This window comes from Nicotiana tomentosiformis, chromosome 4 (assembly GCF_000390325.3).
Source record: "Nicotiana tomentosiformis chromosome 4, ASM39032v3, whole genome shotgun sequence".
Taxonomy (NCBI): domain Eukaryota; kingdom Viridiplantae; phylum Streptophyta; class Magnoliopsida; order Solanales; family Solanaceae; genus Nicotiana; species Nicotiana tomentosiformis.
In genome coordinates, this window is record NC_090815.1 from 105,681,829 (window position 1) to 105,826,007 (window position 144,179).

The 144,179-nt window shown below is 38.3% G+C and overlaps 3 protein-coding genes across 3 annotated transcripts; 2 read left to right on the forward strand and 1 right to left on the reverse strand.

Annotated features, from left to right (window-relative positions):
• The first annotated feature begins 21,527 nt into the window (after nt 1-21,527).
• Nucleotides 21,528-39,435, forward strand: LOC104086554 (glucose-6-phosphate isomerase 1, chloroplastic). The gene is made up of 14 exons (XM_070200112.1): nt 21,528-22,220; nt 22,683-22,799; nt 23,631-23,729; nt 23,833-23,916; nt 24,197-24,340; nt 24,925-24,990; nt 25,216-25,284; nt 25,383-25,490; nt 37,626-37,678; nt 37,836-37,974; nt 38,399-38,555; nt 38,788-38,866; nt 38,994-39,060; nt 39,155-39,435. Exons 1-14 carry the CDS (start codon nt 21,693-21,695, stop codon nt 39,287-39,289), a joined length of 1,845 nt encoding a protein of 614 aa, XP_070056213.1. The 5' UTR covers nt 21,528-21,692; the 3' UTR covers nt 39,290-39,435.
• A 7,148-nt stretch (nt 39,436-46,583) lies between these two features.
• On the forward strand, nt 46,584-63,907 carry LOC104099543 (uncharacterized). Its single transcript, XM_070200113.1, has 24 exons — nt 46,584-46,833; nt 46,943-47,020; nt 47,117-47,180; nt 47,417-48,052; nt 49,767-50,008; nt 50,136-50,210; nt 50,290-50,424; nt 50,533-50,651; nt 50,733-51,038; nt 51,280-51,367; nt 51,489-51,594; nt 51,679-51,792; nt 56,139-56,302; nt 56,403-56,523; nt 56,741-56,965; nt 57,044-57,234; nt 57,983-58,150; nt 58,236-58,341; nt 60,021-60,158; nt 60,875-61,036; nt 61,112-61,312; nt 62,926-63,120; nt 63,200-63,271; nt 63,376-63,907. Exons 3-24 carry the CDS (start codon nt 47,133-47,135, stop codon nt 63,526-63,528), a joined length of 3,765 nt encoding a protein of 1,254 aa, XP_070056214.1. The 5' UTR covers nt 46,584-46,833; nt 46,943-47,020; nt 47,117-47,132; the 3' UTR covers nt 63,529-63,907.
• Nucleotides 63,908-65,214: 1,307 nt separating this feature from the next.
• Nucleotides 65,215-69,515, reverse strand: LOC104099542 (uncharacterized). Its single transcript, XM_009606570.4, has 6 exons — nt 68,946-69,515; nt 67,901-67,991; nt 67,636-67,796; nt 66,752-66,779; nt 66,472-66,580; nt 65,215-65,517 (listed from the first exon to the last, which is right to left on the reverse strand). The coding sequence occupies exons 1-6, from the start codon at nt 69,210-69,212 to the stop codon at nt 65,436-65,438; spliced, it is 738 nt and encodes a 245-aa protein (XP_009604865.1). The 5' UTR covers nt 69,213-69,515; the 3' UTR covers nt 65,215-65,435.
• Between the last annotated feature and the right edge of the window lie 74,664 nt (nt 69,516-144,179).

Below are 144,179 nucleotides of genomic sequence, written 5' to 3' on the forward strand. Positions count from 1 at the left end.
AGAAATAAAAATAAACACAAGAAATTCACAACATCACATGAAAATTGTCAACACCACAACCCCACATCATCACATATCGTCCCTGACAATAGCCACCCTTATCGCTCCTATTGTCACCATTATCGCTCATATAGCTACCCTTATCGCTCCGCCCACACAATACCAATAGCCACCATTATCGCTCTTATAGCCACCCTTATCGCTCCGCCCAGACAATATCAATAGCCAACAAACACAACAGTGAAATGCCACCCTTATAACCACATAATATCAACGGTGAAATGCCACCCTTATCTCTCTAAAATAACAACTCACATAACACAATAATTTACACGGGAAAATTATCACAACAACATAACAAAATTAATTCATATCACAATTTGCCCAATGGCCAGAACCAAATTTCAAAGCTACAACCAAGTCAATTAATTTCACAGCAAATAGCCAAATGCTCCACACAATGTGTACAACACCCAAAACAATCAATAGATATAGAAATTACTCAACATAAGCAAAGTATTCATAAAAGATTAAATTTTCAATAATTATATAAACACCTCTTCTTAAGCTCATTTAATTAATTATTTGCAGAGGGAAAAATCCAAAAGGAAATTAATAATTATCAAGCCAGCAAATTCATGAAATTTCATAAATAATCAAATAACAATCACATCACATTGTCATATAACAACAGAGTCAACAATAAGGGTTTAGGCATGACAAGTAGATAATTAAATATATGCCAATAATTATCCAATTTACTACACAATATGCTCAAGACTTTAACTCAATAAAATTTGCACATATAAACCAAGTATGTACTCGTCACCTCGCGTACATGATTTTCAATTACCCAAGTTGCACATAAGACTCAATGCCTAAGGGAAATTTCCCCCACTCGAGGTTAAGCAAGACACTTACCTCTTTGAAGTTATGCCGATATTTCAAAAATCGTCTTCTTGCTAGAATTAACCTCCGGGCAAATCTATCCAAATTAATTGTATAACTTCATTAAAATTCATCGAAAATAATTTCGGATAATAACATGTCGACTTAAAAATTTATTCCAAAAAGTCAACACGGGACCCGCCTATCGGTACCCGGCATAAATTTTATGAAATCCGAACACCCATTCCGATATGAGTTCAACTATACCAATTTTATCGAATTCCAATAACAACTCGACCTCCAAATCTTAATTTTTCATTTTCAAATCCCTAAGTTCAAACCCCCGATTTACACCTCAAAAATATATAATCTAATCGGATTATTCGATGATAATTCAATATTGTGGAGTAGAAATAATTACAAGGGACTTACCTCAAGTTTTCCCGAGAAAACCTTGCTCAAAATCGCCCAACCCGAGCTTGAAATGCCCAAAAATGGCAAAAGCTCGGAACCCCTCTGTTTTTGTATTGCCCAGGGATTTTCGCATACGCGGTGATTTTTTCGCACCTGCGGTAAATATTTCGCACCCGCGGCAAATTTTTCGCACCCGCAGTGCCTGGCCAACCCATGAATTTTCCGCTCCTGCGACTCATTTCTCGCATCCGCGAGCTTGCACCTGTGGCCCTTTTTCGCGCAGGTGCGATCATACCAGTTGCCTAGCTGCTTCAACTCCTCCTCCAAATCCAAATTCGACCCGTTAGGCATCCAAACTCACCCGAGCCCTCCCGGGACCCCAACCAAACATACCATCAAGTCCTAAAAACATCATACGAACTTAGTCAAATTCTTAAATCACATTAGGCAACATCAAAACGACGAATCACACCCCAAATCAAAATCTATGAACTTTGAGCTTTCAAATTCTTTATCTTGTGCCGAAACATATCAAATCAATTCGGAATAACTTTAAATTTTGCATACAAGTCATAAATAATATAACGAACCTATTCAAATTTCCAGAATTAGATTCCGACCTCGATATCAAAAAGTCACCTCCCCCCCTCCCCCAAACTTCCCAAAAATTTAACTTTCGGCATTTCAAGCTTAATTCCACTACAGACCTCCAAATAATTTTTCCGACACGCTCCTAAGTCCAAAATCACCATACATAGCTATTGACATCATCAAAATTCCACTCTGGATTCGTTTTCTCAAAAGTTAACTCTTCGGTCAACTCTTTCCATTTAAACTTCAAATTAAGGATTGTTCGTTTAATTTAATTCCGAATCTTTAGTATATCAAACTTGACCACACCCGCAGATCATATTACATATTGCGAAGCTGCTTGAGACCTTAAATCATTGAACGGGGCGTAAATTCTTAAAACGACAAGTCGGGTCGTTACACTTTCCTTAGAAAATCCCAAATAAAAAAATTTTTAAAACCAAAAAAAATATCTTTCTTTATAGAAGTCTTTCATTTGAAAAAAAGAAACAAGTCAAATCAAAATCCAAAAAATATTTTCTACCTTTTGTTTTTAGAAGTCTTTCTCCCAAAAAAAAATCCAAAAATATATTTTCTTTCTTTTCAAAAAAATCTCAAAAGAAAAAAGAAATCGAAATCAAAAAATATTTTCTTTCTTCTTTATAAGTCTTTCTTTCGGAAATTAAACAAAAAGAAAAAGAAAAAAAAATCAAAATCCAAAAACAAAAAGAGTTAGTTTATTTACTTTATTCCTTATCTTCCCGAACTACGCAAGATCTGATTCATGCGGCGTCATGATACGTAGGCAATCCCAATCGGATTCGATCATTGACATCAAATAAACTTAGTGAAAACAAAAAAAAAAGAGAAGAAAGAAAAAGAAAGAAAAGAGTGACAAAAAAAAAAAGAAAAAGAAAAGAAAAGAGAAAGCAAGAGTGAAAAATCCAAAAAGAGAACTGTGTGTCCAGTTTGACTAAGAAAACCGCATAATATTTTTGTGAATATGTTGTCATATGACGCGAGCAAGCCACTATGGGAAAGCCTCCAATGGACAAAATAGAAATGGTTACAGTCTTACTACAGGCCCAAGAGGCGAACTATTTCGAGAACATGATGTCTCCTATGGGTAATCCGTTCGTCGAGGCTATCAAAATTGGGGAGAAAGTCGAAAATGGTTTAAAAACGGGCCGAATCTTGAGTCATGCTGCCTTTAAGGCCACATCACACGCCGTTCAGAATGGTTCAGAGGGTTTGATGAACAGAAATTGGAGAGATGAGGAATTTGATCCGGCACTGAAGGTCATTGCAGCCATTGCCGAGACAAAAGAAAAGCCGAAAAACAGTCGCCAAGCCTAAAAGTTCCCCATCAGACGGGAGTTTCGGTAGCCAGTCTTGCTATCCTTTCTACGTCTGTGTTATCTCAGGGTGTGATCCGGATATTTTACTTTATTGTCTTACTTTCCGATGTAAACTCTTCTATCTTTAAAATTAAAAAAAAAATCAAATGAAATTAATAATTCATTATCCAAGTGTCACGCCCCAAACCTGAAGGGGCGTGGCCGGCACCCGGTACCATACTCGGCCCGAGCGTACCACTCTGTAACTGTGAACTCTAGAGGAATAACCCTCAACCTAGGCCGATGAGGCCATATTCTGAATCATCTAAAAATATTGTTTGTCTCATCTAAGGGGTAAACATACCCAAAATCTCATATAGTGTTATACAAACTATACAGAACTTGTCTACAAGCCATAGTTGAACTGTATCACGGTCAGGACAGGGCCTCGACCTACCCATCAAACCTGTATATATATCAAACGGGCTCCAAGGTCTAGACTTGGTAACTCCGGGGAAGTGGAGCTTACCAACCAAGCTGATATTTGGCTCTGTCTACTGGGAAGGTCTATCCAGCTGTCTATCAGGACCTACAGGCATGAAATGCAGCGTCCCCAGCAAAGGGACGTCAGTACAAATAATGTACTGAGTATGTAAGGCAACAAAATAACTGAAAGCTGAAACTGAATTGATGATATAATAACGGAATGTAACTGGGAGTCAGAAATAATCTGAAGATATGCTTATCTGCTGATACCGACTCAACTCTCTCCATATAGTATGTAAAATAGTTGTCCGGCCCTATAAGGCTCGGTATGTGTAACTGCCTTGCCGTAGTAGGCTCGCTCATAGGCGCTCGGCCATACTAGGCTCTGTATCTCGGCCATTCTGGGCTCCCTCATAGGCGCTCCGCCACAATAGGCTCGGTATATAACTTACCATCTGATCAGAGGTTGCCCAATAGGGGCCTGCCCACCGATTATAGCTCGATGGTGGTAAAAAATACTGTAACACTGTATATATATATATATATATACTTTCTGCTCTCTTAGCTGAAATAAGACAATACTAAACTGAATATGAAGTACCGATATGGGAGAATACTGTAACTTCTGAGACTAGGATAATGTGAATAAATTCAGGAATACGAACTTCTCTTTATGCATCGTTATCAAACTCATGTAGTTACGAGATCATGCTAAAATGAAGAAAGGTTTAGCCTTAACATACCTTATCACAATCATTCTAATCACCAACTTGAACTCGCCTCTTCTCACCTTAATCTACAACAACGATAATAATACTATAATTAAGTTACGAAAGGTACAACTAACGCACAACGAACGACAAGTTTATTTTGTATTAAAACGGACAGTATCTCCCCTCTAATCCTTACTTCCTCCAAATTCAAGATAACACCACAACACCAAAAACAACAATAACAACATATATACATTAGTTTCCAACCTTATGCACACCACACAATACTACAAAATAGCCCAACATAACCCAATCTCTTCATACACAAAATGACCACCGTAGTAGTGTCAACAACCCGAAATTGTTACGATGAACGACCAGCCCAACATCCTGCATTTATGTGGTGTTTATACACACCCTTCCTCCTCCAAAACTCCACAAAACAGTAGTAAAACACGCTGCCCAACAGCACCACAAAACAGTCCATAAAGCAGTCCACAAAACAGTCCGCTACAAGTGAATAACTCAAACTCACGGCTTCCGATCACCGTCCCGTGAGTTCTTACAAATATAGAACGACTTACTATGCATATATAGCAGAAAAAAATGGATGAAAGAGAGCAGTAAACTTACCTTATTTGTTGGATAACTCAGCTCCTATCTTGGTTCTTCAAACTCTAGGCTTTACCTCTAATTAGAACTTGAAAGGGAGAGAAAATCAATTGGGGTTTGTGGGAAATTTTTGGGAGGATTTTTGCAGAGATTAAGTCTGGTTATTTTTCCCTATTATCAGCCTAATATATAAAGGGGATAGGCCTTTAAAAAGGCCTCTTTGAAAGACCCGAATTGGCCCATTTATGGACGACCCGAACAAGCCCAGTTTTTGGATTTTCGTTTAAGCAAGTAGGTGATAGTCTGCGCAGTCTCGGAAAAAATCCCATATCTCTCTACTCCGATGTCGTATTGATAAAAGGTTTAATGCGTTGGAAAATAGACTCATAGATATTTAATTTGATGGGTGGAACACCCAATAACTCTATGTATATTGGGAGAAAGTGTCAGTTACATTGGACCCAAAGTTTCAGTAAAACTTATGAACGTAACTTGTGATAACTTTCATCGACTTTTGTTCCACCACTCGCTTGACTTCAGAATATAACACACGACTATCATACAACTAACATAACTCATAACATAGCCTCCTTATCATGTTAAACACCCTGGTCTCACTCCAAAAGTACATGCTATAACATTCCCAATTTGTCGATTTTCGACGAAACATTATGTTTTTCAATTCCTTTAGCTTCTGAACCTTCCAACCATCTTTGTACTTGTTGTTCATGATCTTCAATATTTGTAACCTCCGAGGTAATATGATTAACTTACTTTGTAAACTTTTTAAATATGAATTCATTTCTGAGCTTACATCAATTGACTTACGACGTACTCGTACGTACGAAAACATGGGTTGTAACATCATTTCCCCTTTGGAACATTCGTCCTCGAATGTTGACTGGTGCACATATCAGTCTCATAACCTATAGCTCTCATAAATAATTTATTGCTGGCCTTTCCATCTAGGCAACTGTTCTATGAATAAATTCATAGAACCGGGCATTCCCCCCTTTAGGCCTCTTTCTGACACCACGACTTATGGTCTGAATCCTTCCAACCTCGTAATTATTGCGACCTTCTGTCATACATCATGTACAACTTTTTCCTTGTATATGTGCCTATGTGACTCTTCTGTTCCTTTTCCTCCAGCTTTTAGCCAATCTCTAGGCCTCACTTTGGGAACATATATAGAACTATGAAAAGTTGTTCCTCCTGGTGTATATAGGTGTAGTAAAGTTCTTTGCTCGGTAATTTGTCAAATTTATGACTGTTGCGATATCTGGTTTCGTAGCCTTGTAAATATATCCTATTGGCTTTACTATATCTAGGTAGGTTATACTACACTATCACACTTACTTCAGTTTATTATTGCCGAGGTTTGCTACCCAATTCCATGTTACCTCTCGCTTCTTATCCTATATGTATAAATCTAAGTCCTTTAGTTCTTCCTCATTACTGTTCATCTTAAAAATGAATGCCTGATATCATCTCATACTTTGGAACTTTTATCTGTCTATTGTTTATTTTCCTTAATGTTGATCTATAATCTACCACTGATAAATTGAAACCTCTTATGTAATACATTGTCCTTAGGGATCACGTCTCATCAGGGAACATCTGAAGTTATTTGCTCGATCCACCTAGGGCCGATACTATACTTCAATAACCGTATTTCATCGCATCCCAACGTGATTCATCTATGAGGGGTATTCTAATCTCATGTGATTCATGAAATTCCTTCTTTTTGAATCATAACCAATCAATGGCCTTAACGTCATCCTCTTATCTATCACAATTACACCTTTATTTTACTACCAGAGCAACATTTCATCTCTTTAAATTGCTCATAGTCTTAGACTCCTCTGAGTTCATTCAGGCTATACTGAGTTTTTTTTTATAACTTACAGAAACCATCAGCTCTCTTGTTTTAATGGGCTTAATTCTGAGGCCTTACCTATTCTCGTCAGCTTCTCAATCACCTCTTCTTATCCTTACTCATGTCCTCCTAAAACCATGTTGCTCTACCATACTTTATCTTGTGACCTACACATATTATTTATAGTACTCATAACCTTCCCTTAACTTTCTAGCACCATACATTTCCTTATGTTATTCTGGAACTTCAAGCGGGACATCAAATCGTCTCTAACTCTTCTTTACTCTCTTAACTAGACCTCTCGGTACTTAGAAACTATAGGCTAGAAGATATGTCACTGACAATACCACTATCATTTGTGGATACTGAATCACAGCGCTTTTAGCCCTCTATCTGATGTATGGACTATTCACAACCTTCTAAATTTGAGCATCTCGTAACTTCTTAACCTTTACCTTACTTAGCTTTTAATCTCGCATTGTATCTTATATCTCTTTCATAACCTCCCTTCCACATAGGTAGAATTCACGTCCACAACTGGAAGCTCTACTATAAACTTGCACCTCTAGTGCGTACACAATCCGGCGTGAGCTTCATACTTACTCCTTATGAGGCTGGTATATTTTTTTTCTAGCTTTATTGTAAAGCCGTTATAGAATATGGCTGTTGTACTATCCTTCTTGTACCTCTAATGTTAAGAGTGATTTTGCAATGTTCAGACTCCTAATTCACTTACCTGATGTAACTCGTTAGTTTCCTCTTCTCTCCCAGCCTTTAAGTAGGCTTAAGTTATCTTCCGATCTGCTGCTCAGGGTATTATTACTTTCACCTTTTGTGGGCGCCACAGAATATCCATAATATAATCTTCTAACAATTCAAGCCTTTGTTTGTGAGGTGGACTCAATTCTTTCTTTTAACTTTATATCGGCGTCTCCTATAGTTGTAGGAATGTCAACATATATGCTGCATGGATAATACTCTGAAATGTTAAGTGCGGTCATAACATAACTAACTCTGGATTATTGATATTATTGATTGAATAATTCCTTTTGTGCCTTCTCAATTTTCTTTAAAAGTGCGCAATTACTTCTCCTGGTCGTTCTGCCACTTATTGCATGAATACTTGGCTTATCCTAGTGCCAACACCTATTGGAATTTCGTGCAACTCATATGATCTCAAATATTTGTTTTGATTTGTTTTACTTCCCGTTTATTAGCCACGATAGGTGCCACTTTCTTATGGAGTATATACAATATTGTAGTGAGACTGTTGTTACAAGATCATTTTTTCTTTAGGTCACTATGCTTATGTTAAAGCCTTCTTCCTTATTTCCTCAGCTAGTCTTTCGTTGTAGCACTTAGGGAAGACCCTCTGACTCTTGTAGAGCTGGGAGCTTTTTACATCGTATACCCGACGAAAGATTTGATGCATTGACTCGCCAATAATTGTCCTTAGTTACTTATCTCTGCGCCCTTATGCTCGTAGGGTTACTTCTGCACTCGAATTTTTATTATCTCCTCATTAGCACTCTCTTTTTTATTTCCATAACACTTATACGTTACCTTTTACTGCCCAACTCCTATCAGAATATTCCTCGAGGATTACGATGTCGTATCTACGAGACCGAATTTCCTATGCTGGGTTTCACTTCATTTATCTTTCATGATATACTGATTTATCTGAGACCTCTTGTCTAGCCATGACTAGGCTCTTCCTGCATTCCTGAATGAACTACTAACTACTTGTCAGTCCATGCTCATATGTACATTCTGGGTAACCTCTCTTGGATTATTTCTTCTATCTTAACTTAACTTTTGCACTGTCTCATAATGTATCAAGTGTTCATTCGCACTTATTTATCAATAACATCTGGTGTGGGAACCCTTGTTGCCTCTCCCTGACGTCGTGCTTGGATAATGTTCTGGACTCGTATCATGTCTCTAGGATCTGAATAAATGCAATATCATTCCTTTCACCATTTACTGCATTCTTCCTTTACTATTCCATAGTTACCTGAATCACTTAACTCTGACTTAATACCATATTACACCATCTTTCCCCCTTTAGGGGAGTATTAACATGTAATGCTATGAAGACTTACTTATAAATATTTTACCTCTTCATCTTCGATGTCTTTTCACATCTTTATTGACTCTTACTTGCCTTGTAGTAACCCTTATGTATCAAGGATAATTGAATATCTTACACACGACGGTATCAGATACCTAGTGTAACTGGAACACTTAGTCCCTTAAGATTAACTTTGCTCAAAGTTCTTGCTTTAGGGAAGCGTCTTCTTGAGTGACCTTTAAAGGTTATTCTTCTGTTGTCGATTGTATTATTGCTGGAATGCGATATTTGAAATTCTCTTGATGTCAACTATCATCACCTCATTTGATCCCTAATTGATGTTCAGTTTATCTTGTTCACTAGCCCATGCTAATTTCTATTACTCTGAGGGTCTAAATTGTTTTGTCTTTGTAATCACGTTGGACGCACCAACTCATTTCTCGAAATGAGAATATGACTTTTGGCATGTACTCTTTTATTGTCTCAAGACCTGCCACCTCTTATTTTTTTTTCCCTTCACTTAACTATAAACTATGTCTTCATATCATATTTTGATTTACTGTTATCACCCATTTATCACATCTTACTCATAATACTTCATTTACTCTTTCCTTATTCTCCTGCTAATACTGCTGTTTATCGCATTATTCTGAAAATTTCAACAAGATATTGTTTCACTTTTAGCTCCCCTAGCTCAATCCACCATTTCAGGTTACTCTAACCCAAGCTGGATCTTGATATCCTATCCTTCTCTTAAACTATATATGTTAGCTCCCACAGGACATAACTGAGATGGGTATGGCCAATTGTACATACCTCTATTTCTGTTGAAGGTAACTTAGAATCCTTTTATTTCTCTGCCTTACGTGGAAATTCGGACAGTCTTCATTAACTAGGTACCTCGTACCCTTCTTCACCTTGATTCTGTTACATGTTGAAACTTATACTTTTACCTTCTGATACTCCCATGGCCTGCTATTCACGGGATATGTTAGATATTCCCGTCTTAGGGTAAATGGGAAGTTCGCACATATGGTAAGCACAATATAATAGGGTCTCAAACAGGGCCATGTAGTCAATAATTCTCTCTCTACTAATGCTTTTACCTGCTGTTGTATTAGAACTTTAGCTAGCTATAATTTTTCTAATTGAAAGCATCGCTATATCATTAGCAAACATAAGCTTTGGCTCGAACTCTTATGACTCAGCTCTATAGCACGATTTGGATTTGAATGAAGGGTAACAGAATCCTAAATGCCTTGTAGCCTCCTGCTTATAAGTGTGGTGCACAACATACCCATAAACAAGACTCTACTAGACACAGCTTGTAGACTCCCTAGGATAGAACTGCTCTGATACCAAGTTTGTCATGCCCCAAACCTGAAGGGGCGTGGCCGGCACCCGGTACCATACTCGGCCCGAGCGTACCACTCTATAACTGTGAACTCTAGAGGAATAACCCTCAACCTAGGCCGATGAGGCCATATTTTGAATCATCCAAAAATATCGTCGGTCTCATCTAAGGGGTAAACATACCCAAAATCTCATATAGTGTTACACAAACTATACAGAACTTGTCTACAAGCCTCTAGAGATAGTTGAACTGTATCATGGTCGGGACAGGGCCTCGACCTACCCATCAAACCTGTATATATATAAAACGGGCTCCAAGGTCTAGACCTGGTAACTCCGGGGAAGTGGAGCTTACCAACCAAGCTGATATTTGGCTCTGTCTACTGGGAAGGTCTATCCAGCTGTCTATCAGGACCTGCAGGCATGAAATGCAGCATCCCCAGCAAAGAGACGTCAGTACAAATAATGTACTGAGTATGTAAGGCAACAAAATAACTGAAAGCTGAAACTGAATTGATGATATAATAACGGAATGTAACTGGGAGTCAAAAATAATCTGAAGATATGCTTATCTGCTGATACCGACTCAACTCTCTCCATATAGTATGTAAAATAGTTGTCCGGCCCTATAAGGCTCGGTATGTGTAACTGCCTTGCCGTAGTAGGCTCGCTCATAGGCGCTCGGCCATACTAGGCTCTGTATCTCGGCCATTCTGGGCTCCCTCATAGGCGCTCCGCCACAATAGGCTCGGTATATAACTTACCATCTGATCAGAGGTTGCCCAATAGGGGCCTGCCCACCGATTATAGCTCGATGGTGGTAAAAAATACTGTAACACTGTATATATATATACTTTCTGCTCTCTTAGCTGAAATAAGACAATACTAAACTGAATATGAAGTACCGATATGGGAGAATACTGTAACTTCTGAGACTAGGATAATGTGAATAAATTCAGGAATACGAACTTCTCTTTATGCATCGTTATCAAACTCATGTAGTTACGAGATCATGCCAAAATGAAGAAAGGTTTAGCCTTAACATACCTTATCACAATCATTCTAATCACCAACTTGAACTCGCCTCTTCTCACCTTAATCTACAACAACGATAATAATACTATAATTAAGTTACGAAAGGTACAACTAACGCACAACGAACGACAAGTTTATTTTGTATTAAAACGGACAGTATCTCCCCTCTAATCCTTACTTCCTCCAAATTCAAGATAACACCACAACACCAAAAACAACAATAACAACATATATACATTAGTTTCCAACCTTATACACACCACACAATACTACAAAACAGCCCAACACAACCAAATCTCTTCATACATAAAATGACCACCGTAGTAGTGTCAACAACCCGAAATTGTTACGATGAACGACCAGCCCAACATCCTGCATTTATGTGGTGTTTATACACACCCTTCCTCATCCAAAACTCCACAAAACAGTAGTAAAACATGCTGTCCAACAGCACCACAAAACAGTCCATAAAAGCAGTCCACAAAATAATCCGCTACAAGTGAATAACTCAAACTCACAGCTTCCGATCACCGTCTCGTGAGTTCTTACAAATATAGAACGACTTACTATGCATATACAGCAGAAAAAAATGGATGAAAGAGAGCAGTAAACTTACCTTATTTGTTGGATAACTCAGCTCCTATATTGGTTCTTCAAACTCTAGGCTTTACCTCCAATTAGAACTTGAAAGGGAGAGAAAATCAATTGGGGTTTGTGGGAAATATTTGGGAGGATTTTTGCAGAGATTAAGTCTGGTTATTTTTCCCTATTATCAGCCTAATATATGAAGGGGATAGGCCTTTAAAAAGGCCTCTTTGAACGACCCGAATTGGCCCATTTATGGATGACCCGAACAGGCCCAGTTTTTGGATTTTCGTTTAAGCAAGTAGGTGATAGTCTGCGCAGTCTCGGAACAACTCCCATATCTCTCTACTCCGATATCGTATTGACAAAAAGTTTAATGCGTTGGAAAATAGACTCATAGATATTTAATTTGATGGGTGGAACACCCAATAACTCTATGTATATTGGGAGAAAATGTCAGTTACATTGGACCCAAAGTTTCAGTAAAACTTATGAACGTAACTTGTGATAACTTTCATCGACTTTTGTTCCACCACTCGCTTGACTTCAGAATATAACACACGACTATCATACGACTAACATAACTCATAACATAGCCTCCTTATCATGTTAAACACCCTGGTCTCACTCCAAAAGTACATGCTATAACATTCCCAATTTATCGATTTTCGACGAAACATTATGTTTTTCAATTCCTTTAGCTTCTGAACCTTCCAACCATCTTTGTACTTGTTGTTCATGATCTTCAATATTTGTAACCTCCGAGGTAATATGATTAACTTACTTTGTAAACTTTTCAAATATGAATTCATTTCTGAGCTTACATCAATTGACTTACGACGTACTCGTACGTACGAAAATATGGGTTGTAACACCAAGAATGTCTCTTTTCTTAATTTTGTCACTTTTTCTTATTCTCTTTTCAGTTCTGTTAATGCAGATTTTAATAACATGACATGCTTGCGGACTTCATGCCTAGATCCTAAAATAGTGTCAGACCTCGAAATAATGAATCAAGAAGCAGAATGTTTTGAAGACAAGGCTTATAAGAAAATAAATAGAAAATTGGAACGAAGTTGAGATTCCCTCTCTTCGGATCATTGTTGAAGCCGAGATTGAGGATAAAGATTGGGTCCAGAACCGATTTGAACAATTGACACTGATTGATGAAAAATGATTGGTCGCAGTTTACCACGGGCAGTTGTACCACCAAAGAACGGCTCGTGTCTACAGCAAAAAAAGTGCGGCCCAAGAAATTTGAAAAAGAACAACTCATTCTAAGACGTATCCTCCCACCTCATGAAGAAGCTAAAGGAAAATTGGCTCCAAATTGGAAAGGTCCATACATTGTAATGAGAGTACTGCTAAAGGGAGCGTTATACCTAGGAATAATCGAAGGAAATGACCCCAAGACAACTGTCAATGCAGACGCGGTCAAAAAGTATTATGTTTGACCCTTTTACGCAACTTTAATGCTCTCTAGTTGGGATGACGAAGGCTTTCATTCTTGTACCCAAACACTATAAACCCTTTGCAAACCTTTTGAGCCTGTTACCTTTTCTTTGATTACCCTCTTTGGAACCTCAAAGCGTTATTGCAAAAAAAGTAAACAAATAAATAAATTTAAAACAAAAAAAGACAAAAAAAAGAGAAAAAGAAAATGAAATGAAAAATGAAAAATGAGGAAAAAGGAAAGGAAAAAGAAAGAGAAGAAACCAAAACAAAAGAGAATCAAAAACAAAGTTCTCATCCTTGAACTACGTTTGGCTTGATTCCGAAAGGATACGTAGGCAGCCTCTCTCTGGGGTTCAGTCTCATCAAAATAAAAATCCACATTCCCCAAAAGTTGAAACTGGGGCAGAATTTATAATGGTTCGGCGATGGTTTCGTCCGAAGGGTTTCAAAGTTGTAAGTCAGTCCAAATCCTTTTCACCCAAACCTTTTTCAAAGTCCTTCCGATCAATTAATGAGAATGCTCATGAATTGGAGGATACAATCACATGATATGATGCAACCAAAATGAGAGAAATGAAATGGGAGAGTCTTGTTGGTGTTCTTTTCCAACATAGGGTCTCCACTCCCTAGTTGATGATGTTTTAGACATAGGGTCTCCACTCCCTAGTCTTTTTTCCATTATAAGGTCTCCACTCCCTAGTTGATTATTTTCCAACATAGGGTCTCCACTCCCTAGTTGATGATATTTTAGACATAGGGTATCCACTCCCTAGTCTGCTTTTCCAACATAGGGTCTCCACTCCCTAGTTGATTTTATTATAGACATAGGGTCTCCACTCCTTAGTCTCCTTTCCAATATAGGGTCTCCACTCTCTAGTTGATTTTTATTTTTTTAGACATAGGGTCTCCACTCCCTAGTCACTTTTCCAACATAGGGTCCCCACTCTCTAGTTGATGCCATCATAGCCTGATGCCAATATAGGGTTTTCACTCCCTAGTTGATGCCAATATAACATGATGCCAACATAGGATCCTCACTCCCTAGTTGATGCCAATATAGGGTCTCCACTCCCTAGTTGATGCCAGCATAACCTGATGCCAACATAGGGTCTCCACTCCCTAGTTGATGCCAATATAGGGTCTCCACTCCCTAGTTGCTACCAGCATAACCTAATGCCAACATAGGGTCTCCACTCCCTAGTTGATGCCAATATATGGTCTCCACTCCCTAGTTGATGATTTTTAGACATAGAGTCTCCACTCCCTAGTCACATTTCCAACATAGGGTCTTCACTCCCTAGTTGATGATTTTCCAACATAGGGTCTCCACTCCCTAGTCTCTTTTCCAACATAGGGTCTCCACTCCCTAGTCGCTTTTCCAACATAGGGTCTCCACTCCCTAGTTGATATTTTTAGACATAGGGTCTCCACTCCCTAGTATCTTTTTCAACATAGGGTCTCCACTCCCTAGTTGATCTTATTTTAGACATAGGGTCTCCACTCCCTAGTCTCTTTTCCAATATAGGGTCTTCACTCCCTAGTTGATGATTTTTGGACATAAGGTCTTCACTCCCTAGTTGATGATTTTTGGACATAAGGTCTCCACTCCCTAGTCTCTTTTCCAACATAGGGTCTCCACTCCCTAGTTGATGTTATTTTAGACATAGGGTCTCCACTCCCTAGTCTCTTTTCCAACATATGGTCTCCACTCCATAGTTGATGATTTTTGGACATAAGGTCTCCACTCCCTAGTCTCTTTTCCAACATAGGGTCTCCACTCCCTAGTATCTTTTCCAACATAGGGTCTCCACTCCCTAGTTGATGTTATTTTAGACATAAGGTCTCCACTCCCTAGTTGATTTTATTTCAGACATAGGGTCTCTACTCCCTAGTTTCTTTCCCAACATAGGGTCTCCACTCCCTAGTTGATGTTTCTAACACAGGGTCTCAACTCCCTAGTTGATTTTATTTTAGACATAGGGTCTCCATTCCCTAGTCTCTTTTCCAACATAGGGTCTTTACTCCCTAGTTGATGTTTTTAGACATATGGTCTCTATTCCCTAGTCTGCTTTTCCAACATAGGGTCCCCACTCCCCAGTTGATGATTATTTTGGACATAGGGTCTTCACTCCCTAGTTGATATTTTTAGACATAGGGTCTCCACTCCCTAGTCTGTTTTTTCAACATAGGGTCTCCACTCCCTAGTTGATTTGATCTTAAATGCAGGGTACACCACTCCCTAATATCTTTGCCAATATAGGGTATCCCATTCCCTGGCCATATTTTCCCAACATAAGGTACATCAATCCTTAGTTGGGACATCCTTTGACAATAAAATAACATCATCCAAAAAAATATATGACTTTTTTAGGGTACACCACTCCCGACCTTTTATTGCTTTCAATAAAGAAGTAGTTTAGAATTTTATTACAATAACTCACGAAATTTTCCTAGTGGAAACTGGGGAAGAAAAACTTCGTTCGTTTGTTTGTTTTAGTGTCTGAGTAGGTTTTACCTCGAGGCACAAGGTTCGAGATGACCAAAAGAAGAAGTCTCAATTCAGAATAAAAGAAATAAAAAATAAGTGAATCCAAAATACAAAAATAATTGAAAAGATGTGGAATGCTCAAGACATGACTGAAGCCACGAGCATTGGAGTCCCGTTTTGATTAGAAGAAGCTATAGAACAATGAACTAGAACCTACAGCTAGCGAGCATCGAGGTTTAGATCAGAGTCTGCATGAAAAACCAGTCAAGACTCAAGATCAAGTTTCTGAAGGCTCATAGATAGGAATCTTGTAATTCATAACTGATAGGCTTGTTTAGTTTTTTTTTTTATTTTGATATAATAGCAGGACCGCGGACCGGAGTCTCGACGAAACCTCACTCGACTCCTCAACTCATCATTCTACCATTCTTCTTGAACTACACGCGACCTGATTCCCCTGTAACCCGGGATACGTAGGTTGTCCAAAACCAGGATTCGGTTGCACCCTATCTTTTATTTCTTTTCCTTTTGAATAATGGTTTGGTCACAAATTAGTCACATGGCTCACCTAATCTTTGCCTGAAAACTCTTCATGTTTTCAAGCAAAGAGGGGCAGCTCTAAGCACCTAATATTTTACTATATTTGAATTTTTATCACCTTCTACTATGTAAATATTTTCAGAAATTTAATATATATTTTTAGCTTTGTGATACTTATATATATATATATATATAGGGTAAAAATTAATAATACATTAAAAGGTCAATTATTACTATTAGTATTATTTTTATTTTTATCTTTATTTTTAAATAAAATGAATTAAAAATTGAAAATAAATAATAATTAATTAATTTTTAAAAAAAACAAATTTCGGATGGGAATTAAATAATAAGAAAAGTAGAAATATAAAATTAAAAAGTAAAAGTAAAAGTAGGTGGAAATTGTTTAATAAAAAAATATAAAAGAAAATAGAAAATTAAAAAAAAAGAGTAAAAGAATGTGACAATTTTAAAAATAAAAAGTAAAAGAAAGTTGGAATTAAAAAATAAAAGTAAGGGTAGCTAAAAATTTAAAAAAAGAAAGAAGTAAAATTAAGTGAAAATTAAAAAAAAAGAAAGTAAAATAAGTGGAAAATAAAAAAAGAAAAGTATAAAAGTGACAATTTAAATATAATAAAACTAAAAAAAGTAAGAAATTAACAAATAAAAGTAAAGGAAAGTGGGGAATTATTGTTTTAAAAAAATAAAAAAAATGGGAAGTGGAAATTCTTTTTAATTAAAAAAAAAGGGGGAGGGGAGACAAGGAAAAAAAAATAGGGAGGAGGGAATTGAGAGAAATGTTTTTGCTTATTCTACGCTAAGGGAATTTCTATTCGTGTCATCCTTTCTTTGGCTTTCTTTCGAAAAATTCAGCAATCCATCACCAAACTCTAACCCCGAAACCAACTGGAAACCAAGCTAAAAAGCACGACAAAAACGAGCCAAAAACGCAGCGAAATAGTCTCCTTTTGTACAAAAAACAACAGCTCCAAAGTTGAGTCGTCGAGTTCGAGCTCCGTTTGTCGACTTTTGATCGAGGCTCCATTTGCATCCTTGTCCATTATCCGAGCATCAAAACAGTCTTGTAAAGGTCCATTTCTCTCATCATTGTTTTGTTAAGATATTATGATTGAATATTAAATTTGATCTTATTTAGCTTCATGAAGATTGAATTTCTTTTTCTGTATTAACTGTTAGGTCTCATTAGCTTTGTTAAAATTTTGTTACTTTCTTGTTTGATTAACATGAAGATTGATGAAAACATGATTTTTGGGTACGTAGTGGACGTTTGAACTTTGAGGATAAAATCCATGTCTACTAGTTGAAATTGAAAAATGAGGTTTGGACTTTAAAAAAAAAGATGATTGGGCCCAGTGGTTGGACTTTGCTTAATAAAATATGTACTACTACAATTGACTAATGGATAGTGGAGTAGCTTGATGAACTAGTGACTGGGCATACTCACTAATTGGCTAAGGAATTTCTATTCGTGTCATCCTTTCTTTGGCTTTCTTTCGAAAAATCCAACAATCCATCACCAAACTCTAACCCCGAAACCAACTGGAAACCAAGCTAAAAAGCACGACAAAAACGAGCTAAAAACTCAGTGAAATAGTCTCCTTTTGTACATAAAACAACAGCTCCAAAGTTGAGTTGGCAAGTTCGAGCTCCGTTTGTCGATTTTGATCGAGGCTCCATTTGCATCCTTGTCCATAATCCGAGCATCAAAACAGTCTTGTAAAGGTCCATTTCTCCCATCATTGTTTTGTTAAGATATTATGATTGAATATTAAATTTAATCTTATTTAGCTTCATGAAGATTGAATTTTTTTTTCTGTATTAATTGTTAGGTCTCATTAGCTTTGTTAAAATTTTGTTAATTTCTTGTTTGATTAACATGAAGATTGATGAAAACATGATTTTTGGGTACGTAGTGGATGTTTGAATTTTGGGGATAAAATCCATGTCTGCTAGTTGAAATTGAAAAATGAGGTTTGGATTTAAAAAAAAAAAAAGATGATTGGGCCCGGTGGTTGGGCTTTGCTTAATGAAACATGTACTACTGCAATTGACTAATAGATAGTGGAGTAGCTTGATGAATTAGTAACTGGGCATACTCACTAATTGGCTTTAAAAAGGCCAATTGTGCTATGATCAATTTTAAGTTATTTGGGCCAGAATAATTAAGAGCAAAAGATGATCCTTTTCACAATTGATTTCATAATTCATGGCCTCACTAAATCTCAAATCTTAGGAGAATAAATAATATCCGAACCTCGTAGCTTGCTTTAGGCGCGATTAATAATAAATCATCGTGACTATGGGTACGGTTCTTGTGGCATAGTCATGATACATAATTCTAAACTCAAGTGCGCGTTCCACGCGACTTGATCCCAACTTCAAATAATAAAAATCAACATGTTGTAGATCGCGGGTGCGTTTCACGAGACGCGATTCGCAATATGTACAAAAACAAGCGAGTGTGCGACATCACGACTTGTTTAAATAAATTCCATAATTGTTTGAAATAATTAAAAGCAGTATAGAAGCATTAACACATAAAAGGGTTCTAAAATATGTAATAAATCAGATAATTAGGCCAATTATTAATAGTTGAGTGACCGTGCTAAAACCACAGAATCTGGGAGTGCCTCACACCTTCTTTTGGGTTAACAGAATTTCTTACCCGGTCTTCTGGTTTTCGCGGACCTTAAAACATAGTCAAATTTCCTCGATTTGGGATTTAAAATAAACTAGTGACTTGGGACACCATCAATTATTCCAAGTGGCGACTCTAAACTAAATTAAATAATTCTATTTCAATTAATGTCACTTTAATTGGAAAAACTCCCTATCCCCGGGAAAAAAGGAGGTGTGACAGGTACAATATCAATATTTCGATATTTCATTTTAAAATACCAAATAACATACCTAATACCAAATTTTTTTAAAATTTAAATCAAATACCATATAAAATACCAAAATACTGAATACCAAATATCAAAATTTTCAGTTTCGATACGATAATTCAGTATTTATCAAATTATGCACATCACTAGTTTCTTTTCATTGAAACTCAATTGAAGCACATTCTGCAGTGACAACTGTTATAAATCTGTATTGTTGTAATAAACAATTAAACTTTCTGAAAAAATAAAAACAGAAAGTTAGTAATACTTGTTTAACGAAATAGATTCTGAAAAATAAAAAAAACAGTATAGGAATAAATCGAGCCCACTGAATACACAGTGTGTTCTTAAGAAAATTATTTCCCTCAAGTACCCGAGGTGCTGGAATATATCCTCCCAGGATAGAACGATTTAACTCACCAGTGTATTGATACCAAAAACTCTGATGAACTGCGAACCACTCAATGGTCGTAAAACACACTGGAAAATAAAATATTGTGCAAAAGAAGAAGAAGAAGAAGCTCAGAAAATTTCGTAAGGAAAGATTCTGGGATTCAAACTCTATTTATAGAGTTGCTGGCATTGTTTCTGAAAAGGTTTGCAACCTTTCAGAAATAGCCATGGCTGTTGGAAAAGGGGTGTTTGAAATATTGCGAGAAAAATGTATTTAAAATAATCCGGGAAAGAAAACGGGCCTGACCGAACCGGGTCGCGGGTCATGGGTTATTCCGGATTGAATTTTTTGTTAATTATTTAATTAATTAATTAAATAATTAAAAGGAATTTTGCCCAAAAAGATTAATCAATCAATCTTTGACCGAAGCCGAAGCCGAGCGACAACGACGACGGCGCGGGGCTTGTCTTTTTCTTAACTCTTTAAGAGCTAGAAGAAGAGCAATTATATATATACTCATCAAAAGCCTTTTCTTCCTGCGATATGAGACAATGTCCCTTTCCCAAGGAAAACTCAAATATTTCATTTTCCCTCCATTTCTCATTCATCCTCTTTAAGCTACACAAGCTTAAAATCCCAACAACAACTACTTCCCCTACACCATCAAGAGTTGTGGTGGAGTGGTAAATAATGTTTCATCCTTAAGTAGAGGTCTCGGGTTTGAACCATGGGTATTGACTCGCCTTTGTTAGGGAGCGTTTTATCCCCCTCTCCCAATGTGGGACTTTCCGGCGCGACTCCAAATTTAATCGAGCCCCAATACAGATACCGGACACCGAGCGGGAAACTACAAAAAAACTAATTCCCCTACAAGCATACACGCTATTATGCCTATTCAAGTTGATATTGACACTAGAAAAACTAAAACACAGCCGAGCTCTAGCTTGCAAAATAGTGACTTAATTAAGATTGCATTAGGCTCAAACTCCAATAATCAACAGAGTCAAAGCTCTTACACTCACTACACAATAAGGTGAAAAGGTATGATATAAAAACAGGTTGATAGAAACCTTATTAAAATTACAGCCTCCAAATTAAAAGAGGCATGATATTTGTGCTAGTGTGAGAACCGAACGAATCAAACAATAGTGAGGAAGAATATCCAAGGAACCCGACCCACATCATTGGACTACCACTACCACAAAATAGGTACAATACCTCCAAAATCAGCCAACGAGTATCAACTTCTTGTTTTACACTACATTTAATACAATCACGTACCCTTTATACAACTCACTAAATACAAAATAAAATATCAACCAACAATGACCATCACAATATACAAAAATAATATCAACCAACAATGACCATCAAATAGCATTCCCTTTATGTGATGCATTTTTATTTTTACCATGTTTAAAATTAAATAGTAATATTTTCCTACATTTAAAATGTATAATTTAATTAAACTTCTTATTATTTTTAATGAAATAATTTCTAACAAGTATTTATATCTTATTTTAGATCATAGATTTTTCAATTGTTTTCTTTAACTTTGTGGCCCGTGTAATTGCATCATATCAATACGGATCGTTTGGTTAGGAAACAAGTTATTTCAAGATTAATTATTTCGAGTTTAGTTATATCGAGATTATTATTCCATCCCGTAAAATAAAAATAATACTATAATTTCAGGTAACTAATTTTGAAATTAGTTATAATGCAAATTTATTTTAATCAAGTGAATTTATCTCAAAATTAATACAATAAGAACCCCTTAACCTTCCAAAAGCCAAATAAACCAAAAGCACCTTTCTTTTCAACTCAGCTCAACAACTCCTTCTATGGATTCTTGATCTCTCTCTCTCTTTCTCTCTCTCTCTCTCTCTCTCTCTCTCTCTCTCTCCTCGTATATATCGCTCAGAATTTTCTAAATTTCTCATAATTGAGTGTGTATGAATTCATGGCTTCGTCTTCACTCTCTAGCATTTACTCCCCTTCTTCTTCATCATCTTTCAAAACTGAAGTGAAATCAATTCACAAAATCACTTCATCCCAATTGGGTTCAATCTCCCTGCCCGGAAAATCAAGATTCCATGTTCACGCGGTAGCGCGTGAGTTGTCCACCGGCAACAACAACGACGTCTTATTGAAGAAGGAGAACATTGGGTTAGAGAAAGACCCAAAGTCCCTATGGAAGAGATATGTAGACTGGCTTTACCAGCACAAGGAGTTGGGCTTGTATTTGGATATCAGTCGGGTCGGGTTTTCCGACGAGTTTCTTGAGGAAATGGAGCCCCGTTTGCAGAAGGCGTTTAAGGACATGGTGAAATTGGAAAAAGGTGCAATTGCAAACCCAGATGAGGGAAGAATGGTGGGTCATTATTGGCTGAGGAGTCCTCATCTTGCTCCTAACTCATTTCTCAAGTTGCAGATTGAGAATACTCTTGAATCTGTTTGTCGGTTTGCTAATGATGTCGTCAGTGGTAAGGTCAGTTCAAAGTCCATTTTTTTTCTCTAAAATTTCAGCTCAAAGTCAACCCTTTTCTTCGACTTTAAATCATCTTGAGGTGTAGTTGATTGGTCTTCATTAATTTGATAGCCTTCTGCTTTGCTTGAATATCTTGATCTCTAAAAATCTTAACTTTATCCAATTTGATGATTTTTTTTTCATCAATCAATTGGTGTTTCGAGTGAATATAGTTAAAATTTTGTATGGTATGAGGAATATGGTTCAGTGATTGTTACTTGAAAATAAGGAACTTAGGATAATAAGCCTATGAGAAAATGTTTAAGAAGTGTAATGTTGGTTCCTAACTTCTAAGTTGTGAAGGCACTTTTTCTGAGTTATTATTCTTTATCCTCCAAAAGCATATTTTTCCACTTCTGGAATTGGTTATTTATCCGTGGCGCTTTAATCAACCTGGTGTGAATTACGACATCTATTTTGCAGATCAAGACTCCTTCTGGTAGCCTATTTACGCAAATTCTTTCTGTTGGAATCGGTGGTTCAGCGCTTGGACCGCAATTTGTGGCTGAGGCATTGGCTCCTGACAACCCTCCTCTGAAGGTAATTGGCAGTTGTGTTCAAAAGACCAGTGATTGTTCTGTTGTGAGATTTATGGGTTAACTGAACTCACTCTTTTAACAGTAAACTGTTAAGGGGTTTTATCAAATTTTCCTCACACTCGAAGCCTGTGAAAATCAATAGAAATAAGTCTTTTCAGTCAGCTTCCTGTCTCGAGTATATTTCTCAACATGTTGCAATTACCCTTTTTTTCTTTTTATAAGGTAAAGCAGAACATGCTGTGAGTTACTATATCATAAAATTGGTAGTACTTCACCATCTAATGTGAACCTTTACTTAAATTAGTTGTGCGTACAACAGTGTAAAATCATCTTGATGAAACATTTTGATCTCGCCAAGCTAGTGTTTTCTCTTTTATATGGTCCAGAAGTTTACTGCATAACATCAAAGCCAATGTAAGTGCCTTGGCTTTATATTATCCTCTATTTCTTTCATATCTATTGATCGTCATGGTATTGCTTCTCTGGCATGTCAAGCAATAATGAATTTTTTCACACGCAAAAAAAGAAGTAATAGTGAATATGTCCATGGAACAGTTTTCCTCTCATTAACGTCAAATGATGCAAAATAACCTGTGTAGAAAAATTAATGAGAAGGACTTGAAATATAGATGGTCTTCTACATTGTTTATAATAAATCTACGCGGTGACTTTCCTTATTGTACACATGCATTGAACTCTTCCTTGCCTTTTTGTCCGTTCTCCCACGTTGTAAATGATTCTCTCGCTGCTAGATCCATTTTGTTCACTGAAGAATTTTTATTGTTGTAGATTCCTTTTTTCCCTTATACCATTCTGTATCTTCTCTTGGCAGATAAGATTCATCGACAACACAGATCCAGCAGGCATTGATCATCAAATTGCACAACTTGGGCCTGAGCTGGCTTCAACACTTGTTATTGTCATTTCAAAGGTGGTTATGCATGTACTTTCTGCTTTTTTGTTGTTTTTTAGCATAGATAGAGACCTTTCTGATAGACTGATACACTATTTGTGAATCTCTTTATATTACTTAGAGTGGAGGCACGCCAGAAACCCGAAATGGCTTGTTAGAAGTTCAGAAGGCCTTTCGTGAAGCTGGCTTGGAATTTGCAAAACAGGTTTTGACCTCAGGTTCTTTTTGCTGCTTTCATAATTTTCTCCATAGTGTGGAGTTGCTTTCTGATGAATGCCGTATCTAGTTAAGCAAATAAAAGTTCTCCGGAAGAAATTAAGAGAACATAATGACTGGTTTGCCTCTGTTTAATCTGCATTTGCTTGTTGGTCTGTTATCCTCTAGTTCTGTCCTTTTGTTCACTCTCTATTTTAGTTTTGATTGCAGTTGTACATAGCATTATTCTTTAATAATTATCATTGTTGCTTACTGCCACTCATGTGCAGGGTGTTGCCATTACACAAGAGAACTCTTTACTCGACAACACCGCTAGAATTGAGGGTTGGTTAGCCAGATTCCCTATGTTTGATTGGGTGGGTGGAAGAACCTCTGAATTGTCTGCAGTTGGTTTACTTCCGGCTGCACTTCAGGTTTGTCACCTAAAGTCAAATTTCTACTCCCACTCTTTGTTTAAACATCTCACTTTTAACCAATTTAAACGTTCCAAACTTCTCGACACAATTTTAGAAGGAAGAATATTTCATGTACCTTTCCAGAAATTCAATTTAAATGTGTAATTGAAATGTGAAGATTGGTCTGATCTTGTCTTTATCAAATTAATTTATGTATAACCTCCAGAACTTGCTTACACTTTTGATTTACCAAGCATGTATTATATAGGTAAGCTGCCCCGACCTTGGAGCAACAGTAAAGTTGTGTCCGTGTAACCTATAGGTCACGTGTTCAAGCCGTGGAAGTAGCCACTAATGCTTACATTAGGGTAGGTTGTCTACATCACACCCCTTGGGGTGCGGCCTTTCCCCGGACCCTGCGTGAACGCGGGATGCCTTGTGCACCGGGCTAAAGAAGAAAGTATTATATAGGCAGGACTTAACTCATTGTAATCCAAGGCCAGCAGGACTATGTCGCATAGGATGAGATACAGGGAATTTGTTTCATCTTTGCTTAGAGCATTTCTATCACATTATGCCTTCATATTCTTTTTTCACTCCAGGGAATTAATATTAGAGAGATGCTTACTGGCGCTGCATTGATGGACGAAGCAAACAGGACAACTGTGGTATGACCATATGGCCTTTTTCATGTTCTTTTGGCAAATAAAAGTATGACTCTTTAGAGTTTGAATTTTTTAGAATAACTAGAAACTTTTCCAAGAACATTGCATTGAACAAATTTCTTTGTGGAATTGTTTGGGCTATACTTTTCTCGTTTGCCTTATGGAGTCAGTCTGTGAGACTGAGAGGTGCTAGAAAAAATTGATGATTAACAAATTATTTGTCATCAGGTTCGGGAAAACCCAGCAGCTCTGCTTGCTTTGTGTTGGTACTGGGCCACTGATGGAGTTGGATCGAAGGTCTGAATCACCTTCAAATTTGTGTTTCTGATGACGGAGGAGCATATAGTTGTATATTTGACTATGATGGTGGATATGCTGTTTCTTATGTGTTGCAGGATATGGTTGTCCTCCCGTACAAGGACAGTTTATTACTATTCAGTAGGTATTTACAGCAGCTTGTCATGGAGTCTCTTGGAAAAGAGTTTGACCTGGACGGAAACCGGGTATTTCCCCATATTTCTCATGCTTTTCATTTTCGTAGTTGAAAACCATACTTAATAGATGCATTTCCACTTATGTTTTTTTGCTAACTGATAACTAATATTAACTTTAATTGATACTGTTAATTTACAGCATGTATATAGTGTAGTATTGTCCCACATTGGTAGAGGAGTAGTATGTCCTTATATAGTATAGCTATAAATAAGGACCTCTTGTGTAGTATTATTCATTCATTCAATATATCAATAACATATTTTCTCCCGTGCCTTCTCACATGGTATCAGAGCAATTGTGAGAGACTTATCGCTGTGCATAAATTCCAGCGATTCCGGGAAAGAGAAATCAGTATTTTTTAAGGTTGTTTTCTATCTGCTTCATTTCTGTCAGTGTTGTGCAAAATCCAACACTACCACAAGAGTCGTCACTGTCCGGCGACCAAACCCCAGTGAACAACTCCGGCAGAAGCAGCCTCACGCGCCTCCACGCGCCACCAGAAGCTCACGCGCGTGAGCTGTCATGGGCGGCTTTCCAGCCATGCCCCATGATCCCTTGGACGCGCCCCGTGGCGTCCTGGCCAGCCTCCCAACGCCCGTCGCCACGGTCGGCCCCGTGGTCTCGGCAGCTCCAAGTGACAAGCGCGCTTGTGCCTCTGTCGCCCCACCGATAGCCATCGCCAGCGCCCAGCCACAGGCAAAAGCCAACAGCGCCGCGCGCGCAGACCCTGATGCTAAAGACAAAGTTGCTGCCAACGGACTTGCTGCTGCTTTGTAGAAGACTAAGTCCTTTTCATTGTAAATATAGAGTAGTTTTGCTGTATTTTCTTTAAGTGTGATTTTCCAGCTTTCATAGGTCTAGTCATGTAACTTTGGTTTATTTTTTTAAGCATTATTAAGGGGGACCAAGCAATCAAAACTTTCAAGCAAGCAAACAATTCTCTGTACTGGTGTCTCTCCCCCCCGACACCGTCTTGTTTTCTGTAATAGCTTTCATTCAATGCAATCAAGCTTTCTTTCATTCTCAATTCTCTTTTCTGCTCTCTTTCAATTGCTCATGACATTGGTTTTCCCGTACGGCACTGACAATCTAGTCTAGCATACGGAGGGGACCTCAGTTGGCGGACAGCAACCGTACTGACATCGGTTGCCTAGCCTTACGTCGCCCTTCCAAGGAACTTCAGGAAGGCGCCGCGTAACAGTTGGTATCAACGCCTAGGCTCGACATCGGATGAGGGATCACATTGCAATTACCACCATTTCTGACCATGGTGAATTATGGGGATCGCATCGCGACCCTTGAGGGAACGGTTGACGCATTACGGCCCATCGTGGAAATGGTGCCCGATCTAAAGACCAGCCTAGTGCAAAGGTTGGACGACCTGGACCGCAGACTCATCCAGGCCGAAGTTGACATAGAAAACATCAGCCGCGACTCTGAAGGAGACCGACAAACAGCAGCCACAGAGGCAACTGAAATTTTTGGTAAATTTGAGGTCCTCCAGCAGGAGCGTGCCGAGGATTTAGCCAACAGGGAACAAGAGGCAGACAGGGTGACTGCCATGCAACAAACCATAGACAACTTGACAGGCCAGCTCAATGTTGTCAATGCTGCTTTACAAGGCCTACTTCGAGGAGGTGGAAACCAATTTGGGGGTGGTGTGAACCTCGCCCCCATGGCACAAAAGCTGAAAATTCCTGAGCCAAAGCCATACAGTGGAGCTCGGAATGCCAAAGAAGTGGAAAATTTCATTTTCGACATCGAGCAATACTTCGATGCCGTGGGAAGCCTGGAAGAAGCTAAGAAGGTAGCAACTGCTGCCATGTATCTTCAGGGTGATGCCAAACTCTGGTGGCGGGTGAAGTACGAAGCCATCAAGGCAGGTGAAGATGCCCTCGACACATGGGCGGAACTGAAGGCAGCCATACGCCTACAGTTCTTCCCCGAAAATGTTGAGTACAATGCCAGGAGAAAGTTGCGGGAGCTCCGCCAGACCAAATCAGTGCGAGATTACGTGCGGGAATTCTCCGCGCTCATGCTGAACATCCGTGACATGGGGGACAAAGACAAACTCTTCACCTTCCTGGAAGGGTTGAAACCTTATGCCCGGATGGAGTTGCAGAGACAAAGGGTAGACACGTTGCCTAAGGCAATCCAAGCAGCAGAGTGCCTTGGGGATTACCAAGTGGAAGCCCGGAAGGATAGGCCTCAACAGCCTGTCCGAGGAGGATACAAAGGGGGCCAACCAAACACTAGTGGCCCTAGCAGAAGTGGAGGAGACCGGAGTGCACCCAAATCCAAGACTCCCTCTTCCGGCAGTACTAGTGCTGCATCTAACAACAATGATCGGGGGAGGAAGCCCCCCTCAGGATGTCGCCATTGCGGCGGACCACATTGGAATAATGAATGTCCACATGCACAGATGAATGCCCATCAAGCTTTTGAGGATGGGACGGATGACGACGCCGATGATGCGGACCAGACCGAGCCAGTAGGTGCATTCAATGCAATTGTTGGCTCCATTTTTGAGCCCTTAGCGGGAACCAGTGCCGGTATCCGCAAGAAGAAGGACCCCTGTCCAATTGCCAGGAAAGGAAATAAGAAGGCGAATTTGAGGACTCCTCATCAAGAGAGGACCCTAATGTTCGTTGACATGAAGGTAAATGGCAAGCCCATTCGGGCAATGATAGACACGGGTGCCACCCACAACTACTTAGCCTCGACTCAGGTGGAGCGTCTTGGACTAGTTGTAGGAAAGGGCAAAGGTCGTGTGAAGGCTATCAACTCACCACCTCAACCAGTGGGTGGAATAGCCAAAGAAGTACCAGTGAAGCTTGGCCCTTATGAAGGAAAGTTCAACCTGCGCGTAGTGATCATAGATGACTTTGAGTTAATCGTGGGGTTGGAATTCCTGAGACAGACCAATACCATGCCCGCACCGTATGCAGACATGCTACTGATGATGGGGGCAAATGGGGCCAAGCCCTGCATTATTCCGTGCATTCCCATGAAGATGGCAGCCGAGAACATCTCGGCCTTGCAGTTGAAGAAGGGGTAAAAAGACATGAACCCACATTCCTGGCTACCCTCTGCATGGAAGATATAGAACGCTCCTCGGGTCCCATTCCTGCACCCGTGAAGGAGTTACTTCTGGAATTTGAAGACATCATGCCACAAGACATGCCAAAGCATCTTCCGCCTAGGCGAACTGTGGACCATGAGATTGAGTTGGTGCCGGGTGCGAAGCCACCTGCCCGGGCGCCATACAGAATGTCACAACCCGAACTCGCCGAGCTTCGGAGACAATTGACGGAAATGCTAGACACAGGGATCATTGTGCCCTCTAAGTCCCCATACGGGTCCCCTGTGCTATTCCAAAAGAAACATGATGGTAGTTTGCGACTCTGCGTGGATTACCGGGCTCTAAACAAAATCACCGTGAAAAACAAGTACCCTATTCCGCTAATGGCAGACTTGTTTGATAGACTGGGTGGTGCGACGGTATTCACCAAAATAGACCTGAGGACAGGTTATTGGCAAGTTCGGATTGCCGATGGTGATGAGCACAAGACGACCTGTGTGACAAGATATGGGTCGTACGACTTCCTGGTTATGCCCTTTGGCTTGACTAACGCGCCAGCCACATTTTGCACCTTGATGAACCAAGTCTTCCGAGAATACATTGATGAATTCGTCGTGGTTTATTTGGATGACATTGTGGTATATAGCCAGACACTAGAAGAACACCTGGAGCATTTGCGGAAGGTCCTAGCCCGATTGCGGGAGCACGAATTATATGCGAAGCTATCCAAGTGCTCCTTTGCTCAGAAACAAATTGACTTCCTCGGACATGTCATCGAGGAAGGGAGGATCAAGATGGACCAGCAGAAGATTCAGGCCATTACAGAATGGCCGCCTCCTAAGGATATACATGCCTTGAGGTCGTTCCTTGGCCTATGCAACTTCTATCGGCGGTTTGTGAAAAGTTACTCCCTCATTGCAGTGCCGCTGACAGAACTTCTCAAGAAGGCCACCCCGTGGGATTGGGGCCCCAAGCGGGCAGAGGCCTTCGACGCATTGAAGATGGCTATGTCTAGTAGCCCAGTCTTGGCCCTCCCTGACTTGGCCAAGCCATTCGAAGTGCAAACGGATACCTCCGACTATGCACTTGGTGGAGTATTGCTACAAGAAGGGCATCCCGTAGCGTACGAGAGCCGGAAACTGAAGGATGCAGAGCGGCGCTATGCCGCCCATGAGAAAGAATTATTGGCTGTCGTTCATTGCTTACGCCTTTGGAGGCATTATCTACTGGGAGCCCCATTCGTGGTCAAGACAGACAACACAGCCGTTAGCCATTTCATGACCCAGCCAAAGCTGAATGGACGACAGGCTAGGTGGCAGGAACTCCTAGCGGAATTTCACTTCAACCTGGAGTACCGAAGTGGAAAGACCAATCATGTTGCTGATGCACTCAGTCGGAGAGCTGATCTAGCATCGATGTGTGTACTCGCCGCCCTAAAGGGAAGCGAAGTAACCACCACCATAAAAGACCAGATACAGGATCTACTCATCAAGGATCCTGCTGCACAGTATTTGGTTGATTTGGTAGGACAGGGCAAGACTCGCCAGTTCTACACCGAAGATGGGTTCCTGAAGGTGAAAGGGAACCGACTTTATGTTCCTAAAGGAGGAGATCTGCGACGGACTCTTCTTGCAGAATGCCACGATACTTTGTGGGCCGGTCATCCCGGCGAGGAACGCACCATGGCATTACTTCGCCGTGCATATTATTGGCCTCAAATGGTCGATGACGTCGCTCAGTATGTGAAGACTTGTCTAGTATGCCAGAAAGATAAGTCAGACCGCTTGACGCAGGCAGGGCTCTTGGAACCACTAGCTGTACCAAAAAGACCTTGGGAAAGCGTTTCCCTGGACTTCATCACCGGATTGCCCAAGGTCGGAGATCTCACAACTATCTTGGTTGTGGTGGATCGGTTTTCCAAGTATGCTACCTTTATAGCAGCCCCACAATATATATCAGCAGAAGATACAGCTCGACTATTCTTCTCTCATGTCGTCAAGTATTGGGGCTTACCTAAAGACATTGTTAGTGATCGCGACTCACGCTTCACTAGCAATTTTTGGACCCAACTCTTTAAGTGCCTCGGGTCAAAATTGAGTCATAGCTCAAGTTTTCATCCGCAATCTGATGGCCAGACGGAGCGATTCAATGGCATGCTAGAGGAATATCTCCGGCACTTTGTGACCGGATCGCAGAAGAATTGGGTGAAGCTTCTGGATGCTGCTCAACTGTGTTTCAATTCACAAAAGAGCTCAAGTACCAACAAAAGCGCTTTTGAAATTGTTACCGGACAGCAACCGCTACTCCCACACACAGTGAACGCACCAAACATGTCAAAATCTCCTCGGGCTGCTAGCTTCTCAAAAGAATGGAAGCAAAATTTGGAGATAGTGCGGAGCTATCTTGTCAAAGCCCAAAAGCGGATGAAGAGGCATGCTGATCAGAATCGTCGCTTTGTGGAATACCAGGTGGGAGACAAAGTGATGGTCAAAATCCCAAAGCGGTACTTGTTTGCAGGGGTCCATGACCCTCGCCTATTGCAAAAATATATTGGACCCTTGTCCATTGAAAGGCGCATTGGGAAAGTTGCATACCGGGTGGATACCCCAGCTTGGTGGAAAATCCATCCTGTTTTCCATGTCAGTCTCCTGAAACCTTTTCGGGAAGATATGGAGGATCCTTCACGAAGCCAACTCACAATACCAAGTATTCGAGGCCCCAATTCAACCGGGAAAAGGCGTGCTGAAGCTATTCTTGATGATCGAGTGATTCACGCCTCAAGAAAAGATCACCAGGAGTTCTTGGTGAAATGGCAGGGATGTGATGTAGAGGAGAATACTTGGGAGAGGGGAACAAACCTCAAAGCCTACAAGAGCCTGATTGATGATTACCTTGCAAGGAAGGCGCCGAGGACGTCGCCAACTCAGGTGGGGGAGAATGTCATGGGCGGCTTTCCAGCCATGCCCCATGATCCCTTGGACGCGCCCCGTGGCGTCCTGGCCAGCCTCCCAACGCCCGTCGCCACGGTCGGCCCCGTGGTCTCGGCAGCTCCAAGTGACAAGCGCGCATGTGCCTCTGTCGCCCCACCGATAGCCATCGCCAGCGCCCAGCCACAGGCAAAAGCCAACAGCGCCGCGCGCGCAGACAATGCCGCGCGCGCAGACCCTGATGCTAAAGACAAAGTTGCTGCCAACGGACTTGCTGCTGCTTTGTAGAAGACTAAGTCCTTTTCATTGTAAATATAGAGTAGTTTTGCTGTATTTTCTTTAAGTGTGATTTTCCAGCTTTCATAGGTCTAGTCATGTAACTTTGGTTTATTTTTTTTAAGCATTATTAAGGGGGACCAAGCAATCAAAACTTTCAAGCAAGCAAACAATTCTCTGTATTGGTGTCTCTCCCCCCCGACACCGTTTTGTTTTCTATAATAGCTTTCATTCAATGCAATCAAGCTTTCTTTCATTCTCAATTCTCTTTTCTGCTCTCTTTCAATTGCTCATGACATTGGTTTTCCCGTACGGCACTGACAATCTAGTCTAGCGTACGGAGGGGACCTCAGTTGGCGGACAACAACCGTACTGACATCGGTTGCCTAGCCTTACGTTGCCCTTCCAAGGAACTTCAGGAAGGCGCCGCGTAACAGAGCTCACGCGCTGGCGCGTACGACCACTTCCGGCCATTTTTTGAAAATCTTCCTTCAGAACAGTTGGGTCGCCTAGTAATTCCGATCCTACCCCTACTGTTTTCATTTTATTCCGACAACTTTGAGTTTTTTCCGGTAGCTACAGTACTATTCCGGCAGCTACAGTAGATTCCGGCAGCTACAGTATTTCAGTATTCTGATTCTGTGTTTCCGTACACTGTTTTAGTGGATTACAGTTGATTCTTTCTCCTATTTGGTAATAATTTGCAACAATGTCTTTGGGATTTGATGCTTTTGGGTCTAGAAACATGAGTTCTGGAAACTCTAGTGCTATTATTACCTCGGAACCTTTAATGGGAGGTTCAAACTACTTAGCTTGGGCTTCATCTGTCGAGTTATGGTGTCGAGGTCAAGGTGTTCAAGATCATCTAATCAAACAGTCTAGCGATGGAGATGAAAAGGCAATAGCACTTTGGGCAAAAATCGATGCTCAGTTATGTAGCATCTTGTGGCGATCTATTGATTCCAAGTTGATGCCCTTGTTTCGTCCATTCCAGACATGTTATTTGGTTTGGGCAAAGGCACGCACCTTATACACTAATGACATATCTCGCTTCTATGATGTGATATCACGGATGACAAACTTAAAGAAGCAGGAATTGGATATGTCTACTTACTTGGGTCAAGTACAAGCAGTCATGGAGGAATTTGAGAAGTTGATGCCAGTTTCGGCTAGTGTGGAAAAACAACAAGAGCAGCGACAGAAGATGTTTCTCGTTCTTACCCTCGATGGACTTCCTAATGATCTTGATTCAGTACGCGACCAGATTTTGGCTAGTCCGTCTGTCTCGACAGTTGATGAATTATTCTCTCGATTACTCCGCCTTGCTGCAGCACCAAGTCCACCAGTGAGCTCATCACAGATACTTGATTCCTCTGTTCTTGCATCCCAGACAATGGATGTTCGGGCATCTCAAATTATGGAGCATAGACGAGGAGGTCGTTTTGGAAGATCTAGACCCAAGTGTTCTTATTGTCACAAACTTGGACACATTCGTGAAATGTGTTATTCCTTACATGGTCGTCCACCCAAAAATGCTTACATTGCTCAGACCGAGACTCCAGGTAACCAAGGATTTTCTTTATCTAAAGAAGAATATAATGAGCTCCTTCAGTATCGAGCAAGTAAGCAGACATCTCCACAAGTAGCCTCAGTTGCTCAGACTGATACTTCTAGTAATTCTTTTGCTTGTGTTTCCCAGTTTAGTACTCTTGGCCCATGGGTCATGGACTCCGGCGCTTCTGATCACATCTCTGGTAATATATCACTTTTGTCAAATATTGTATATTCACAGTCTCTTCCCACTGTTACTTTAGCCAATGGATGTCAAACTAAGGCAAGAGGAGTTGGACAAGCTAATCCCTTGTCTTCTATCACCCTAGATTCCGTTCTTTATGTCCCTAGCTGTCCTTTTAGTCTTGCATCTGTTAGTCGTTTGACTCGTGCCCTCCATTGTGGTATATACTTTATTGACGATTCTTTTATTATGCAGGACCGCAATACGGGACAGACAATTGGTACAGGACGTGAATCAGAAGGCCTTTACTACCTTAACTCACTCAGTCCTTCCACAACATGTCTAGTTACAGATCCTCCAGATCTAATCCACAGACGTTTAGGACATCCGAGTTTATCCAAACTTCAGAAGATGGTGCCTAGTTTATCTAGTTTGTCTACATTAGATTGTGAGTCGTGTCAACTTGGGAAACATACCCGAGCCTCCTTTTCGCGTAGTGTTGAGAGTCATGCAGAGTCTGTCTTCTCCTTAGTTCATTCTGATATATGGGGTCCTAGTAGAGTCAGTTCATCCTTGGGATTTCGTTACTTTGTCAGTTTCATTGATGATTATTCAAGATGTACTTGACTTTTCTTAATGAAAGATCATTCTGAGTTATTTTCTATATTCCAGAGTTTCTGTGCTGAAATCAAAAACCAATTTGGTGTTTCTATTCGCATTTTTCGCAGTGATAATGCCTTAGAATATTTATCTTCTCAATTTCAGCAATTTATGACTTCTCAGGGAATTATTCATCAGACATCTTGTCCTTATACCCCTCAGCAAAATGGGGTTGCTGAGAGAAAGAATAGGCACCTTATTGAGACTGCTCGCACACTTCTAATTGAATCTCGTGTTCCGTTGCGTTTTTGGGGCGATGCAGTTCTCACAGCTTGTTATTTGATTAATCGGATGCCTTCATCTCCCATCAAGAATCAGATTCCGCATTCAGTATTGTTTCCCCAGTCACCCTTATACTCTCTTCCACCTCGTGTTTTTGGGAGCACGTGTTTTGTTCATAACTTAGCCCCTGGGAAAGATAAGTTAGCTCCCCGTGCTCTCAAGTGTGTCTTCCTTGGTTATTCTCGTGTTCAGAAGGGATATCGTTGTTATTCTCCAGATCTTCGTAGGTACCTTATGTCAGCTGACGTCACATTTTTTGAGTCTAAACCTTTCTTTACCTCTGCTGACCACCATGATATATCTGAGGTCTTACCTATATCGACCTTTGAGGAGTTTACTATAGCTCCTCCTCCACTTTCGACCACAGAGTTTTCATCCATACCAACCGTTGAGGAGTCTAGTGTTGTTCCCCCTAGTTCCCCGGCCACACTTGACTTATCATCGTCGTTTGCGTCCTCCATCAGGCCCAACTGGTTCTCGTCCTGCACCTGACCCTGCTCCTGCTGCGGACCCTGCTCCTAGTACACCGATTGCACTTCGGAAAGGTATAAGGACCACACTTAACCCTAATCCTCATTATGTCGGTTTGAGCTATCATCGTCTGTCATCTCCCCATTATGCTTTTATATTTCTTTGTCCTCAGTTTCCATCCCTAAGTCTACAGGTGAAGCGTTGCCTCATCCAGGATGGCGCCAGGCTATGAGTGACGAGATGTCTGCTTTACATACAAGTGGTACTTGGGAGCTTGTTCCTCTTCCCTCAGGTAAATCTACTGTTGGTTGTCGTTGGGTTTATGCAGTCAAAGTTGGTCCCGATGGACAGATTGATCGACTTAAGGCCCGTCTTGTTGCCAAAGGATATACTCAGATATTTGGGCTCGATTACAGTGATACCTTCTCTCCCGTGGCTAAAATGGCTTCAGTCTGCCTTTTTCTATCCATGGCTGCGGTTCGTCATTGGCCCCTCTATCAGCTGGACATTAAAAATGCCTTTCTTCACGGTGATTTTGAGGATGAGGTTTATATGGAGCAACCACCTGGTTTTGTTGCTCAAGGGGAGTCTCGTGGCCTTGTATGTCGCTTGCGTCGGTCACTTTATGGTCTAAAGCAGTCTCCTCGAGCCTGGTTTGGTAAGTTCAGCACGGTTATCCAAGAGTTTGGCATGATTCGTAGTGAAGCTGATCACTCTGTGTTTTATCGGCACTCTGCTTCAAGTCTCTGTATTTATCTGGTAGTCTATGTTAATGATATTGTTATTACTGGCAATGATCAGGATGGTATTACCAACCTGAAACAGCATCTCTTCCAGCACTTCCAAACTAAGGATCTAGGCAGATTGAAGTACTTTCTGGGTATTGAGGTTGCCCAGTCTAGCTCAGGTATTGTTATTTCTCAAAGAAAATATGCTTTAGACATTCTTGAGGAGACGAGGATGATAGGTTGCAGACCTGTTGACACTCCGATGGATCCGAATTCTAAACTTATGCCAGGACAGGGGGAGCCGCTTAGCGATCCTGCAAGCTATAGGCGGCTGGTTGGAAACTTAAATTACCTCACAGTGACTAGACCCGACATTTCCTATCCTGTGAGTGTGGTAAGTCAGTTTATGAATTCTCCCTGTGATAGTCATTGGAATGCAGTTGTCCGCATTATTCGATATATAAAATCGGCTCCAGGCAAAGGGTTACTCTTTGAGGATCGAGGTCATGAGCACATCATTGGATACTCAGATGCTGATTGGGCAGGATCACCTTCTGATAGACGTTCTACGTCTGGATATTGTGTTTTAGTAGGAGGAAATTTGGTGTCCTGGAAGAGCAAGAAACAGAATGTAGTTGCTCGGTCTAGTGCAGAAGCAGAATATCGAGCAATGGCTATGGCAACATGTGAGCTAGTCTGGACCAAACAATTGCTCAAGGAGTTGAAATTTGGTGAAATCAGTCGGATGGAACTTGTGTGCGATAATCAAGCTGCCCTTCATATTGCATCAAATCCGGTGTTCCATAAGAGAACTAAACACATTGAGATTGATTGTCACTTCGTCAGAGAAAAGAAACTTTCAGGAGAGATTGCTACAAAGTTTGTGAGGTCAAATGATCAACTTGCAGATATCTTCACCAAGTCTCTCACTGGTCCTCGTATTAGTTATATATGTAACAAGCTCGGTACATATGATTTGTATGCACCGGCTTGAGGGGGAGTGTTAATTTACAGCATGTATATAGTGTAGTATTGTCCCACATTGGTAGAGGAGTAGTATGTCCTTGTATAGTATAGCTATAAATAAGGGCCTCTTGTGTAGTATTATTCATTCATTCAATATATCAATAACATATTTTCTCCCGTGCCTTCTCACAGATACATGACCATGGTCTTGCATATCATCTTTCTTTTCCTCCTTATCATTAGAGAGGTTTTTGGTCTGGTAGTTGAGGAATTCTGCTGTTATTGCTGGCATTAACTTAGTATGTTCATGTCCTTATCCACTCCCTTTTTATTTTATTCCAACTGAGTTTATCTAGGTAAATGGCAGTAATTTATGGTAACGAGTACGTGTGAGGTTTTTTTTCAATTGCAGCTGCCTGTGGCTAAAACTTATCCGTCAATAGCCTATAACTGAACCAAGTTTGAATCCTCTCTCCTAAAAAACGTGATGTCCCAGTATTTATCTGAACTACTGTTGCTTCATGTGCTATCACTGTAAAAGTCTTCTATAATTGTCAGAAAAGCCTTCCTTCCACTTTGGCCACAGAGTTTCTGTTCACTCTCACCGCATCAAATAAAGCTCTAGCTGAAATGCCTCAGTAGTACATTGCCGCATCCGTTTCTCTGGAAGTTTCTTCTGCATTCCTATCAGTCCCTTTCGCTTACTCATCTAACCATACATGCACCAATTCAATGTAAAAGGAACCATTTAAATTACTCTTCTTGTCCTCTGTTGTAGATTTTACTCTTAATAAAAACAATTTGCGCTGCTGGAAATGTAATGCCATTTTGCTCTGTTTAAATCCTTTAATATCTTTTCTGTACCTGCCTTGTCCTTTGTTTACTTATCTAGCTGTTAAAGGAAGTTCAGTTATGAATAAAATCTCCCTTCATTCGCTAATCTAGGCTGTTGATCGAACTTCAGTTGTGAATAAGATTCCTGGCGTTTATGTTTATCCATTTTTTGCCATTCACAGGTGAATCAAGGGATCAGCGTTTATGGAAACAAAGGGAGTACAGATCAGCATGCGTAAGTTGAGAATGTGTTTTCACTTATTACAAGAGGAAAACGTAAAAAAGAAAATGAAAAAAAAGCTGATGTTCTTTTTTCTGAAGTTTGTTAAAGTATTTGCAAACCTGTCATCGTTTCACACTTACAAAATTTATCCTCTTTTTCTTGTGTCCAGCTATATTCAACAACTCCGAGAAGGCGTGCACAATTTCTTTGCAACATTTATTGAAGTATTGCGTGATAGGCCCCCTGGTCATGATTGGGAGCTTGAACCTGGTGTTACCTGTGGTGACTACCTCTTTGGAATGTTACAGGTTTGTCCTTCTTATTTTTTAGTTAAGTGGAAAGATCGGAAGGGGGAGGGGGAGGTCTAGTGCAAGAAAGGCAAGATGTTTACAAAAGGCTTCATGTAATGAGAGGTCGTACATGGGTATCACTTTATAAAATTGCTTGATATTGCCAATTACTGACCTACTTGCTTGTGGTATTGATAAACAGAAGGTAAGTGTACTGATAATTGAGATGACACTCATTCTTTTAGCATTTTCCCTGTTTAGAAAAGGAATACGTTGCTGGTTAATTTGTAAAAAGTTTGACCTAGGATCTTTTTGTAACAGAATCACACCTTTTGTGAACTGTGTGAAAGACTTTTTCCTTCCGCACTCCACAGTTAACGATTTTTCCTACTTTTCTGTTTTCTTTTTCTCCTTATTCAAAAGGTTGATCCATGTTTTGCAGGGAACAAGGTCGGCTCTCTATGCGAACGATAGAGAGTCCATCACAGTCACTGTGCAGGAGGTGACACCTAGATCTGTTGGAGCTCTAGTAGCACTCTACGAGCGAGCTGTTGGGATTTATGCCTCACTTGTCAACATTAACGCTTATCATCAACCTGGTATTTCCTTTATCCTTTTGTTTTTTACGTGGACTTCAATAGGAGCTGCATTATTGATGCTTGTTTATGTATACCATCTCTAATTGAAACCACGTGTCTTTATCTACCTGTATCATGGTTGAATAGTAATTAGATAAGTTCTACAGACAAGGAATATCATATTGGCTTATTCAATTGAAGTTAATATATGTCGTGTTCATTTGAGACCAACTAACATCTAATATGTTGTCAGGTGTGGAAGCTGGCAAAAAAGCCGCTGGAGAAGTTCTTGCGCTTCAAAAGCGTGTCCTTTCTGTACTCAATGAGGCCAGGTATGTTGATGAGATCTTAGTTCTTTATGCTCTTTCTTGGGTTGGAAAATACTGATGCGAGTTCTGTTCTTTCAAATTCTCTCTTTGGTGAGATGGCGGCTATTAACAATGCTATTTCTTTCTCCAGCTGTAAAGAGCCTGTTGAACCACTTACGCTGGAAGAAATAGCTGATCGTTGCCATTGTGAAGAAGATGTATGTTCCCTCTCTTTATGTCTTTCTTCAATTTTTCTTTATTTACACATGCAACATGATGCAAGTTGCTGACTGCCCTTTGCAAATTTGGCAGATCGAAATGATATATAAGATTATTGCACACATGGCTGCTAATGACAGAGCTCTTATTGCCGAAGGTAGTTGTGGTTCTCCTCGGAGTGTAAAAGTTTATCTGGGCGAGTGTAATGTTGACGAGTTATATGCCTAGATTTTGCTAAACATTTGTATGTTTCTGCATACATCTGACAAATACATCTGTGCCCAAGACTGGGTCTGGCCTTGTGGTAGCTGATTATTGGGGATTCCTAACTGCTGCTGTTAAGAAATAAAAATCCAATTTTTTTTCCCTTTAAAGCATCACCTTCTCATCCATTAGCTGTATCGGAGCATATTAGCATCCCCATGATCAAATAAATATCAGTGAGCTAAGTTTGTTGGTGTAGCTCCTATTTATAATTTGCTCTGCTCACCCTCTTTTTTCTTATTGATTAGACGTTTAATACCACCAATTTGGATGGTATGGTGCGAAACTTGACATTCCATTGATACAATTGTTATCTTTGTCATTCTTGTCGCGAACCGTTTCAATGTACCATAAGTTCCATATGACCATCGGAAGTGAGAGGTGGAAGAAGAATTCCCATTGTGGGGGAAGGGGAAAAGAAATTTTTTGCTCCACGATTTCCTTTGCTGATTCATGATTGTTTTAACTTGTTTTTACAAAGAATAGTTTGGTGGAATCTTCATAGAGATATCTTGGCTAGTGGTCCAGTTCTTGTTTTGTTTGCAGTTGTTTTCCCTACTGTGGTATGAGGGACCAGTGAATTGGTGTCTATTCCAGCATGTTTGATTTGAACTTATTGGATGTACCTCCTAGAGAAAGGGACCGTATACTGCTCAATATCTGCCTCGGATCACCAAATATTTGTTAGAAAAAGACCCACAAACTCAAATCAAACTAGTAAGTACGTTTCTTGGTCAGCTTCACAATATCACATTGTTTGTGGTGTAAAGGGAATGACAGATATCTTGGTGTTTAAGCCATCTTCCTTCTATAGTGCTGTGAAATATACTCAACTAAGGAAATTATTGGAACCACAGTAGTACAACAACAACCCGTATAATCTCACTAGTGGAGTCTCGGAGGGTAATGTGTACGCAGACCTTACCCTTACCCTGGGGTAGAGAGGCTGTTTCCGATAGACTCTCGGTTCCATCCCTCCAAGAACTCTCCACCTTGCTCTTGGGGTGACTCGAACTCACAACCTCTTGGTTTGAAGTAAAGGGTGCTTGTCACTGGAACCACAGTAGTACAGTTACAAGAAAGTTTAGTCAGTATCCGAGAAAATTACAGTTCTACACGTAACTGATACTGTGATGTAATATGGTACTTCCATCGACAAGTAAAACTGATAATGACTGAATCTGTTTTTTCATACTGATACTCGCCTTACTACCATGTTACATCACAATATCAAAAACTTGTAGAATTTTAATTTTCTGGTTTCAGCTCTCATTGCCTCTCACTCAACCCACGAGAGGGAGGTCATTCAGCTCCCGCTGGCTCCAGTACTGACATTGCACAAGTGCACGAACTTTGTAGTGGCTCGATTAATTTGGATTTATAACGTAATTGCCTGCTAAAAGGGGCAGTGCACCCCTTTCCAGAAGACTTCGAACTTGAGACTTTTGGTTAAGAGGTGATAGACATCCTACTATTTCCTAGGTGGTGATGCTACTGGATTAACTTGTCCATTTCTCCATAATAATATCTCCCCAACCCCCAAACTTGCAGATAATCAAATTTAAACAATTTGGCTTCTACGCCAAAATGACATACAATCTAGTGAATTGATTCTGTTTTCTGTGGTGTATCATTATCAGCAAAGTTGAAAATTTGTTCGAGTTATTAGCTCTAATTAACCGCCGGCAATACATAATCACCAATAAATCAATGCTGCCATGAACTGTTGTTATATGAACCCAAGGAGTAAAACGCATATTAAACTTTGACAGAGAAGTTCCTAAATTAATAGTCAAGAAACTATAATATGAATTGCACTATGATTAATTCGAATTCAAATAACCTTAACCAACGCAGATCAACTGAATATTCCTCACTTTAATGTTAATGATGTTGAAAAGGTGCAAAAAGCTAAACTAAATAACGTTAAGATGAGAGTTCCTCGTACTTAAAAATTTATATACAAAAAAGAGTTTTATCATTGATAAAAGATTAATGAGTAGCTTTGTTTATGTTTTAAACCTTTTATGTAGGGTACACTTTATGGTTGGATAAATAAAGAACTAAACCAAAGTTTTGGCCCCATTAATAAATCTGGTGCTTTTTTGCGAAATTCAAATTAAAGTTGTTTCTTGAATTGATTTTGTCTAATGTCAAAGGTATAAACACCATCATGCTTAGCATATGCTATTTCGAATTAAACCACCAAGCTTTGTTTAAATGGCAAAGTTGCAAAACTGAGTTTTTACAAGTTAGAGTTCTTCGGTTTGAATCTTTTGGAAATTAATTTGTATTTATTTCTCTGCTTGCAAGTTTTTATTTTATGTAATTAGTAAATTTAAGGGTATTCACCAATTTACTAATTGCTTTAATACATATTTTGTCTCTGCTATATTTAGTGACCGCTACATAACAGCCGACATAACTTGTACTTCCTCACATATTCATATTATATGATTAATTTACCTTAATTATTGGTCTTTTATTTTTTGAAGTTGTTAATGCAATTTAATGTGTCATTACTAGGACCGTTGTGTAATTTTTTTGCTTCCAATCAATCCGCTTTTTTCTAACATATTGTTGTTAAATCATTTTTCAATATATTCGTTTTTCTATTAACTGCATTAGGATCCTCATCTTAGCCTAAATTGCTTTAAAATAAAAGACTTACGAGTTTTAAAATTTTTAATATCCATGTTCATACTTTAAACATGATGAATAATAAAACCAGATTGATCTTAAATGAAACATAGATCGAAATAAGAGAATATTTTGGTACTATCAAATTATGCAAAAGAGTGAAAATCAAGTCCCATATTAGTATTTTATTTTTTCTTCATTTTCTAAAGAAGATGTATGGCTTTGCCTAATTTATCTTAGGGGTCGTTTGGTAGAATGTATTATGGATAATAATATATCTATTAGCTTTGATACTATTAATTTTTTGTTTGATACTAGTATTTTTTAACCTATGTATAAATGATACTTGTATTAGTTATACACCCTATTCAACACTGTTCTTAGACATAGCAAACCATTTCATTAGTAATACCATAATTTGTAATACGTGGATAAGCATGTATAAAGGCAGAACTGCTCTTTCAAAACCTTTAATATACCAAACCGAACATTCAATAAGAAATAATCCCTGCATATCTAATCCCAACATTATTAATCTCAACATTACTAATACACCATATTCAATATCATTCTTATACACCCTACCAAACAATCCCTTAGGGGTCGTTTGATATGAGGTATAAAAAGATATAGTGTTGATATAAAAATTTAATATCACCTTAATACTTTGCTTGGTTAGCAAACCTGGTATAAATTATCCCGAGATTATAATTAGTACCGGGATAACTTATACCTTGTAGAGGGTCGGGTAATTAGTGTCGGGATAACTTATAACTTCTTCTTAGAAATTATGCAATTGTCATTTTTAATACAACATACCAAACAGTGAATAGAAAACAATACCAGAATAACTAATTACAACATAACTTATCCCAGCATAACTTATACTGGCATGAGTCGTATTCAAACCAAACGACCCCTTAGTGTGTTCTATTTGATTTGATTTGAAGTTATTAGGAATACCTTTTACCGAGTCTCGTATTTTCTAATTTCTAATACCAACATTCTCTCTTGTTGATTTTTTTTCTCCAAGTATTCTAACAAAAGTACCGTTGCATATTTGAATTCTAATTTATGGTTGATATGGTTGCGAAGTGTTACAAGCATGATAAGGTTTGGTGTAACCGATGAGGCTCCACTCATAAGTCAACATAACGATTAATACTTTCTTTAAATAAACATTATATTTCCTCATTTCTAAACATTGAATACTGCATTAGCTATTGTTTTGCTTCTTAGGTTCTTGTTCATGGAATGCATTGCTCGTGTAAATCTTAAAATAAAATAATCGAAGCATAGCTCTTCTCGACAAAAGAAAAATAAATAATTCAACTATTTGATTGATTTGAGTCTTTTATTCTTTAATTTTTATCTTTTTTGTGCTGTTATCTTTTATTATTTGAGTCTTTTTTTCCCCTTATTTCCATCTCGTATTTATGTTCTCTTTCGATAAATATGTGAGGGTGCCGGAAAATTTGACATAATAAAATCCATATTTTCTTATATTCTTCTTCATAAGAAATCCACGTAACTGAAACGAAACTTACGTAATTACCCCTTGGAATACTTTGTTGGACACTTTTGAATTGGTACTAGGCATTGAAGAAACTAATTTGGTTAACGACTTAACGCATATTATAACTTTCAGAATTATTATTGATAAATTTAAATAATACCTGAATTTTTTAACAATAAAATCAAAGTGAATAATTAAATTTTGTAGGAGTAGGAAAAATCTATATAATACTTTTCTATATTTGATTTTTTAAGGAGGTAGTAATTTCTATATATTGAAAATTACTTATTCTAAAACCTATTCTATTTTAAATTGGGAAGTATCAACACGTAACATAACTCAATTCATGCGCATGTTTGCCGTAAAAAATATCAAACCTAAAATATAATTATTTGGTCACAGGTCATTGGTAACAAAATTATAATATATATTATATGAAAGTAGAGTATTCAAATATTATTAAAAGGAGAATTCATTTGTTGGATTCTATTTGCTTAAATTTTAAAATAATATTAATTCTAATTTATGGTCAATAATACTCTTTTAAATAGTAAGGTATAATACTATATGATAGAAATCTATAGAAATTAAAACAATATTGAGAAAAAGTCACTTGACACTTTTAGGACAAAATCTAAAACATCATCGATAAATTTAAATTATATATCTATATAACTATGTCTATATCTATATATAGAGAGAGATCTATTCATTAAGTTTTCTTCTATATTCGCTAGAAACATGGAGACGACATATTACTTCGAAATTATAATATAAAAAAATAATTATTATATAAAGATGTACATTGAGATACCTTATGATTATTTATACTTTGGGCTAAGTTAAAAATACAAAAAAAAAGTGAATAAGTTTAATTAACATATCAAAGATTTGATGACTTTGAAAATTTTAAAAATTCCAAACAACATAATAAGATCTTAAATAAAATATCCACATTGTAGTGGTAATGTGAGAGTATTTTGATAATACTCAAAAATATATTGATAAATTTAAATAATACCTGAATTTGTTGGCAATAGAATCAAAGCGAATAAATTAAATTTTCAGGAGTATAAAAATCTATATTATATTTTCTACATTAAGAAAGGATATTTCGTCAAATAATGAACTAATTAAAAGTCACATAAAATTTTAGAAAATACTAAATAATGACAAGTAATAATGAACAAAAAAGAATTTTATTTTTTAAGGAATTAATAATCCTATATATTGAAAATTACTCATTCTGAAACCTATTATATTTTAAATTTGTAAGTTACCAACACGTAATATAACTCCATGTGCGTGTTTTCCTAAAAAAGTAACAAACCTAAGATATAGTTATTTGCTCCTTGCTATTTGGTCATAAGTCATTGATTACAAAGTTATAATCTGTATATTATTGTATTAAAATGAGAATCTATATATTGGATTCTATTTGATTAAATTTTGGAAATATTATTAATTGATATGTTTGTATCTAATTTATGGTCAAGAATACTATTTAAATGGTAAGATATAATATTATATGAGTTGGCTGATTTTTCACTAGATGAAGAAATTCGACCTTTGAGATTAGTTGTTTTTCTTCTCAGGCAATAATTTTATAGAAACAACTCGATGAAATTATTTTATTTATTTTTTGAATACGTTCGCTAAATTTAGTATGCAATATGCAAATATTTTTATTAATTCTCTCCGCTCTTTTTTTATATTGAAATGATCTGCGCACTGCGCGGGTGTGTATACTAGTAAAAGACTTAAAAGATAAGTTTTACAAAGTGGTTATTAGACCAACAATATTATATGGGACGAAGCGCTGGCCAATCAAGAAGTCTCATGTTTAGAAGATAAAAGTAGCGGAAATGGGGATGCTGAGATGGATGTGTAAGTATACTAAGAGAGATATGATTAAGAATGAAAATATTCCGGACAAGGTGTGAGTGCATGTGTGGAGGACAAAATGAGAGAAGTGAGGCAGAGATAGTTTGGGCATGTGAAGAGGAGATGCATAGATGCCCTAGTAATTAAAGAGGTGCGAGATGTTGGCTATGGTGGGTCCAAAGAGAGGTAGAGGTAGGCTGAATAAGTATTGGAATGAGATGATCAGGCCGGACATGACATATCTTTAGCTTACCGAGGACATGACCCGCGATATGAGGGTGTGTAGGTCAAAAATTAAAGTAGTGGGTTAGTTAGTAGTCGCGCATTTTCCTTTTCCATATCTGCATCTCTTTCCCTCATTTGTAGTATTATTATTATTCTCGTATTTTTATTTTAAGATGTTATTATTACACATATCGTTTACTTTGCTTCGGTTATCTTATTTTGATGGATGTTGTTATTGTTTCTCGTTCTATAGCTTCTCCACTTTTGTATTTCTTTATCATATATTATGTGATGATGCTATCTTTGAACCGATGGTCAATCAGAAACAATCTATTTATATTACCTTCACAAGATAGGGGTAAGATCTGCATACACACTATCCAACTCATACCCCACTTGTCAGGACTATTATTATATACTGTAGTAATAATAAAGTTAGTTAACTTGATAAAGAGAACATGAGATCAAATTTTGAACTAAGACATGAAGTACTTGGGTCCAAATGAGAAGTGAACAAAAGGACGAGAGTATTAAAAATTTCAATTTTCAAGGGTAAATGGGGAAATGAGACTTTAAAACTTGTTTGTACATAAGAATTTTTTTCTTTTTATCCAATTTTTTTTTACTTTTTTTCAAAATCAATATTTGTTTATAAAATTTTCAATTTTCACTTGAAAATGCATTTTAAAAATTTTCGAAAAATTTGAAAAATTCCAAAAAGCTGATTTTCAAATTTTTCACTCAAATCCCTCACAAAACTAAAAATAAACCTAAAATTATATTCATATCCAAACACAACTCTAAATTAAAAATACCATTTCACTCCCCTATTTTGAAATTTTACGTCCAAACGGCCACTAAAGGGTCCAAAACTAGAAATTTGAAAAACCAGAAAGCGAGAGGAAAAGTGCGAAGCTGTGGGTTCCACACGACATGTGAGTGATTGTTTATCGTATAAGGAAGCCGGAAAATAGAAAGAGAGAAACAACGCAATAAAGGTAGTTCCCATTACAACGTTCGACTCCTCTTTTGTTTTTGTTGTTGTGTCAACCCACCATTTCTACGTGCTCAGTACTTTTCGGCTAAATCCCGCTCTTCTTCTGCCATTCTTGTTTTTTCACTTTATTTTCTTCACTCAAAACCCCAAAGAAAAGAAAGAAAAAAAAGGAACTTTTAATTCGAACCCAAACGATGAAGTAACATTACTCAGTCACTTGCTTCCTAGAAAACGACGTCGTTTAAGGTACGAGAACCGACCACATTGTTTTTCTTCCTTAGCAATAAGGTGTGAGCTTCCTTCTCGGTTTTAAGTAATTTTTTGTTTCCACTGATCTCTATCCTCTCTCTCTCAGGATCAGATTTTTGCTACTTTTCCTTCTCTCTCTCTCTCTCTCTCTCTCTCTCTCTCTCTCTAACAGACACACATTCTGGTATATATGATAGTCTTTTGTTTTGTTTTTTGCTATTAGGTATAGTGATGCATTGTGGTTTTGTCTTACTGGAGTTTCTTGTTTCTGTGAACACAGGCGATTTCAGAGGCAGATGTTCACTGAGGGTCTTGATAACAACGCCCTCAAGTGGGTTAGAGAGGTCTCATTTCTCTAATCCCTTCAATTTTCTGCAAATTTTCTACTTATTATATTTTGACAATATCTGGGTTTTGTTTTTATCTAATATTATTGAAATTTCAAAATTTGAAGTCTGAATTTAAGATGCTAACTTATCTTTGTCGTGTTGTGTGACTCATTTTGAAATTCACTGTGCGATATGATGTTTGATTCTTGATTTTTGTTGCATTATTTGAAAAATTGAACTCAAAATTTCAGGGTTCTGGGCAGCAGACAAAGGAAATTCCTTACTCTATTTCAAGCCAAAGATCAAGAATTGATCCTATTGGCAGCATGAGAAATGGCAGCCGCAATGTTGGACTTCCACCACCTTCCAAATTCCGTAGTGGCCATTTATCAGGAGTTATTCCGGTATCTAGAGTTATTCCTGGAGATTTAGATGAAAGTGCATCAGCTTCTGATAATGACATGATCACTGACTCGGAAGAGGAGGTTTATGGGGGAAGATACTCACTGGATTCATCACCACACGATGATAGAATTCCTAGCACTACTGCAGCCACTCAAAGATATTACAATCTCCCACAAAGGCGTGCTGCTGCGCTGTATGCAAGTGACAGTGTGTACTCTGATGATGTTAGTTCGTCGATGGAGACGTTGGGGAGAGGTCGTGGATATGTGGCCGATAGATTGATGAGAGGAGCTAATAGATATCCAATTGGAAGTAGTGTTTATACTGAGGAGGAATCTTCTGATTCTGCTGCAAGCTCTGAGTTTTCCTCGACTCAAGTTGGGACCAATAATGGAACCGTTCCACGATCAACAAATTATGCATCTGAGGGGTATGCTTCCAGCATTCCGTCAAGATTGAATACAGGAAACAAGACTCAGAAGGTATTAATTTGCGTTAGCTTTGTTCTGAATTGAGTTTCTAATTGCATTCATCGAAAATGATATTAGCTCTAGAACTTGGTTGCATAGAATTATGCTACAACGTTATTATCCATAATTGAAGCAATCATTTAAAAATATCTTTTTTAGATGGTTGTCAAAAGTTGCCTAAATGTGCTCCTGTATGATGTATGCATCCGCACTCTTACTTCAGATTCTGTGCATTGCCATTTCTATAATCCTCCTTTTTCTCAAATTTCCAGTTGTTAGGATAGCTTCCCTTGTTGCTAGCCAAGTAAAAATGCACACCATTTTTTGGTACCGAGTGGATCCAAACTGATAATGTGGATAATTTGATTACTTCCTCACCAAGAGCTGATGATAACATGACTATACTAAAAACGAACCATCTCGTCCCACATCCCACTTTCATAAGTCCTCACTAACATTTCAACCAGGCCTTGGAATTTAGCTATTTCCCAATCCTGAAGATTCCTTCTAACTCTTATGTCCCAATGAACATGTTCAATTATGTCCTTATTTTTTTTTTTATGTATGCACTTATCTTCAGTTTCTGAAGTGGTCTGCATTGCAGTTCTTTAATTTTACCATCCGTAGTGCTGTATAAAATCTAGAATTTAAGTACTACCTTTTGTTTTTAATCGATATAATTGATTAGTATTGAGCAGAATGTTTAATCTATCCAGCTTTTATGCAATATAATTATTCAAATTATAATTTGACATTTTAGGTATTTTCAGTGGAATAAACAAAGACTTCTGTGGTGGCGGTATTGAATAATTTAAAGTAGTTAAATTTGCTCATGGCTAAAAAGGACCAATGTACACCCTTATGGAGCAGAAAGAACTCAGTCCCTGGCATGAGTGGCCAGTTGAACGCTCTATTGTTGCTACATGCTATGTTGCTCGGACTCTTCAAAAGTGTTGCCGTACCCGTGTCGGATCCTCCAAAAATGCACTAAATTTGGAGGATCCGACACGCACCCAACACCATTTTTAAAGAGTCCGAGTAACATAGGCTACATGTTTCCAGTATTGTGTTAGTCACTTAGTTTTGGAATCTTTTTGAGGTTGACTAAGGATAAGCTGATATACTTCTATTGACATTGTCTACTTTTTTTTTCCTTATTCCTTATTTTCATTCTGGAGTAAAGCACAATAGTTCCTTTTTCTCCTGGCACTATCCCCACTGTGAAAATAAATTCAATCCAGAGTATGTCAAATGGATTATCAATTGCATCATATCTTGAATGAGGTCTAACTATTGGATCAGCTGGATGTATTGAGTGTCATATATCTCAAGGATGTTTCTAGTAAGCTTAGGAGATGTTCAACCGCTGTAAGTTGATGAGGATCCATGTTTAGTTTAAACTTTTGAACTTGCTGCTTATTAGGCATGTGCTTCATTCTAATGGAATAAGAATAATGGTTGATGGATGAATAGTCTGATTAGCTCTTGTTGATGGCTACATTGTCCTTTTACACTTTGCAGAATTAAGAATAATGGTTGATGGATGAATAGTCTGATTAGCTCTTGTTGATGGCTACATTGTCCTTTTACACTTTGCAGAATGTTTGCCAGTTGAATTTAATTTGTTCTACTAGTGCAGCGGAATTTTCGTCATGTATCACATGGTTCCTTGTATTTTCTAGAGAAAGTGGACACGCTCTTGTGAAGCTAATTCAATCACTTGCAGGATATGACCTCTGGGAATTTACAGAAGAAGGCCGCTTCTGATGAAGAGGTTCCCAGTGCACCTCCATTTTGTAGTTCTGCTGCCGAAATCAAAGAAGTTGATGAACGGGTACCTGCCTCTAGTACAGTTAATGTGCAATCTACAGCAGAAGGTAGTGGTCTCTCAACTAAGGCAAATAGTTACATTCCTTCTGGCTTAAATGACCAGGTCAAAGTTCCAAATCATTCTGACTCACCTGTGAGGTTAGTGTTCACAAACCAGTTGCAAAACCTAAAGCTATATCTTTTGCTTGGGCCTTAGTGCTTTCCTTCTTTGAAAGCACAGTACTTCCTGAATTTCAGCTTATATCTGCTTGCATATGTTTTCCAGGACGACTGCTGCTGCTGTAGAAAGTGGAGGACCTTCGGGTTCTTATCCTGCTCGCCTTCCAACTTTTCATGCCAGGTATTGTTACTGATAAACAAATGTCCATTGTCTAGTTACTCTTCAGGTATTATCAGTGATGATTTTCTGTCCAATACAGTGCACTAGGGCCATGGCATCGTGTGCTTGCTTATGATGCGTGTGTTAGGCTTTGCCTGCATGCTTGGGCTAAGGGTTGCTTGGAAGCTCCGATGTTCTTGGAGAGTGAATGTGCTCTCCTAAGGAATGCGTTTAGGTCAGTTTTTCTTCTTGTTCCACGTTATTGAGCATGCATGCTCATAGAGTTCTTGTGCCCTTGTAAATGAAGAACCCAATTAATCTTGTCTCCTATATGGATTTACAGGTTACAACAAGTTCTATTACAATCAGAGGAGGAATTAATGGCAAATCGCTCTTCAGAGCTTCCTAAGGAGGCGGCTGCCGCAAAACCTAAGCAAATGGTTGGAAAGATGAAGATCCAAGGTAATCCATGATATTTACTTGCAATATTTCAGGGTAATACTACCAAAGAAATCTCTCATTGACCTTGTTCTGATTTTGCAGTTAGGAAGGTTAAAATGGGCCTGGACCCACCTACTGGCTGCAGTTTTTCTTCCTTGAAAACACCAACAATAAAGATGGAATCTGTTAGATATCACCTATCAAATTTGCGGTCAACATTCTCTTCAGGATGGCAAGCAGTTCGCAAAGTCCGTTTTGCTCCTCGTATGCCTGCAAATGGTTCATTCTCGCGCCAGAGTTTGGCATATATGCAGGCGAGCACCCAATATATAAAGCAAGTTTCTGGACTCCTGAAAATTGGTGTGACATCTCTACGCAGCAGTCCATCGTCTTATGAAGTTGTTCAAGGTAAAGAAGTTCATGTAAAACATACCAACTTATAGGGAGCTTTAAAATAATTGGTATTATGGGAAACTTTTATACTTGACCTTTCTCTATCCTCATTCACCTTTCATCCTCTCACTTTAAGACCTATGTGGCACAAAAACTCTGTGACCATAGAGGCATTTTTTTCTTTATAAAAAATTTATAAGGTAATGATTCTATTTGCTAAATGCTATCTCACCCAAGAAACCTTATATGTGATCAGAGACATACTATTGTTTATTACGACTAAAAAGTTCAATGGAAGAGGATGCTATAAAAATGCAACCTGGATCAGGCGAAACCCACATTTTGTAAGTTTCTCTTTGTCCATCAGGCTTCATCCTACTTCCATTTTATTGAGTTTGTTAAATGCATATTTTGTCTTTGGAGAACTGCTATAATGTTTGGATTGTGATGTGAACATCTTTACAGCTTTCCAGATAGTTTTGGAGATGACCTAATTGTTGAAGTCCTGGATTCCAATGGAAAGCATTATGGCCGTGTCCTTGCTCAAGTCGCCACCATTGCTGAAGAACCGGTAAACCTGTCTGAATGCTACTTAGTCATCAACTATCATAACTGCTTCAGTTAGCTCGTGATGCTTACATAACGATTCATTCAGGGTGAGAAACTTCGATGGTGGTCTGTCTATCGTGAACCAGAGCACGAGTTTGTTGGCAAAGTACAACTCTTTATAAATTACTCAGCTACATTTGATGAAAATAGTCATCTTAAGGTGAGTTTTGTCATGCTTTCAAGCATTTCTACAACTAAAAGAAGAGTAAAAGAATTATTTATCTACGTTGGCTCATGTAATTTTGCTTAAGGCATTGCTTTCCAAGTATGTAGTTTAGAGAGAGGAAAAGAGAAGATAAGAACGCAACACATTCTGACTTTCAAATCAGTATTTGTGGACTTCCGTAGATACTGAGCCTGTCTTGTTCGTCATTTCACTCCTCCCCACATTTAATTACAATGATATGAAGCTGGCTCTTTTGAAATGGAAACATATGAAGCTGACTCTTTTGAAATGGAAACATATGAAGCTGACTCTTTTGAAATTGAAACATATGAAGCTGACTTGTTCATTTCTTAGCATATTCAAATGATATTTGGAAGGACCTCTTTGCCATTGGACTCACGATTGATAATGCATTCCATCTTATTAACTATTGTTATCTTTGTGGAGTTCTTCTGTGGAAATGTGTAATGTGCTTTTATTCTCTGACCATTAAATGATTTGCTGGAATCCCTTGCTCAAAAAAGTTATGTGGAGAAAATGAAAGCACAATTAGATAACTGTTATAAAACAATAAAAGAAGAAGAAGAGTATTGCAAAAAAAGAAAGAGAGAATTCTTATTGATTTGGGATAAATTACAATGGAATAGAACCCCTCTATTTATAGGGAAAAAGTGACTTAGCCACAAGTAACAAACCCTAGAATCTCTCTAATATATAGACATTCACCTTAAATACAATTCTATTTATAACACTCCCCCTTGAATGTCTATTCAACAGATAATGTGCCTTGTTAGAACCTTAATTAAAATAAAACCCAGTGGGAAAAAATTCTAGTGAAGGAAAAAGAGTACACATATTTAGAAATACGCCTATTGGTTGCCTCGTAAAAAACCTAGCAAGGAGGCAACGCCTATTGGTTGCCTCGTAAAAAACCTAGCAAGGAAAATCCAGTGGGGGCAAAACCCTGTAAGGGAAAAAGAGTACAACGCGTATTAACTCCCCTTGATGAGAGCATCAATTCACATCTTTAAGCCTTCGCATTCCAATCTTGTGCACCATCTTCAAAAGATCGTTGGTGGAGATTTGATAAACAAATCAGCCATATTAACTTGAATGAATATGTTGCATCTTGAAATCATTATTCTTGATAGATATATAATGTCTTCATATAATATCGTGGAATGGCTTTTCAATATCTCCATAGAGGTAAAAATTCTCGTTATCACATTATCATGCTTATAGTTATAGCAAGATACATATGTGCACAAAATTGCACTTAGAATGTGGTGCTTCAAAATCAAGAATTGTATATGCTTTAAGTGATTTAAATCCTTCAGGGATTATCATATAAGCCATATAAATAGACTTTAGATGCATATCAAGTTTTCATACCATGCTAGACATATAAGACAGATAAAAGTGATTGCATACACTATTGACTTTATACTGTCAAGTGTTTGAACTACATGTCTCTCATATGAAACCAATTCTATTCGAATTGTGTCTCTTCCATTTGACCAATATTTTTGTGTCTGTATTCGACAGACTTAAGATCCTCATCTATACTTAGCGCTCTGATAGATGTTTCGTCGACGAATATTTTATATCGGTTCCAATATTTTTTCATAAAGACATAACATAGAGATCTCTTCATTCATATTTTCAGGTACCTGAACCTCTCCTGAAATTTTATGAAATGTTATTATGATCATTTTGATAATTTGTTCATCTTCTTTATCAAGAATTTTATTTGAGACCGATTTGTCTATACACTTTAAGCGTACCATAGACTTTGTCCTTCTAGGACTTTACGGTGAGAATATAGTTACTTTCTTTGGGTCCGCAAATGCGTCTGGCATGCTTTGCAATATATTGCAGATGAATTATCTTTTTATGAACTTCAAGTTCATATTATCTTATTCGAGGATCTAGATGTAGAAATGATAATTCATTCCGTAACTTTTTCTCAACTGTTTATCCTTTCTCCCTCTCATGTTAGAAAAACTAACTTGCTTCCTCAACTTTTGGAAACCTACCTTTGTGTGTTATAGTGTTAATCAAAATATACACCGCATATCAATAATAATAAGATGGAATTATTTGGTTCCTAACCCTGAACCACTTATGAGGGGAGAATGTAATATACTTTCGTATATAACGAATATCAAACTGATATAGATTACTTTCTTCTTATAAGCAATAGTTTAGCTATTAAGTGGAGGCACTCAATAAATCATTTTGCTAAACCAACTGTGATGTAAACCAACTTATCAAGATGAATTGTCTTGAATAGAAAATTTGAAAATTATGCTCTAAATTAAATTATTGAGCAAGTTACCTCACAAATACAAGGTTGCGGGTTAATAATAAACGCACATGTAACCATCTCATAGATGCATCTTATGTGGTATACATGACAAGTGAATGGGCCCATATTCACCTTTGATATTTCCAGCATTCATGGGATTCAATCCCAATTTTAGTTGGTCTATTAATTAATGAGAACAAACAACATAAGAGACTTCGTAAAGAACTTTCTAGTTCTTTAATATTTATCCATGTGAATTCTCTTTTATTTTTGCACATCATACTTAAATTAACATGGCTAAATCAATTATGCCAACTGGATAAATTATCAATGTTGATAAACTTCAGGTTTACGCCATGACGTGTGCAATTATCAATAAACTTCAAGTTTATTATGATATGGGTTTTTATATCAATAAACTTCCACTTTATTGTGGCATTCTTTTATGCGTGTAGTACAAACTGAAGAATAAAGCGGGTAGCTTTTCACATACATATTACCCCGCTACAAGTTGTAGTAATAGAAGATATTAAATTTTTCCTTTATTCATAGTATCAATATAATCAACCGCTTTCGCGTATACTTTGGAAACTGGATAAGTTTCTTTGAGACTTACTACGACACAATATATTGACATGATAATCAATTGTATTCCTCCAAAATAGTAATAATTGGCTCTTCTAGAGCTCTCAATTAATTTTATATTACCATATATTCATCAATATCCATATGGTGAATATCTCTCTCAAAGAGAAAGTTATACCATTATAGTCATGGTCAAAATTATATGCAAGATTTGTTTCTTGCATCACCGTTGTCCTTTAATAATCACATTGCCAAAATATTTTAGCGTACAATAGCTACGTGACTAGTGATCATTCATGCCATAATAATGACATTATTTTTTTATTTCCTCTCAAATCTCCTTCTAGAGGTGATTGTGGTATATTCACTACCACTAGCACGTTCATATTCTTCCAAAAATGAATATGTATTCATAAATCACATGTTGTCACATTCACATCATGAATGGACCATAATCATCTATATGTGCTTTACAAAATCTCATGCCAAATCAAGGACAAATATTAATTTCACAGAGCGAAGGATTATTTTGAGAATTCTTATTATTATCATTACCACAATGATGACGATTATAATTTCGTCTATTGCCACGTCCACATCCATTGATACCTTCACGATAATAATTTTGTCTTCTTTCAGACTTATTACATATTGCTACCATATTCTCTTAAAGGAACGAGAATGAAGCAAATTCAATGGGGCGGGTTTCCACTTCTTGTGCTCATAATCATACATGAATTTGATCATAGCAAGACAGAAATTTTACCACTTCGGGTGGTTATAATTTCTCACAAACTCTATTAGAGTTATAATCAAAATTTATTGTCTTTGCTTGTATTTAAAATCAAATTATAGAATTTCAAGAATTTAAAAGAGAAAAATAAGGCAAAATACTTACCTTAAGTCCAGAATTTATTCCTGAAGGAAGTTCATGAACCAATTGACAATCATTATGCTTAATATTATGTACAGGTTGAGCACCATGCACGTATCCCAAAGCCTGGTGACCGAAGCAGATTCCTAGTATAGGAATATCAATGTATTCACCCAAGAGTCTCACGCAAATTCCTATATCTTCTCTCCACGGGGGTTTAATTTCTCAAACGCTAGACAACTAATAGAGAAGAAGAAGAGTATTGCAAAAAAAAAAAATTAAAACAACCGCCCTCTACTCAATTGGTTCAAGTCTCGTGCTGATAACGTGTAATAAAACAATAAAAGAAGAAGAAGAGTATTGCAAAAAAAAAAAATAGAGAGAATTCTTATTGATTTGGGATGAATTACAATTGAATAGAACCCCTCTATTTATAGGGAAAAAGTGACTTAGCCACAAGTAACAAACCCTAGAATCTCTCTAAAATATAGACATTCACCTTAAATACAATTCTATTTATAACAATAACGAATTTAAATTATCTGACACTTTTTTTGTTTCGTCCTATCATAGTGTGGTTCGGTTGCAGAAACTGTTGCTTATGACCTAGCACTTGAAGTTGCAATGAAGATTCAGCAATTCCAACAAAGAAACTTGACACTACATGGTCCTTGGAAATGGTTACTCACTGAGTTTGCATCATACTATGGAGTTTCTGATGCATATACTAGATTAAGGTACAATCCATTTACATTTGCTTGTTTTAGGTACTGGAGGAGTTGTCCGCCTCCTTATTCTGTGCTAGCTTGTATTAATTTTGCAACATCAACTGTTCAGGTACCTTTCATATGTCATGGATGTCGCAACACCAACTGCTGATTGTCTTACAATTGTGCATGATCTTTTGTTGCCTGTAATAATGAAGGGCCGTTCTAAGAGCACCCTCAGTCATCAAGAGGTAACACTTGTAAACCGAATTGAATCTGATATATCACATATTGCAGATTGGACATTGATGCTGTCTTGTGTCTCTAAGATTCCAAGTTATTCTGTGACTTCATTGTCTTCAAAGTTGTATTCGACGTCTGTGTTTTTTTATAAAAGCATGGCCTACAATTTGCTCACATCTCTCTCCTAAGTACTGACTTTGCACAATGTTTGCTTGCTACCTACAGAATCGTATTTTGGGGGAAGTTGAGGACCAGATTGAACAGATCTTTGCGATGGTTTTTGAAAACTACAAGTCATTGGATGAGTCAACACCATCAGGGATAATGGATGTTTTCAAACCCGCTACGGGGGTTGTACCACCTGCATTGGAGCCTGCTGTTAAACTATATTCTCTACTTCATGATATATTATCTCCTGAAGCTCAGAACACACTGTACAGCTATTTCCAGGTCTGGAAGCTGGCACATATCTCCCTATATCTTCTGTTTCTTATATGCAGTTTTTGGCATTAATGTTTGATTGCACAGGCCGCTGCTAAGAAAAGATCAAGACGGCACTTGACAGAGACTGATGAATATGTCAGCGGGAATAATGAAGGACTCTTAATGGATGCTGTTACTGTGTCTACTGCTTATAAAAAGATGAAGTCACTCTGCATGAACATCAGAAATGAAATTTTTACTGATATGGAGATTCACAATCAAAATATACTTCCAAGGTATGTCTAATTTCAAACTATACCAAGATTAGTACGTGTCTAAAGTAAACTTACTTTTAGATTGATTAGTAATGACAACAAGCTGTTACTCACATCACTCAAATTATATATGCGAAGATGGTAAAGTGAATTGACTTTTTTGATAAAACAAACATTAACATTGTTAAGTGTCTCACATGGTTAAGGGAATGTGTTATTGTTTCCTTATATGTCTTGAGCAATCCTCATCTCTTGTGCTAGCTTTTGAGGTTGAGTTAGACTCAAAGTCCATTTTCTTAACATGGTATCGGATCCAAACCCATCCCTATTCTTAATTTACCTAACGTTGGGCCCCATGTTATATTATCCATGCATAAGACGTTTAGTCCTGGGGTTGCAGAAGGGTATGAAATGTCCCACATTGGCTGAGGAATGAACTGTTGTTTCCTTATATGGTTTGGAAATCCTCGCTTAATGAGTTAGCTTTTGAGGTTGAGTTAGGCCCAAATTCCATTTTCTCAACAGATATGATCCTCCGTCCGCCCTCCCCCCTCCGCCTCTTCTTAGCCCCCTTTCTCTCTTGTGCTTATGCATTACATCTGCATTTCTTCTTTCATGCATAATAGCACTAAGCATGTTCTTGTATGACAACAAGTCCTAGGAGCATTTCTTGTACAATCAACAAGTCCAATGCCAAAAAAAATTCATTATTTGTTGTCATTTTTTGTAGCATTCCTAACTGTTTCAATGTTTTCAATTCTCTGTGCAGCTTCATAGACTTGCCGAATCTTTCCTCAGCCATATATAGTGCAGAACTTTGCTGTAGATTGCGTGCATTCCTGATTGCATGCCCCCCTGCTGGTCCTTCTCCTCATGTGACTGATCTTGTCATTGCAACAGCAGATTTTCAGAGGGATCTTGCCTGCTGGAATATCAAGTAATTCTTGCCTCATAGGTGGACTTTTTGATACATAAGATTTATATGCTAAATGGTGTAATGTTTTATGAAACAACCTGTGCAGGCCCGTTAAAGGAGGAGTTGATGCGAAAGAGTTGTTCCATTTGTATATTATCCTGTGGATCCAGGATAAGCGGCTCTCTTTGCTAGAATCTTGCAAGCTGGACAAGGTACTAACTGAGGCTTTATCAGGCACTGTTTAAACCCTTATCTACTCTCTCTTGACTTGGTTCTAGTATCCCCCCACTATGATGAACCGCATTTCATATGATTACGTGTTTGGTGTGATTATTTTCCCGGACAGCAATTCGTGTGCATCAAACTCGTTTTCGTTCCAGCACGTCTCACTTACATAATCTTGCACTGTGCTATATTCTTTATTTATTTATTTATTTATTTATTTATTATTATTATTTTTATTATTATTATTATTATTTGCGTTTTAATCTTTTGGATTAAGCCAGTCAGTGCCTCTGTTTTTTTCTTCTCGTTTAAACGTGCTTGCAGCTTCCTTATTATGATGGGTTTTGCATGTAAGCAGTGTAAGTGGAGGCTGGATGTGGATTTCAAGTGGATCCATGATATAAAGGGATGAGAACCTAAAATCTAGATTAGGCTTCTTAATTTTCAGTAACCTAACAGAAGGAGAGGAGGAGCTTGAAAATATTGAGTCTTCATTTGGATGTCAAGATTGTTGCTAGAAAGCTTTTTCTTGAAAAATTTACAATAAAGTAAAGGAGAATCAGATTCATTTTCTTGCATGCGTTTGTTTGAAAGGAAAATGAAATTTTTAAATAAGTAGTTGTAAATCTTGCACTTTTTGCAGGGTTTAATTTGGAGGAAAGTTTATTTGGTGTGGAAATTTTCACTTACTGCTTCCCAGATGCAATGCAAAAATGTTAGCAACTAAAAAGAACTTGTAATTGAAACTACTAAGGTCTAGATTTATTGCTTTTGCTTAATTTTTTAAACAACAACAACAACAAACCCAGTGGATTTTCACGAGTGGGGTCTGGGGAGGGTAAGATATACGCAGCTCTACCGCTACCCTGGGAGGGCAGAGAGGTTGTTTCCGATAGACCCTCGGCTAAAGAAAGAATGAAAAAAAGTAACGCCAACAAGTAGTGACAACAGTAAGATAAAACAAGAAGACCGAAGCCAAGAAAACAAGTAAACACTAAGTAGTAATAACAATCTAAGAATAAAGAGATATCATACTAATGCTAATGGTATCGCACTAAGAAGACATAGGAAGAATGCTCGACTACCTACTAACCTATTACCCTAATCCTCGACTGCCACACCCTCCTATCAAGGATCAACTCCTCAGTAAGCTCCAACTGCGTCATGTCCCGCCTGATCACTTCTCCCCAAGACTTCTTAGGCCTACCTCTATCCCTCCTCAGACTCACCACTGCTAACCTCTCACACCTTCTAACAGCACCTTCTAACAGGGCCTTCTGTGCTCCTCCTCTTAACATGTCCAAACCATCTCAACCTCGCCTCCCGCATCTTATCCTCCACAAGGGCTACACCCACCATATCCCGAATAACTTCATTCCTAATCCTATCTAACCTGGTATGCTCACACATCCATCTCAACATCTTCATCTCAGCTACTTTCATCTTAATTTTTAAAGATGGGGCAATTCATATAGCAATGGAATCTTAGTTTTATATGCTTACTTACATGGAAAAGAAAATTTGACTCTTTACACTACTGACAGCTTCCGTAGTTCTGCATCAAGTTAATACAGGCGTTCAGTTAGCACTGGTTTTCACTTTCTGCTGATCTATTCTATCCTTCATCCTTTCCTGATTGGTGCTGAATAAACTCATTATCTCACAGGTGAAATGGTCGGGAGTGAAAACACAGCATTCAACAACCCCGTTCGTTGATGAAATGTACGAGCGCCTGAAAGAAACTCTAACTGACTATGAGGTCATCATCTGCCGCTGGCCGGAGTACACATTTGCATTGGAGAATGTATGCCCTGATTATTCTTGTTTTTCTTTACTACTCAATGCATGAAAATATTCTATTGTAGGAAAAACGGGGGGGATTTTTAGTACAATTTTCTGAAGCTTGTTGCATTTTTTTACCATGTCATTCAAAAGGGTTCATTAACTGTCTAAAGTAATGAACAATTTGAAGACCTATTGATTCTAACAACTGATTGAGAGTTGATCATTCGGACCTTTCAATTCATACATGCAGATCTCAGACCTATGAATGATTAACAGTGAAACAGTAGTAATTGAATACCAATTTCCCAGTACTCATTATCCCTTTTCTTTGGTTTCTTCTGTTTCTGCCCGTCTTACTAAAACCTGGAAATTGTGCACAGTGTGGATATACCAGTGTATAGTCTGCCAGTGCCAAAGTTGATTTATTTAGTTGCTGAAGAGGACTGTTGCATTGTAGACTTCCCCATTGGGATGTCCTATGAAAAGGAAACTTGTTACGTAGGGATTTTTATTTCCTTTGCATTTTTCCCTTTTTTGCTTCATTTTTCTTCTTCTTCTGGGAATGAACATATTGTTGCTTGCTTGAGATAAAAGGAATCAAATGGATGGTAGCAAACGAGCTGCTGTTGCACTTTGCGTTCATGTTACATTTTATTCATTTTTCTTTTGTTATAACTACTATTTTGTTTAATAGTTAACACTTCTTTTTTTTGTATTTCTCTTGATGTCATAAAGGCCATTGCTGATATTGAGAAAGCAATTTTGGATGCACTAGAGAAGCAATATGCAGATGTCTTGTCACCATTAAAGGAGAATTTGACACCCAAGAAGTTTGGCCTCAAATATGTGCAAAAACTTGCCAAAAGATCAGTTTGCCCATATATTGTGCCAGATGATGTACGTATCCTCGTAGCTCTGCCCTTCATTTATTATTCATATATTTAGGCCTGAAACATGTTCCTTCTTTTACAGCTGGGTATTCTTTTGAATTCAATGAAGAGGATGCTTGACATTCTGCGCCCAAAAATAGAGCAGCAATTTAAGTCCTGGGGTTCATGTATCCCCGAAGGAGGGAACACCGCCCCTGGAGAGCGCTTGAGTGAGGTGACTGTGATGCTTCGCTCTAAATTCAGAAATTATGTGCAAGCAGTCATCGAGAAGCTCGCAGAAAATGTAAGTTTGCTCTACATTTTGGTTAAATCTAAAATTGAAAGGAATCCACCCAGATAATGCACTTTTCTATAATATTTTGGTTGCTAATTACTGAAACAACCTTTCAACTGATTACATGACTGTTCTGATGATGGGAGATTTTATCAATATATGCATCATATGACACTTCCGAAACTAAAGGCCAAATACATAGGTAGCCCCTTAAAGTTGGCACTATATTTCATTTAGACACTTCAACCAAAGTCTATACATATTGAACACTTCAACCGCAACAAAGGTATGCCAATTAAACACTTCACACAATGTGCATAAATAAGTTCAGGCGCGTGACAACAAATACTTCGACGTGGCAAATCAGACAAATAATCGAAAGCCACGTGGAAATATTAAAAAAAGCTCATCTTCCTAACAACTTTCGATCCCCTGCCCGGTCCCTCCCCTCCGTTCTTCGTTCTTTGTTCTTTCAGTTTTCTTCTTTCTTCCTCTTCTACAATTTCATTTTTTTCCTTCTTTTCTTCTAAATCTACGTCCAAAATCCGGAGCTTTACCTTCTTCCTTTCTTCTTCTAATATATACTTCACACTTCACACTACAAAACACCCATTCCCCTTTCCTTGATCACATTCATCACCAAATTAAGCTCATTTGCTATTACAGTATTCTACTAGTTTTAATATAAATCCTTTGAAATATTGATGGTGAGATGACAACAATACAAAATAACACCTGTAACTACCACGACCAGCAATTACAGTCACACTAAGGCCACTCAAAACTGTAAAATTTGATATATAAAGAATCAAAATTTTCATAAGATGGGAAATAACTGGTGTGGTTTCACTTGACTGAGTTGACTAGAACGCCAATGTAAAAATCTGGTTGAAGGTGGCGTTTTGGGGTTGAAAAAGAGTGGTCTTTAGTTTGTGAAAGGTTGTTAGAGCTAAACAACAGAAGCTGAGATCAAGATGAATGTTAAGCTTGTCGGCAAGAGTTGTCTGCAATGGCTCCAGTGAGATGATCCGTGATTTCTTCAGGGATGGTTAAAGGTGGCTCGGAGATTAAAGTTGGTGATGTGGTTTTAAAAAAAAAAAGACCTTTAAAAAAAAGAAAAAAAGAAAAAAGAAAAAAAAATGTTTTTGGATCAACTCACGCGCTCAAGAGATGTTAAAAACACTTTTCTTGCCATATTAGGCTATTGTGTTTAATTGGCACGCTTTTGTTGGGTTTAGAGTAGTCAATAGGTACATGCCTTAGTTAAAGTATCCAAATGAAAAATGGTGCCAACTTTGAGGGGTTGCATATGTATTTGGCCGAAACTAAATACAAGGTGTGAATAACGTCAGTGCTTCATCTAAAATAATTTTTTCTTTTTTTTTGTTTTCCCTATTTGGATTGAGGGGAGAGTAAAGTGCACATGATGTATTTAGTAGGCTCTGTTATGCAGATCTTATGCTGCTGATTTAGCGGTATTTGATTCATTCATTAAAAGAAACTCGTAACTGATACCCATAATTGAAATTTCATAAGTAGCTCCAGTCAGAATCTACATTTTTATCTCTTTCAAACCAATCCATAGACTGACTACTAAACAAATATCACCGTTTATGCTTCAGACGAAGTTGCAGAGCAACACAAAGTTGAAGAAAATTTTACAAGATTCCAAGGAGACTGTCATAGAATCAGACATTAGAAGTAAGATGCAGCCATTGAAGGAGCAACTTACGAGTACCATAAATCACCTTTACACCATATTTGAGCCTAATGTATTCATCGCAAGTTGCCGCGGCTACTGGGGCAGAATGGGGCAGGTTAGTTTTGAACTCAGGATTGATCGCTTAAAATTCATTTTTGTGTAAAAATCATTACACTAATTTCACTCTGCTTCAGGACGTGCTAAGTTTCCTGGAGAGCAGGAAAGAGAACCGAGCTTGGTACAAGGGCTCACGAATTGCAGTATCTGTAAGTAGCAACATCATCTTGCTAGTTATGAACTATAAAGTTAAAACAACATTCTAGCACAAAGTGCATCCGATTTTATCATTTTGTGTATTTGGCTTTTGCAGATCCTAGATGATACATTTGCCTCTCAAATGCAACAGCTTTTAGGTAATTCGCTTCAAGAGAAAGACCTTGAGCCTCCAAGGTCCATTCTTGAAGTGCGATCGATGCTTTGTAGAGATGCAACAAATAACAAAGGACCAACTTATTATTACTAGATGTAATTATGTATAGATGTCCTATTCATTTTACTTTTCAGTTTCATTTTTTCGTTTCTTTTTGGTTCCGACAACGAAAAGAGAAAGAAGGGTGTAGTAGCTATAGCCTATAGGTGGATTCGCCTCAGGTTAGGGGGGGACATCGATGCTGATACAGCCTATAGCCTATAGGTGGATTCGCCTCAGGTTAGGGGGGGACATCGGTGCTGATACATTTCATGAGAAGATGTGCTCTCTTATGGTGTTTTAGGCCTGCTACAGAAGAATAGGATATAGTTTCTCACACAAAGTCATTTTTGTTGTGGAAGCAGGTTACTCTACTGCTCCTGCTGTATTAATAACGATATAAAAGACGTATAGCAATTCACATTTTATTCCAGGTCTTGAATTACGGATTACCAGATTTCTCTTCCTTCGAGTAAGAGTTACTATGCAGCTCTCCTTGTTTATTACAAACTTAAGAGAAGCGGCAGGTACTGCCTAACTCAACCATATAATTAGCTCAGTGACGAGGATTGTAAAAGTTATATTTTAAAAAATGCATATACTTAACCATTTGGAGATGATAGCATTTAACTGGACATTTGGATTGTGAAAGAACATGATATGAGTGGCTCAACATTGAATAGTCCAACATCAAGGATTGATCAAATTTTGATTTCACATAAAGAAAATGGATATTGTTATTAACTCGACCTTAAAGGCTAGCTTAAATGGGATGAATTGTTTCAAGATTATATAAAGAGACAATCACTAATACACGCGAGAATTCTAAAGAAGCAACTTTGAAATTGATTGATATTTCTTAAGGAAAAAGGAAAGAACGAAAAAACATTTTAAAACCATTGAAGTTTGAACAACAGCCTTCCCAGAATCTCCTTAACGTACCTAACGATTTAAACGGCATAGTGTCGTACAAGTTATAATTATAAATTTTAAAAATCTTTGACCAAAGAAGACGATACATCAACGACAAACGTGCACAGGTTGTACAACACAGACAAAAGGCAAACGTACAAGTTGAATTAAGATTTGAAACGTAAAGGGTGCGATGGTTAAACTCCGGGTATTGATTATTCTTATCGGTACAAAAAACACCAACGTATAGACACCACAGTGCGTTTAGCAACTTCTTCATCTCATCCCAACGTACAAGTTGAATTAAGATTTGCAAATTAAGAAGATTATTCCAGCAACCCATCCGAGCTTATCACTCTTTCAGTATTTACAAATACTAGTTTTGCCATCAGAAACAACACATCCGGAACTTCAATAATTAAATTTCAAGTGAAATATATGCTGGTTTTAGTGTGTATTTCAAGAGAAACACTGATTTCACTCACAAATATTAAACTTCAACCAAAAAAATCAAGTAAAATTCATGTCCAAACACGACCTAACTTTCAAAGAAGATTTCTAACTTCACTTCCAACTCAAAGAAGAGGGTTCTGTACTAAAAGTAGATGGAAGTAATTGGTCAATCAATATTCTCACATTAGTGTGTTTTCTTAACTTGGAGTCAACGTCCAATGTGGCTGTTTGATATTAAGCATCCGGGCAAATGAAATAAAATAATCAATTCTCGCATTCCGCAACCAGACAGAACTGACCCTTAATTGTTTAGTAAGGCCGAGGGAAAACTAACTTAGAAGGCCTCGTGATCAACTGCGGTCAGCAGAGAATCAATAATCAAACAAGAACATCAGATTAGCCCAATCAATCTGCACACAGGCTATTCAATTGGAGAAATATTTACAGGATTAAATACAGAGAACACTAGGGTGTGTTGAACAAAAGAATGGCAATTATATTACATATTAAAGAACCAACAACCTAACCCTGAAGCACAAGCACACATACAATGTGCAGGCGAAGCCTCGGAATTTCAGCCAAGCCAGAACTGCTGCTTAAAAGAGCTTTGATATTACACGGCATGAAGTCCAGAATGCTGCTGATGCAGCTCTAAGAATAGCTGGATTTTGGTATATCCTGGTTTAAAGCGCACAAATTCAGGCAAATGACATCGATAAGACTCACATTCATTAGGATACGCTAGCATCGTTCAATCTTCTGAGGAGGCATTAACATCAGGTTAAACAAGTAAATTGAGCATAAGGTAGGTAGTGTTCAGAATAACTTGCTAACGTAAACATCAACTTCTGATTTGGCAACACCTCATGCATTTTGCTATGCAAACTAGACCAGGACTAGAGCTTTCTAAATGAACACTCAGTCCCTTTCACCTCAATCATTAACTTAAACCTTACAATCGGTTTTGAGGACAAGAACTGCATTTTTTCCTTGGCAATGAGCGCATTTGACAAACTTGGTTACAACTCAAAGTGTAGCATGCTTATATCCTTTTACAGTTTCTATCCTCCTATTTGACCTTTGGGTTTGGGAGGGCAGCTACACCTAGTGATAAGCCATTATGATGACATCACCTAAGGAGGCAATAACTTTAGATGGAGAGCTTCTGGCCAAGAAAAGCGAGAAAATACATGGAGTTGAATGACTACAGGCTCATCCATGACAGCTGACAGATTTCCTCGCTAAAGTGTCTGAACATTGTTCTGCACTTTTAAACTATGCATCACTAGTTGAGCCATCGCTCTCTTTCTGCAGGATATGCATAAAGCAGATTTTTTTTTTTTGTAATGTCGGCATAAAGCAGAGATTAACTTAAATTTAAAAATAAATGCATAAAGCAGGGACAATGGGAAGAAAATTATATTCAAATGCCATCAGAGGACCTACTTCTACTATGTTTCCACCTTACAATAGGCAAAACATGTTTTGAAGGTCAACATTGAGAGTACAACTGTAGACCAGGAAAGAGAAGTCTTCTCTTAAAATATATTTTACACATAAACATTGTCAACTCTGAGTATATGAGATAGAAGGGAGAAGAACTAATTTGTTGAATCAAATAGGTTGGCTTACCCAATGGCTGTAGCCCCCCAAGATGCTACGTTGTAAATTACTTTACTTCCATCCCATGCCTTTCGGAGCTTTCCTTTCCTCTTTTTCACAGAGAATGTCTTGCTGAGGGCTGTGAAGAAAATCTAATGTCACTTTTCTCAATAAAATGAATTGAAGAAGGCAGTGCAGACACTACAGAGAGTGAGTCAACATGCCAGCATGAACGAGCACACAAGTGTTTTCTTTTTAAGAAGTATCCATCCATAGAAAAAATGTTGGAAGAAAGCAAGAATCAACTGACCTTCCTGGAGTTGATTTGGTGTCAAATCCTACACAAATTAGTGCATAGAATTAAATCTCATACCGAGGAAGAGACACTATAGTAATTTTGGACAGTAATGGAGATTATCCTTCATCCTATATGATGATATGAGTGCCATAAAACTATTCATCATAACTAGTCACAGCAAACTCAGACACAATTGGCATTGAAAAATTATTTTCAATCTTATCAACCAAAACTAATCGATTAATCAACTGATACTCTTATATCAAGGTCCTTTCTGATCAAAACACAAAAGCCTGTGAAATAACCTTCAGCAAGTCAAGTGGGCAGATTTTGGGGGAAGAGATACTCCCTCCGTCTCACTTTATGTGACATAATTTGATAAGGTACAGAATCAGAGATGTCAATCTGAGTTTTGTAATATATTGCTATTGATGGAACCATATTAAAATGGTTATTGACAAATCAACTTAATAGAGAAAACATCATATCATATTTTAATTTCACTTAGTTTACTGTGACCCACTCCATAAAGTCTAACTTTTTAATGTCAAGTTGTTTGTTCGTTCGAGGGAGTAAATTAAATAAGGAAGTAACAACTATAAATCATTCTTTTTAAGATCATGTCTAGAGGCCTATAAAGTACAAACAGACTGCGAACACAAGGAAATGAACACAAGGAAATAACAAAGATGATCTAAAATAGGTGAGCATTTTCTTTACGAAGTCAAAAGGTAAGCAATTTAATGAATTGAAATGAACACGTTAACAAGCATAAAAAATCAAAACGCTGGATGTTGCATTGAGCTATGTTTCTACAGTTAACTTAAGGAAAAAGGGAAAGAAAGAACAGTTTAAGGAGCAAAACGATCAAGTCTGCTTTACGGAAGCGTCCACACCTTAGTCTGTTTAAGAGACAACAGATATGCAGCCATGAAGCAAGCTATACCATCCACTATATCTTCTTGCTTAACTAAAACATAGTCTTCTTTGTCTAACTCGGGATCTCCACCTTCCCAAAGGTCATTTTCATTGACCATGTCCCATGAACTTCCTTCTTCTGCAACACAATTAACATGTAGTTATTACTACCATAATTCCACTTGAGAAGGAAACTGAAAAGATTTCAAAAGTCATATAGTTCCCAACTCTCCGAAAACATACCAGCTAAGTTTTGCGGAACTGATGCTTGAGCTTTTTCTAGCTTTTGAAGGAAGTCTGGACACTCAACTCTAGATTTCAGGAGATCTCGCAGCTGCACAGCAAATGAGATGCACAAAATGGAATTTCAAATCTTCTGCCGTGGTTCACGTTCAAAGAAATCAAGCTTAGTAAGTTGATTCCCTAAATCCATCTATCTAAAATAATGGAGTTGGACACTGGCATTGTTTGTTTGAATCACTAGCTATCAATAATCCTTAAAAATAAAGATGTTACATCTCACAGTCAAATGAGAACCCAACATATCTGCAAAGCAATTGCAGTATGTGTTCCAACTTTTAAAAACATAATAACGGTGACCTACTCAAATAAATTAACGTGGGTAAATGTGCATTACTTCAGTCCATCAGCTCGAATTCCGAAACCAAAAACCTTTAGGTTAAGGAGCACTAAAGCACCAAAGTTGTTTCAACATAGAACCAAATTTAAGACATGCAATTATGATATCAGTGGTATTCAAAAGCATTTTCCAGTTCTCTGACTATGATGAAGGGAACGCAAGAGCATTCTCCAAAACTACACAAAGCCTGATTTCTCTAGTTCTCCAGACATAACCTAATATTGAGCAATCGGACTATTTCTGGCTTTTCATAAGCACAACTTTCAAGCTAAACTGAATTTCCAAATGAAACTACTAAAACTTAATCTATCAGAGATTGCTGTTCCGAAGCTTTATCCTATATACAGGCTCAAATAAAAACACATGCGTTCAACTGAATACTTTTGTATTTTGAACCTCTATTCAATCAAATAGATATATTTTCAGATTTCCAAGCTACAATTAATAGCTCTATAAGTCTTTTCTAGCTCAAGACAAAGATACATGTTAAAAGATGCAACTAAATCAATTCAAGCACTTTAAAATTTAGCATATACACAAAATACTTTACAGCGAGTAGTTAAACAAGAAATTAACAAGTATTTCATAGCTACAGATACAAAATTAACAATTATACAAAAAAAACCCTAAATTTCAAAAGATGCTGACCTCATCGGTCTCGGTGACATGAGCTGGAGCAGAGGAGCTTTGACCGGAGTCATCAGCCGGAGCATCGCGGTCAACATCACTGTTAGAATTGGAGTCATCGGTATCTTCATCTTCAACGGAACCAGTTGTACTAAGCAATTCGAGAGCTATTTGGCATTCCTGAAGCACTGCCTCTAGCGTTTTCCTTTTCACCTTAATCCGATCCTTGTCCGATTTCGCTCTCACTAACTGGATCGGCTTTTTACCGTTCCCCCCCACTACCTCCATGAACCCTAACAATTCAAACACATACACATATACACACAACACCTAAAACGAGTTTCGCGTGTATAGACTATAGAGAGAGAGAAAAGGAGGTGTTTGAAAAAAGTAAGTTTTATGTTTGCAGAAAATAATGCAAATCCTCCATTGATGAGTCAGAATCCAATTTTAGAGAAAAAATATTTGGGTGAACAATGATTAAGGGAGGAGCGTGAGGATATTGTACTCTCCTCTATTCTAAATTTCTAATTTCTAAGTGGTGGCGTGAGCCGCCTGCGTTTTGTCACAACTTGGGGTTGCGTTTAAGGGCCCCTATTGAGGTGCACCTACGTATGCCTATTTTCTTATATTTTTAGTTGCTTTGAATTTGGATGTTGCCCAGGAGGTGGAGAACGGGTCAATATTGCTTTTTCATTTTTCTTTTATTTTTATATACACCATTTTATTAAAAAATTTAGGGACAAGTACACAAATTGGTATTCACTTAAAGCCTATTTGATTAAGTTTTTTTTTTGTCAAAAATATTTTTTTAAAGTATTTTTTAAATTATTGTTCAAAAATATTTTTTTAAAATTTAATTAGTCAAACGTAAAATACTTTTCATTAAAAGTACCTTTTTTAAAAGCAATTTTTAAAATAAGCTTAGTTTAGAAGTATTTTCAAATAGCTGGTTTTCAAAAAAGTTGAGAACATGCTATTAGACTTATAAATTGTACTCCTTTTTTGCGATTTCCAAATATTACATAAACTTTTCTTCTTTTGTATTTTATGTAACAAAACTTATTCTAATATTGTTGGTGACAAGTTTATTTCTCTACATGTTTACTCATCTTTTTATTTTAGTAGAATTTATTTGGTGGATAAGTTCAATGATATTAAGATTTCATCATACAATGGGGAAAAGAACAGTTATACTAATAAATTGTATGAAGAACTTAGATCCCGTTTGGATTAGCTTTAAAAAGTGGTTTTTTCGGCAGAAATAACTTTTAAACTAAAAAATAATAAGTTGGGGTTCCCGGCTTGTTTTAAGCAGATTTTAACTTATTTAAGTATTTTTTGACTTTGTCAATCACCAAAAAAACTAAAAAGAGCTTAAAAGTTGATTTGACCAACTTAAAAGTCAATCCAAACATCATCTTACGCAAGGGCTCTGTTTAAAAAAAGACATGCTTTGTTCAGTAGAGAACCGAAGCGGCAAGAGTCACCAGCATTTCTAGATTTGAGTACTTTGTCTATATTCATCGTACTGTGTTGTCCAAAGAGCTACTATGTCCTCAAATGCTTGATCTTTTACTTAGACTCAAAAGTATTTTTTTTTTCTTCTAAAAACTTGATCAAACACTTCAATTTAATATATAAAAAATTGAGTATTTTTTGCCTTCGAAAAACTTGATTGAGTTAATATTCTACTTCATTCAAAGCGTTGTTTAATAGATTTGAGTACTTTCTCTATGATCATCCTAATGTGCTCTCCAAAGAACTACTCTACCCTCCTCCGATCCTAGCGACCCAATCCGAAAGCGAATAACTAATGTGTTCCACTTATTGAACAAGGTTTTATGATTGGTTCAAGACCCCTAGATGCCAAAGGCATACTTGGGATTCCTGCTTCTAATAGCTGCTCCATTCTTTTACATATTTCAGTCTTTTAATTTTTTTTCTCTAAGTTCCTTAACGAAAAAAAAATTAACTCCAATGTAACTTTCTTCTTTGATCCATGTCTTTTTCAGGACCGACACGAAACATCACTGCTTAGGCAATGGCTACTCAAAAATATATCCAATGGTTTTAGCTAGTGTTGATGATAACCTATATTTTGTGCAATTACCACCAAAAGCAGAAATTTCGTAGACGTCAACAAGAGGATAATATAAAATTGAAGGTCACTTAAATCAATACGCTAACTGCTGGGTTTTCTTTAATAAAGGAGCAAGGATATTCTTGGGTTTCTTTTATACCATTGGTAAGAAGTTTCAACAAGGTAAAATATGCTAAGCATCCAAACATGATCGTTCAAATTAAAAGGCATTAGGATACAGAGCTCTAAACTGCATATGAAAGAAAAATTAGGGGTGTCGCTGTGGACTATATCTTATTATTCTTTTAAAAATATAGTTTTTATAATAATTGGACGGAAATTGAAACTTAGAAACTACGAAATAGAAGTTTAAAAAAGAAAAGTTACTTTACGAAAATAGGCTAAAACGTCTAGACTAGAGAAATCGTTCAAGTTGTGCATTTGAAATTTGAAAATAGAAGGAAATATCAAGAAATATGAGAGATGAGAACCTGAATACATATTAGCAAACAGCTCAAAAACAAAATTAAAGTGCATTATAAACCGAAAATTATTTACAATGTTCTACAAAAATTTTATACTAAACACACACGTGTCTGGTGCACTCAGGGGCGAAGCTATACTTTGGTATCCTTCGTCGGAAAATTATATTGTGTATATATGTAAAATATTAAGTTTTAGAAATATAAAATATATGTTCAACACCATTTGTCAGAAATTTTTTTAAACTTCTTTCAAGTTTGAACATCCTTACTCTATCCGGAAACTACCTCTGTTTATAGCTGCCAAGTAGGGGCTTGGACAATGTTTGAGTTGAAGTTGAAAAGAAGAGTATTAGGAAATAGTTTGTGGAAGTCAAGTTGTTTTGAACATGAATCTCACTTGGAAAAATATATAGTTCGCAAAAATTCAAGATTTTGTGAGTATAAATCAGCAAAATATACCTTCAAAATCAGTAGTATATTTTAATATTTATAAAGACTCATGGTCAAACAAGTATTTGCGAATGGTGAAGTTCACATTAGAATAAATCATTACATATACTTAGAGACTCCTTTCCCTTTTTTTTGGTACAAAAGATAATACTGCATTAACTAATGAAAAGTGTTGCTACAGAGAGGGTGATGCGTATGGTGCATCACATTAGTAGAACCAGTTAGTTGACTATTATAAGTCCGATCATGACATAAGTTTGTACAAAATAAAGGCTGATCATTAGGCAAAACGAAGTTTTCTACTATAGTAACTCCATTGGCAGCTGTAGAGGCAGGTCCATCATTTTGTGCAGCAAAAAGTGTTGTTGTAGTTTCCATGTACAGGGCCTGCTCATTTGTCGTTTGTTTCACCTTCCTATAGTGTATGGCTCCCGCTTGATCCATTTGTAAGTTGTTGATAAAAAAAACTGGTGGCGAGTCAAAAACAGTTGGTGTCATAGTCGGTGCCATCGAACAACCTTCATTGGCTAATCTAATCTGCCACCCCATTCTCCTCTCTGTAAACATATGTGATTGTTACATTATGCAGTTGGTCTAGGAGATGCCTGCAGTCAGATATAGTATTAGTGTAATGCATGTTATCATTTCTTATAATTGTTAATACCTCAGACGCGTCAATTTCACTTCCAGCAGAATCAAATGATGAAGGTATGCCAATTCCAACCCATGAAAGAGTGCTTGTAATTCTGCATGAATGCTGTTAGTGGGGGAGATGTTTCCCGCAAATCCGATGATCCAATTCCCTTTTGAGTCACGAATGAGCATCGGTATTCAATTTGAAATAATTTGGTTTGGGAGGAATCCATTTTATAGGCAGAAGTATGGGGTTGGAATTTGTTTTAAAATTGGTAGCCGGGTAAGTAAATTTCAGAGCTTGATTAGTGACATGTTTGGGAGATATTTGGAGTTGAATGTGATTAAAATTGTGTCACGACCCGAAATTCTCACCTTCGGGACCGTGATGACGCCAAACATTTCACTTGCTAGGCAAGCCAACGTTAGAATAATATTATCCATTTTAAAATAATTTTTAAATTTTTTAATAACAAGGAAACAAATGCGGAAGTAAGATTTGAAATGTAGTGAATAATCCATAAAAATAACGGTGTCTAAATACCATCACAGAATTAGTGTCACAAGTGCACGAGCTTCTAGAATAATACAAATAAAGGTCTGAATAAAATAAAGCTGTCTGGAAACAAACACACGACTAAAGTAAAGTAGACGGGGATTTCAGTACTGCGGACGCCGTGCAGCTATATGTCACGATCCAAACTAACCTCTGTCGTGACGGTGCCTATCGTGGAACTAGGCAAGCCGACTCATTTCCAAAACAAACCGATGTTTTCATTTCAAAGATAATTTCAATGTTATTTAACATAAAAAACCTTCGTAAAGGAGTTCAAATCAAAATAAAAGTGCGGAAGGAAAAGCCTGACATCAGGGTGTCACTAGTCATGAGCATCTATTACAATCCGTCTAACAATATCAAGGTTAATTCAGCCTGAAAAATAGCTAAATACAACTAGAGGAAGATAAGAGGGAGAAGAGCAGGGGCTGCGATCGCCAAACAGTTACCTTGCTATCTCCAAGAAAATCTACAACCAGACAAATCAATAATCGCTACCGTGTCCAGCTACACCTGAATCTGCACACAAGGTGCAAGGAGTAATGTGAGTACGCCAACTCAGTAAGTAACAACAATAAATAAAGAATGAGCAGTAGTGACGAACAATAAAGCATACAACATTCATATCAGGAAAACTCAGTAAAATACCACATGCTTTTAAAATCAGGATTTGAATCAAAACATCTCGTTTAAACCCAGTTCCAGAAAAAAAATCATTTAAAGATATTTTTTAACAGTTTTCAAACAGAGGAAAATGCAAAGGTGAGCAAAATGGTAAAATCATAAACAGCCCCTCGGGCAAAACATCACTCATATGCATCCCCTCGGCCAAACTTTACAGTCACTCGTGCCACTCGGGCAAACCTCACAATCACTCTTGCCGCTCGGGCATACCTCACAATCACTCTTGCCACTCGGGCATACCTCACAATCACTCATGCCTCCCAGTCACTCAGCACTCGGCACTCGCACTCAATAGGTACCTGCGCTTACTAGGGGTGTGTACAGACTCCGGAGGGGCTCCTTCAGCCCAAGCGCTATAATCTGCACGGACAACTCATGTGCTGTACGGACAACTCACGTGCTATAATAACAAAGTATGCTGCAGGCGGGCAGCCTCGATCCACACTCATTCTCACAAATCAGGCCCCCGGCCTCACTCAGTCATAAACCTCTCAAGCCACTCGGGCATTTCAGTAAAATATGGCATTCGGCCCAAAATATTTATATGCATCAAAATAGAGTCATAAAACTGAGTTATGCGGTAAACAAGTATAAATATGACTGAGTATGGATTTTCAATCGAAAATAATGAGAGGATAGTAAGAAAAAGCCCCTAAGGGTCCAAACAACACTGGCGCAAGGCCCGAACATGGTATTCAGCCCAATTTATAGAAACTCTTTCTAAAACATATAAATATCATATAGTTTCAACAAAATATGCAACTTTACAGTTGTTACGGAACGGACCAAGTCACAATCCCCAATAGTGCACGCCCACACGCCCGCCACCTAGTATGTGCGTCACTAAAAATAGTAGAATGATATAAAAGCCGGGGTTTCGTACCCTCAGGACTAGATTTAAAATTGTTACTTACCTCAAATCGGTCAAATCTCTACCCCGCAATGCTCTTGCCTCTGGACTCGGCCTCTAAATGCTCCGAATCTATTCACAATCAGTACAATACCATCAATACGCGCTAATGGAATGAATTCCACAATAAAAGCTATAAAATTAGACCAAAACTCGAAATTGGCTCAAACCCGCCCCCCGGGCCCACATGTCGAAATCCGACAAAATTTACAAAACTAGAAAGCCCATTCACTCACGAGTCTAACCATACTAAATTCATCAAAATCCCACATCGTTTGGTCCTTCAAATCCTTAAATTACTCTCCAAATATTCCAAGCCCTAACCTCTCATTTTCACTAATTACAATGATTAAACAACGGAAAAGCACCATATATACAAGTATTAGGGCTCAAGTAACTTACCACAACGAAATCCCCTTGATTCCCTCTTCAAATCTCTCCCAAAAGCTCCAAAAACCGAATAGAAATAGTGAAGAATGCACCAAAATTCGCGAAGTGTGCAATATGTACCCTCTGCCCAGGCTCCTCGCACCTGCGGCCATTTTCTCGCACCCGTGCGACCGCACCTGCGGTCCAAGGAGCCGCACCTGCGCGTTTTCTCCGCTTCTGCGAAGCCTGTCCAGCATTGCCCTTCTCCGTATCTGCGCCCCAGGTTTCGCACCTGCGGGCTCGCAGATGCGACCTCCAATTCGCACTTGCGCATCTTGCCTAGCCCAGCGTTGCCCACACCTGCGCACTCCCCATGCGCACCAGCAGCCTCACACCTGCGAGGCTTTCTTCCGCAGGTGCGAAAATAGGAGTAGCAGCAGCTCCAGCTGCATTTTCCAACTTCGACAAATTCGTTAACCACCCGGAATCACCTCGAGGCCATCGGGACCTCAACCAAAAAGGCAAACAAGTCATATATAAACATACCAACTTAGTCGAACCTTTGAATCACTCAAAACAACATCAAATCATGTAATTACCCTCGGATTCAAGCCTAAGAACTTCTAAATTTTCAAATTCGGCAACCGATGCTGAAACTAGGGCTGCTTATCGGGCAGATTGGGCGGTTAATTACTCTTAACGATTTGGCTTAACGGTTATCGGCTTTTAAATGTATTAATCCGCTAGCCACCCGATAAGATATCGGGCGGATTGGTATCGGTTTAGCTCTTATCGGGCGGTTATTGGGCGGTTTATTGGCCTAATTCAATTTATTGCGTGTATTAATTATTTGTTGACCGCCTAGCATACAAATTCAGAATAGGAAATTATACATTGAGTCCATACATACATGTCTGTTAACGCCTACATAAGAATGATGTAGTGTGTCATGTGTTGTAGAGTGACAAAAGATATGGCACAACACTACTGTTCTTCTATTAAACATAGATAACATGCATTAGTTTTAAAAAACAAAAGCAGAGGTGAACCATAGACATCAACTTAAACAATCTTGTTGTAGGGTGGGAGAATAAGCTAAGCTAAGCCAAGTCTGGGATGCTCTGATGCATAGTACGTAAGGGTTCTTATTATTTAGGAATTAGGCGTAAGAACTTAGAGATAAAGTACTGGACTTTAATATATATATATATATATATATATATATATATATATATATATATATATATATATATATATTCTTAACGGGTTAACGGATTATCCGTTAAGAAAATTAAATAATCCGCCCCCAAACCGATAAGCCGTTAATAAAAAAATTTCAATCCGTTCCCCGTCTATTAAACCGTTAACCCGATACCAATAAGCCATTAAGCTTCGGTTTCGGTTTCGGTTTGGTTTTGAACACCCCTAGCTGAAACCAACCAAACCACGTCCGAATGACCTCAAATTTTGCACACATATCACAAATGACACTATGAACCTACTCCAATTTCCGAAATTCCATTCCGACCCCGATGTCAAATTTTTCACTACCGACCGAAATCGCCAAATTTCTAATTTCGCCAATTCAAGCCTAATTCTACCACGGACCTCCAAATCACATTCTGGACGCACTCCTAAGTCCAAAATCACCTAACGGAGCTAACAGAACCATCAGAATTCAAATTCGAGATCGTTTACACATAGGTCAACATCCGATTGACGTTTCCAACATAAGTTTCTACTTAAGAGACTAAGTGTCTCAATTCACTCTGAAACCACTCCGGTCCCGAACCAACTAACCCGATACAACATAATATAGCTGAATAACACAAAAAGAAGTAGAAATGGGGGAAAACAGGGCTATAACTCTCGAAACGACCGGCCGGGTCGTTACATCCTCCCCCTCTTAAACATTCGTTCTTCCTCGAACGGGTCTAGAAACATACCTGGAGTCTCGAATAGGCGTGGATATCTGCTCCGCATCTCCCGCTCGGTCTCTCAGGTGGCCTCCTCCACAGGCTGACCTCTCTATTGCACCTTCACTGACGCTATATCCTTTGACCTCAACCTTCGAACCTGCCAATCCAAAATAGCCACCGGCTCCACATCATAAGTCATATCACCCTCCAACTGAACCGTGCTGAAATCCAAAACATGGGACAAATCTCGAATATACTTCCGGATCATGGAAACACGAAATACTGGATGCACACTCGACAAGCTAGGTGACAAGGCAAGCTTATAAGCCACCTCCCCTATCCTCTGAAGTACCTCAAAAGGCCCAATGAACCGGGGGCTCAACTTGCCCCTCTTCCCAAACGTCATAACACCTTTCATGGGTGATACCTTCAGCAAAACCTTTTCCCCAACCATAAAAGACACATCGCGGACCTTCCTATCTGCGTAGCTCTTCTGTCTAGACTGCGCCGTGCGTAGCTGCTCCTGAATCAATTTCACCTTATCTAATGCGTCCTGGACCAAGTCTGTACCTAAGAGCCTAGCCTTACCCGGCTCAAACCATCCAATCGGAGATCTACACCTCCTCCCATATAAAGCCTCGTACGGAGCCATCTGAATACTCGACTGATAACTGTTGTTATATGCAAACTCCGCGAGTGGCAGAAACTGGTCCCATGAACCCCCAAAGTCAATGACACAAGCACGCAACATATCCTCCAATATTTGAATAGTGCGCTCGGACTGCCCGTCCGTCTAAGGGTGAAAAGTTATGCGCAACTCAACCTGAGTACCCAACTCTCTCTGCACGGCCCTCTAAAACTGCGATGTGAACTGAGTACCCCTATCTGAAATGATGGAAACTGGGACACCATGCAGGCGAACGATCTCCCGGATGTAAATCTCAGCCAATCGCTCTGAAGAGTAAGTAGTACCAACTAGAATGAAGTGCGCGGACTTGGTCAGCCGATCCACAATAACCCAAATAGCATCGAACTTCCTCAAAGTCCTTGGGAGCCCAACTACAAAGTCCATGGTGATCCGCTCCCACTTCCACTCTGGGATCTCTAATCTCTGAAGCAAGCCACCTGGTCTCTGATGCTCATACTTAACCTGCTGACAGTTGAGGCACCGAGCCACAAACCTAATGACCTCAAATTTTGCACACATATCACAAATGACACTACGAACCTACTCCAATTTTCGGAATTCCATTCCGACCCCGATGTCAAATTTTCCACTACCGACCGAAATCGTCAAATTTCTAATTTCGCCAATTCAAGCCTAATTCTACCACGGACCTCCAAATCATATTCTGGATGCACTCCTAAGTCCAAAATCACCTAACGGAGCTAACAGAACCATCAGAATTCAAATTCGAGATCGTTTACATATAGGTCAACATCCGGTTGACGTTTCCAACATAAGTTTCTACTTAAGAAACTAAGTGTCTCAATTCACTCTGAAACCACTCCGGTCCCGAACCAACTAACCCGATACAACATAATATAGCTGAATAACACAAAAAGAAGTAGAAATGGGGAAAACAGGGCTATAACTCTCGAAACGACCGGCCGGATCGTTACATCCTCCCCCTCTTAAACATCCGTTCTTCCTCGAACGGGTCTAGAAACATACCTGGAGTCTCGAATAGGCATGGATATCTGCTCCGCATCTCCCGCTCGGTCTCTCAGGTGGCCTCCTCCACAGGCTGACCTCTCTATTGCACCTTCACTGATGCTATATCCTTTGACCTCAACCTTCGAACCTGCCAATCCAAAATAGCCACCGGCTCCACATCATAAGTCACATCACCCTCCAACTGAACCGTGCTGAAATCCAAAACATGGGACGGATCTCGAATATACTTCCAGATCATAGAAACACGAAATACTGGATGCACACTCGATAAGCTAGGTGACAAGGCAAGCTTATAAGCCACCTCCCCTATCCTCTGAAGTACCTCAAAAGGCCCAATGAACCGGGGGCTCAACTTGTCCCTCTTCCCAAATGTCATAACACCTTTCATGGGTGATACCTTCAGCAAAACCTTTTCCCCAACCATAAAAGACACATCACGGACCTTCCTATCCGCGTAGCTCTTCTGTCTAGACTGCGCCGTGCGTAGCCGCTCCTGAATTAATTTCACCTTATCTAATGCGTCCTGGACCAAGTCTGTACCTAAGAGCCTAGCCTTACCCGGCTCAAACCATCCAATCGGAGATCTACACCTCCTCCCATATAAAGCCTCGTACGGAGCCATCTGAATACTCGACTGATAACTGTTGTTATATGCAAACTCCGCGAGTGGCAGAAACTGGTCCCCTGAACCCCCAAAGTCAATGACACAAGCACGCAACATGTCCTCCAATATCTGAATAGTGCGCTCGGACTGCCCGTCCGTCTGAGGGTGAAAAGATGTGCTCAACTCAACCTGAGTACCCAACTGTCGCTGCACGGCCCTCTAAAACTGCAATGTGAACTGAGTACCCCTATCTGAAATGATGGAAACTGGGACACCATGCAGGCGAACGATCTCTCGGATGTAAATCTCAGCCAACCGCTCTGAAGAGTAAGTAGTACCAACTGGAATGAAGTGCGCGGACTTAGTCAGCCGATCCACAATAACCCAAATAGCATCGAACTTCCTCAAAGTCCGTGGGAGCCCAACTACAAAGTCCATGGTGATCCGCTCCCACTTCCACTCTGGGATCTCTAATCTCTGAAGCAAGCCACCTGGTCTCTGATGCTCATACTTAACCTGCTGATAGTTGAGGCACCGAGCCACAAACCTAACTATATCCTTCTTCATCTGCCTCCACCAATAGTGCTGCCTCAAATCCTGGTACATCTTCGCGGCACCCGGATGGATGGAATACCGCGAGCTGTGGGCCTCCTCAAGAATCAACTCTCGAAGCCCATCTACTTTAGGCACACATATCCGACCCTGCATTCTCAGCACACCGTCATCACCAATAGTCACATCCCTAGCATCACCTCTCCGAACCCTGTCCTGAAGAACGAGCAAGTGGGGATCATCATACTGACGCTCCCTGGTACGGTCATAAAGAGAAGACCTGGATACCACACAAGCCAGTACCCGACTAGGCTCCGAAATATTCAATCTGACAAGCTGGCATGCTAAGGCCTGAACATCCAATGCCAAAGGTCTCTTTGCTGCTGGAAGATATGCTAAACTCCCCAAACTCTCTGCCCGGCGACTCAAAGCATCGGCCACCACATTGGCCTTCCCCGAATGATACAAAATAGTGATATCATAGTCCTTAAGAAGCTCCAACCATCTCCACTGAGGCAAGTTAAGATCCTTATGCTTTAACAGATACTGTAGACTCTGGTGATCAGTATAGATCTCACAATGAACCCCATACAAATAATGACGCCAAATCTTCAAGGCGTGAACAATGGCTGCTAACTCAAGATCATGGACATGATAGTTCTTCTCATGGGTCTCCAACTGGCGTGAGGCATAGGCAATCACCCTACCCTCCTACATCAAAACACAACCAATGCCTATCCTCGAGGCATCATAATACACGGTGTAAGAACCTGAAGCTGATGGCAGAACTAACACTGGAGTTATGGTCAAAGTAATCTTGTGCTTCTGAAAGCTCTCCTCACACTCATCCGACCACCTGAATGGAGCACCCTTTTAGGTCAATTTAGTCAAAGATGATGCAATAGATGAAAATCCCTCCACAAAGCAGCGGTAGTAACCCGCCAAACCAAGAAAGCTCCTAATCTCCGTGGCTGAGGATGGTCTGGGCCAACTCTGCACCACCTCTATCTTCTTCAGATCCACCTGAATACCCTCACTGGACACCACGTGCCCCAAGAATGCTACTGAACTGAGCTAAAACTCACATTTAGAGAACTTTGCATAAAGCTTCTCCTCCCTCAATCTCTGTAATACAATCTTCAAATGCTGAGCGTGTTCCTCCTGGCTACGAGAGTACACCAGGATGTCATCAATGAATACAACAATGAATGAGTCCAAATAGGGTTGGAATACACTATTCATCAAATGCATGAACGCTGCTAGGGCATTGGTCAGCCCAAAAAACATCACCAAGAATTCATAATGGCCATATCGGGTCCTGAAAGCTGTCTTAAGAATATTTGAATCTCGAATCTTCAGTTGGTGATAACCAGATCTCAAATCAATCTTGGAGAACACCCTCGCTCCCTGAAGCTGGTCGAATAAATCATCAATACGAGGCAAAGGATACTTGTTCTTGACTGTGACCTTGTTCAACTGCCTGTAATCAATACACATTCTCATGGAACCATCCTTCTTCTTCACGAATAGAACCGGTGCACCCCAATGTGACACACTAGGTCAAATAAACCCCTTATCCAGGAGTTCTTGAAGTTGTTCTTTCAATTCCTTCAACTCCGTCGTTGCCATACAATACGGTGGAATAGAAATGGGCTGAGTGCCCAGAACCAAATCAATACCAAAGTCAATATCCTTGTCAGGCGGCATGCCCGACAGGTCTGCAGGAAACACATCCGGAAAATCACGTACCACCGGAACAGAATCAATGACAGGAGTCTCTGCATTATCATCCCTCACAAAAGCCAAATAAGATAGGCAACCTTTCTCAGCATGCGCTGAGCCTTCAAATATGAAATCATCCTACTTGGTACATAATCTACAGAACCACTCCACTCAACCCTCGAAATTTCCGGCATAGTCAACATCACCGTATTAGCGTGACAATCTAGAATAGCATGACATGGAGATAACCAATCCATACCCAATATCACATCAAAGTTGACCATACTGAGCAGCAAAAGGTCCACTTGGGTCTCCAGACCCCCAATAGTCACCACACATGATCGATATACGCGGTCCACAATAATAGTATCGCCCACAAGAGTAGATACATGAACAGAAGAAATTATAGACTCTCTGGGCATATCCAGAAAATGGGCGAAATACGAGGAAACATATGAATACCTGGAACTAGGGTCAAATAATACTGAGGCATCTCTGTGATAAACTGAGAAATACCTGTAATCACAGCATCTAGTCTGGCAGGGAGAGCATAGAAACGGGCCTGATCACGCCCTGATCTGCCTCCCTCTCTAGGGCGACCCCTAGCCGACTGACCTCCACCCCGAGCTGACTGGGCGGGTGGTGAGGTAATTGGTGCTGTAGTTGGAGGCTGACTCCTCTACTGAGATACACCTCAATGACAACGAGGACACTGCCTCTACATATGCCCAAGATCCCCACACTCAAAACAATTCCCTAGTGCTGGCTACGAAAACTGAAGGGAACCCCTAGCACCGGGATAACTGGTAGAAGAACCTGGCATGGAAGAGCCCTGAACAGGTGGAGCACGGGATGAACTCTGAACTGGAAGGGCACTAAGTGATGAGTGGCCCTGATGAGAACTGTGAGAACCATGGCCACATGATGCACCACGGTGAAATGGCCAAGCTGACTAAGCCTGTCTGAAATGACGACCTCTACCGTGCTGGAACTAACCCTAAAAAGGAGCACCGCAGAATCCACCCTGACCACGAGGCCTCTTGGCCTCCCTCTCAACCCTCTCCTGACTGCGAACCATCTCAATCTGCCGAGCAATGTCGACAACCTCATCAAAGGTAGCACCCGAAACCCGCTCCCTGGTCATGAGCAACTGTAGCTGATAAGTGAGGCCATCAATAAACCTCATGATCCTCTCTCTGTCCGTGGGAACCAACCAAATAGCATGACGGTCCAACTCAGAGAATCGCATCTCATACTGTGTCATAGATATATCACCCTGGTGAAGCCGCTCAAACTGTCCGTGCAGCTCCTCTCTGCGGGATCGAGGCACGAACTTCTCCAAAAAGACCACGGAGAACTGCTGCCAAGTAAGGGGTGTTGTGCCATCAAGCCTATGCCTCTCGTAAGTCTCCCACCATCTGAGTGCATCCCCAGAGAACTGAAAGGTAGTGAATGAGACCCCACAAGTCTCCAGAATACCAGCAGTACGGAGTATCCTCTGACACCTGTCCAAAAGGTCCTGATCATCCTCTCTCTTTGTGCCACTAAAAGGTGGTGGCTGGAGTCTTCCAAACCTCTCCAACCTATGCTGATCATCCTCAGGCATAGCAGGAACCACATAATCCTGAGCAACTACAATCGGCTGGGCTGGTGCTTCCTTCGGTGTCTGAAGTCCCATAACAACCTGCTCGGGTGTGCAAGCGATGGGAATCCGAGTGCCTCCCCTGGCCTGAGAAGTGGTTGCACCCGTCGAAATAGAGACTGCCTGAGCAAGGCAAGTACATACTGTCAGAATCTGAGCTAGGGCCTCCTGAAGACATGGAATCATAATAGGCACAGGTGGTGCCTGAGTTAGTGCATCAACAACTGGAACCTGGTCCTGATCTGGGACAACCGGTGGATCTGTAGGTATTACCCCACCTGTTGTATGGGCTGCACCTCTGTCCCTACCATGGCCTCTACTGCGGCCTCGGCCTCTCGCGGCCCTGGCTGGTGGTACTGGTAGCTGGCCCTCCTACCGGCAGCACGAGTCCTCACCATCTGTGAGAGAATGAAACAACAGATGTTTAGTTACTAGAATCAACAGATTCACACGACAAGAACTCAAGAATGTGTAGTTTCCTAAAGGTTTTACAGCCTCTCAAAGATAAGTACAGACGTCTCCGTACAGATCCGTAAGACACTACTAAACTCGTTCATGACTCATGATACCTATGTAACCTAGGCTCTGATACCAATCTTTCACGACCCAAACTAACCCCTATCGTGATGGCGTCTATCGTGGAACTAGGCAAGCCGACTCATTTCCAAAACAAACCGATGTTTTCATTTCAAAGATAATTTCAATGTTATTTAACATAAAAACCTTCGTAAAGGAGTTCAAATTAAAATAAAAGTGCGGAAGGAAAAGCCCGACATCGGGATGTCGCTAGTCATGAGCATCTACTACAATGCGTCTGACAATATCAAGCCTAACTCAGCCTGGAAAATAGGTAAATAAAACTAGAGAAAGATAAGAGAGAGAAGAGCAGGGGTTGCGAGCGCCAAACAACTACCTTGCTATCTCCAAGAAAATCTGCAACCAGAACAATCAATAACTGCTACCGTGTCCAGCTACACCTGAATCTGCACACAAGGTGCAGGGAGTAACGTGAGTATGCCAACTCAGTAAGTAACAACAATAAATAAAGACTGAGCAGTAGTGATGAACAATAAAGAATACAACATTCATATCAGGAAAACTCAGTAAAATACCACATGCTTTTAAAATCAGTATTTGAATCAAAACATCTCGTTTAAACCCAGTTCCAAAAAAAAATCATTTAAAGATATTTTTCAACAGTTTTCAAACAGACAAAAAAAGCAAAGGTGAGCAAAATGGTGAAAACATAAACAGCCCCTCGGGGAAAACATCACTCATATACAGCTCCTCGGGCAAACCTTACAGTCACTCGTGCCACTCGGGCATACCTCACAATCACTCTTGCCACTCGGGCATACCTCACAATCACTAATGCCTCCTTCAGCGCTCACGGATAACTCACGTGCTGCACAGACAAATCACGTGCTATAATAACAAAGTATGCTGCAGGCGGGCAGCCCCAATCCACACTCATCCTCACAAATCAGGCCCTCGGCCTCAGTCAGTCATAAACCTCTCAAGCCATTCGGACATTTCAGTAAAATAGGGCATTCGGCCCAAAACATTTATATGCATCAAAATAGAGTCATAAAACTGAGTTAGGCGGTAAACAAGTATAAACATGACTGAGTATGGATTTTCAATCGAAAACAATGAGAGGATGGTAAGAAAAATCCCCTAAGGGTCCAAACAGCACCGGTGCAAGGCCCGGACATGGCATTCAGCCTAATTTACAGAAACTCTTTCTAAAACATATAAGTATCATATAGTTTCAACAAAATATGCAACTTTACAGTTGTTACGGGACGGACCAAGTCACAATCCCCAATAGTGAACGCCCACTCGCCCGTCACCTAGCATGTGTGTCACTAAAAATAGTAGAATGATACAAAATCCGGGGTTTCGTACCCTCAGGACTAGATTTACAATCGTTACTTACCTCAAACCGGTCAAATCTCTACCCCGCAATGATCTTGCCTCTGGACTCGGCCTCTAAATGCTCCGAATCTATTTACAATCAGTACAATACCATCAATACGCGCTAATGGAATGAATTCCATAAGAAAAGCTATAAAATTAGACCAAAACCCGAAATTGGCTCAAACCCGCTCCCGGGTCCACGTCTCAAAATCTGACAAAATTTACAAAACTAGAAAGATCATTCACTCACGAGTCTAACCATACTAAATTCATCAAAATCTAACATCGTTTGGTCCTTCAAATCCTTAAATTACTCTCCAAAAATTCCAAGCCCTAACCCCTCATTTTCACTAATTACAATGATTAAACAATGAAAAATTACCATATATATAAGTATTAGGGCTCAAGTAACTTACCTCAACGAAATCCCCTTGATTCCCTCTTCAAATCTCTCCCAAAAGCTTCAAAAACCGAATAGAAATGGTGAAGAATGCACCAAAATTCGCAAAGTGTGCAATATGTACCCTTTGCCCAGGCTCCTCGCACCTGCGGCCATTTTCTCGCACCCGCGCGACCGCACCTGCGGTCAAAGGAGCCGTACCTATGCAACTCACTTACGCACCCAGACTCTACATCTGCGGCAAGCCCATCGCACCTGCGAAGGCGCACCTGCATATTTTCACCGCTTCTGCGAAGCCTGCCCAGCATTGCCCTTCTCCGCATCTGCGCCCTAGGTTTCGCATCTGCGCCCCAAGTTTCGCACCTGCAGGCTCGCAGATGCGACCTCCAACTCGCACCTGCACATCTTGCCTAGCCCAGCATTGCCCGCATCTGGGCACTCCCCATGCACACCAGCGGCCTCGCACCTGCGAGGCTTACTTCCGCATGTGCGAAAATAGCAGTAGCAGGAGCTCCAGCTGCATTTTCCAACTTCGACAAATCCGTTAACCACCCGGAATCACCCCGAGGCCCTCGGGACCTCAACCAAAAATGCCAATAAGTCATATATCAACATAACAATTTACTCGAACCTTCAAATCACTCAAAACAATATTAAATCATCAAATTACCCTCGGATTCAAGACTAAGAACTTCTAAATTTCCAAATTTGGCAACCGATGCCGAAACCAGCCAAACCACGTCCGAATGACCTCAAATTTTGCACACACATCAGAAATGACACTACGAACCTATTCCAACTTCCGAAATTCCATTCCGACCCTGATATCAAATTTTCCACTACCGACCGAAATTGCCAAATTTCCAATTTTGCCAATTCAAGCCTAATTCTACCACGGACCTCCAAATCACATTCCGGATGCACTCCTAAGTCCAAAATCACCTAACGAAGCTAACAAAACCATCAGAATTCAAATCCGAGATCGTTTACATATAGGTCAACATCCAGTTGACTTTTCCAACTTAAGTTTCTACTTAAGAGACTAAGTGTCTCAATTCACTCTAAAACCACTCCGGTCCCGAACCAACTAACCCGATACAATATAATATAGCTGAATAATGCAAAACGAAGTAGAAATGGGGAAAACGGGGCTATAACTCTCGAAACGACCGGCCGGGTCATTACACTATATCTCAAGTCTCCTCTGGTATCTGAAACCCGAGCAAGTCTATGGTACGCCGCTGGGACCTACTCCGAAATCTGCATAAGAAGTGCAGAGTGTAGTATCAGTACAACCGACCCTATGTACTGGTAAGTACTGAGCCTAACCTTGACAAAGTAGTGACGAGGCTAAGGCGGGTCACTTACATTAACTTGTATGCAATAATAGTAACAACAACAATAATAGAAATAGATCAGGTAACTCATTTTTAATAGTTGAAGCTAACTGAGCAGTCATAACCAATTATTCTTTCAACCAATTTCCGTTGCAGCGTGCAACCCGTTCCCACAATATATATTTATTTTCAATCCTCCAATATATTTATTTTAATCAATATATATATAGACTTTTTAATAAGTCTGTTGCGACGTACAATCCGATCCCCCAATATAGACTTTTAAATAAGTCTATTGCGGAGTGCAATCTAATTCCCCAATATGAATTTTTTAATAAGTCTGTTGCGACGCGTAATCCGATCCCCCAAATAAACCTTTAAATAAGTCTGTTGCGGTGTGCAATCCGATTCCCCCAATATGAAATTTTTAATAAGTTTGTTGCGGCGTGTAATCCGATCCTCTAATATAGACTTTTAAATATGTCTGTTGCGGCGTGCAATCCGATCCCCCAATATTGACTTTTTAATAAGTCTGTTGCGGCGTACAATCCGATCCCCCAATATAGATATATTTACTTTCATTTCCGTTGCGGCGTGCAACCCGTTCCCCCAATATATTTCAACAACTCATAAATGTAATAAATATTACTCCAATAAATACCACGTCCAATTAGAAACTATTAAGCATCAAGGCACACAATAATTATAATTTATTTATGAACAAACAATGGCAATTAACAATTAATTGTGAAAATCGTGGAGAAAATAGGCAATTTAATATTTAATATGCTAAATGTCAAGTAACAATTAAGACACGTAAATCAAATAGCATGTAACAATTATTGTAGGAATTTAAGAATTAATATTGACAAATAATAGGAGAGAAACAATTATCATAACAATTAATTTGTATATTAAAACAAATTTAGGATTTTTAAATAATTATGCAAACAATTAATTTGACGACGTATAGACTCTCGTCACCTCGCCTATACGTCGTTCACATGTATTTCATATAATAAATAATTTAAGGGTTCTATTCTCTCAAGTCAAGGTTAACCACGACACTAACCTCGCTTTGCAATTTCAATCAATTACTCGACCACAACTTTTCCTTTTAAATTTGTCTCAATAAATTCCAGAGCTTGATTAGTGACATGTTTGGTGGATATTTGGAGTTGAATGTGATTAAAACTGTGTCACTACCCGAAATTCTCACCTTCGGGATCGTGATGGCGCCTAACATTTCACTTTCTAGGCAACCCAATGTTATAATAATATTATCCATTTTTAAATAAGTTTTAAAATTTTTAATAACAAGGAAACAAATGCGGAAGTAAGGTTTGAAATATAGTGAATAATCCATAAAAATAACGGTGTCTAAATACCATCCCAGAATTGGTGTCACAAGTGCACGAGTTTCTAGAATAATACAAATAAAAGTTTGAATAAAATAAAGTTGTCTCAAAACAAGCACGCGGCTAAAGTAAAGTAGACGGGGACTTCAGCACTGCGGACGCCGTGCAGCTATATCTCAAGTTTTCTCTGGTATCTGAAATTCGAGCAAATCTATGGTACGTCGCTGGGACCCACTCCGAAATCTGTACAAGAAGTGCAGAGTGTAGTATCAGTACAACCGACCCCATGTACTGGTAAGTGCTGAGCCTAACCTCGACGAAATAGTGACGAGGCTAAGGCAGGTCACTCACATTAACCTGTACGCAATAATAGTAACAACAATAATAATAGAAATAAATCGGGTAACTCATTTTTAATAGTTGAAGCTAACTCAGTAGTCATAACCAATTATTCTTTCAACCAATTTCCGTTGCAGCGTGCAACCCGTTCCCACAATATATATTCATTTTCAATCCTCCAATATATTTTTTTAATCAAGTATATATATATATATAGAGAATTTTAAATAAGTCTGTTGCGGCGTGCAATCCGATCCCCCAATATGGACTTTTTAATAAGTTTGTTGCGGCGTGTAATCCGATACCCCAATATGAACTTTTTAATAAGACTATTGCAGCGTGCAATCCGATCCCCCAAATAAACCTTTAAATAAGTCTGTTGCGGCGTGCAATCTGATCCCCCAATATGGATTTTTAATAAGTCTGTTACTGCGTGCAATCCTATCCCCCAATATAGACTTTTTAATAAGTCTGTTGCGGCGTGCAATCCGATCCCCCAATATGGACTTTTTAATAAGTTTGTTGCGGCGTGCAATCCGATCCCCCAATATAGATATATTTACTTTATTTTCGTTGTGGCGTGCAACCCGTTCCCCCAATATATTTCAACAACTCATAAATGTAATAAAAATTACTCCAATAAATATCACGTCCAATGAGAAACTATTAAGCATCAAGGCACACAATAATTATAATTTATTTATGAACAAACAATGGCAATTAACAATTAATTGTGAAAATCATGGAGAAAATAGGCAGTTTAATATTTAATATGCTAAATGTCAAGTAACAATTAAGACACATAAATTAAATAGCATGTAACAATTATTGCAGGAATTCAAGAATTAATATTTGACAAAGAATAGGAGAGAAACAATTATCATAACAATTAATTTGTATATTAAAATAAATTTATGATTTTCAAATAATTATGCAAACAATTAATTTGACGACGTATAGACTCTCGTCACCTCGCCTATACGTCGTTCACATGCATTTCACATAACAAATAATTTAAGGGTTCTATTCCTTCAAGTCAAGATTAACCACGACACTTACCTCGCTTTGCAATTCCAATCAATTACTCGACCACAGCTTTTCTTTTTACATTTGTCTCCAAAAGCTTCAAATCTTTTCACAAATAATTCGATATACTCAATACGAATCATATGAATTAATTCCATATGAATTTACTAATTTTCTGGATAAAATTCAAAATTCACTTTAAAAAATTGACAGTGGGACCCACGTCCCAAATCCAGGAAAAACTCACGAAATCCAAACACCCGTTCCGATTCGAGTTCAACCATACAAAAATTATCCAATTCTGATGTCAAATGGACCTTCAAATCTTAAATTTTTGTTTTTGGAAGATCTTATAAAAATCTGATTTTTCTCCCAAAATTTCACGGATTCATGATATAATTGAGTATGGAATCATAAAATATAATCAATATAGGATAAGGGACACTTACCCCAATATTTTAGTAACGACCCGACCGGTTATTTTGAGCCCTAGCGTGTCGTTCAACAGTTTGAGGCCACGAGTAGCTTCACTTCAGGTATTTTATAAGATCAAAGTTGAAATTTCGGAAATTTCAGAAATTCAAAGTTGATTTGAAAGAAAATTCTCATTTTAGAAGCTTTAAGTTAGAAGAATTGACTAAAGTTGGATTTTTGAGTAAACGATATCGAAATCGGGATTTGAAGGTTCTAACAGGTTCGTATGATTATTTCGGACTTGGGCGTATGTCCGTATCGGGTTTTAGATAACCCGTGAGTATTTCGGCACCTATTGGGGAAGTTATCATTTTGGAATAATTCCATAAATTTGGGTTGAAGAGCATTTTAAGGTTATCGATGTCAGTTTGGGATTCCGAGTATGGGAATAACTCCGTATGGTGATTCTGGAATTGGGAGCGCTCCCGGAAGTGGATTCGGAGGTCTGTAGGTCATTTTGGAGTCATTTGGCTAAAGTTAGAAATTTAAAGGTTTTTGAGAAGTTTGACCGGAAGTGGACTTTTTGATATCGGGGTCGGAATCCAGTTCCAAAAATTTTCATAGCTCTGTTATGTCATTTATGACTTGTGTGCAAAATTTGAGGTCAATCGGACTTGATTTGATAGGTTTCGGTACCGAATGTAGAAGTTGGAAATCTTAAGTTTCATTAAGCTTGAATTGGAGGATGATTCGTGGTTTTGGCATTGTTTGATGTGATTTGAGGCTTCGACTAAGTTCGTATGATGTTTTAGGACTTGTTGGTATATTTGGTTGAGGTCCCTAGGGGCTCGGGTGAGTTTCGGAGTGGTTTCAGACCATTTCTAGGCCATTCTTAGTTGCTGGTTTTTGGCCATAGAGGTATGCATCGCGATCGCGGACAAATGGTCGTGATCGCGAAGAGCAATTTTACTGTTTGGGCACTGGGAATCGCGATCGCGGAAGCCTTTTCGCGATCGTGTAGAGGAAAACTCATGCTGCACTAACCCGATTTTGGAAGCTTATATCTCGCAATCTATAAGGAACTTGGAGATGATTCAAAAATAAAAATTGTAGACCTTGATGTCTAGTTTTCAGAAAGGTAAACCATTTTTCATTTGGAGTTGTGTACAACACATTATGGTAGATACACAATAGGCTATCTGGGAAGAGTTTGGAAATCTCTGTTTCACAGGGCTGATTTTGAAAGTTTATATCTAGAAATCTATAAGGAATTGGGAGATAAGTAACAAATAAAAGTTATAGTCCTTGGTGTCTAGTTTTCAGAAAGTTAAACCATTTGCATTTTGGAGTTTTGTACGAAAAGTTATGACTATGATACTAGAGGCTGTCTAGAAGAGTTGGGGGAGTTTGTACTTCGGGATCGCGATTGGTTATCCGCGATCGCAAAGAGCAATTTTGGGGATGAAAAATTTTGTGCTTCGCGATCGCGAAGCATTTTCCGGGATCCCGAAGAGTAAATGCCTGGACAGAAGATATATTTTTAGGTTTCGGCCATTTTAACACATTTGGAGTTATGGAGCTCGGATTGAAGCGATTGTTAGGCGATTTTCACCATATGGATTGGGGTAAATGTTATATATCCGAAAGTGATTATACTTCATGATTCTATGGTTATATTCATCATTTATTTCAGATTTAAATGGAAGAAAATTAATATTTTTGAAAATCTTCCAAAAATAAAAATTTAAGATTTGGAGGTCGAGTTGTTATCGGAATTTGATAAAATTGGTATGGTTGAACTCGTATCAAAATGGGTGTTCGGATTTTGTAACTTTTGTTGGGTTCCGAGACGTGGGCTCCACGGGCGATTTGTGAGCTAAATTTCGGATTTTTATGGAAAATTAGTATTTTCTTATGGAATTAATTCCAATAAATTTTAGTGATTGTATTGAATTATTCTTGGCTAGATTCAAGCGAGTCATAGTTGGATAATCGTGGAAAAGGGCCTTCTATTGGATTAAATTGGAGCAAATTGAGGTAAGTCTCTTGTCTAATTTTGTGAGGGGAAAATTACCCCATAGGTAATTAAACTAATAATTGTTGCTAATTGTGGGGGTTACGTATGCATGAGATGACGAGAGTCCGTACGTAGCAACTATTAATGCTAAAGTCCGGGTAGTTTAGGACTCAAAGCATAAATTACTTATGTAAATTGTATCCGTTATTTAATTAAATTATTGGTTTTATATCGTAAATTGTTAATAAGAGATAGTAAAATATGAAAATCTCATATGCTTATTTCTATTTAAATTAATTAATTGTTAAAAGAAATTGTTCATCCTCTCAAATTTATCTTATAATAAACATACTCTCATTCCCGGAGGTACATAAGAAAAATATTCTCCTTTCTTGTGGAGCGGGCCGAACGCCTCGGCAGGATAGATGCATCTATGGATCGTGTTGCACGTCCCTCGGCAGTGTACACGATACTCTGAATCGGGCCGAACGAGCTCGGCAGAAATCGTGCTTAATCATAATAATTACACGATACTTTGATAATTTATTTCAGCTTGTGAAGCTAATTGAAATTTGGAAATTATTGGAATTTAAAGAATTTAATTATCTCTGCTTGTTAAGGAATTATTGTTATTCCTGTAAATGAGGTTAGTTGATAAACTGAAAATTTATTGGAATTGAAGGAATTTAATTACTTCTGCTGGTTCAATAAAATTATTGTTAACTTTGTGAATCACGTTGATATAAATATTTCTATTTTCATGATTATTTAATACTATTGACCCATAGTGAGTGTCAGAGTCGGCCATCTCGTCTCTACCTCTTCGAGATTAGGCTTGATACTTACTGGGTACATGTTATTTTCGTACTCATACTGCACTTGCTGCACATTTTATTGTGCAGGTACATATATATCTAGCGGCCTTGTGGGCGCATAGGTGTGGTTAATGATTGTGGGGACATAGGTGAGCTGCATTCTGTATTACGATCCGCAGCCAATAGGGTCTCCTTCTAAGTTATTATATTTTTCTGTCTAATTTGTATTCTGGACAGATGTTGTATTTTATTATTTTAAATTCACTAGTAAATACTCATGCACTTGTGACATCGGGTTTTGGGAATGGTTGTGAATTGTTTAGAAATTTAGTTGCTAAAAATAATTATCATTTATTCTATGAGTTCTATCTTTATTGTTTCATTGAAGAAATTTTAATTTCACAAATACTAATTGGGTAATTAAGTTAATTGATTATGGTTGGCTTGCCTCACAGTGGTGTCTGGTGCCATCATGACCTTAATAGATTTTGGGTCGTGACAGTTTTCCCGTGAAAATCTCCCAAAAATCGCCTTACCCGAGCTTAAAAATGGAAAATGGTTGGAAATGGGACGAATCCCATTTTTCAGAACTTAAGTTCTGTTTCTCGGATTTTTACTCATCGCGATCGCGGAAATTCGTTCGCGATCGCGTATAACACTTTTGCCCAGGTTCATTTTACTCTTCGCGATCGCGAAGCACAATTTGCACAGGCTGCCAATTTGCTCTACGCTAACCCGACATCTAATACGCGAACGCGAAGCATAACCCTGTAGACCTACGCGATCGTAGACTGTTTCATGCGAACGCGAAGAACAAATTTGAGTACCCAGCTTCTGCCTCATTTTCTCTTTGCGAACGCGAGGATTCGATCGTGAACGCGAACGCGAAGCTTTGCATTTCGACTCTTCGCGAACGCGTGCCCTCGGTCGCGAACGCAAAGCACAATTGTGCCAGTTCAACTTTCCTCTTCGCGATTGCAGGAATGGCTTCGCGATCGAGAAGCACAAAACACAAGATGATAGCAGAAGCTAAAAAACCATATTTTTCTCAAAGTTCAAATGGTTCGTAGGCTATCCGAAACTCACCTGAGCCCTCGGGGATCCAAACCAAACATGCACACAAGTCCAAAAACCTCATACGAACTCGCTCGCACAATCAAAACACCAATTTAACACCTAGAACTACGAATCGGATACCAAATCAAAAGAAATTTTCAAGAAAACTTTAAAACTTATTTTTACAACCGGACGTCTGAATCACGTCAAATCAACTCCGTTTCTCGCCAATTTTTGCAGACAAGTCATAAATATTATAGTGGATCTATACCGGTCTCCAAAACTAAAATACGGACCTGGTCAATAAATCCAACATCAGTAAATTCTTAAAAATCATTTAAGCTTTCAAACTTTTAATTTTTTATCAAAATACCATATCTCGGGTTAGGGACCTCGAAATTCGATTCTGGACATACGCCTAAGTCCCAAATCACGATACGAACTTATCGGAATTGTCAAAATACTTATTCGAGTCCGTTTGCTCAAAATGTTGACCGAAGTCAACTTAGTTGAGTTTTAAAACTCTATTTCACATTTTAATCCATTTTTCACATAAAATCTTTTCGGAAAATTATATGGTTGCGCACGCAAGTCAAGGAATGATAAATAGTGCTTTTAGAGGTCTTAGAATGCAGAATTACTTATTAAATTTAAATATGACACTTTGGGTCATCACATTCTCTACCTCTAAAACAAACGTTCGTCCTCGAGCAGAGTTAAAAAAAGTACCTGAGTTGGAGAAAAGGTGTGGATATTTACTCTGCATATCTGACTCAAACTCCCACGTAGATGCCTCTACCAGTTGACCTCTCCATTGTACTCGAACTGAAGGATAACTCTTAGACCTCAACTGTCGAACCTGTCGGGCTAGAATAGCCACCGGCTCCTTTTCGTAAGTCAAATCTTTGTCCAATTGGACTGAGCTGAAATTTAACATATGGGACGGATCACCATGATATTTCCAGAACATAGACACATGGAACACCGGATGAACCACTGATAAACTAGGTGGTAATGCAAGCATGTACGCTACTTCACCCACCCTTTCAATAATTTCAAAGGGTCCGATATACCTAGGGCTCAACTTTCCCTTCTTTCCGAACCTCATTACACTTTTCATAGGTGAAACCCGGAGCAATATTCTTTCTCCAACCATGAATGCAATATCACGAACTTTACAGTCGGCATAACTCTTTTGCCTAGACTGAGCTGTAAAAAGTCGATCCTGAATAATCTTGACCTTATCCAAGGCATCCTATACCAAATTGGTACCCAACAACCGAGCCTCTCCCGGTTCAAACCAGCCAACTGGCAAACGACATCGCCTTCCGTATAATGCCTCATATGGAGCCATTTGAATGCTCGACTGGTAGCTATTATTATACGCAAACTCTGCAAGTGGCAAGAACTAATCTCAAGAACCTCCAAAGTCTATAACACAAGCGCGAAGCATATCTTCCAATATCTGAATGGTGCGCTCTGAATGTCCGTCTGTCTGTGGATGAAATGTTGTACTCAACTCAACCGCGTGCCTAACTCACATTGTACAACCCTCCAAAAGTGCGAGGTTAACTGCGTACCTTGATCTGAAATAATAGACATGGGCACACACCGTGAAGGCGGACAATCTCACGAATGTAAATTTCATCTAACCTTTCTGAAGAATAGGTAACTGCCACTGGAATGAAATGTGCTGACTTGGTCATCCTGTCCATAGTGACCCAAACTGCGTCAAATTTTCTCTGAGTCCATGGGAGTCCAACAATAAGATCCATAGTGACACGCTCCCATTTCCACTTAGGAATTTCTAACTTCTAAAGCAAACCATCAGGTCTCTGATGCTCGTACTTAACTTGCTGACAATTCAGACACTGAGCTACATATGCAACTATATCCTTTTTCATTCTCCTCCACCAGTAATGTTGCCACAAATCTTGATACATTTTGGCGGTACCTGGATGAATAGAATACCTTGAACTGTATGCCTCTTCGAGGATTAATTCACGAAGCCCGTCAACATTAGGCACACAAATACGACCATGCATTCGTAGAACTTCATCTTCCCCCACATCAACTTGTTTGGCATCACCGTGCCGCACTGTGTCCTTAAGGACAAGAAAATGAGGATCATCATATTGTCGCTCTCGGATATGCTCATATAAAGAAGACCGAGCGACTGTGCAAGCAAGAACCTGACTGGGTTCTGAAACATCTAACCTCACGAATTAGTTATCCAAAGTCTCAACATCTGCAGCTAACGGTCTCTCACCAACCGGAATATAAGTAAGGCTGCCCATACTCACAACCTTTCTACTCAAAGCATCGGCCACTACATTGGCCTTTCCGGGGTGATACAAAATGGTGATATCATAGTCTTTCAACAATTCCAACCATCTTATCTGCCTCAAATTAAGATCTTTTTGTTTGAACAGATACTGAAGGCTACGATGATCAGTAAATACCTCACACGAGACACCGTAGAGATAATGCCTCCAAATCTTCAGCGCATGAGCAGTGGCTGCCAATTCTAAGTCATGAACATGATAATTCTTCTCGTGAACTTTCAACTGTCGCAACGCATATGCAATCACCCTGCCATCTTGCATTAATACTGCACCAAGCCCAATGTGAGATGCATCACAATATACCGTATACGATCCTGAACATGTGGGTAATACCAACACAAATGTCGTAGTCAAAGCGATCTTGAGCTTCTGAAAGCTCAACTCACACTCTTCTGACCATCTGAATGGGACACCTTTCAGGGTCAGTCTGGTCAATGGGCTTGCTATAGATGAAAACCCTTCCACGAACCGACGATAATAACCTGCCAAACCCAGGAAACCCAGGATCTCTATAACTGAAGTAGGTGTAGGCCAATTCTGAACAGACTCAATCTTCTTAGGATCCACCTTTATGCCTTCTGCGGATACAACATGCCCCAAAAAGGTAACTGAGTCTAACCAAAGCTCACATTTTGAAAATTTGGCATATAACTGATTATTCTTCAAAGTATGAAGCACACTCTGAAGATGTTGCTCATGCTCCTCTCGACTCTTAGAGTAAATCAAGATATCATCAATGAATACAACCACAAAAGAATCCAAATAGGGCTTTAACACCCGATTCATCAAATCCATAAATGTTACTGGGGCATTTGTCAACCCAAATGACATCGCTAGGAATTCGTAATGCCCATTTCGAGTCCAAAAAGCTGTCTTAGGTATATTAGATGCCCTAATATTCAACTGATGGTAACCAGACCTCAAACCAATCTTCGAAAATACCTTGGCGCCCTAAAGCTGATCAAATAAGTCATCAATTCTTGGCAGCAGATATTTGTTTTTGATAGTGGCCTTGTTCAACTGTCAATAATCTATACATATCCGCATAGAGCCATCTTTCTTTTTCGGCAAATCTGTAGGAAATACTTCTGGAAATTCACGAACATTTGGTACTGAGTCCATAGAAGGGACATCCGCACTAGAATCGCGAATATAAGCCAAATAGGCTAGACATCCTTTCTCTACCATACGCCAAGCTTTCATATAAGAAATAACCCTGCTAGCAAAATGACCAAAAGTTCCTTTCCACTCTAACCGAGGTAACCCCGGTATGGCTAGGGTCACTGTCTTGGCATGACAATCCAATATAGCATGATACGGTGACAGACAATCCATACCCAAGATGACATCAAAATCTACCATATCAAGAAGTAGATGATCCACACTAGTCTCAAGACTATCAATAGTAACCACACACAAATGATAGACATGATCTAGTATAACGGAGTGTCCCACCGGTGTAGATACACACCCAGAAGCACTTAGAGAATCACAGGGCACAACCAAATATGAAGCAAAGTAGGAGGAGATATAGGAATAAGTAGATACTGGATCAAATAGAACTGAAGCATCTCTATGGCAAACTGGAATAATACATGTGATCACAACATCAGATGACTCGGCCTCAGGCCTAGCTGGAAAAGCATAACATCGAGGCTGGGCCTCACCACTCTGAACCGCATCTCTGGGATGACCTCTAACTGGCTGGCCTCCACCTCTAACGGTCTGACCTCTACCTCTAATGGCCTGACCTCCACCTCTAATGGCCTGCCCTCTACTTCTAGCTTCCTGATCCCTACCTCTAGCTGGCTGGGCAGGTGGTGAAGCAACCAGTGCCGGTATAATGGCACGAGAATCTTGCCGAGATCTGTTACTCGCCAACCTAGGGCAATACCTCCTGATGTGACCAACGCTCCCACATTCATAACACCCATCCTGACGCCGTGGCTGCTGAAGCTGAAGCTGACCCGAATGGGCCGGATAACCACTGTAGTAACTCTGGAGTGGTGGTGCACTGATAGAAGTTGAATATGTACTAAATGCTGGCTGTATAGAGTAAGGCATAATAGGACAGTGACTCCCCGAAGCACCGGGAGATGCATGAAGTGCTGAATGAAACGGTCAAGGATGATGACCCCTACCAAAATTACCCCTACCTCCAGGCGAGGCACCACTAAAACCACCGAACTGACGAGGCCTCTTATCAGACCTCTGCCCTCTCTCCTGTGTAAGAACTATCTCGATCCTCCTCGCGACATTAGAAGTTGCCTGAAAAGAAATCTCGCTTTCGGTCTCCTTGGCCATCTGAAGCATGATAGGGTGAGTGAGTCCCTCAATAAACCTCCTCACTCTCTCTCCCTCAGTAGGTAGTAAAAGGAGAGCATAACTGGTCAAATCCACAAAACAAGACTCATACTGAGTAACAGTCATACTGCCCTACTATAGACACTCAAATTGCTTGCGGTAATCCTCTTTCAGTGTGATAGGAAGGAACTTCTCCAGAAATAGCTGAGAGATATATTCCCAGGTAAGTGCAGGCGATCCGACTGGTCTGGTCAATGTATAATCTCTCCACCACCTCTTGGCGGAACCCGTCATCTGAAATACAGTAAAATCAACCCCATTGGTCTGAACTATACCCATGTTCCGCAGCACCTCATGGCAGCGGTCAAGATAATCCTGTGGGTCCTCAGGAGGTGTACCACTGAAGTGAACTGGAAAGATCTTAGTGAACTTATCCAGTCTCAATAAGGCCTCAAAAGACATGGTAGGCCTATCACCGGTTTGTACCGCAACAACTGACTGAACTACCCCAACTGGAGGGGCTGCTGGAGCCTGATTCTAGGGGCCATCTGTTCCAGAGTGGGAGTAGTGTGAGTTTGTGCTCCTCCCCCATCCCGTGAGACGGCTGGTACAACTGGAAATGTACCATTCTGGGCCACGCCCTCCATAAGACTCACCAAACGGACTAGAGCGTCCTGAAGCACTAAGTAGCTAATAATCCTTCCGGGACCTTAACTGGTCCAACTGGTACATTCTGAACTGCAACCTCCTCCTGAAGGCCCACCTGAGGTTCTAAAACAGGAGCTGCTGTTCGAGCTCTAGACTGATCTCTACCTCTGCCTCTGCCTCGGCCTCTAGCATGACCTCAGCCTCGACCTCTACCCCTGCTCATAGTTGTCACCCGGGGCTCTGGTCCCTGTCCATCGGTAGATGCATTACGTGTTCTCACCATCTGCGAGAGAATAAGAGTAGACTGTTTCAATAATCGATGATAGAATAAAATCGCACGACAAAATAAGAAAGAAGTGATATTGTTCCTAAACTTCATAGCCTTTGAGAGATAAGTACAGACATCTCTGTATCGTTCCCTCAGACTCTACTAAGCTTGCTCGTGACCGTGAGACCTATGTAACCTAGTGCTCTGATACCAACTGTCACGACCAGAAATTTCTACCTTCGGGACCGTGATGACGCCTAACATTTCACTTGCCAGGCAAGCCAACGTTAGAATAATATTATCCATTTTAAAACAATTTTTAAAATGTTTAATAACAAGGAAACAAATACGGAAGTAAGGTCTGAAATGTAGTAAATAATCCATAAAAATAACGGTGTCTAAATACCATCCCAGAATTGGTGTCACAAGTGGACGAGCTTCTAGAATAATACAAATAAAGGTCTAAATAAAATAAAGTTGTCTGGAAACAAACACACGGCTAAAGTAAAGTAGACGGGGACTTCAGCACTGCGGACGTCGTGCAGCTATATCTCAAGAATCCTCTGGTATCTGAAATCCGAGAAAGTCTATGGTACGTCGCTGGGACCCACTCAGAAATCTGCACAAGAAGTGCAGAGTGTAGTATCAGTACAACCGACCCCATGTACTGGTAAGTGATAAGCCTAACCTCGACGAAGTAGTGACGAGGCTAAGGCAGGTCACTCACATTAACCTGTACGCAATAATAGTAACAACAATAATAATAGAAATAGATCAGGCAACTCATTTTTAATAATTGAAGCTAAATCAGCAGTCATAACCAATTATTCTGTTAACTAATTTCTGTTGCAGCGTGCAACCCGTTTCCACAATATATATTCATTTTCAATCCTCTAATATATTTATTTTAATCAAGTATATATATATTCTTTTAAATAAGTCTCTTGCGGTGTGCAATCCGATCCCCCAATATGGACTTTTTAATAAGTCTGTTGCGGCGTGCAATCCGATCCCCCAATATAGACTTTTAAATAAGTCTGTTGCAGAGTGCAATCTAATCTCCCAATATGGATTTTTTAATAAGTCTGTTGCGACGCGTAATCCGATCCCCCAAATAAACCTTTAAATAAGTCTGTTGCGGCGTGTAATCCGATCCCCCAAATATGGACTTTTTAATAAGTTTGTTGTAGCGTGTAATACGATCCCCAATATAGACTTTTAAATATGTCTGTTGCGGTGTGCAATCCGATCCCCCAATATTGATTTTTTAATAAGTCTATTACGGCGTGCAATCCGATCCCCCAATATAGATATATTTACTTTCATTTCCGTTGCGGCGTGCAACCCGTTCCCCTAATATATTTTAACAACTCATAAATATAATAAAAATTACTCCAATAAATACCACATCCAATGAGAAACTATTAAGCATCAAGACACACAATAATTATAATTTATTTATGAACAAACTATGGCAATTAACAATTAATTGTGAAAATCGTGAAGAAAATAGACAGTTTAATATTTAATATGCTAAATGTCATGTAACAATTAAGACACATAAATCAAATAGCATGTAACAATTATTGCAGGAATTCAAAAATTAATATTTGACAAAGAATAGGAGAGAAACAATTATCATAACAATTAATTCGTATATTAAAATAAATTTAGGATTTTCAAATAATTATGCAAACAATTAATTTGACGACATATAGACTCTCGTCACCTTGCCTATACGTCATTCATATGCATTTCACATAACAAATAATTTAAGGGTTCTATTCCCTCAAGTCAAGGTTAACCACGACACTTATCTCGCTTTACAATTTCAATCAATTACTCGACCACAACTTTTTCATTTAAATTTGTCTCCAAAAGCTTAAAATCTATTCCCAAATAATTCGATATACTCAATACGAATCAACAACAAACAACAACAACAACCCAGTATAATCTCACTAGTGGGGTCTGGGGAGGGTAGAGTGTACGCAGACCTTACCCCTACCTTGGGGTAGAGAGGCTGTTTCCAAATGACCCTCGGCATCCTTCCCTCCAAGAACTCCCCACCTTGCTCTTGGGGTGACTCGAACTCACAACCTCTTGGTTGGAAGTGGAGGGTGCTTACCATCAGAGCAACCCACCTTGTCAATACTCAATACGAATCATAGGAATTAATTTCATATAAATTTACTAATTTTCTGGATAAAATCCGAAATGCACTTTAAAAAATTAACAGTGGGACCCACGTCTCAAATCCAGAAAAAACTCGCAAAATTCGAATACCTGTTCCGATACGAGTTCAACTGTGATGACCAAAAATGTCATATTTAAATTTAATAATTAATTATGTGTTCTAAGACCTCAAAAAGCACTATTCATCATCTGATTAGTACTTTGAGGTGGAAATTTGGGGAAGATTGTAGAAATTTCATAAAATAAATTTTCGAGATTTGAACACCGATTCGGAGTCGGATTTGAGTGAAATTAGTATGGTTGAACTCGTAATTGAATGGGTTATCAGATTTTGTAACTTTTGTGGGGTTCCGAGACGTGGGTCCCACAGGCCATTTTTGAGTTAATTTCGGATTTTATTGAAAAATATAGTATTTTCTTATGAAATTGATTCCTATAATTTTTGTTGACTATATAGAATTAATTATGACTAGATTTGAGTCGATCGGAGTTGGAAAATCGAGGAAAAAATATACTACTTGGTTAAATTGGAGCAAGTCGGGGTAAGTGACTTGTCTAACCTTGTGTGGGAGAAATTTTCTCTAGGATTGGTATTAATTGTAATGTGATGAACGTCGTGTACATGAGGTGACGAGTGTGTACACGGACTAAATATGAAAGATTATATTTTTAAATTGTGTAGATCATTGTTTCATGTTAATTAAATTATTAAATCTTGTTATATACTCCATCATTGTTTTGATTCATATACTTTAAATTTGCTTGACCTTTTCCTGCTAATTGTTTTACATGTTTAGTTGAAACTTGGTTTCTTTTATTCTGTGCATTATTTGCAGGTTGATTTTCTTTAAATTAAATATTATTAATATGAAGTATTGGACATTTTTTAAATTTGGTATTGAAGCAACGTATTAAAGATTTGAAATATTATTTTGTTAAATTATTTATTTATGAATATTTTTGTAATATTTTCGTACTCATTGTGATGGAGCCATGAGCTCTTTATTGTGGAAAAATATTATTGTTGAATTATTTTGGAAAGTTAAATTATTTGAGTACTTGAGGTGAAAATTATGATATATTGTGATGTTGATACGCATACGGTTGTATAAGGTCTGGGTATTGAAACACATGCAGTGAGATAAGAGTGGCTTGATACACGTGGATAGTAGGGAAAACTACTAGAAGTCATGCGATGTGATAAGGATGGTTAAAACGCGGGATACTATTCCGGAAAAAAATAATTTCTTTAAAATGAATTGTGAAGGCTCCCGCGGTGAGATAAGGAAAATGAGATATTGTGAATCCATTTATGTTTTGGGACTACGAGGCGGTACCTCGGGAGTGCCCGTGTTGATATTGATTTATGGCCGCAGTTGCCTTTGATTATTTGTTGTGATTTTCTTAAAGTTGAAAGGAAATTCTATTTTGATTCCACGAGATATTATTGCCATTATTTTGTGTAATTAAATGGTGACATGATACTTAATTTATTTCCATTGTCATTTTATTTTATTATATTTTTAAATATTTTACCATGAAATTATTATTTTTCAGTAGGGCCTGATCTGACCTCGTCACTACTCTACCGAGGTTAGGCTTGACACTTACTGGGTACTGCTGTGGTGTACTCATACTACGCTTCTGCACATCTTTTTATGCAGATCCAGGTACAACTTATCAGACCAGGCATCAGTAAACTAGTTGTACGAGGAGACTTCGAGGTATATCTGCCAGCGTCCGCAGACTCCGGAGTCCCCTTCTATCTTACTATGTTGTCTTCCTTATTTGCTTTAGACTCTGATGTATAGATGCATAAAGAATAAATTCTTAGAAGCTTGTGACTTATTTCTACCGGGTTTTGGGAGTTGAAATTGTTTGAATTGTAGTTTATTTATTTTAAATTTTAATTTTTATTCCGCATTGATAGACTTACCTAGTCTTAGAGAGTAGAGACTAGGTTCCATCACGATATCCTACGGAGGGAATTTGGGGTCGTGACATCAACCATACAAAAATTATCCAATTCCGATGTCAAATGGACCTTCAAATCTTAAATTTTTGTTTTTGAAAGATTTTATAAAAATATGATTTTTCTCCCAAAATTTCACGGATTCATGATATAATTGAGTATGGAATCATAAAATATAATCAATATAAGATAAGGAACACTTACCCCAATATTTTCCCGTAAAAATCACAAAAAAATCGCCTTACCCGAGCTCAAAAATGGAAAATGGTTGGAAATGGGACGAATCCTATTTTCTAGAACTTAAGTTCTGTTTCTCGGATTTTTACTCATCGCGATTGCGGAAATTCGTTCGCGATTGCGTAGAACACTTTTGCCCAGGTTCATTTTACTCTTCGCGATCGTGAAGCACAATTTGCACAGGCTGCCAATTTGCTCTACGCGAACGTGACATCTCATACGCAAACGCGAAGCATAACCCCGTAGACCTACGCGATCGCGGACCGTTTCATGCGAACACCAAGAACAAATTTGAGTACCCCAGCTTCTGCCTCATTTCCTCTTCGCGAATGCGAATCTTTGCACTTCGACCCTTCCCGAACGCGTGCCCTAGGTCGCGAACGCTAAGCACAATTGTGTCAGTCCAACTTTCCTCTTCGCGATCGCAGGAATGGCTTCGCGATCGCGAAGCACAAAACACTAGATGATAGCAGAAGCTAAAAACCCAGAATTTTCTCGAAGTTCAGATGGTCTGTAGGTTATATGAAACTCACCCGAGCCCTCGGGGCTCCAAACCAAACATGCACACAAATCTAAAAACCTCATACGAACTCACTCGCGTGATCAAAACACCAATTTAACACCTAGAACTATGAATCGGACACCAAATCAAAGGAAAATTTTAAGAAAACTTTAAAACTTATATTTTTACATCCGGACGTCCGAATAACGTCAAATCAACTCCGTTTCTCGCCAATTTCGGTAGACAAGTCATAAATATTATAGTGGACCTATACCAGACTCCGAAACTAAAATACGGATCCGATGTCAATAAATCCAACATCAGTAAATTCTTAAAAATCATTAAGTTTTCAAACTTTTAATTTTTCATCGAAATTCCATATCTCGGGTTAGGGACCTCGAAATTCGATTTCGGGCATACGCCTAAGTCCCAAATCACGATACGGACCTATTGGAATTGTCAAAATACTAATCCAAGATCGTTTGATCAAAATGTTGACCGAAGTCAACTCGGTTGAGTTTTAAAGCTCTATTTCACATTTTAATCCACTTTTCACATAAAATATTTTTTGGAAAATTATATGGGATGTGTACGCAATTTGAGAAATGATAAATAGTGATTTTTGAGGTCTTTGAATGCAAAATTACTTATTAAATTTAAAGATGACACTTTGGTTCATCACAAATTGTTATCGTTACGAGTAAGCCAAATGTTCCACAAGGTAAAGGAGATGAAAGTTTGATGGTTAATTTTATAAGGTATGAGATTCCTCTTAGCCTGCAATAGAGGTATTAACCATGTGACGGTTGGGAAATTCTATTGTTGATATGGTTAATAACATGATTTAAGCCGAAGTGGGTCCACAAGGATTGTGCGTTTGGACAATATAGGAATGTATGATTAATTGATTCGGTGGCGTGTTTAAAAATTTGGCAAAGATCATCTGAAAGTATACCAATATGATGTAAGTATTGTCGTGTAGGGAGACGATTGTGCATTAGTAGCCACAAGAAAGATTTAATTTTTAAGGTTACTGGAATTCTCCAAATCTATGCATATGGAGGTGTGTGCGTTGTGCTGGTAGGCACTTGTGTAATAGGGCATTGTATATGGATTGCAATGTAAATTGCCCATGAGTTAATTCCCATTAGATATTATCAAAATTGTTGGTGTAGGCACGCACATGTAATCTTTTAATTAAGCTCTTTATATTGTCTGCAAAAGTAAAGAAACTTTTTTCCCAATCCCAATCAGTGTTTGTCCTATAGGTAGATATATACGTAGCATATTTGGCCAAGCTTTTAAATTTTTCTTATTTTGAGAAGTGTTTTTTTCAAAAGTGCTTTTCAAAAAAATACTTTTGGTGAAAATTAGTTTGTATTTGGCTAATTAATTTGAAAAACACTTTTGAGCAGTAATTAGTGTTTGGCCAAACTTTTGAAAACTGCTTCTATGTGTATTTTTTTCAAAAGTGCTTCTTAGAAAAGTACTTTTGGAGAGAAACTACATTTTTCTGCTTCTCAAAAACTGCTTCTGCTTCTCCTCAAAAGAACTTCTTTTTCCTTCTAAAAGCTTGGCCAAACACCTCAATTTTTGGCCAAAAGCACTTTTGGCCAAAAATAAAAAACAAACTTGGCCAAACCGGCTAATAGTATTGCTTAGGTGTTTGGAAGGCAAAGGTCCCGAGATTAGTGATCTCATCATAGTGGCTGGAGCAAGCCAGACATCCATCCAGTAGTTAATATTAGAAGGGGATTTTTTCATTCATATACACTATTTGAAACCTTATTACGATAAATGTCTATGTTTTGTCATTTACCCGACCTACACAAGTTTTGTTGACAAAATATATATATTCCACCTTAAAAGGATCTCAAATCCATTATTAGTGCCTCCAATCAAGGGATTTAGTTATACCTTTTTCTTTTTTTTTCTCCTCTTCTATTTCCTTATTTTTCTGCAATCATCGGCAGTCTCTTCTCTGCAATCTTTACCTTCTCCGAGCATAAGAATCGTCTCTTGTCGAACTTATTTTCACTTATTCGAGCATATGAAATGGGAAAATTATAGTATAAAAAAAAATGACAGAGTTGACAAGGTGTGAACATGGACGCTGCCTATATTCCTTCCTTCCTTCCTTCTTTTTTTAAAAAAAAAAAATATTTAGGCAAAATTTATGTTATAACGTCAACGAATACCTTGGTAGAGTACTCCAACACTCATATATCACTCTTTCTGTAATGGTATAACAGAGAAGGATTAGAAGTCAAAGCAAGAATAACAAGTAAAACCTACCACTTATACTAAAGATACAGTGGTTTTCTGAAACAAGTAAAGCTTTGAAAAATGCAAGAGAAGGAAAAAAGAAGAAAAGTGAAAAGAAAATGAAAAACAGATTAAAACTCTGACAGTTTGAGCAAACATATGCCTACAATATTTTGTATCTAATTTATAAAACTTATCTACAACTTTCATACATTATTTCTATACAGTTAAATACAACTACAATATCATACAATTTAAATATAAATTATACAAATTTTATGCAATATATCTTTTGTATATTTTGTATCTGATTTATACATAGTAAAAATAAATTTCATACAACTAATTATATATTATACAACTTATCTACAATTTTCATACATTATTTCTACTCAGTTATATACAATTACAATATCATACAACTTAAATATATTTTTTATACAATATTGTTCAACTTTCATACAATAGTTAAATAAAAAGATATATGTAAACAACATAATATAATTTTTCTATAATTTTACTACAATTTCGTAAGTGTAATGTATATCATGTCTTCTTCTTCGAGTTTCAATCTGAAATTCAGCCAAAATCAAGTCTAATCTTCACCAAAACACCCTCAAAATTGAGATATAAACTTCAAACTATATTCCCAGTTGTTTGCAACAACACCCAATCCAAACAAATAATGGTTTTTGAAAACCCAAATTCGAATTCAAAGCTTCAAAGCTTTTTAATGGTTGTCAATGGTAGAATTGTTGCTCTCTTTTCCTTTGCTTTATATTACTGAAATTAGGGATTGAGAGATAGAGAGACACGTAGAGAGAATTCTCAATTGTTTGCAACAACACCTAATTCAAACAAATAATGTTTTTTGAAAACCCAAATTCGAATTCAAAGCTTCAAAACTTTTTAATGGCTGTCAATGGTGGAATTGATGCTCTCTTTTCCTATGCTCTACATTACTGGAATTAGGTATATATATATATATATATATATATATAGATAGAGAGAGACGTAGAGAGAGAGAGAGAGAGAGAGCGTAGGAGAGAGAGAGAGAGAGAGAGAGAGAGAGAGAGAGAGAGAGAGAGAGAGAGAGAGAGAGAGAGAGAGAGAGAGAGCAGGAAGGAGAGAGAATAAGGATGAGAAATAATTGATTCCTAATATAAAGGGATACTCATTTAATTCCTAAAGTGTATATAATTGGTAAATTTGTATATAGGATGTAATTAAATTGAAACTTGAGTAGGAAGGGTAATAAAGTTTCCAATAGTGTATAAGTATGTAAAAATTCCTATTAGAAGTGCTACCGATTTGCCATTGTATACCTAGTTGGCAATGTGTCCAACCCAAAAGGATATTTTTTCATGTACTAGAATGACCCCATTTTTTAGGAGGATTCTTATTATACCTATGTAAGAGGGTTACTGCCAGGGGCGGCTCAATAATATATGTGGTCCAAAGCCAAACTTCAATGAGGGGCCCTACGCTTCTTTTTTTTTAAGTTTATTTTTCTACCTTTTAGAGATATAAAATTATGAATAATTTAGTTATAAAATATTTCAAATGCACAATAATAAAAATATAGTACAATCAAACATGATTCAATAAATAGATATAACTATTATATTTTTGGTGCTTCAATATTCTTGATGCAATGCAAAGAAATTCAGAACAAACAAATATGATGACCCAAAAGGTCATCTTATGTTTAGAATTCGAAAATGCGCTCTTAAGCCTTAAAAATCTCATTTTACCCTCCTCGATTTGTGTGCGTTATCCGGACAGGTTTTCGGAAAGCTTTTATGTTGAAAACTAATGAAAATAAGAATTTTTGTCTTAAAGGTTGATTTTAGTTGACTCCGATCAATATTTTTAGTAAACGGACCTGGATCCATATTTTTACGATCCCGATAGGTCCGAATCGAATTATGGGACCTGGGCGTATGCCCGAAATTGAATCCGGAGGTCCCTAACTTGAGTTATAAATTTTTTTTAATGAAAATTAAAAGTCTGAAAATTATTTATTTTTAAGAATTGATTGATATTTGGCATTGTTAGTATCAGGTCCGTATTTTGGTTTCAGAGCTCGGTACAGGTTCATTATGATATTTAAGACTTGTACGTGAAATTTGGTGAGAAACGAAGTTGATTTGATGTGATTCGGACGTCCAGTTGAAAAAATAGAAATTTTAAAGTGTTCTTGAGAATTTCATTTGATTTGGTACTAAATTCGTAGTTCTAGGTGTTATTTTGAGGACAAGAGGGGTTGCTCTGATGGTAAGCAACCTCCACTTCCAATCAAAAGGTTGTGAGTTCGAGTCACCCCAAGAGCAAGGTGGGGAGTACTTGGAGGGAAGGATGTCGAGGGTCTATTGGAAACAGCCTCTCTACCTCATGGTAGGGGTAAGGTCTGCGTATACACTACCCTCCCCAGACCCCACTAGTGGAATTATATTGGGTTGTTGTTATTATTGTTGTTATTGTAGGTGTTATTTTGACGATTTGATCGCGCAAGCAAGTTCATATGATATTTTTAGACTTGCGTGCATGTTTGGTTAGGAGCCACGAGGGCTAGGGTGAGTTTCGGATAGGCCACGGGATGTTTTAAACTTAAAAAATTTTGCTGGTATAACTGAACCTGTTGCAGGCCTCTGATATCGCAATTTCGAGATTAGGCATCGCAAATGCGAACCAAGCAAGTATGGAAACTGCGAGGTTTTTATCGCAATTACGAAGAAAGCCTATGCCAGCAGTTCTCGCAATTGCGAGTTTTCTTACGCATTTGCGAAGGGAGTTGGGGAAGGGCAGTGATCGCAAATGCGATCATTTAGTCGCATTTGCGAAGATTCAGTGATCGCAAATGCGACACTTTCCTCGCATTTGCGAAGGCAGCGGGACTGTGAAGGAAATCGCAATTGCGAGTGTTCCTTCGCATTTGCGAAGCTCAGGTCGCAATTGCGACACCTGCAACTGAGTAAAAGGGAGTTAGACGTGATTTTTCATCCATTTTTCATATTATCAAAACCCTAAACCTTAAGAGGCGATTTTCCAATGACCAAATCTTCCCCAAATCATAGGTAAGTGATTCCTAACTCTTTTCTTTCAATCTTTTACATCTTATAACAAGATTTCAACCTAGAATCTAGAATTCTTATGGTGAAATTAGGATTTTTGGGTAGAACTTAGGAATTTCAAAATTTGAGGATTTAGACCTCAATTTGAGGCCGGATTCCAAAACTAATTATATATTCGGGTTCGGTGGTGAATGTGTAAAAGAATTTTGGTCCGAACCTCGAGTTTTGACCAAGCGGGCCCGGGGTCGATCTTTCGACTTCTTGGAGGAAAATTTGGGAAAATTTAATTTATGAAATATAATTGATTCCTTTAGCAATGTTTGATATTATTGAGTCATTTTTGAATAGATACGAGTGGTTTGGAGGTAAATTCCAAAGGAAAAACTGTGATTGAGAATTAAGTGGCCTTCAGAGCGAGGTAAGTGTTGTGTCTAACTTTGGCTTGAGGGAATAGGTATTTTGTGAGTATTTGCTACGTGTTTTGTTGTTGAATACGATGTATAGTTGAGGTGACGAGCATCTATACGTTGTGGTCGAGTCATAGCATGCGAGTGAAATTTCATTCTTGCAAATTTGCAGTCTTAAATCTTGTTATCCATGCATATTTTTATTGTTGAAATGTTGGGAGACTTGTATCTGGTTCCACCAAGGTCGATAAAATTGTGAATATTAATTCGAGGTTGAGATGTTAAATTGTGAAAGTAATCATTGATGAAATATTGATTTCTTTGTGAAACTTCTCTCCATCCGTTGTTATTGATTCTGTGAATTGTGAGGAAGAGTGTAAAGCACGAAGGGTGATGCCGTGCATGACTTATTTATATTGTGAGAAAGAGTGTAAAGCATGAAGGGTGATGCCGTACATGATTTATTTATATGGTGAGGAAGAGTGTAATGCACGAAGGGTGATGCAGTGCAGTTTTTCTTGCTGTCTTAATTGCTCAATTCGTTTAAGGATTTTCGGTTTAATTCTGTCTTTTCATTATTCTCACTCTTTATGTTGTATTCCCTCACAGTATGTTCCCCTCTCATTATTTCTGCGTTATTTACTTATTTACTGTTGTTGCCACTAGCATGATTATACTGTTCAGGTTATATGTGGGTGTCTTGTCCTAACCTCGTCACTACTTTATCGAGGTTAGGCTCGACACTTACCAGTACATGGGGTCGGTTGTACTGATATTACACTCTGCACTTTCTGTGCAGAGTTTGATACCGGCTCAGGTTGATCGAAATTTTGCTATTGGTCCGCTGTCCGGAGACCCAAAGTAGATCTGTCGGCGTTCACAAACCTTGAAGTCCATGTCTACCTTTTATGTCACTGTTGTTTTCTTTCATTCAGACAGTTGTATTTCTTTCAGACTATTACTGGTAGTAAATTCTAGAATGCCCGTGAATCATGACTCCATATCCGGGTGGTAGTAATTAATACAGTTTTATAATATTTCGTACTTATTATATTTCATCTTAGTTAATTATTGTTATTTACTGAATGGAAATAAGGAATTGATTTAACGATTTTGTAACATTGGCTTGCCTAGCAAGTGAAATGTTAGGCGCCATCATGATCCCGTCGGTAAAAAATTTTGGATCGTGACAACAAAAGAGGTCACAATTGTATTTCTGCTCTTTCATGTTATGAATAGTTTATAAAATAGTTAGCCATACATTAACACTTGAATTCTAGAGAAGGCCAAACGAGTGTAGAATAATAAAAGTGAATGCACTTTTGCATAAAAATATTATTATCTATATTATATTAAAAGCACGAAGACACAATTGAAACGTCGTTCGTCTTTTTTACCCTTTAAAATAAAATTTACACTCTAATAAGTAATTTTTTTTTTTTTTTGGAAAAAACAAAAAACTAACATATATTACCATTTTCTTTGTTTATGATTCTTTACATGTTTAGGATTTCTCCCCAAGAATTGTGATGTATTACCTTTTCTGTTTTTTAGGATTCTAGATTTAGAATTTTTTTATACCAATGTAACTTATAGTGTATCATGTCTTTGTTTAAGTTTAGGATTCAATTTAGGTTTACGTTATCAAAGGTGCCGCAGGTTTATGATTCTTTTATTATTGATCTTAATTGATCTATAAAAGGAGTCTAATCAGGCCATTACCGGGGTGGATTCAATTCAATAGTTACGAGTTCCCGTGAACCCAGTAGCTTTTGTCTAGAACCTATTTTGTATTGAAAAATTCATTAAATGTATAAGAATATTTAGCTTGGAACCCAATCCGTTCATCCAGTTAGTATTGTATATTAACTCGAAATTTTTATAGGAACCCATAAACCTAAAATCCTGAATCCGCCTCTGCCCATTACTACAAAGTTTCAAAAGCTTGAGTTTTACCGCAAGATAAATTTAATAATATTTTCAACTTCTTTAGAGTGTATTCAATGAAAATTATCTTTTGAATCTATTGCACTATTTAAATATATTTTCATTAATTATGAGTGTGTTGCGAGAAAAGATTAACAATTGCCGATTCTTCAAGTTGATTCCTCGAGCAGATTTGAGCATAGGAAATCATACTTTCCAGCTTTGGCTATTGTTAAGAGAGGGGAATGATTATGACTTGAAGGACAAGGATCTTTCATCTTTAGATACTGAGAATGCAAATATGGTTATCCTATTGAAGGACTAGATTATGACTACAGTTATGACATTTAATTCGGTAAGTATTTTTTAAGAAGCTTGATTGATATTTTTTAGATATTCTTGAAATTTGGTTAATTAGGTAATTATTTTTGAAGTTTTTTTTGACAAATAGTATCTATTATAGGTTACAAATAGTAGTTATTTGAAGTCCTTATTTGTCGAGATTCGTTATTGTCAACAAAACTTATATAGCGTTCTGCTTTTGTATTCCTACAATTTTACGTCAAGATTATATTTCTATGTGTGTGTTCTTTTTTTTCCTTTTATCTTTCAATTTAATTAATATTCATTGACAATGTAGGTTGCTCTAGTGGTGAGCACCCTCCACTTCCAACCAAGAGATTGTGAGTTCGAGTCACCCCAAGAGCAAAGTGGGGAGTTCTTGGAGGGAGGGAGCCGATGGTCTATCGGAAACAACCTCTCTATTGTTGTTGTTGACAATGTAAAGAATTTTGATACATATTTACTCGAGGAACATGTGCTTGTTCATGTTCTTGATTGTTAGAATTTCTAACAAGTGTGAACATAGGTTCATTTTATTAATGTACATTTATTTTGTAATTTTGAAAAAAGGGTTATTTTTGTGGTTTAAATTTATAACCTTCTCGATAGCCACACAACAACAATTGTTATTGTTACGGTAATTCTTACCATGATATAAACATGTTTTTCCAAAGTATTGGGGTTTGAAATTGCAGTAAACATAATTGATGAGTGGGTTGCTCTAGTGGTAAGCACCCTCAACTTCCAACCAATAGGTTGTGAGTTTATTGTTGCTAATGTATCAGTGTATGGTACGCACATATTATTAATTTATCTACTATATCTATATCTATATCTTCTACTATATTAAAAGCACAAAAACTTATTGAAATGTCGTTTAACTTTTTTATCCTTTAAAAATCGAGTTGGACAGAATTATAATTTATTTATTTTTTAATATTTAGGACTTTTAAATCAACTGAAAATTTTGCTTATTAATTTTTTCCAATTAGAATTATTTGTCTTAGTTATACTTGAACTGCTTTCCTTTGGGTATAAACTATGTACAACAACAATTTAAGATATGCTTGTAGAAACTATTAGAAGAATCCAAAATTAAACGAGTCACGACTTTTGTTAAAAGTAAGAATGCCTTTAACGAAATGTCATTTGTCTTTTTTATCTTTTGAAAATAGATTATACATTAGAAAAAATAGTCATTTATTTTAATTTTCTAATATCTAGGAATGGACATTAAATAAAAATTTTAATATTTAAAAATAGTCATCTAATTATTTTTCTAATATTTAGGGTTTTGATTTTAACTAAATTCTTTCCCTTGTTTGATCTAGATAAGGAGTTCTAATATTTAGAAATTCAATATCATATATTTTCACTTATAAATATGATATTATATATTTTGCATCCAATATTCATAGTACATAATTGGATGAAGAATCTATACGTGCACTTTTACGTATATATTTTGATAGTCAAAGTTTGTTATTAAACTAAGAAAAAATAAGTAATTACTTATCACTTTTCAATTCAAACTAGGATATGATAGTTAACAAAATTATCAACTTGTTTGATATTGAACATCTTTTATCAGTAAATTTTTATTTAAAAGATTCAAAGTGAAACATCAAATCAAGTTTTTTATCATTTCAAAATAAATTCTTAATGAGTAAATAATATTTAATACTCTATGAGTTACATTTATGTCAATTTTAAAAATTTAGTTCCCACGGATGAGGTACACGCGTACCTTAAGACTAGTAGATAAAAAGAATGTGGGCTCATTAATAGTGATATTTATAAATATAAAAAAATAAGGTAAGAAGGTATACGTTCACACTATTAAATAGGGAGTGAATCCCAAAATACTACTCTCCTCTCCAAAGTTCTCATCTTTCCTTGAAATTGTTTACTTTATTTTAAAATACCTAATATTCTTAAAGAAAAATTGACACATGTAACTATAACTGTTGGGAAGTTTTGGGGCCCTCCAAAGTAGGAGGCCCAAAGCGTCCGCTCCATCTGCTTTACCGTTGGGCCGCCTCTGGTTGTTGCCCAAAGTTGAGTGGGCGAGTGAAAACGTCTCCATGAGAGGCTAGCTAATAGAGCATTATTTTTTAGTTCCAGGCGCTGGATTCCTAATCCTCCGAAGACCTTTGGGGTGGTGATTTTTTTCCAGTTGAGTAAGTGAAGTTTCCTTTTTAGATGAGTAGTACCCCACAGGAAGTTGCGCATGTACTGTTCCATCTTATGAATTATAGATTGAGGAATTGCAATATATGATTGGGTAGGCTAGTAAGTATGGATTTAATAAGGGTTGTTCTCCCCGCTAGGAATAGGAAATTAGTTTTTCAGCCAGCAAGTCTCGCTCTAAAGTTGTTTAGAAGGAATTGGAAATTGGATTTATTAGGTCGTATATGAAACATTGGGAAACCCAAATATTTTCCAAAGGTATTTCCTTCATTCATGCTAAAGCAAGAGAGAATGTAGTTTTTATCAGTAGTATTACAATTCCCGAAGAAGAAAATTTTGGATTTTTGGAAGTTTATAGTTTGGCCTGATAGAGTAGTAAAGCCATTAAGAGTGTCAATGATAATGTGACAACATGTTTTAGTCACGTTAGAAAGGAGAATGATATCGTCCGCAAAAAATAAGTGCGATAATTGGGGATCATTGTTGTATGGGTTTCCATAGGAGGCAATCAACTAACTAAAAGATTGTGAGGGAAAGACGTTCCATACACATAATAAAGATATATGGGGATAGTGGGTCCCCTTTGTCGTATACCTCTTGATGGTTGAAAGTAGTTTGTCTGCATGTCGTTGATCAAGATAGATATGGAGGACGTTATAATACAAGACATTATCAAGGAGATGAGTGTGGTTGGTAAATTAAAATAGTGAAGATTATTCTTGATAAAAGACCATTCTAATTTATCGAAAGCTTTTTCCAGGATTAGTTTGAGAAGCATGTGACTTGTGTTGCCTTTTTTTTTTTTGGAAATGGCTAAGAATTTCCTGAACAAGGATTGCATTATCGGAAGCTCGCTTCCCTTGTTGAAAACTAGATTGTGTAGGGCCTATAATTTTATGTATAAAAGACTTAAGACGGATCAAAATTATTTTTGTGATCAATTTATAAATGGTGTTGCATAGGCTAATGGGGCGAAATTGGGTAATAGAGGCCGTATTTTTGAGTTTTGGGATTAGACACAGGTAGGTTTTGTTGATATCCGGTGGAATCTGATTTTCTTTGAAAGCTTTTTGACATAGAAGAACAACGTGCTGGCCTACATCTTTCCAATATTTTTGAAATAAATATGGGTGTAAGCCATCTGCGCCAGGTACCTTTAATAGTTTAAAAGAATGAAGGGCTTGAATTATTTCCGAAAGGGTTAAGAGTGCTGATAATTTCTTTTGATCTGTGTTGCATAATGACGAAGTTGTATGAGTAGCAGTATATTAGTTGATACTGCATGATTAGGTAGTGGTAAATAGTTGATTATAATAGGTGAAAATTTGTTGTTGAATTTGTATAGGATCAAACGTCCAATTTCCTACACTGTCCTTGAGTGCGTTGATGCGATTACGTCTACGCCATTGTAAAGTAGTCATATGAAAAAATTTGGTGTTGGCATCGCCTTCATTTAACCAATTGATACATGATTTTAACTTCCAAAAGTCTTCCTCTAGTTTTAGTACCCCACTAAATTCATGAGAGAGCTGAACCTCTAAGTTTTGTAGAAACCTACTAGTTGGGTAGTGAATCGAAGACTGAATCCCATTGATTCTTGCAAGTAATTTAAGTTTTTTGGTAAAAATATCACCAAAAGTATGCTTATTCCACTATGTAATAATATTTTGGAAGGTATTAGTAGTGTGGACGTATTTTGCCAGGAGTATTGTACTAAATTTTGGAAGGTAGAATGTGTTGTCCAAATTATTTTAAATCGGAAGATGTGTTGCTTATGGACTTTATTGGGTTGAAGTGTTATAAGTAATGGACAATGGTCTGAATGGGTACGAGGGAGATATTGTACCATTGCCTCAAGAAAGAGGTTTAGCCAATCATAATTGGCTAGAAGTCGATCTAGTCTTTCTAGAATCATGTAACCATGATGACGTTTGTTAGTCCATGTATAACGACTACCCTTAAAGCCTAAATCTAATAACTTATAATAATTAATACACTGTGCGAAAGCATCTTCTCTTTTATTGCAAATAGGTTTCCACCAAATTTTTCATTGGCTCTAAGTACTTCATTAACCCCCTCCCCCCTCCCCCCCGACCAACCAAGGACCTCTATAGGAATCCTGTATACATTTAAAATTTTTCCAAAGTATATTACGTGAATTAGAATATTTATTGGCATATATTGTTGAAAATAACCACTTAGAAGGATTAGGCTATACCTGGACCATGTAGTGTATCTCCTGTGTGGTCATGCTGATATCATCAACAATGCCACATGATACCTATACCACCTGAAAGACCTTGTGCAGAGACTTGTGACATGTTGGAGAAATTGAAATAATTCTTAAGAATAGTGTGATCATGCATATTAGTTTCCAAGAGGACAACTAGAACTGGCTTATGGTGATCTAGGAGTGAGCGAAATTGTCTTTGAAACTCCGTATTCTGTGAGCCTCTACAATTATATACTATGAGATTCATTATGGATTGTGTGTGAGTGGTGCTATCAGGGAAGTCAGTCCTCTCTCCCAAAGGGTGAGGATATGTCGTGTGAACTTGAGAGTCCATTGAGTTGGGGCAAAGTGTTGGGATTATGACCATGGCATATTTTTCCACTTCTTGATTTGTAGTTGCCCTGAAGTTGAAACTGCAAGATGCTAGTTCTGGGGGGCATTTGAGAATGAACTTTTTTGCGTACTGCTCTTTGAGGCTGTAGAGATAAATTCCCTTTAGCCACATAAATTATGTCCTTGTTTCCCTTATCTCCTCAATTATTTATGCTAGTTCTAATCGAGTCTGGTCGCTTAGTGCGTTGGGTGATGGAAGAGGAGTGATGGGTGGACTGTGCATGGGAGAAATGGGATCATGTATGTTGGTTGGGGACATGGGATGTTGTGGTGGTATAAAGGAACTCATGTGTTGGAACCACGGGGCATAGATCATCCATGTGTGATGGGGTGGGTAGGATGGGAGTAACCATCGTCTGGTTGAGAGTGTGGATTGGGGGAGTCGATGGGTGTGCCCATGGTGTTAGTGTGAAGGAAGGGGGCATGTGTTGGTCGAGTAAGAGTGTTGTTTGGGTTGAGTACCACTAGCTCTGGGCATACGCCTCCATCCCCAAGCGCATTCCCTCTGTTACTATCTCCGCTAAGTGGATTGGGTTCTGAACAAGTAGTATTACTTCCTGGTTGTTGAGTTCCATCATGAATTTCAGGGCATAACTCTGTAGGCCTATCTCGAGCCATGACTGGAGTGGGTAATCTACTGGAGGAGTTTGGGAGGTGTAGATGAGAGGTGTGGTCAGATTTGGATAGGGTGGTGCATTCATTGTTAGTCGTGGGAAGTGAAAATATTTATTGTTTGTCTGAATTCTCTCTCTGAGTGATGCGTTCCAGGGTCTTTGCATTATTGCTGGACTGGTAATATATTGATATAGGAGCTTCGGAGTAGACGTAGTTGGTAGGTAGTGACTATTTGACGTCTTTTGTAGAAGAAGGTGTGTTTGTGGGTGTAGTGGTTGGCGTAGGATTACAGGATGATAATAGAGGTTCACATGAAGTGGAATCATGATGTTCCATTAGAGTAAGAGAGTTTTTGCGTGTGATATGTGTAGAGTCGTTGGTCATTGGAGGAGAAGGGGTGGCATACAAAGAGACAGCGGAGAAAATAGAAGAGATTGTGTATATGGATAGGGTGTCAAAGTTGGTTGCTGAGTTGTCATTTAAAGAGCAGGTTAATTTGCCATTTAGGCCAGCTGTATGGGCTATGGAATGGCGTGGTGATAGAGGTGAAGTGTTGATGTCGCCCAAACTCACACCACTGATTGGGATTGTGAGGCGGTCTATACAATTATAAATACCCAACGCGAGCCGATTCCACAGAGAGCTTTATGTTGGGTTAGGTATATACCTAGTCTAAGTATATGACGTGCCCAAGATTGCACTTCCACATATTAAGTTGTTTCTTTTCTACTTCTAATTTTGTATGCTAATGCTTGTAATTGTAAAGCTAAGGGACAATATTTTAGTTATTGTTGTTTTTCAGGTTATAAAAGATCTAGGATTGTGACTTCCGCCTAGTTGTTTACCGACCTGATTGAGAGCTTTAGGGAATGTTTGGTTGGTTGGGATACAATATAGCAATCACACGCTAGTTTGAGTGATTTTTGCCCAATTTGGCTTTCTCAAGTCCAAATCGGTATCTCATGAAACAAGTGATAGATGCTCAAGTCGGGTCTTACTATCTCTAAATTTGACCCTTTAATTGGGGCTATCAATTTTTCGATTTCACCCTAATTTCTTATTAGCCAAGTTTTCCTAGACTTAATCTCTCTTTCTCAAGTGGACACTTAGTCAATTAGGCATGGATCAATATTTGCAACTATCAATTCTTAAATTCAAGCAAGAACTAGACTAAATATTATATACCCAATCATAAATAAGCCCTAAATCAATCACCCAATAGATACTCATACTAGGGTTGGGTCACAACCCTAGCTAAGGGTTTAGCTACCCATAGGAAATGAAGAAATTAAAGAAGAAATTAAGATAAAACTTATAATAGATGATAAAGGGAAGAAAATCTAATGTTAAAATGATAAACTATTACAAAGCTACCCAAAACAGTAAATAAAAACGGCTATCTATTCTCAGGAGTGTTCAAACTTAACCTAAAAATGACAAAAATATCTATTTATACCTAGCTAAAATTATCGGACAAAATTATCCCTGCGGAGGTTGTGCGGCCGCACAATTCTGTGTGCAGTCCGTACTTTGATGCTGACTTGACAGGGTGGTCTTCTATGGCCGCATAAATCTGGGGTGAGGCCGAACTTCCTCTGATTGTGCGGACCGCACATTTTTTAGTGCGGCCGCACTCTTGATCTTGGGTTGGACATGGGAAATTTTTGCGGACCGCACATTTATGAGTGCGACCACACTTTTGCATTCTGCGGCCGCATAATAATAGTGCGGTCTGCACATCTTCAGGTCCCCAAAACACATCTTTCTGAACCTTGTCTTCTACGGCCGCACAATAATTGTGCGGTCTGCACTTTGTGAAGGAATTCTGACAGTGGCTCTTCAGAGTCTACGGCCGCACACAGTATTGTGCGGTTCATACTTTGGTCCATTTTGCCTTGTTTTAGTTCTTGTCCAATTTTTACTCCTTCTTAGTTGATTTTCATTTCTTTGGCTCGTTTCCCAATATTCCTGCAAGAAAACTCATTTCATTAGTTCTCGGAAATACCTTTAAGTATTTTTTAGCTAAAACATAAGTAAAAGAGAGCAAATAAGCAGTCAAAATCCCTACTTATCAACTACCCCAAACTTAAGTTTTTGCTTGTCCTCAAGCAATTAAGGCAATTCCCACCTCCACTAGAAAAGGCTATTTCAGCTGGCCTAAGTTGAATCAAACACACATCAATTGGGACCAATAATTACCCACACACTCATGAATCATTAACAAACCTATGATTTGAATGTTTAAGCACAAATAGCTCTAATATGACGCTTGAGCACTAAGAGTTGACTTAATTATTGAAGAAGTTTGCACTTTCATATAGGTCGCTGTGGATCCCAAACTCCTCCTCCTACACTCTCTGGAAGCTCATCTCACTTAAGAATATAGCAATCAATGCAATGAATCGAGAAAGGTTCATTTATCACTCTCAAAAGAATGTCACAAGCCCGACTCTAAGTACCATATGCTTGCCCCTCATGTAGATTACCACTAATATAAGTTTACCCGGCTTGAAATCACGTAGGGCTTCTTCGGCATGTAATGAAGGCTTTTGGACTAAGGAGGGAAATATTGAAATGGAATTGGTTCATGTTTCTTTTAGCACTCCATTTTCTCTTTGTGGCTCATAGTTTGCCGACTCTTTGAGTCATTTTCTTTTTCCTTATGGGAACTAGAGAGTCTTGATATCACTCTTTCTTGGTCATGCTATTCATCTTTTCCTTCTTTGTTTTCTCCATGCTTTGCACTTTTACTTTCTTTTGAATCTTTTCAACCCTTTCACATTATTCACTTTCTTTTTGTGTTTTTCTTTTGTTCTTCCTTTCTTTTTCTTTGCCTTTCCTCTTCTTCATTTATTTTCTCTTTTTTTGCTTTGATACCATCTTTAAACTCCTCGTCTCTTCCCCCAAACTTATGTTTTCGTCATTTGTTTCTCAAGAGTGCTAAAGAAAGCTTTGGTGCCAAGAGATGGTCACTATAAAATGGGTAAAGGCTTGTAACGTAATTATCAAATAAAAGAGGCTTTACGCTCAAAAGGGTTGACTAAGGATGATATCATTGGTGGGCCATGGAAGATTTCAAAATAGGTCAAGGATAGCCTATAATCACTTCTCAAGCCAAGATAACTTAAAATTTCTCCTAGAAATATATTCGGGGCAAGTTCTAGACCATCCGCACGGGTACTTGAACTTGTAACAAAATACCTCATTTCTCACACCACCGAATTGTTAAAGAGAATAGAGTCGAGGGGCCACAAAAACCGCATTCAAGATTGAAAATCCTTAATGGTTCAACTAAACCACCTGATGGTTGCATAAGTCAACACAAGAATCACTAAATCACTAACTAGAGCCATTTCTTTCCAAAAACTTATTTCTAACCATAAGTGTGTAGTTAAGTGTGTTAGTACAAATGAAGCATTCTCGACTCTTATTTGTTCATTTATACTACTGTTTCTACCTAAACATCAAGAACGGACTCGATCCCTTAAGAAGGTTGTCACGCCATCCATCGTTGGGAAGAGCCGCCCGGTTCACACAAAACCCATATTTGGAAAGAACCGTGGCATAAAGAAAACCAAAGGCTTATTGTTCACTTAAACGTAAAAAGAAGCTAACAAAACAAAAATAAGCTATTAAATTAACTAAGAAGTTATATTATTAAGAAAACAAAATGAAGAAGTTATGAAATAAACTACTGAAAGTAAAGCAAATGAATATACATACCGAGAGAAATAGAATATATACAAGAGGGATGAATATATACATAATGAGGGAGAAAATAAAGATAAAAGAAAAAGAGTATTAAAGTTATTACATGCCAAGGTAATCAAATGTCATCAAATCAAACCAAAATAGACCACCCCCTGAATAAGAACAAGCATTGTCCTCAATGCTTAGAAAAATCAAAATAAGGGAGGGTAGAGAGAAGAGAAAACTCCCTATGTGCTTTTAGGGTGACTGTCAGCATCACCACCCTCGGGCTCTTCCAACTGTATCTCATCATCATCTGGCTGGGGAACAACAGGGTTGGTGAGCATCTGAAGCATCTCCTCAACAGTGTGGGCAGCAAGATCTGGCTCGTCAGACTGGCTAGTTGGTGCCTCTGCTGATGGTGCTGCTGGGTCTGCTGGTACTGATGGATCTGTCTCCATCAGTAGGTCAAATGGCAAATCACCCGCGGCTGTGATCTTCGTCATCTTCTTCCTCAATCTCTCCACTGATTTCTTTGAAGCATGGGATTTCCTTATCTTTTTTGCCTGCTTGCCCAACTCCTCAATAGCTCCCCCATGAGCCACCAATGTATACATAATGGTCTTCTGGTTCTCCAGAATCTTCTTCAATGTTTCCTCCACTGACGGAGGGACCTGTGGTGCTGCTGGGGTAGAAAATTGTGCTGCAAAAATGCTAGATATGTTAGACAGCTTAGAAGTGGTTGTCTGCATCCAATTGTTGAGACTCGCCATAATGGTCTTCTGGTTCTCCAGAATCTTCTTCAATGTTTCCTCCACTGACGGAGGGACCTGTGGTGCTGGTGGGGTAGAAGATTGTGCTACAAAAATGTTTCATATGTCAGACAGCTTAGAAGTGGTTGTCTGCATCCAATTATTGAGACTCGCCAATGTCTGGGAGACATGCAGCGTACTAACTGGATAAGTGGATGAAGCTGGGATTGGTACTGAGGCTGATGGTCTAGAAGATGAAGGTTGTGGCATGTCAGCTGTCCTGGTGGAAGGCCAGGCTGCTGTAGGAGGTATGAAAGTTGTAGATGACTCAGCAGCAGACTCTGTACCCACCACTGATGGCTCATCAGACTGACCAATGGTGGTAGTGGCCTTACTCTTGAACTTTGGGTTGTCCGCACCCTACAGGTGGTACCATGAGAAGGGCTTCTTGGCCCTCACTTTAGTATCAAATGTCCTTGGCTCCACCTTTGCATCGTTGAAATATTCTATAAGGTGTTGGGATATGGGTAGGAGCTTTCACTTTTTTGGACAGCTATTGTCATGTTGGCCGACATGATGGCACCCACATTGATTGGGTACCCGGCCATAATCGAAGCCACCAAAACTGCTCGGGGAAGAGGAAGATTGTTCTTATTTCTGCTCAGGTCGATACAGCTGCACACAAAGGTCTGCCACCCTTTTGCTTCAAAATTTAGGGTGGCCCGGAGGATAGGAACCCCTACTGTGATCCACGATGGTGATGGTCCTCGAGTAGCCAAAATCTCAGCTAGCCAAGGGAGAGCTGCGTCACCCACAACAAGCTTCTCTAGGTACTTGACTGCCTCTACCTCCTCAAAGCTCAGGTAAGTATTCAAAGTGCTGGGGTCGAATTTGGATTTCAAATTTCTCACCTTTGTTATCTTGGTACCCTTCTTTATGTGAGCCACATTGGCATAGAACTCCAGAACCAAGTGCTCATTTGCATTGATGACACTTTGGGTGAACCTCATCCACCACTTTCGCTCCCGGAACTGTCGAAGGACATTTGGATTGTATTTATCCAAACCTTTCATTAATAATAGTCGCTCAAGTGTGAGCGATCTCTGGGTCCACCAGTCTCTGAACCTTGTGAAGTCTGTCAAACTCACAAACCGATCCTCCCATGCTTCCTTCTTCTTCGACCTCTCTAGGCCGCCCACTCGAGTGTCACCTCCTCTACCATCATCATCATCATCATCATCTATTGCCACTGGTGCCGGAGGAGTAGGTGTATAGGAGGGCTCTGAACCCTGGCTATTGACATCGGAACCCTCAGAAGAACTTGTTGTAGTGAAGGATTTTTTGTGCAATTGATATCTCCCAGTGGGTTGTGGTTGTTGGGACTGGGCCTCATGCTGTACCTCCATTGACTGACCCTCGAAGGATTCCCTAGACGGGGCGTAGGAACTAGATTCAGAGGGCTCTATGGCCCTACCTCTCCCAATGGTCAGCTTTTTGGCGATTACTTTAGATTGCACTCCCAGTGGGTTATTGCCCTTTCCTCTGCCTCGGGAGGACTCACCTCTCCCTTTGGATGTATCGCCTCTACCTCGTGAACGAACCATTATCTGAAATACAAGGCATATAAGTCAGTTGGAGTTCAAAATAGGTTAAACATTTGCAGTACAGTTGCAGGACAATAATTTACAAAAGAGACAGTGCGGACCGTACAATTTTGAGTGCGGTCGCAGACTGTCATATGCGGACCGCACAATTTTGAGTGCAGCCGCACATGTTGAAGTGCGGACCGCATAATTTTGAGTGCGGCCGCACAATTCCAAGCCGAGACACTCGTTCTCTGAAGTTCCAATGTGCGGTCACACACGTTTTACTGCGGCCGCATAATTTTTTCTGTAGACTGTACAATTTTGAGTGTGGTCCGCACTTTTCAAGCACATGTTTTCCCTAATCGACAGATCTGCGGACCACACAATTTTGTGTGCGGACTCACAATTTGAAAACATACGGCAGTGACTTTAGGTTTCTTGTAATGGTTTCACAAATTAGACATGGTATTTGCAAATAAACATTATCAATGGTCTACCCAGTCCCCAATGAATATGCATGAAATTACCCACATGATTTTAAGCATATATGAAAAACATTTGACATTTTTAGGCCTAAAAATAACTAAACTAATCAAGAACAAAAATTAAGAAAAAATGGAAAAGTCTAACATGGATTGAACATACCAGTGATGAAGGAATGCAAGTGAGAATCTAAACTTGATGAATTGATTATGAAGTGTGAACTCTTGCTTAGGGATCAAGAGTTCAAAAGCCCTATTTATAGTTTGACCAAGTCGGTCACAAAGTGAGCTGAGTGCGGCTGCACAATTTTGAGTGCGGTCTGCACTCTTTTCCTGTACTTGAGCTGAGATTTTGCGGTCCGCACAAAAGTGAGTGCGACTACAGAAATTTGTGTGGTCTGCACATTTTTGTGTGCGGCCGCAGACTGGCCTATTTTCTACAACTCAAAAGTTCAGAGAGTTCACATTTTTGGGTCTCCCGTTGTGCGGTTGCAATCATAATTGTGCGGTCCTCACAATAATTGTGTGGTCCGCACTTTTTCAACACTTGGCCAATTTTTCAATCACAGTATCCGCAATGCACACTCATTTCTGTAAATCACTTCAAAACTAGTTAGCTCAATATAAAACCTATCTAAAAAGGAAAAAAATGAAAAATGAAAAGAAACATGGGTTGCCTCCCAAGAAGCGCCTGATTTAACGCCGCGGCACGATGCAGGTTACCATTAATCACTTGAAATGGATTTACGCCACAACGTGGCCATCATCAACTTTGCCAAGATAATGTTTCCCCCGGTGACCATTGACTCTAAACACTTCATCATTCTTGTTCTTCAAGTCTAGTGAACCAAAGGGTGTTACATACACAACCTCAAATGGACCACTCTACTTGGACTTCAACTTTCCCGGAAACATCCGCAATCGAAAATTGAACAATAGCACAAGATCACCTTCTTTGAACTCTTTGTTCCGGAGGTACTTGTCATGGAGTTACTTCATCTTGTCCTTGTATAAGGGTGTACTTGAATATGCATGGTACCGGAATTCATTAAGCTCATTCAATTGTGCCACACTTAAGTTGGCGGCAACATCTCATTCAAGATTAAGCTTTTTCAATGCCCATATAGCCTTGTGCTCAAGTTCCACTGGTAGGTGACAAGCTTTCCCGAACACTAATCGATACAGAGACATACCAATCGGTGTTTTGTAAGCCGTCCTATAAGCCCAAAGAGCATCATCAAGTTTCTTCGACCAAATGGTCCGATTGGCATTCACGGTTTTTGACAAAATACTCTTGATATCCCGGTTGGAGACTTCGACTTGACCACTTGCTTGAGGATGATACGGAGTTGACACTTTGTGAGTGACACCATACTTTACGAGTAAGGTATCAAAAGCTTTGTTATAAAAAAGTGATCCCCCATCACTAAAAAAGGCCCTTGGAGTACCAAATCTCGTGAAGATGTTCTTTTTCAAAAATGCCACCACACTTCGAGCTTCATTGTTGGGTAAAGCCACGGCTTCAACCCACTTTGACACATAATCCACATCTACCAATATGTAAGTGTTCCCACAAGATCTCACGAACGGACCCATGAAATCAATGCCCCACACATCAAAAATATCAATCTCCAAGATGGTGGTGAGGGGCATCTCATTTTTCTTAGAAATCCCACCGGACCTTTGACATTCATCACAACGTTTGACGAGATCGCTAGCGTCCTTGTAAAGAGTAGGCCAATAGAATCCACAACTCAACACTTTTGTTGTCGTTCTAGCTCCACCATGGTGACCACCATATGGTGAAGAGTGCCAAGCCTCAAGAATTTCCATTTGTTCCTCCTCCGGCACACATCGTCGAATCACACCATCTGTACAAATCCGGAAGAGATACGACTCACCCCAGTAATAGTGAAAGCAATTCCGTTTGAGCTTCTTCCTTTGGTTTGAAGAGAACTCATTCGGTAAAATACCACTCACAAGATAATTGGCTAAATCGGCGAACCATGGCATCCCGGTCATTGAAATGGCAACAAGCTGCTCGCCGGGGAAGGAATCATTTATCTCAAGGCCATCATGTGGCCTCCCCTCCTCCTCCAAACGAGACAAGTGGCCAGCCACTTGGTTTTCACTACCCTTGCGGTCTTGAATCTCTAGATCAAACCCTTGCAATAGAAGCACCCACCGCATTAACCTTGCCTTTGAATCCTTTTTGTTCATTAAGTACCAAAGCGCTGCATGATCGATGTGGACAACCTTTGTACCCATCAAGTACCGGCGAAACTTCTCCATAGCAAAGACAATAGCAAGGAGCTCTTTTTCGGTCATTGTGTAATTGACTTGGACATCATTCATGGTCTTACTAGCATAGTAGACCGAATGGACGATTTTGTTGATACGTTGCCCCAAAACTGCTCTGACTGCCACATCACTTGCATCACACATGAGCGCGAAAGGCAAGCTCTAATTCGGTGCGGTCATAATAGGAGTATTAGTCAACTTGAACTTGAGCAATTCGAATGCCTTCATACAATCCTCGTTGAAATGGAACTTGGCATCCTTCTCCAAAAGTTTACACAAGGGGTTTACCACCTTAGAAAAGTCCTTGATGAATCGGCGATAGAACCCTGCATGACCCAAGAAGCTCCTCACTCCCTTCATGGATGTAGGAGGAGGGAGTTTGGAAATCACCTCAATTTTGGCCTTGTCAACCTCAATACCATGCTTTGAAATTTTGTGGCCGAGGACTATGCCTTCATCGACCATGAAGTGACATTTCTCCAAATTCAAAACCAAGTTTGTTTCCTCACATCTTACCAAAAACTTGTCCAAGTTGTCCAAGCACTCATCAAAAGAATTTCCCACCTCGGAAAAGTCATCCATGAAGACCTCAAGAAAATCCTCCACCATGTCAGTGAAGATGGCCATCATACACCATTGAAAAGTCGCTGGTGCATTGCATATCCCAAATGGCATCCGCGAGAATGCGAAAGTACCATAGGGACAAGTGAAAGTAGTCTTCTCTTGGTCCTCAGGAGCAATAAGAGTTTGATTGTAGCCGGAATATCCATCAAGGAAATAATAAAAAACTCGTCTGGCCAACCTATCAAGCATTTGATCAAGAAATGGAAGCGGAAAATGATCTTTCCGAGTGACTTTGTTGAGCTTCCTATAGTCCATGCAAAATCTCCACCCGGTGACCGTTCTTGTGGGGATCAACTCGTTCTTTTCATTTATTACCACAATCATGCCGCTTTCTTTGGGACGCATTGCACCGGAGAGGTCCACGGGCTATCGGAAATGGGGTAAACAACCCTGGAATCCAACCATTTTATGTTCTCCTTCTTCACCAACCTCTTGCATTGCTATATTTAATCTTATTTGATGTTCAATTGAGGGTTTGGCATCCTCCTCCAAAATAATCTTGTGCATGCAAAAGGCGGGGCTTATACCCTGAATATCCGCCAGAGTCCATCCGATAGCTTTCTTCCTCTTTTGAAGCACCGCCAAAGTAGAATCTATCTGCATTTTAGTCAACTAAGAGGAAATAATAATAGGTAAAGTAGAACATGGGTCAAGAAATGCATACCTAAGATGTGAAGGCAATGGCTTTAAATCCAAAGTGGGAGGCTTCTCGATTGAGGGATTTGTTGGAGAAGTCTTCCGGTTCTCAAGATCTAAGGACAATTTTCGGGGTTCATAAGTATACGACCCCATTCCTTGTAATGTATTTACACATTCCACAAAGCCTTCCTTCTCATAATCATCATCATTAAGCAATACAGCCTCCCAAGTATCATCAACATTCATCATGGTACTAGCATTATCAACAATCACCTCAGTCACTAAGTCCACAAACGAACAAACTTCATTGCTATTCGATTGCCTCATATATTTGCATACATGGAAAACCACCTTTTCATCGTCCACCCGAAAGGTGAGATCGTCGGCTTCCACATCAACAAGAGTCTTCCCCGTAGCAAGAAAAAGTATACCCAAGATAATAGGAACATCATAGTCCACTTTGCAATCAAGAATCACAAAGTCCGCCGGGAGGATGAACTTATCAACACGAACCAATACATCATCAATAATACCCAATGATCTCTTCATAGTATGATCCGCCATTTGTAACCTCATAGATATGGGTCTTGGTTGCCCAATTCCCAAAGTTTTGAACACCGAGTAGGACATCAAGTTGATACTCGCCCCTAGATCACATAGAGCTTTAGCAAAGTCGGTGCTTCCAATAGTGCAAGGGATTGTGAAAGTGCCGGGATCTTCCAATTTTGGAGTCATTGAGTGCACACAATAGCACTCACTTGAAGTGTCATCTTGATAGTCTCACAGTTCATTGATCTTTTCTTTGTCACCAAATCCTTCATGAACTTTGCATAGCCGAGCATTTATTCCAACGCCTCAACCAATGGCACATTAATGGATAAGCTCTTCATCATGTCAATAAACTTCTTGAATTGGTTCTCGTTATTTTGCTTGGTGAGCCTTTGAGGGTATGGAGGAGAAGGATGCCTTGGCATTGGTGCCTTGTCCTTTGGCACTACCAGTTCTTGTATGTCAATCACGTTTTCCCTAGATGGGTTCACTTCTTCTTGAGTCTCCTCCACATTTTCATCAATATCAATTTTCACTTCTTCATTATCTTGAACCACATTGCTTGGAATTTCATCTTCTTGAATCAGTACATCATCAACCATAATTCTTCTTTGGTTTGATGCTGTTGCCTCCCAACCTTTTCCACTCCTTGTGGTTACAGCCATGACATGTCTCGTGTTGTTCCCACCCTTCGGGCTCACCACTGTGTCACTAGGTAGTGCCCACTTAGGACGAGTGTTTAAAGCTTACGAGATTTGCCCTAATTGAACCTCCAAATTGTGGATTGAAGTGTTGTAAGAGGCTAGTTGAGTATCGGAGTCGGCATTTTTCTCCATCATTTGTTTGAACATATTTACAATCTGTCCCTTCTCATTATTGGAAGAGCTAGAACCATGAGACAGATAAGGAGGCGATTTGTTTGGTTGTTGATACATCGGGGACCTTTGAAAGCCCGACCCCTGATTCCCTTGGTTATTGTTTCAACCCCCTTGGTTGCTGCCTCCCCAATTGCCTTGGTTGCCTGATTGTTCCAATTGCCTTGATTATTGTTATTGTTCCAATTACCTTGATTGTTGGTACCACCACTCCAGTTGCCTTGATTTCCTTGAGATCGCCATTGTTGTTGATTCGGGCCTTGAGAGTTGTTTCTTTGCCCTTGGTAGTTATTCACATATTGCATTTTTTCCTCTTGTTCATTGTATGATTCGTCTTGGTCAAACCCAGTATCATCTTGCACAAATTGTTCCACACGGTTTTACACTTGTTGACCCTTTTGCCTTCGCTTGTTCACCATCATATTGACACATTCCATTGCATTTACTTGCTTAGGACCTTGAACCTGTTGAAGTTGAGCTTTAGCCAATTGATTCATTATAGTGGTCAACTCGGCAATTACTTGCCCATGATCATGCAATTCTTTGTGTAGGTGAATCACATTTGGATTACCTAAAGGAATATTTGCTCTACTTTGCCATGCTAATGAAGTATCCGCCGTTTCATCTAAGATTTCACAAGCTTCGGCATATGGTGTTGTCATGAAATTTCCACCGGCAAATTAGTTGACCATACATTGATTGGTAGTATTGATCCCCCTGTAGAAGGTTTGTTGAATCATAGCCTCAGTCATGTCATTATTCAGTCACTCTTTCACCATAGTGTGGTACCTTTCCCATATCTCATGCAAAGGCTCATTGGATTCTTGTTTGAATGCTAGAATCTCATCTCTAAGAGTAGCCATATATCCGGGAGAAAAGAACTTGGCAATGAATTTTTCCGCCAATTCGTCCCATGTATGGATAGAATGGTTTGGCAATCTTTCTAACAAGTCCAAGCTTTCCCCCATAGAGAGAAGGGAAATAGCCTCAGCCTTAGAGCATCCTCGAAAATGTTGGTCTATTTACTCCCCCAGCAAGTGTTCACAAATCCTTTCAAGTGTTTGTACGCATTTTGATTCGGAGCTACGGTGAAGAATCCCCGTTGCTCAAGCAATGTGAGCATAACATTTGTGATTTGAAAGTTTCCCACCCTAATGCGGGACGGGACTATGGCACTTGCATACCCTTCATTCGGCAACACCCGGTGTGAAGCTGCTCTTGGTGGATTTAGGGGTGGAACGGGAATGTTATCTTGAGGCGGTCGACCTCGTCTATTTGCTTGAGGCTCAAGAGGAACCCCCTCAACAGGGTCATCTTCCACGTCCACATCCCCCAAAGGCATATTTCCGAGAGGATCATTGTTGAGAGCCATTTTTGTATCTACAATCGATTCAAAAAAAGGTTAGTAACCTGGAAGGAAAAGAAGACAAATCACACACAAAATCAAATATAGCTCCCGGGCAATGACGCCAAAAATTGATGTCGCCCAAACTCACACCACTGATTGGGATTGTGATGTGGTCGATGCAATTATAAATACCCAACGCAAGTCGGGGTCGATTCCACAAAGAGCTTTATGTTGGATTAGGTATATACCTAGTCTAAGTATATGACGTGCCCAAGATTGCACTTCCACATATTCGGTTGTTTCTTTTCTACTTCTAATTTTTTATGCTAATGCTTGTAATTGTAAATCTAAGGGACAATGTTTTTGGTATTGTTGTTTTTCAGGTTATAAAAGATTTAGAGTTGTAACTTCTGCCTAGTTGGTTACCTACCGGATTGAGAGCTTTAGGGCATGTTTGGTTGGTCGGGATACAGTATAGCAATCACACGCGATTACTCACTCTATACCTCTCGGTAGTTTGAGTGATTTTATTCCAATTTGGCTTTCTCAAGTCCAAATGGGTATCTCACGAAACAAGTGATAGATGCTCAAGTCAAGTCTTACTATCTCTGGATTCGACCATTTAATTGGGGCTATCAATTTTTCGAGTTCACCCCAATATTTTGTTAGCCAAGTTTTCCTAGACTTAGTCTCTCTTTCTCAAGTAGAGACTTAGTCAATTATGCATGAATCAATGTTTGCAACCATCAATTCTTAAATTCAAGCAAGAACTAGGCTAAATATCATATACCCAATCATAAATAAGCCCTAAATCAATCACCGCTTAGATACCCATACTAGGGTTGGGTCACAACCCTAGCTAAGAGTTTAGCTACTCATATGAAATGAAGAAATTAAAGAAGAAACTAAGATAAAACTCATAATAGATGATTAAGGGAAGAAAATCTAATGTTAAAATGATAAACTATTACAAAGCTACCCAAAACAGTAAAGAAAAACGGCTATCTATTCTTATGTGTTCAAACTTAACCTAAAAATGATAAAAAGATCTATCTATACTAAGCTAAAATTATCGGACAAAATTGCCCCTGCGGAGGTTGTGCGATCGCATAATTCTGTGTGCGGTCCGCACTTTGAAGCTGACTTGATAGGGTGGTATTCTGCGGCCACATAAATCTGGGGTGTGGCCGCACTTCCTCTGATTGTGCGGACAGTACATTTCTGAGTGCGGTTGTACTCTTGATCTTGGGTTGGACATGAAAAATTTCTGCGGACCGCACATTTATGAGTGCGGCCGCACTTTTGCCTTCTGCGGCCGCATAATAATAGTGCGGTCCGCACATCTTTAGTTCCCCAAAACACATCTCTCTGAACCTTGTCTTCTGAGGCCGCACAATAATTGTGCGGTCCGCACTTTGTGAAGGAATTCTGACTGTGGCTCTTCAGAGTCTGCGTCCGTACACAGTATTGTGCGGTTCGCACTTTGGTCCATTTTGTCTTGTTTTGGTTCTTGTCCAATTTTTACTCCTTCTTAGTTGATTTTCATTTCTTTGGCTCGTTTCCTAATATTCCTGCTAGAAAGCATATTTCATTAGTTCCCGGGAATACCTTTAAGCATTTTTGAGCTAAAACATAAGTAAAAGAGAGAAAATAAGTAGTCAAAATCTCTACTTATCAAGTGTCCATCTGTGCATGGGCTTTGGTAGAAGTAATGGGGGTGTATATGCCTGGGGGAGTGAGATCCATAGCATGTGGATCTTTCCCCAGTTCAGTATGTTTTAGGGTAGTGGATAGAACAAATGTGTTTGTATACATTAGACTTGCTTGTTGGATTGTTACGCATAGGGCCTCGGTTGAGTCCGACAATTTGTTTGTGGGTAATTGTGGGCTTCTAGGCCCACGAGTGTGTTCCTCAGTAGGAGTGTCTAAACCTTCTAAGTAGGAGAAGGGGTTATTTGTTGTCAGTGGAGGTGGCCTAGTAGGAGTACATTGTGAAATATTGGGGTGAGCCTATGAGTGACTAAAATTAGGGTTAGAAACATTACATGGCCTTACCTGAGGTCCTGACGTGGTTGCCGCCTTCCCCTGCGTTAGTGTTGGGCAGTAAGTAGTGGCAGGAAGTCGTGGAACGTCGATGATAATCATCCATTGATGTGTCCCATATGTTTAGTATTTGATTTTTTCGTAAATGTAACGGTTTTCCATTCTGACTCTGGGTTTATGACTGGAGAGGGTGAGGTGGGTGGGTTCATGGATGAGGTTGGAAGGGAGTTTAGTGGTGGAGTTAGGGTTAATTGGCAATTCCAGTTGGCGTGACCAAATCTGTCACATTTGGTGCATAATAGATTTAAACTTTTATAGAGTAGAACTTGTTTGTGGGTTCCTATATGAACATATGTTTTGAGGGGCTTCTCAATAGGTACCTCGATACAAATACGGGCATACCTGCTTCTTGTAGTTATCGATGTATAAGTATCGACTTTTAAGAGTTGTCTTATTTTGTTTCCCACCCTTTGAAGTATTTCAAGGTCATAGAATTTAGTTGGGAGTTCTGAAAGACGTACCCATAGTGCAACATATGTTAGTTGTGTGCTTGAAGCAATGAATTTAGGCTCGCTACGTCGGACAGAGAGAAAATGATTTAAAATGTACCAAGGTCCTTGGTATAAAGCTTTGAATATATTTTCCTCATAATGAAACTTAATAAGGAAAAAATTTGACCCCAGGTCTATGAGAGGAAGTTCCTTAGTAGGTTTCCATAAGTTAGTAAGTTTGGTTTTTAATAATTGATGACCCACTGTCTTACCAAAAACCTTGACTATGACTGAGTTTTTCCAGGGAGAGTATAGACGAGATTTATCATTTTTTGTTAATGGGATGAAGGTGTCTAATTCGTCTGAGTTAGAAATTTCATTTGTAAGATCTATTTTATCATGTATCGGTTGTGAGGTTGATGTGTACGCAGGGATGTTTGAATTGGAAGTAAGTGTATGTAGGTATGATTTTAGTGGTGATTAGGAGTTAGAGCTGTCTATTTGCATAGTATGAGGATTTGGTGGGTCCGTTGATGGAAGAGGATAGACAGGATGATGAGTAGACATCGTTAGTTACGGTTCATTGATTGTTGATCGTAAAAACGAGGCGAGGTGGAAGATGTAGGTAGTCAGAAAGTTAGAGAGAATGAAGAGAAACATTTTATCCGGCGACATTTCTAGTCTAGGTGAAAACAATTACAAGATCCCATATGCTTATTGAATGGGACCTTATTTCTTATGAACTTTTTGAGGTTCGCATTGTTTAACATAAACCTTTTATAGTGTAATTAAATATTTATACCATTAGTGTAATTCAACATGTTAATGAAGATTACTTGTCTTATTCTTTAGATTACTAATTTAACCTCTTATTATGAGTAGTTACATGTAATTATTTTTAAATGACATGATATAATTAAAAAATATTTACACAGTCAAAGTAAAAAATTCAATGTTTTTTCGAAGCATTTCCTTCACATTACACTTATTAAATGCCTTACTACTCTTGAACAGTCCTCTAAGAGAACTTACAAAGGAGAATATTTTTTTTATACTAGTCTTAGGGTACGCGCGTTGCGCGTGTACCTTATCAATAAAAATAAAATTTTAAAAAATCACACATAATATCTTTGAGTTGTAAACTGAAAATTAAAGAAAAAAAGTGTGAGTCGAAAGCGATGAATATTCTTTTTCACTTACTAATAAAGGAAGAACCTTTGTCTCGCATAAGTCTTCCGATGGATTAAGTGCCAAAATTCCTTTTATTTTATTATTCGAACATATTGATCAGTTTCGTGAAGAAAAGATTTTATATGTGAGTAATCAAAATTTTTGAACTCGATTTTCATTTTTTCTAGAAAAAAAAACGCCAATAAGAATAACAATTTTCTACTTTTCTTCCTTTCCTTCAACCATCATACAAAAATTTTCATAACATCTTTTTAAAATATATTTCAAATAGTTCTATAATATTTATTGTCTCTTGTTTTTATAGATAACAATAATAATTTTCAGACTGAGCATAGATTTGGCGTAGAAGTGGTTTACATTGTTCTTTGAAACAAAAAATATATAATTTATGTTTAAGAAATGTAATTTTTTACAAAATTTTATTTTATAATTCATACATGTTTGATACAACAATATTTATTTATTTGTGTGATTTTTGAAAAGTTTATACTTATTGATACAGGGAACACGTACAATAACTTAAGCAAAAAGAACGAAGTAGAACTAATTAATTATAAAGTCCAAATCAAGCACCATAAAAGAAATTCTGGTCCTAAACTATACATGATTAAATAACTAAATTATTAAACGACAGAAAATCAAGAATCAAGAAGCCGGTATGTACAAAAATCACAAGCTCAAAGTCGTTGGTTATGCATCTCTTTTTGTTTTATCACTATTTAATAAGAACCCAACCTTACAATTTTATTTGAAAAAAGTACATATAAATATAACATTAGTATTTATTGTCCTAAAAAGACTCAGTTTATGAGGTCAAATTTTGAGAAGATTATCTGTGTGATAAATGAGTAACCTCGTCATAATATTTACGCCCTTACAATGAACAGCCAAAGTGATATGAAATCCTCAACCCAAAAAAGTTCATTTGAAAAGAATATTGATTCTAATGTTGAAGATAAAAAAATATCAAGAATAAATGGAATAGTACTAATAATGCATCAATCATCACCGTGTTTATCAGGAATCTAATTCCATCAAGAAAATCAAAATTTAATGAAATACATAATATACGCACGATTAAAGATAATAAAATATGCAAATATATAAGCATACATGCAATAAGAATGTGAATAACAACTTACTGCTTTGGTTGAAAACACCATAGGCTTTTCTAATAGATATACTAAAGCGAGATTCCTGCACAAATTTTATAGCTTTAGAAGACAGGAAATTCATGTAGTACTCTAGAAAAAATATTCGAAGCTCTACAAGATGATATCCCAACGTCATATTGAATGTTGGATATTTTGTCAAAAAAAAAAATGCTTCAACCAATTATGGATTCAACAACCTCTCTACCCGTAGAACTAAAAAGATAATAAGGTAAAACATAAATAATTCTTGTAAACCCGAGTTCTTTTGTTTTAATTTAGGAGAAATAACATGGAAGGTATATATTATAGTTATATTACATATTTCAAATAAGGAAAGATTTTATACAAGATAAAGAATCTTAATTGAATTCAAACTCCTAAATATTTAGAACTTCTTACATAGTTCAAATAAAAAAAAATTAATAATCAAAATATTTGTTGATTTTAAAGTCATAAATATTATAAAAAAATTAAATGCTAATTTTGTTTGATATAATTTATTTTTTGAAAGGTAAAAAGAAGTTGTCCAATTTATTTACTTGTTGATAAAAGTCCTTAGTTTGAATCAGTAACGGTATCTTTTTTACTTAAACTTTTTGTGTGGAACTTATTGAAATTGTCTAAAAGCTACTTAGTTTGCATATTAAAACCGTCTAAAAGCTTCTTAGTTTATTGTACTTATTTGTATTAAAAGTATGAAAATATAATAACTCAAAAGGCGTTAGTCCAAAGTAATATAACGGAAGAATTAATAATATTTGTATATTATAGAACAAAAATAATACTCTTGGCTCAAAAAATAATAAAGAAAAATCTAAATAGATTGTGTTTTTTTCCTCCTTACCTGTTTCCCATTTCTGCTCCTAATAGATTGTAATGTCCAAAAATTTAGGACTTCCAACGCATTTCGTTTAAATAAGGAATATTTTTAATAATAAAATATATAGTAGCTTTCAAGATCTAAATATTAAAAAATATAATTATATGACAGTTTTGTCCAATATAAAATCAAATTTTAAGAGTAAAAAAAAACAAACGACATTTCGCTAAAGGCCTTCGTGCTTTTAATATAAATATAGATATACATCATACCAACACACAATGTTTAATACAAGGACATATTCAAATTAAAGGCCATCTGCCACAGTGAAGGAAAGCAACTATTTCACTTAAGTATATGAACTAGTTTCATTTTCTAATCTTCTTTTCACTTGATTATAAATTCTTAGGTTTAAAAGACAAAATGATAGTTTCTTGGCTCATCAGTAAGCCTAAATTAACTTTCATATTTTGTTCAAATGAACGACGTTTGGTAGTCTAAGTTCCTGCAGTTACCTCTTCAAGAAAAGATCCTATTAATTCGGTTAAAGATCTACTTTTTCTATTTTAGAATTCGAAGAAAATGTTGCAACCCGTGTAAACTTGTACAAAATCAGACAATAAGAGTGCTGAAAAACATATTAAATGTGAAAATTTGGTCCCTTTCTTTATTAAATAATGACTGTTGGGACGAAATTGAGCCCTTTCTTTGAGATTTCTTGGTTTTTCTACTCGTTTCACAATCACAATCCATGTTCAAAGGTGGACATATGGACTAATTGAGATAAGCCCTAAATCATCCAATAGAGAGAGGAGTGTGGCCTCTGAACGTTTTTTTTGGTAAAACAAATTAGGTGGAAATGATATCACGAAGTCATTTTTTAGCATATCTTTTAAAATACATTCACAGTTTATAATGTATTTAAAGATTAGTAAATTCATTCAAACTTCATCGTGTCCTAAAGTTCGAAAATTGCATCCAAAAATTCGAATCTTATGACTTGAATTTTAAATTAGCCGTTCAAAAAATTCAGGACTAAGATTTCAAATTAGCGGTTCAGAAATTCCTGACACTTAGTCCTGAATTTCAAATTAGAAGCTCAAACATTTAGAACACTAAGTCCTGAATTTCAAATTAGCAGCTCAAAAATTCATTTTGATATTTAGTCCTAAAGTTTGGGCGAATTGACTAATATTTAAATGAATTATAAATTATGAATATATTTTAAATAGTAGGCTTAAAAATGGCTATTGGTACACTTCGTCCCAAAAATTAGGTAAAGTGGGTCGAATCATGGTCTAACTGGTTGTTTTTTATTTTTTTAATGGTTGGATTGAAAAGAAATATGAAAGTAATATTTTAATATGCCTTAAAAGTGTAGAGTGAATTTTGAGTTACAATGGCCAAAATATAATAGACTTTCTAGTTATAAAACAAAATAAAGTGACTTTGTGATGAATTCACCATTGACATGGAGCTAGAGAGAAGAAATCAGTGTCGAAGAGAGAAGAGAAGAAGCAGTTGAGAGAAAATTTTATTTTGTTATGTTCTATACAGTGCAAATGAAAGGCTACTGTGTACATTTATACAACTAATCTAACCGACTAATTATGACTGTTGTACTAACTCTACTAATAACTATCATTCTAACTATGGTTAAGTTAGCTAACTACGTGAGCTGATACATCCTTGACACCCCCCCTCATCCTCAAGCTAGGACTGAGAAAGATGTTCAGAAGTTCTAGCTTGGACATCAAATATTCATGTTGAGGTTGACCAAGCCCCTTAGTAAGAAGGTCAACCTCTTGCTCTGTTGTAGCACAGTAAAGAGTGGAAATGAGGCACTATTGAATCTTCTCACGGATAAAATGGCAATCAATATCAATATGCTTCGTGTGTTTATGAAAAACAGGATTGGCAGCAATGGCAAGAGCTGACTTGCTATCACAGTAGATAGGCACAGGAGACTGATGCTCGAGCCCCAGCTCCTTGAGTAAACCAAGAATCCACACAACCTCAGCGACAGTTGAAGCGAGGCTGCGATATTCTGCTTCAGCTGAGCTTCTAGAAATGGTAGATTTCTTTTTAGATTTCCAAGAGATCAAGGAAGTACCAAGCTTAACAAAATATCCTGTAACTGACTTGCGCGTATTAGGACATGCAACCCAATCTGCATCGCAAAATGCTGAAAGTGACTCAGAACAATGGGCAGTAAAGAAGAGCCCTAATCCTAGACTAGTCTTGATATATCTGACCACCCTGAGAACAGCTTCCATATGAGAAATTTTAGGACTGTGTATAAATTGGCTGAGACTCTGAACAGCAAAAGAAATGTATGGCCCTGTGATGGTCAGATAAAGCAGCTTCCCCAAGAGCCTTTGATACGGGCCAGGATCAGCCAGCAAAACATCAGCAGAGGATCATGTATGAGCATCAAATTCAGCAGTGATTAGCTTGAGATTGGGTTCTATGGGGCAGTCCACAGGTTTGGAACCTGAGAGTCTCAACTCAACAATAAACTCCATAGTGTCACACCTCATTTTTTTCGGGGGATAGGGGATAGGGAAGTTTTTTCAATTAAAGTGACATTAATCGAAATGGGATTATTTATTTATTCAGAGTCGCCACTTGGAATAATTTATGGTGTCCCAAGTCACCAGTGTATTTTAAATCCCAAATCGAGGAAATTGACTCTATCATTACGGTCTGCGAATACAAAAGACCGGGTAAGAAATTCTGTTAATCCGGAAGAAGGTGTGAGGCACTCCCGAGTTCTGTAGTTTTAGCACGGTCGCTCAACTATTAATGATTGACCTAATTATCTGATTTATTACATATTTGAAACCTACTGTGCATTTTTACTTTTAAAAACCGCTTTTAGTATTTATGGAATTCATTTGAACAAGTCGCGATGTAGCACACTCGTTTGTTTTTGTACACATTGTAAATCGCGTCACGTGAAATGCACCCGCGACTTACAACATGTTTATTTTTATTATTATTAGAAGTTGTGGTCGGGTCACATGAAATGCACACCCGAATAAAATTTACGTATTGTGACCATGCCACGGGAACCGTACCCATAGTCACGATGAGTTATTATTAATAACGCTTAAAGCAACTAACGCGTGTTCATAATTTGTTTAATTGCTTCCTAACACTTTAGGCAATTTGCCACTTATTTATGGAAGGACTCATAAGACTACATAATACGCAAACACACGCAGCTGCTCCCTTTTGAGCATTTATGAGATATGCAGACACTTCAATGCTTACTAGAATAGGATATTTATGTTAATTTAGCTTAAGATTTTTGTTCAATTATTTTCAAAAATATTTTAAACCCACTGAAATACGTGTAGTAAAAATATAAGCAATATTCAAAAGGTATCTTATACCTCTTGTCTCAATTGAAAGTGTTGATTTTTAAACATTTGAGGGAAAGAAAGTTATATTATGCTCCACAAAACCTTCTATAATCAAAATGCAGAAAAGCAAATAAAAAGGGCAAAACGAGAAACCTGTACATTTTATACTCTAACACAGAGACATAATATAAAAAATGAAAACAGAACACTAAAATTAGTACTGAAAAAAAAAATCTAACTAGCAAATTCAAGCGTACTAACATATCTGAAAACGTTCTTTCAATATTAATGGGATAAAACTCCAAATCAAAGAAATTCGAACAGAATGACTGACCGATAGATCAAAGCTTAGAAATCGGCAATAAAATTTCAGCCGAAAAAGGGACCACGACCTGAGCTCCGGCAACCTCAACTGAAGAAAGTTTCTCAACGACGAACTCGACGGCGACTTCGAGTTTTGGACGATTACTGACCCCTCAAATGAATTCCATTCCCACAATAGGAGAAAATATTTCTATGGATGAAACGGAGTTTCGTTTGCCGACGAAAAACAGAGGTGGACGGTGGTGGTTTGTCGGAGTTAGGCCGGTGATTTTGAAGCTAGTTTTCACTAGTTTTTGGTGGAGTTTAAAGGTTGCTTCAATGGAGGGAAAAGAGTAGCTTTCATGGCTGTTTTTGATGGCTAAAAATAGAGTGTGATGGCTGCGTTTTTTACTCAGTTTATGGCAAAATTTTCATGTCCCTTCTATATGGAGCTCACGGCAGAGAGAAGAAAACAGAATTATAGAGAATAGGAGGATCGTTTGTTTTTTGCCTCTTTTTTTTTGCCTTTTTTGCGGCTGCCGCTCGTTCTCTCTTCTGAAAGAGAGTAACGATGGAGATCAATTATTTTTATTTTTTTAGCGTCCACCCCTCTCTCTTAGCTTAGGAATTTTGGAATTAGGTTAGGTCTAATATCAAATGGGGAGCGGGTATGGGCTTGAGGGAGGAGTGGGCTGCCAGAATTTGGGCTCAAGTTTGGACCAAATTTGCCTTTAAAAGTGGCCCTTTAATTCTATAAAGCTAAAATATTAATTTCTTTTCCTAAAATATCATACCATAAAAATGTAAAATCAATCCTAATTAATTAAAACATCTATATTATGACATGAAACTATTTTTTGGTATTTTCAAGAATTATACTAAAATAAAAATGGGTTAAAAGTGATATCTTTCTAAAAATACCTAATACCTGTATTAAATAGAAAAATAAAACTATTTTTGTATTTTCAAACTTATGTTTTAAAATTAAAACTAAAAGTTGATTGAAATCCTATTAAAAATAAAAATAAATAAATATTTTTGAAATATTGCTCTTAAAAGTTGCGCGGGTCAAAAATTATATGCTTACACATAGCATACTTGTGTTGATGCATCAATATACCATCTCCATTTATGGAAAATTCTTTGCCTAAGAAGTACTTAAGCTCTCCTAAATCCTTGATCTTGAATGAGTCTTGCAAATCATCCTTAGTCTGTTGAATCAATACAAGACTATCACCAGTAATAAGAAGATCATCAACATAGACTAAGACTACCACCATGTGATTTGCTATTCTTTTGATGAATAAGGAATAATCCAAATGGCTCTGCTGAAAACCAACATCCACTAAGGCTGAAATTAACTTGAGATTCCATTGTCTATATGCCTGCTTAAGCCTATAAAGGGACTTGAGTAGTTTACAAACTGTAGGCTTATCATTGGATCCATTGAAGCCTTGAGAAATTGTCATGTACACCTCCTAAATGGAATCACCTTGCAAAAAAAAAAGCATTATAGACATCCATATGATGGATGGACCAATGCCTTGAGGTTGCAAGAGATAACACACTCCTAACAGTAACCATTTTCACCATAGGGGAAAAAGTTTCTTAATAGTATGGGCCTTCCCTTTGATTATACCCTTTAGCTACTAATCGAGCTTTGAACCTTTCTACCTCCCCTGATGCCCTGTATTTGATTTTATAGATCCATTTGCATCTTATGACCTTCTGTCCTTGTGGCAAAGAAACCAATTCCCAAGTTTTGTTATCCTCTAGTGCTTTAATTTCTGTTTGCATTGCTTCTATCCATCTCTTGTCTTTGATAACCTCTGAATATGTTGTAGGTTCTACCTCAACAGAAAAGCTAGCCAGGTAGCTTTGATAGTTTGGAGAAATTGCTTCATTTCCAATAACTGTTGAAATGGGATATTTGCAGCAGCTTACAAACTTTAACTTGTCGGGTCTAATATAGTCATTAAGCCATATGGGAGGCTTAGATACTCTAGTTAACTTCCTTGTTTCCTCAACAGGAGGAATCGCAGGAGAAACAGTTGGAATATCAACATTATTATGCTCAGCAGAAGAAGGAATGTCCCACTCAAATAAGGGAGCAAAAGTTGTAATAGGAGAACATAGAACACTTGGTGTATTATGATGACTATGTGAGTTTGTGATAAGAACAGAACTATCCGCTGCACCTGGTTCCATAACAAAATCATGTCTTGGCACTGGGGATATATCTAGGAAGAGTGATTCTGATGTACTTTCAGTTGTATGAAAGGGAAACATGTCTTCATAGAAGACTACATCTCGACTGATAAAGAACACTCTATTTTTCAAGCCCATCAATCTGTAACTTTTCTGATGTGCAGCATATCCAAGTAAAGTTGACCTCACAGCTCGAGGTACAAATTTATCATGGCTTGTCAAATTAGTAGCAAAGCATAGACAACCAATGACTTTTAAGTGTGTCAGTGAAGGTGGCTTACCAAGGAGCAATTCATAGGGTGATTTATGTGCTAAAACAGAAGAAGGAATCTTGTTAATGATGTAGACAACAGTGTCAATACAATGCCCCAAATATCTGATAGGTAAATGACCTTGAAATCTGATTGCCCGAGCAGTCTCAAGTATGCGTCTATGTCGTCTTTCCACAACTCCATTCTGTTGAGGAGTATAAGGACAAGAACTTTGATGGACAATTCCATGTAGTTGAAATAAGTCTTTGCAAGCACTATTAAAAAATTCATTACCACTGTCTGATCTAAACACTTTAGTTTGTTGGCCAAACTGTGTCTTAACCATAGCAATGGAGTTCTTAAGTAGGAAAATAACATCAGACTTAAGTCTGATGAGAAACACCCAAGTCCACATAGAAAAGTCATCAGCCAATGTGAGAAAGTATCTCATTCTATTATGAGTAGCAACTTTATAAGGTCCTCATACATCCATATGAATCAAATCAAAGTTATGTAAACTTCGATAGTGTTAGTTGGAAATGGCACTCTAGTTTGTCGAGCTAAAGGACAAATTTCACATTTAGACAATTGACTATTAGGTAAACTACCACTACAGTCTTGTAGAATAGGAATCTTCCTGAGAACTTGAATGGGAACATGCCTAGTTCTTCTATGCCATATATCCATGCTTGCTTTACTAGTTACTGCAAAGGCTCTATTTATTTTCTTCCATAATGCTGCTGACAGAATGTATAAACCTTACTCCTATTTACCAATCTCCTCCACCCTCTCAAACAAGAGGTCCCCAAACACAAAACATTGAGGAAAGAAGGTAACACTACATTTGAGATCCTTTGTCACTTTTGAAACTGACAGGAGATTTAATATAAAAGTTGGTACACAAAGCACATCTTTCAGTGCATCACCTCATGTAAGATGACATTCTCCCATATGAGAAATTGTTGCTGAATCTCCGGTAGGTAGTTGAACTTGCCCTGTTTTCCCTACTGATGTTTCATTTTTCAGCAAACTTTTGTCACCAGTAATATGGTTAGTAGCACCAGTATCAATTATCCACTTACAAAGTTCTAAGTTTTCACATAATGCTACATTACTATAAAAACATTTATCTGCCATGTTGGCACTTGCTTCTCCAATGGAATTTTTATTCAGCAATTATAACAGCTGGTTGTACTGCTCCTTAGTGAAGAATTGAGCAGGTTCGGCATTGTTGCTTGGATGATGTGCAACTAGTGAAGTTCTCAACCCTTGTTGTCCGATTGTATAAACTATGACTGCATTCACTTTCCTCTTCTGCTTGAAGTCAGATGGATATCCAACAATCTTGTAACAATTCTCCTTTAGATGCCCTGTCTTATTACAAAATTCACACTTCATTAGTTTGTAACATTCATTTCTAGTATGACATTTCAAATGGTAAAAATCACATTCTAAGTTATAATTTCTCCTTGGTCTGGTTGTTGAATGAGCAGTGAACAAGGCAGTAGGATCAATATACCCAGTTTGCCCATAGGTACCACCAGCAATCATTTTCCTCCTTTCATCTTGAACTACCATAGCATAAGCCTTATTAATAGATGGTAAGGTCGGTATCAATAGGATTTAGCTCCTTGCTTGTTCAAAATTGTCATTCAATCCCATCAAAAATTGTAGCAGCCGCTGATATTTCAATT

What these genes read in the sequence shown, in the direction of transcription:
- LOC104086554 (XM_070200112.1), top strand. Translation starts at nt 21,693, where the DNA reads ATGGCTTCGTCTTCACTCTCTAGCATTTACTCCCCTTCTTCTTCATCA. An exon ending in GGGAGTACAGATCAGCATGC is followed by an intron (nt 37,679 to 37,835) that starts GTAAGTTGAGAA and finishes TCTTGTGTCCAG; the next exon opens with CTATATTCAACAACTCCGAG. An exon ending in GTTGCCATTGTGAAGAAGAT is followed by an intron (nt 39,061 to 39,154) that starts GTATGTTCCCTC and finishes CAAATTTGGCAG; the next exon opens with ATCGAAATGATATATAAGAT.
- LOC104099543 (XM_070200113.1), top strand. Translation starts at nt 47,133, where the DNA reads ATGTTCACTGAGGGTCTTGATAACAACGCCCTCAAGTGGGTTAGAGAG. An exon ending in CTTCCAACTTTTCATGCCAG is followed by an intron (nt 50,211 to 50,289) that starts GTATTGTTACTG and finishes TGTCCAATACAG; the next exon opens with TGCACTAGGGCCATGGCATC. An exon ending in GATGCATATACTAGATTAAG is followed by an intron (nt 56,303 to 56,402) that starts GTACAATCCATT and finishes TCAACTGTTCAG; the next exon opens with GTACCTTTCATATGTCATGG.
- LOC104099542 (XM_009606570.4), bottom strand. Translation starts at nt 69,212, where the DNA reads ATGGAGGTAGTGGGGGGGAACGGTAAAAAGCCGATCCAGTTAGTGAGA. An exon ending in TGTCTCTTAAACAGACTAAG is followed by an intron (nt 66,780 to 67,635) that starts GTGTGGACGCTT and finishes TAATTTGTGTAG; the next exon opens with GATTTGACACCAAATCAACT. An exon ending in ACCAAATCAACTCCAGGAAG is followed by an intron (nt 66,581 to 66,751) that starts GTCAGTTGATTC and finishes TTTTCTTCACAG; the next exon opens with CCCTCAGCAAGACATTCTCT.